This window comes from Rutidosis leptorrhynchoides, chromosome 4 (genome assembly GCF_046630445.1).
Source record: "Rutidosis leptorrhynchoides isolate AG116_Rl617_1_P2 chromosome 4, CSIRO_AGI_Rlap_v1, whole genome shotgun sequence".
In the NCBI taxonomy this organism is placed as follows: Eukaryota; Viridiplantae; Streptophyta; class Magnoliopsida; order Asterales; family Asteraceae; genus Rutidosis; species Rutidosis leptorrhynchoides.
Window position 1 is genome coordinate 58653519 of NC_092336.1, and position 131449 is coordinate 58784967.

Here is a 131449-nt window from a genome sequence, read left to right on the forward strand (position 1 = left end):
GGGCATATTCGATTACCAGACATGATAGGTCGAAACATTGTATACGTGTCTATGGTATCTCAAGATTACATAATATACAATACAAGTTGATTAAGTTATGGTTGGAATAGATTTGTTACCTTTTTATTAAGTCTGGTAATCTAAGAATTAGGGAACAGACACCCTAATTGACGCGAATCCTAAAGATAGATCTATTGGGCCTAACAAACCCCATCCAAAGTACCGGATGCTTTAGTACTTCGAAATTTATATCATATCTGAAGGGTGTCCCGGAATGATGGGGATATTCTTAAATATGCATCTTGTTAATGTCGGTTACCAGGTGTTCACCATATGAATGATTTTTATCTCTATGTATGGGATGTGTATTGAAATATGAAATCTTGTGGTCTATTGTTACGATTTGATATATATAGGTTAAACCTATAACTCACCAACATTTTTGTTGACGTTTAAAGCATGTTTATTCTCAGGTGAATACTAAGAGCTTCCGCTGTTGCATACTAAAATAAGGACAAGATTTGGAGTCCATGTTTGTATGATATTGTGTAAAAACTGCATTCAAGAAACTGATTTCGATGTAACATATTTGTATTGTAAATCATTATGTAATGGTCGTGTGTAAACAGGATATTTTAGATTATCATTATTTGATAATCTACGTAAAGCTTTTTAAACCTTTATTTATGAAATAAAGATTATGGTTTGTTTTAAAAATGAATGCAGTCTTTGAAAAAAAAAACGTCTCATATAGAGGTCAAAACCTCGCAACGAAATCAAATAATATGGAACGTTTTTAATCAATAAGAACGGGACATTACAGTTGGTATCCGAGCGTTGGTCTTAGAGAACCAGAATTTTGCATTAGTGTGTCTTATCGAGTTTGTTAGGATGCATTAGTGAGTCTGGACTTCAACCGTGTTAACTTGAAAAAAAAAAAGATTGCTTAACAAATATTGTTGGAAACTATATATTTTTAACATGTGAATATTATGTGATATATTAATCTCTTAATGTGTTTGATATTATGTGATAGATGTCTACCTCAAGAACAAGTCCCATTGACTCACCTAATAATAATGAAGAGTCGAATGTAAATTGGAATAATTCGTGGACTGATTCACAAGTTCCCGAAGAGGAACCGGAAGAAGAGTCGAAACCGGAAGAAGAATCGGAACCGAAAGAAGAATCGGAACCGGAAGAAGAACCAGTGGGGGAAATAATAAAATGGTTAAGTAGAAGAAAATCCTCAACCATCAGACCAAAGTTAATTATGGTCAACGGTGTTTCCGCCAAGGAAGCAAAATATTGGGAGGATTACCAATTCTCCGATGAATCGGATCCCGACGAGGATTCCGATGATGTTATAGAAATTACCCCAACTGAATTTAAAAAGGCAAAAGAGAACAATAAGGGAAAGGGCATAAAAATAGAGAAATCTGATTCCAACCCCGATGAACTTTATATGTATCGTCAACACCCGTATTTCTTAAGTTGTAACAATAACCCGGGAACCTCTAAACCACCAGGTTTTTCTAAACCAATGTGGAAAATGACGGCTCGTATTAGGGGAACATCATATATCCCTAGAAACTTGTCAAAACGAACCAAAACCGAAGAAGAAGAAACGAGCGAGTCGGAATAAGATAGTTGTATTCGTATGGTGTAATATATGTAATATAGTGTGCTTATGCTTTATGATATATGTAAAAATTGCTTGTATTAATAAGTATTTTTTTTTATGAATCTAACTCTTGTCTATTTTACAGTATAAAAACAAAATGGATAGACAACTCAATATTTTAAGAGACCTACCCGGAGATATGATTGATGAAATCTTGTCTAGAGTCGGTCAGAATTCCTCGGCACAACTATTTAAGGCGAGATCAGTTTGTAAGACATTCGAAGAACGTTCCAAGAATTCCTTGGTTTATAAAAGGCTTTCGTTCGAAAGATGGGGGATATCACATTGGGAAATCCATAAGTTACGATGTGTTTACTTTGACGCATATATTGCGGGGAACCCAAATGCTATTTTACGCAACGGGTTAAGAAATTATTTTGACTCAATATATCCGAATATAGGACTTCGTGATTTAGAAAAAGCGGCTAACATGCAACATAAAGAAGCATGTTATGCTTACGGCTTAGTAATGTTCGCTTCTCTCCAAAGTGAGAACAAGAACATCGGGCTACAGCTATTAAACAAAATGTTCCCACAAGTGACGGAGTCGGTAATTGGGGTAAGAAATGAGGTTTTTAGGTTATTACGAGACTGTTGGTCATTACGTAACCCTCGTCCCTTTGACGACGTTACAACACGCTGTCTTATCAACGGCCATAACGGTTATGTTCCACAAGACCAAGGATGGGAAGTAGTCCTAGTAAAACCAGAATGCATGACTTGTTTCTGGACGTATGAATTACGTGTCTTTATTGCCTTTGCTGAACGACTTGTGTACTAGCTAGAATTATCTTCACAACTATCTTGTATCAAAGTTATTGTGTGTGATAATGCTAAAAACGAACATATATTTCATAGCATTATTCCTCAAGAAAGACAAGCTTTTAGTTGAAATTGTTCTATTTACAAGTGATATTCGTTTAAATAATAAAAGGTGAAGACAAAAGACAGATTCGACGAATTGAAGACGCAAACGACCAAAAAGCTCAAAAGTACAAAAGACAATCAAAGAGGTTCCAATTATTGACAAGAAACGTCTCGAAATTACAAGAGTACAAGATTCAAAACGCAAAGTACAAGATATAAAATTGTACGCAAGGACGTTCAAAAATCCGGAACCGGGACCAGAGTCAACTCTCAACGCTCGACGCAACGGACTAAAAATTACAAGTCAACTATGCACATAAATATAATATAATATTTAAATAATTCTTATAATTATTTAATATATTATATTTATTTAAAACCGTCGGTAAACAAGGAGCCAAACTTCTCTGAGCTGTAATTTCAAACTCCGCGACTCGCGGAGTTTGAAGGCAAAATTGGCCACGAGTCGCGGAGCCCCAAAAGTCGAAAATCCCTATAAAAGCAAACGAATTCTGATCGCAAAAATGACAATATATCCATCCATCTCTCTATCTATATCGTAAAATATATATATATATATATATTTATAATTTATATTTATATTTTAATTATAATTATAATTCTAATAATAAGGGTATGTTAGCGAATGTTGTAAGAGTGTAAGTCGAAATTCTGTCCGTGTAACGCTACGCTATTTTTAATCATTGTAAGTTATGTTCAACCTTTTTACATTAATGTCTCGTAGCTAAGTTATTATTATGCTTATTTAATCCGAAGTAATCATGATGTTGGGCTAATTACTAAAATTGGGTAATTGGGCTTTGTACCATAATTGGGGTTTGGACAAAATAACGACACTTGTGAAAATTAGACTATGGGCTATTAATGGGTTTTATATTAACTAAACAATACCTTGTTAATTTAATATACAAACTTATAATTTGACGTATTTATATATAACCACATACGCTTGACTGGGTACGGTGGGCGGGATATCTATAAATACCAATAATTATTCATTTTACCGGATACGGAACTGGATTAATAGTTAATAAACTTGTTGAAACAGGGGTGAATTACATTCAAGGGTAATTGGTGTAATTGTTAACAAAGTAGTAAAACTTTGGTTTACACGCAGTCGATAACCTGGTGTATTCATTAAACAAAGTATTAAAACCTTGTTACAATTCAAATCCCCAATTAGTTGGAATATTTGACTTCGGGAATAAGAATAATTTGACGAAGGCTTTCGCTCTTTATATTTATGACTGATGGACTATTATGGACAAATCCGTATGGACATATTAAATAATCCAGGACAAAGGACAATTAACCCATGGGCATAAAACTAAAATCAACACGTCAAACATCATGATTACGGAAGTTTAAATAAGCATAATTCTTTTATTTCATATTTAATTTCTTTTATTTTATATTTAATTGCACTTCTAATTATCGCATTTTTATTGTTATTGTATTTAATTGCACTTTTAATTTAAAAGTCTTGTATTTATTTGGTTTTAACTGCGACTAAAGTTTTAAAATCGACAAACCGGTCATTAAACGGTAAAAACCCCCCTTTATAATAATAATATTACTTATATATATATATTTGTATTTTTATAAAAGTAAACTAATATAGCGTTAAGCTTTGTTTAAAAAGATTCCCTGTGGAACGAACCGGACTTACTAAAAACTACACTACTGTACGATTAGGTACACTGCCTATAAGTGTTGTAGCAAGGTTTAAGTATATCCATTCTCTAAATAAATAAATATCTTGTGTAAAATTGTATCGTATTTAATAGTATTTCCTGCTAAAATTTAATAGTATTTTATACCCCTTAGCTTTGACATCAAGTATTTTTGGAGCCGCTGCCGGGGAAATCTTAAACGCCGGAAGCGCAACGCTAATAATAAAAAAAAAATATATTTTTAGTTAACTTTTATTAAAATTCGTTTTTGTAAAAATACATTTTAATTATTAAAAAAAAAAATATAAAAAGAAAAATTTATATATTTTTAAAATTTTGTTAAATATTTAAGTTTTAGAAAGTTTCTTTATTTTTATTTTATAAAAATATAAGTTTTATTTAAGTATTTTGTTTTTATTTAAAAAAAAAATCAAAAACTGAAAAAAAAATATATATATAATCCTAGTTTTAAGATTTTTATTTATAAAATTATAAAATATTTCTATTTAGATATAAGTTTTTATTATATAAATACTTTTATTAAAACAGAAAATTTTAAAAAAAAAAAAACGCGTCGAGTTTTAAACTGTTCCAGGGTTGAATTTTGAAACCCCGCGACTCGCGGGGTTTATTGTTTGAAATACCGCGACTCGCGGAGTAATTCTAACACCGACAGAAACCCTACTGCAATTAATCACGGAGTAATTATTAATTAATTATTATTATAAACCCTAATTATTATTATTATTATAATTAGTTTTATTTTAATTTAAGTTTTATTTAATTTATATTTTAGTTTATTAAGTTTAATTAAATTGTAAAATTAATAGTTTAATAAAATAAATAATATAAAAATAATATTTTTATAAAAATTGTACTTTTTACAACTTTTTGTATATTTTTATATTTTGTCCCTTTTTAATTGTTTTAGCATAATATTTGTATTTTTCGCTCATATTTAGTTTTAAACTTAGTTTTTGCCATAGTTATTTTTACTCCTAGATTTTTAGTCTTTGCCGTAGAATTCCTTAAGTGCTTTTTCTTTAGACTAAGATTTAGGTACTTTAGAATTTTGCGACGCCTTTTTAAGTTTTAGTTTCTTTTTAAGTTATTTCCATTTGGGATATAGTTTTTCCTGTAAGCTTTAATATTTTTAGACACCTTTTACTATGTATCAATTATCATTCCAATTAGTAATCTCAATTTGCGATTATAATTTTAAGTTAGTTGTAGTAATAAGGTTAGGTTAGTCAAGTATTTTTAAGTTTTATAAGTTTCTTTTATTTTTCCGTCACCTTTTATTTTTCAACCATTTTTCTTTTTCAATCTTTTTCCGACGAACTCTTTTTCTTTCTTATTTCTCGCTATTCTAGTTTTAGGACATAGATTTTTATTCTACTTCTTATCTAAATTTCTTAAAATTACGAAAATTTATTTTAAGTGGTTAAATTGATAGACATCAAAATTTTCTGGTTCGTAGTAATAGTTGGATTTGTACGTGGACCGGGTTATTGGAGCCAAACAGTCCTCAATTATATTGAGACCAAACGAATCCTGCCCCTCTGCTGCATCTTTTGGCTATTCGAAACGTGGGCAAAATCAGAAAAGTCTATTAATTGGAAAACTTATTATAATTTTTCTTTCCTTTTAAAAAACTAATAGGATATTCAGGGAATGCATCGAGCAAGACGATCACCACCTTTTGTACGTTCACCACCTGTAACTAGATCAAGACATTTAGCAAATATTACTGCCGTTGATTTTTCTTTAGAATCGTCATCCAGTCAACCCAGTACTTCAGTTCAAATTTCCGATAATCCATTTTTTGAACCCGACCTCACAATTGAGAATCCGGAGAATATTCAGGAACGGTTCGTAGATCCTGAACCATTAAACTTTCCTCCGGAACCACCAATCATTCAAACAGAGATTGTTGAGGAACGAACCATTAAATCAGAATCCTCTAGTGATTCTGATTCAACAAATTCAATTATGGAGAATCTGGAACCTTTAAGTATGGAAGACCGAATGAGAGCTAAACGCACTGGCCAAGGACACGCAATTACTCATCCAGACATTAATGCGCCAGATTATGAAATCAAAGGACAAATTCTACACATGGTGACTAATCAATGCCAATTTAGTGGTGCGCCGAAGGAAGATCCAAATGAACATCTACGTACCTTTAATAGGATCTGCACACTATTTAAAATCCGAGAAGTGGAGGATGAATAGATATATCTCATGTTATTTCCCTGGACTTTAAAGGGAGAAGCCAAAGATTGGTTGGAATCGTTACCTGAAGGGGCGATCGATACATGGGATGTTTTAGTTGACAAATTTCTTAAACAATTCTTTCCTGCATCTAAAGCCGTAAGACTTCAAGCAGAAATTGTTACGTTTACACAGAAACTAAATGAAACTCTATATGAGGCGTGGACTAGATATGGAAAGTTGTTAAGAGGATGTCCGCAACATGGTTTAGACACCTGTCAAATAGTACAAATATTCTACCAAGGATGCGACATCACTACAAGGAAAGACATAGATATAGCAGCTGGTGGTTCTATTATGAAGAAAACCGAAACTGATGCTTACAAAATTATTGATAACACTGCTTCCCACTCACATGAGTGGCACCAAGAAAAAGATATCATTAGATCATCTAAAGCAGCTAGAGCCGATTCTAGCCATGACTTAGATTCCATTTCCGCAAAGATAGATGCTGTGGAGAGACGAATGGAAAAGATGACTAAAGATATTCACTCAATACGAATTAGTTGTGAGCAGTGTGGAGGACCACATTTGACAAAAGATTGTCTCAGTATTGAATTAACAATGGAACAAAGAGAGAATATTTCATACATAAACCAAAGGCCTGGAAATAATTATCAGAATAATTATCAACCGCCAAGACCGATTTACAATCAAAACCAGAATTATAACAGAAATATTCCATACAACAACCAACAAGGTCCTAGAAATCAACAAGTATCCAATAATAATTACAATCAGCAAAGACCGAATTTTCAAAACAAACCACCACAACAAACCGATGATAAAAAGCCGAATTTAGAAGATATGATGACAAAGCTAGTTGAAACTCAAATGCAGTTTTTCACATCTCAGAAACAAACTAATGAACAAAATGCTCAAGCATTTAGAAATCAACAAGCTTCTATTCAAAATCTGGAACAAGAAGTGAGTAACCTAGCAAGGTTAATAGGTGAAAGAAAACCAGGAAGTCTACCTAGTGATACAAATGCTAACCCCCGGAATGAAACAGCTAAAGCTATTACCACAAGAAGTGGTACAACACTTAAACCACCTGAAATACCTGTAACTTCTGATGAAGCTATTCCTACTCCACAAGAACCACAACCTGATCAAGATAAGGAAAAAGAACCGGTAGTTGAAAAGGTTAATGAAGATAACACAGTTAAGGCTAAACCTTATGTTAAACCATACCAACCACCACTTCCTTACCCGAGTAAAATGAAGAAAGAAAAACTTGAAGCCGAGCAATCTAAATTCTTGGATATGTTTAAACAGATAAATGTAAATCTTCCTTTCATTGATGTGATTTCAGGAATGCCTAGATATGCTAAATTCTTGAAAGATCTAATCTCAAATAGAAAGAAAATGGAAGAACTCTCGGCTGTTACTATGAATGCTAATTGTTCAGCAGTGCTGTTGAATAAGATACCAGAAAAACTATCTGATCCAGGAAGTTTCACAATTCCATGTTTTCTGGGTAGTCTTAGTTTAATAGAAGCATTGGCAGACTTAGGTGCTGGTATAAATCTAATGCCGTATTCACTATACACTAAACTAGACCTTGGAGAATTGAAACCACCCAGAATAAGCATACAACTAGCCGATAGATCAATAAAATATCCTAGAGGGATAATGGAGAACATGCTAGTTAAAGTTGGTACTTTAGTATTTCCAGTAGATTTTGTTGTTCTGGACATGGAAGAAGATTCTCAATTTCCTCTCATATTAGGAAGACCGTTCTTAAACACGGCTAAAGCAATGATAGACGTGTTCGGTAAGAAACTGACCCTAAGTATAGAGGATGAGAGTGTTACCTTTTCAGTTGATAGAGCAATGCAACAACCACAATCTGCAGATGATACATGTTATTATATTCAAACTATAGATGCACATGCAGAATTATTAGAAGAATTTCCAGAATTACAAGGAACAGGAGAATGTTCTTTAGGAGAAGGTAATGAACCAATTGATGAAGCTGAAATGTTAGCTACACTTATAGCTAATGGATATGAACCAACAACAGAAGAAATTCAAATGCTAAAAGAAGAAGACAAATATCGATATAAATCATCGATAGAAGAACCTCCGAAATTAGAGTTAAAGCCACTTCCAAACCATTTGGAATACGCTTATTTACATGGTGAATCTGAATTACCTGTAATAATATCGTCTTCTCTTACTGAAAATGAGAAATCATAACTCATTTCTGTGTTGAAAGCTCATAAACCAGCCATTGCATGGAAGATTCATGATATTAAAGGAATAAGTCCTTCGTATTGCACACATAAAATCCTTATGGAAGAAGGTCATAAAACGTATGTGCAACGCCAACGAAGACTAAATCCTAATATGCAAGATGTAGTTAAGAAAGAGATTATTAAACTGCTAGATGCAGGTTTGATATATCCAATTTCTGATAGTCCATGGGTAAGCCCAGTTCAATGCGTGCCTAAGAAGGGTGGCATGACTGTCATTACAAATGAGAAAAATGAGCTTATTCCTACTAGGACTGTAACAGGATGGCGTGTGTGTATTGATTATAGAAAATCAAATGACGCCACCAGAAAAGATCACTTTCCCTTACCTTTCATAGATCAAATGTTGGAAAGATTAGCCGGAAATAGTTACTATTGTTTTCTAGATGGATTTTCCGGATATTTTCAAATTCCAATAGCACCCGAGGACCAAGAGAAAACCACATTCACGTGCCCTTATGGTACTTTTGCTTACAAACGTATGCCATTTAGACTTTGTAACGCCCCTGCAACCTTTCAAAGGTGTATGATGGCGATTTTTCATGACATGATAGAAGAATGCATGGAAGTTTTCATGGATGACTTTTCAGTCTTCGGTGATACATTTGAATCATGTCTAGTTAATCTTGAACGAATGCTCATTAGATGCGAACAATCAAATCTAGTTCTTAATTGGGAGAAATGCCATTTCATGGTTAAAGAAGGCATCGTTCTTGGACATAAAATTTCAAAAGAAGGAATTGAAGTGGATAGAGCTAAAGTAGATGTAATTTCTAAAATTCCACATCCCACCAATGTTAGAGGAGTTAGGAGTTTTCTAGGGCATGCCGGTTTTTACCGACGTTTCATAAAAGATTTTTCTAAAATTGCCACTCCTATGAATAAACTCCTAGAAAAGGATGCTCCATTCATCTTTTCAGATGAGTGTATCAAATCTTTTATTATTCTTAAAGAGAAACTCACTAATGCGCCGATCATGATAACACCAAATTGGAATCTACCATTTGAACTAATGTGCGATGCAAGTGATTTTGCAATGGGAGCCGTTTTAGGACAAAGGATTGAAAAACGATTTCAACCTATATATTATGCTAGTAAGACGTTACAAGGAGCACAAACGAACTATACAACTACTGAAAAAGAACTCCTTGCTATTGTCTTTGCTTTTGACAAATTTCGATCATATCTCGTTCTAGCAAAAACGGTGGTCTATACCGACCATTCTGCTCTTAGATACCTATTTTCAAAACAAGATGCTAAACCAAGATTAATCTGTTGGATCTTACTCTTACAAGAGTTTGATATTGAAATCCGAGATAAAAGAGGAGCAGAAAATCTCGTCGCTGATCATCTTTCTCGTCTTGAAAATCCCGAGTTAGAAGTTCTAAATGAATCGGCCATACAAGACAACTTTCCTGATGAATATCTATTGAAGATAGATTATAAAGAAATTCCATGGTTTGCAGACTATGCAAACTACTTAGTTTGTGGATTCCTTGAAAAAGGATTATCGTACCAAAGACGAAAGAAATTCTTCAGTGATATAAAACACTATTTCTGGGAAGATCCACATCTGTTTAAAAGTTGTCCCGATGGATAATACGCCGATGTGTATTTGGAGATGAAGCTAGTAAAATTTTAAACCATTGTCACACAGGACCAACAGGAGGGCATTATGGGCCTCAACTAACAGCAAGAAAAGTTTATGAAGCTGGATTCTATTGGCCTACAATTTACAAAGACGCACACCTTCTTTGAAAATCCTGTGATGCTTGTCAAAGGGCCGGAAAAATAAGTCAACGTGATGAAATGCCACAAAATGTCATCCAAGTATGTGAAGTATTTGACATTTGGGGTATTGACTTTATGGGTCCATTTCCAAAATCTCATAATAATCTATATATACTCGTAGCCATTGATTATGTATCTAAATGGGCGGAAGCACAAGCTCTCCCAACTAACGATGCACGAGTTGTAGTCAACTTTTTAAAACGTCTTTTTGCAAGGTTTGGAACACCGAAAGCTTTAATAAGTGATCGGGATACTCATTTCTGTAATAATCAACTTGAGAAAGTTCTTAAAAGATATGGAGTAACTCATAAAATCTCCACCGCATATCATCCACAAACAAGTGGACAAGTTGAAAATACCAACCGAGCTTTAAAACGTATTCTAGAGAAAACCGTAGGATCAAATCCGAAGGAATGGTCCATTAAATTGGAGGATGCACTCTGGGCTTTTAGAACAGCCTACAAAACTCCAATTGGAACCACACCTTTTAGACTTGTTTATGGAAAAGCATGTCATCTTCCAGTAGAAATTGAACACAAAGCATTTTGGGCTTTGAAGACATGTAATCTTGATTTACATGAAGCCGGACGTCTACGATTAAGTCAACTAAACGAATTAGAAGAATTAAGACATGAAGCATACGAAAATTCGTTAATCTATAAAGAAAGAACGAAGAAATGGCATGATAAAAGAATCAGAAGTTCAAAAGAATTTAAGGAAGGAGACAGAGTTCTTCTTTTCAATTCACGATTCAAGCTATTTCCTGGAAAATTGAAATCAAGATGGTCTGGACCATTTATAGTCAAAAGAGTTTTCCCATACGGAACGATAGAATTAATAAATTCAAATGGGATTGAATTTAAAGTTAATGGTCACAGAGTTAAACATTACATACATGGTCCGATGGAAGTTGACAATGAAGTTAATCATAATTTCACCACCCAAGAAAACCTTCAAAATATAAATATGTTATCAACAACATATGAAAAATCAAAACTGAAATATAGGGAGGATTCAAATTTGAGTGATGAAGAAGAATTCCTATACAAACCTCCCATTCTAAGAAACGAAGAAAAATGTGAACAAGAAATTCAAATAGAAATGAAAGAACCAAGGAAAGAACACCCAAAAAAGGTTTACAAACCAACTCGACTTACTAAAGCAGGAGACCTGGGTGAATTTATCATTTCTTGCTTACTTAATGATGGTGCTGTATATAATGGACTCGCAGATTTAGGAGCAAGTGCAAATATTATGCCTCTTTCCTTATACAAAAGATTAGGCATGGGTAAATTAAAACCAACCAAAATAGGTGTTCAATCATTTGACCAAACCATTAAACACCCGGTTGGAATAGCAAATAATTTACTTGTTAACGTGGGAAGTTTGACCTTTGTTGCAAACTTCATAGTGATTAATATGGAGGAAAACCTTGATATTCCTCTAATTCTAGGTCGCCCATTTTTAGCAACCACCGAGGCATTCATTGATGTAAGAGAAGGAAGAATAACACTTAGGGATGGTGATACATCGATCACCTTTGTGAACCGAAATTTTAGATCTCCACAAACCAAAACAGTTAGACCAATAAAAACGCATAAGTGTGGGGAAGATGAAGAAACACTTAACGATGATCCAATCACAAAGAATGCCGTTGATGATACGAAATTAGATTAACCCATTTTTAACAGTTCAACGAAGAAACTTTATAAACGGATTCACGATGCTAAGATTAAAGGAAACTTTAAGTTATATAACCGATTAATATCCAATTTATCGTCAAAAGAAAAGGCAATGTTAGTTGAATTTGTGAAAGTTACGGAGGGAATCAACAAATGGATTGAATTAAAAGTCAAAGATATACAAGTCATTGATGATTCAATTGACAACGAAGTTAATCACAATTTCGACACCACAGCTACCTAAGTGTGGGGAGAATCAAGTCTTTAAAGGATAATATGTATTTCTGTTAGAGTTAGATTGTCTATTTTCGTGTAGTTCTCGAAAATGGAACCCAAATGGTCTTTCCCTAGCAGACCCTAAAGAACTAGTCTTCTCCCCCCATTCTGAATTTTTATTTTTTTTAGGTTTTTACGAAATGAAGACCGCCTGTGAACTAAACCATGGTCTAATGCTACACGCTTTGATTACTAAACGTAATAATGACATATTACCGAGTGAATTAGTATCAGTAATCAGAGAAAGAATGGACGGAGTTAGAAAAGAATCTAGATGCGAAGATAATAAGTTACAATTTGGTAAAGGAAAATCAAAATCCGCAGCGAAAAGAAGAGCACGACACCTAGAAAGATGTCACAAATGCGGAAAATGGTCACATGGAGGTAAATGTTCAAATAATCAAACCTATTCAAATACCGAATTTGTTACTTTATGCAGAGACGGACCGTTCATATGTTTAGAAAAAAAGACACTGAATGCTCGAGGTTACGCCTATGTAGCCATGGAAAACCAATTAAACCGACTATCTTATGAATGGGATAGATCATATAACTAAGAAATCTATTTCACAGGTAAGTCTGTACAGTTTTTATTTTTTATTTTTATTTTTAACCTTTTGATAATAAACGCTAATTTGTTCGCTAAAAAGTATTAAATTGGTATTGAATAAAATTAGGTTTGACGACCGAAATTATTGATATCATACAAAAATTTATTACATCACTGCGAAATTTAACGTTTATTCTTAAGGTATAAATATCTTTAATCAATCAACACAAAATATTTCAAAAATTCGTCATGAGTTAAATTAGGTCTTGGAACCGAAATTACTTTACCGAAAAGAGGGGCGCATATTTTTGATAATATTTGATTGATTAAAGTGGGATAAAAAGCCAAAAAGATTTTTAATTTTATTTTTACCATATTTTTAAAAATTAATATTTAAATCTTAAATTAATATTGTAAACTTTGTAAAAACAATATATTTAAAAATATTTGAAAAATTAATATAAGTTTGATGTGAATTTATAATATGAATTTTTAAATTAAGTTTGGTGTGAATTTTTAATTTTTAAAATATGAATTTTTAATTTTATGCATTTCAAATTTTAAGTTTGGTGTGAATTTTTAATATTAATTTTGAATTTTATATTTAAGTTGTGTGAATTTAAAAACAAAAATTTACTTTATCTCATTAAGTTAAAAATATGATTTTTAAAATTCGTCGTAAGTTGAAGACTAGGTCTTTGAACCGAAATTGCTTTACCCGAGGGAGGGACGAGAACTTTTATTATCATTATTTTTAATCTTATTGAATTAAAGTATGCCAAAAACATTAAAAAATCCAAAAATCTTAGCTTTTAAAACAATCGCTACAAAAAGACAAATTTTAAAATTTTATCGAAGGACGGACTAGGACATCGATCCGAAACGACCTCGTCCTAAATAACAAAGGAAATAAAAATTTTAAAATTAATTAATTAATTATTTTAATAAGTTAAAGATTATATAAAAAAAAAAAAAAAGCAAACTCCGCGACTCGCGGAGTTTGGAGCTTTAATCTCCGCGACTCACGGAGGGGTCGGATTACAGAAAAAATAATAAGAGCTGAAACAGCTCAGTCCACAAAACCCACAGGAAAAAAAAACTGCGAACATACTCCACAAAAACCCGAAAAATACACCCCAAATTCACAATTTTTAACCGTTAATCACCAAATTTTTTACTAAAATCATGTTGAGAAGGATGCTATCTAGGAATTACTCAAGAAAAACGGTAAATTTCTACACCTAAACACCATTTAATCCGAAATTAGTGTTCTTGAGCAATTTTTTTCCCCAATTTGATTTTGATGCTTTTTAGTGTAATTAGGCTTAAATTGTTTATGTATTATGCTTGTATAACCTAGATTGATGCTGTTTAACATGATTAGAAGCCTTAAACTTCAAATTTTGAGTAATCTAGGGTTTGTGTTCTTGAGCAAATTTGGGGCTTTTTGATATAAACAGGTTATGGCCAATTTTTGTCATGAATTGTTGCTAAATTAAGTAGTGTAACATGTCTAGGTAGTTAAATGATCCAAACTTTGAGCCTAAACATGATTTTGAGAATTAAAGTGGACTTTTTCAAGTCTAAAATTCATGAACTTGATTTTTGAAAGACAATGCCATTTGAGACTTGTTTAATTGCTAGTAATGATTATTTTGACATGTTATTTGAGTTGAATGCTTATGAACTTGGCGAACATTTTCGTATATGCTTATTTGAAAAAGTGCAGATTTGATAAAAATGTGAAAATGAGCTTGAGTTTGATATAAATTGATCATGTCATTGTAATTATTTTGATTGATGATTTTGCTGACACTAATGCATATTTGGATGCACAAAAATTGTGTTTGATGTGTTTTGCAGACTGAAAGGGGTGAATCTTCATCCCAAGCCCGCAATGCTCCTGCTGAGAATGCGGAACAACAGGAGGTGGATAACTACTACAAGCAGGATATACCTCATCCAGTCATGACCTTTTCTGATATGCACTTGGAAGAGTTGCACCCGAACCTGAGATTTGACAGACTTTGGATAGATTATCCAAAATACCAAAGGGGTTTGCATACTCTTCATTCTAAGGTTGTTGAGGTACCGAGGGTCATAGAATGGGGACCCTTAGAAGCTGTAGAATTGGCCGGGCCAATTAGGGAATTACTTGTACAGAGGTATGGTAATTCTACTTTTAATGACTGGGTACGTTTATTCACCATGCGTAGACCTGTATATAAAGTATGGTGTGAAGAATTGTTGTGTAGTATAGAGTTGAATGATCGGGTAGATAGTTTAACCGATCGTTCTTTTATTAGATTTTTGTTAGGAGGTTCGATGCGCCACATGTCTTTACTGGACATGGCTCAGGCTTTACGTATATATACGCCTGAGGAGTTAGCATCTGCCGATTGTAGAGGGTTGATACTAAACGGTAGAAAGATAGATGAAAATTTTGATACACACGGTGTGTGGAGTCAAATGACAAGCCACCACCGTTTCAAAGGGGGAAATTACTCTTATTTGGATATAGATAGAGCCGAATTAAGAGTGATTCATAGGTTTTTACCTAATTCGATTACACAAAGGGGTAAAAACAAGGAAAAGGTAAATGAACAGGATTTGTTTTACCATATGTGTATTCGAGACCCACAAAGCGCTGTAAGTATACCGTATTGTGTGGGTTATTATTTATCAGCTATGGTTTGAGGGATGCGACCGCATAGCATAATAGGAGGTGGTATTTTTATTACTTTGATTGGTGAATATCTCGGTGTGGATATAAGTCGGGGGGGATTATTAGTAGAAGAACCAGAACCCCGCGATACTATAGGTTTAAATGTATACCATGGTGCGAAAGTTTTGAAAAGGCGAAATAACGCCGCAGTACCATACCATGGTAGACATCCACAGGTTGAGATAAACCAACAGCAAGGTAATGTAGGAGGGGGGAATGAGATGCAAGAAATGCAAAGGTTTATAGCTTCTCAGGAGTACGAAAATGCTAGACAGAGAGCATTTGAAGATTGGCAAGTTCATCAGAACTAAATCATAGCTCATTGCCAACATATAGGTAGAAACTATATTCCTACACCGAAACCCATCTTCCCTCCCTGGTCTATAGAGATGCAGCCACCGTATCTTACGTATAACCCTGCCGAAGCATTCTATAGCACCTATGGTTATGCCTGGAACCCCTATTGGTACCAGTATCATCCCTAGTATACTTAGTTTTATTTATTTTGTAATTTGTAATGATTGATACGTTTAATACTTTTGTTAATATTGTAATAGTTTTTATAATTTTCTAACTTTTATTCTTAGATTTTAATAATTTTTGAATGTGGGGTAATATACCAAACTTCAAAAATATGTATATATGTTTGCAGTTTATCTTATGTACACAACAGGGTAAAACAACGCATTTTCAAAGACTGGCATTAAGTTCAGCAAAAGCAACTAATTTTGACGACAAGATGCAAAATATATGTGAAATAACAACAAGACGGAATGAACAAATGATGTGCACCATTTATCGTTCAGTAAACAAACGCCAATATATTTGGAAACTTTGGTAAAAATTTAATCATTTTCACATAAATCACCCTCTATAATTTAAATTATTACTGATTTCTTGCAAATGAGGGCATTGCAAGATCTTAAGTGTGGGAAGGGGTTAAATTCTTTCGGATTTTAAAATTTTTTACTTTATACACTTGGTTACCATTAAAAATACTAGTAAAGCAGTAGTTGTATTAGAATCTAGCGCTCTCTGATAATAAAGAACAGCCCTAGTCTTACATACTGACTACCCAATTCTAGTAAAATTTTTCAAAATTTTCAATTAAATGAACTCAAAATCATGTTTATACATATTTATGAACGATAGAACTAGGTTTTAACACCGAAATTATTATTACCTCGGAAAGGACATAAATTGAGAAACAAACCAAAATGTTAAAATTCATTTAAAATGGAATAGAGGACGATAAAAAGGAAAATAAAAGCCAAGTGTGGGAAAATCTACCAAGTTATCTTAAACAAATGTCACATATATCTGTAACAAATAACTGAAAATACTTTTGCTTTGGACTAAACTAAACTGTTTTACCCGATGAAAGAAAAGAAAAGATGGATCTACACGATGAATCAATTCCATCATTAAAAGGAAGTAAAGTCTTCCGAAAAAGACACGCGCTTCTTGATTTAGGTCATGAAGTTGTCGTCCAGACCAGCTGTAGGTTGACGAAAAATCCAGAAAAGTCATCACTAAAATCAGCAAGAAATCCACGGACCTCAGCATCAAACAGGGTCGCCAAGTGGTCAGACTTATCCTAACCATGAGAGGATCTGTCTCGTAAAATGGGGAGGGCGCCGTGCAAATTAGCTTGATAAGACTAATGAATCAGACCCCCAGAAAGGATAATCTCCTTTTAAAGATTAAAAATCAGCTTTTAAAGACTGATATTACTCAATCCTAGAGATTGACCTTAAAGATTGAGAATTACAAACTCATAGAATTCAATGATATCTAAACTCGAGCTTGAACGAGAAAATATTTTGATCAAAATTACAAACCGATTTGTTTTCTGAAAACCCTATTTTCAATGCGTTCATTACCATTGAACGTAAAATCCTAGGAATTCACCTGGAATTCATTAGGTCACCTGAACCAAGTCGGGTGTCAACCGTAAGAACGGTGACTGCATAGTGGTCAAAGACAAGACCTTGTGCCAGACCGAAAAATTATAAGGGTGAGCTTTACTATTGCTCCTACCAAGGATAGTAATTGCGTCCGACACGTTATAGACCATAATCAAATACATATCATTAGACATTGCCTTAACAGTTGCTTGTTCAACGCTTTCCTTTACAACCGGACGGTAGTTTACCGAAAGGTAATATACGGGACAAGTAAACTGGACGTGTTGCTTTCCAAATACAAGGTTAGCAAGTGGGTGACACAAAACCATAAGTTTTGAGCTAAAATTTTCAAATCTGAAACCCACTTTTCAAATCTGACACCGGTAAAGGGTTATTCCGGAAAACTTATCTAGGGTAAAAACTAGATTTAATTTTCAAAAGATCAAATGTTTTCATAAAGATCTAATTTCCTTAATGGATCTAAATTTTTATAGTCATGTGGGACTGTAAACCATATCGTTACTACCATTGTTTATACCGCCGTAAAGAAATCACTGATGTACAAAGTGTGAAGAATAAAGAAGTGATTCTGACAAGTAACACTCAAGTGTGGGAATATTTGATAATGCTAAAAACGAACATATATTTCATAGCATTATTCCTCAAGAAAGACAAGCTTTTAGTTGAAATTGTTCTATTTACAAGTGATATTCGTTTAAATAATAAAAGGTGAAGACAAAAGACAGATTCGACGAATTGAAGACGCAAACGACCAAAAAGCTCAAAAGTACAAAAGACAATCAAAGAGGTTCCAATTATTGACAAGAAACGTCTCGAAATTACAAGAGTACAAGATTCAAAACGCAAAGTACAAGATATAAAATTGTACGCAAGGACGTTCGAAAATCCGGAACCGGGACCAGAGTCAACTCTCAACGCTCGACGCAATGGACTAAAAATTACAAGTCAACTATGCACATAAATATAATATAATATCTAAATAATTCTTATAATTATTTAATATATTATATTTATTTAAAACCGTCGGTAAACAAGGAGCCAAACTTCTCTGAGCTGTAATTTCAAACTCCGCGACTCGCGGAGTTTGAAGGCAAAATTGGCCGCGAGTCGCGGAGCCCCAAAAGTCGAAAATCTCTATAAAAGCAAACGAATTCTGATCGCAAAAATGACAATATATCCATCCATCTCTCTATCTATATCGTAAAATATATATATATATTTATAATTTATATTTTAATTTTAATTATAATTCTAATAATAAGGGTATGTTAGCGAATGTTGTAAGAGTGTAAGTCGAAATTCTGTCCGTGTAACGCTACGCTATTTTTAATCATTGTAAGTTATGTTCAACCTTTTTACATTAATGTCTCGTAGCTCAGTTATTATTATGCTTATTTAATCCGAAGTAATCATGATGTTGGGCTAATTACTAAAATTGGGTAATTGGGCTTTGTACCATAATTGGGGTTTGGACAAAATAACGACACTTGTGGAAATTAGACTATGGGCTATTAATGGGTTTTATATTAACTAAACAATACCTTGTTAATTTAATATACAAACTTATAATTTGACGTATTTATATATAACCATATACGCTTGACTGGGTACGGTGGGCGGGAAATCTATAAATACCAATAATTATTCATTTTACCGGATACGGAACTGGATTAATAGTTAATAAACTTGTTGAAACAGGGGTGAATTACATTCAAGGGTAATTGGTGTAATTGTTAACAAAGTAGTAAAACCTTGGTTTACACGCAGTCGATAACCTGGTGTATTCATTAAAGAAAGTATTAAAACCTTGTTACAATTCGAATCCCCAATTAGTTGGAATATTTGACTTCGGGAATAAGAATAATTTGACGAAGGCTTTCGCTCTTTATATTTATGACTGATGGACTATTATGGACAAATCCGTATGGACATATTAAATAATCCAGGACAAAGGACAATTAACCCATGGGCATAAAACTAAAATCAACACGTCAAACATCATGATTACGGAAGTTTAAATAAGCATAATTCTTTTATTTCATATTTAATTTCCTTTATTTTATATTTAATTGCACTTCTAATTATCGCATTTTTATTGTTATTGTATTTAATTGCACTTTTAATTTAAAAGTCTTGTATTTATTTGGTTTTAACTGCGACTAAAGTTTTAAAATCGACAAACCGGTCATTAAACGGTAAAAACCCCCCTTTATAATAATAATATTACTTATATATATATATTTGTATTTTTATAAAAGTAAACTAATATAGCGTTAAGCTTTGTTTAAAAAGATTCCCTGTGGAACGAACCGGACTTACTAAAAACTACACTACTGTACGATTAGGTACACTGCCTATAAGTGTTGTAGCAAGGTTTAAGTATATCCATTCTCTAAATAAATAAATATCTTGTGTAAAATTGTATCGTATTTAATAGTATTTCCTGCTAAAATTTAATAGTATTTTATACCCCTTAGCTTTGACATCAGTGTGCTATATTTCATGCTTTATGTAAAATAAGCGGTATTGTAAGTTTGTAAAATATTGTATAAAAGTTTGAACGCGAAATATTATTATAATCAGTTTTTCATATAGAATTGTAGTAGTTGAATTGTATATTAGCTACTAAGTATGAACTTAACGGGTAGGTACTACCCGAATTTAAACTTATAAAACGCTAATATGAAGAAAAAGCTTTTATAAATGAGTTCATATTATGCTACGAAATACTATTAACTACTCTTAATATTCTGTATGAATAACTTGTTCCATTTGACTATTTTGAAGGAAATGGCACCGACTACTCGACACACCGTGAATATGAATGAAGAGGAATTCCGTACTTTTCTAGCTTCAAACATAGTCGCAGTACAGGCTGCGCTACATACCAACAATAACCTTGGATCTAGCAGTACAGGAAATCGTGTAGGATGCACCTACAAAGAATTCACTGCCTGGAAACCTTTAGAATTTGATGGAACCGAAGGACCGATCGGATTGAAACGGTGGACCGAGAAGGTCGAATCGGTGTTTGCCATAAGTAAGTGTACTGTAACAACCCGTCCTTATCCATCTGAACGAAATCATCAACATCTGGTTCCATTACGTTGATCGACTCCAAGTAAGGTCCTTAACATGAGCTTATGCACAGCGGAAGACTTAATTCGTACCTGAGAATAACATGCTTTAAAATGTCAACATAAAGTTGGTGAGATATATAGGTTTGATACTAGCAGCGTTATAACTATGGACCACAAGATCTCATATGTAAACATTTAATTAAAAATATTCTAAGTGGTTGAGCACTTGGTAACCATACTTAACATTTAATCACGTCGCATATTCCCTTTATTATGAAATCTTACTACACCGTACCAAGTGTAGTCACGAAACGAAGTACTGTGCAACCGATGAATACTGGTCGTCCAGTCCGGTTGGGGTTGTCAGGCCCGATAGATCTATCAACAGGATTCGCATTTACAATACCCATGTAAATTGTAGTTACCAAGCTACAGGGAAATATGCCAGTGGTACAACTCAACGTAGAATATATATTTTCGTCACTTGTGTCCATAACGTAAGTCATTTATAAAAACAGCGCATGTATTCTCAGCCCAAAAATATTTAGAGTTTAAAAGGGACTATATACTCACCTAATGTATTTTGTAGTAAAAATACATATAACACCATTGAACACTTATAAGGTTGGCCTTCGATTCACGAACCTATTATCATTCGTATATAGATTAAAACATATACTCGTAATCGAACACATTTATGTATATATTTATTAGTTAAATTATTTTTATATTAATATTAATAACATATACTATGTTCACATACTCATTTTGTATATCCACATCATTTGTTTGTTAAGATAGTATTTATAATAATATTTAATAATAATGATAATAATATTAATGATTTAATTAATGACAATAATACTATTAGTTTTAACAATTAGGGAAATCTTATTAAAATGTAAATTTTAATAAAATAATACTTTTAATAAAAATAATAGTTTTTAATAAAATGATAAATTTAGTAATAATGATAATAATAATAATTAATTTTGATAATAATACTTAATAATAATAATACTAATAATAACAATAATAATAATAACTAATAATAACTAATAATAATAATAAATATAATAATAATAGGATTAAAAATAAGAATGTATACCCTTTTGATCACTTTTTCTAAAAAGGTATGTCCTGAACGGGACTCGAACACCCAACCTCACGATACTCTCTAACACCCTTAACCAGTATGCCATTCTTACATTTCTGTTTTACTTCCCTTGCGAATTTATTTAACCCGTAATATTCTGTTTCTATATATGCTTAACCATATTATCCTGTCTGTTTTACTTCATATTCTTTTAAAAAAAATACCACAACTGAGGATCGATCTTGAGACCCACTGGTTAACACAGACGCCCTTAACCACTCTTCTAACATTACTTTTCTGATTTAAACAGATGTTATTTAAATATATTCCGTAAATTCATTTCTTTTTCAGCCTTCCCATATCTGCTTTTCCTTTTTCTTCAACACGTATCACCAAATAAAGGTATGATCGATGCCCTTGGTCGGCCATTAGGGTTTCACTTTGTCCCACATAATTACTTAAATAATTCCCATGTTAAAATTCTAATATTCATAAAATTTCTTCATTTTAAATATATTCAAATCCTTTCTTGTTACATCCTCGTTCCAATCTCACTTCAATAATATTTTTGCTTAACCGAAGTAGTCACAGCAGCAATACAGCTGCACACTAGACAAATCGCAGCAGTAAAAGGGACGATGGTGATATTGGTTCGCGACGAGAAAAAAAATAATAATAATCAAGTAATATCACACGAAGTGGGTTGGTGTTTTGAGTAACACAGGAAACGGAAAAAGAAAAAGAGAGAGATGGAGGGAGCTGGGTATAGAGAGCGAGGAGATTGAGAGATGGGTCGTGTGATTTAGTGTGGCGTTTTGGGGTGAGAAAACAGAAAATCGAATTGATGATGGGTTTATGAAGATGAAGTATCCTTTCAATGCACAAACACAAATGGGTCCCGACTTTTGAGTAGAGCTTTTAAGTCTCACATACATAGGATCTCGATTAGCAGTTCTTATTCTCTCATGATATAAACAACCCACTAATAAAGAGTAATAACAACAAGGGTATTTGAGTGGTTTTGTTCTTCATCACTTAAAAGAAACAGAAGTGTACATTGGTGGGTTTCAAAATGATGGTTTTAAATGGTGAGAGTGGTGGTGGTTCGGCTGTAGGAAGTGGTGACAGGTGAGGTGTATAAACGGATGATCATTTAAGTGGGTTTGTTGAAGATATGATCTAAGATGATGGTTTGTGTTTTATTCCTTTCGAACGGCTTCAACAGTAGCTTATTATAGTGGTTTAAGGTGGTTCATACAAAGACAGAAAAAGAAGAGAATAGCAGGATGTTGGGGTGCGTCCGAATCAGAAACAGAAGAAACATAAACAATTAGAAATAGATAATAGGTGGTGGTGAGTCGTGGTATACCATAGTGGTATTGATTGAGTGGCGACTGCAACAGTAATTTTCTAAAGGGTTTCGATGGTTCTTGAGTGAGTTTAATCGAATGTTATCATAGCTATAGTAGTGGTGACCCGTTTGGTGGTGGTGTGTTAGAAGGTGGTGAAAGGTGGTGGTTTGATTGGGTTCTTCAAACGAATATAGGAGAAGAAGGGTGACAGTGATTAAGGTTGAGGGTGATAGTTTTGTTTGGTTAAAAAAAATTTTGATATGTCCTCTGATATATGATATATGCGTGTATATATAGGTGAGAAAAGATGGCAATGATACAAAACATTAATCACCCGTGAATATCGATCTATAATAGTAATCCAATCAAGAATAGTTATAGATATCATAAATCGGTGGGTTGCCGAAAGTTAATGATGAATTTATGTTTCTCCATTGTGCATAATATAATATGTAAGTAGTGGCTTTATGTCACGGGTATGAGTTGTCAACCATATCTCCGTATAAGTTTAACTTCATGAAAGATAAAGCACAAAACAAACACGATATAATGTACTTCTAACAAATTTTTACTTCTTGTATTTGTCTATTGAATTCATTAATTAAATAGTATTAATTAAAATAAACGTGATGATATAATGGTACTCGATAGTGTTGATTTTTAATGATAGGTTGTGGTGTAGTAATATCTATGCAGATATCATATAAATATATAAATATATACATCTAGTCTAACAGTTAAATATAATAATATAGTATTAGCTATATATATATATATATATATATATATATATATATATATATATATATATATATATATATATATATATATAGTCTCACATGATGGAATCAAAAGGAACATCAAACAAGCATACAATCATTTAATATTTATTTTTAATACACCTTATAATGTTTTAAATATTAATTATTATAATATAATATTTTTATTTTATTTTACATAATGAATTTCATATCAACACATATAATACTTCAAATTATATCTCCATTTATTATATATACACACACAATTGTTCGTGAATCGTCAGGCATGGTCAAAGGTAACTAATCATCCAGATATAGATTTCAGACTTTCTAGACTCAACATTAGGGTTTTTTTTTTTTTTTGTGTCGGAAACATATAGAGATTAGGGTTTAAATTTGATCGGAAATTTCCGGGTCGTTACAGTACCCACCCGTTAAAGAAATTTCGTCCCCGAAATTTGGTAGAGGTTGTCATAGATAACAATGGAAATGTTTTCATGACGATTATGAGGTGATAATGAAGTTTTATCATTATCGAGAGATATTAGATAAAGCGATTCAGTCATGTGAAGCGGACAAGTGAAGCTATCACAAAAGAGTGAAATGAGTAGATATGGAATTGTTTTAACCGATGACGTGATTAGAATTGATTTTCCTTAGAATTATAATTTTTCTAATTCTCCCGTGCCTTTACGTTGCAATACGTATTGTTATACACGGTTTGTAGTTTCTGGGTTATTGTTGGGTTTTATACCTTCCCTTATATTTCGATGTCCCTACTTCTGTCTTCCATAATCATTGTCATCCACAGTTAATGATTTCTCCTATGTGCTGCGATTTATACTCCAATTTTTATTTTAGGGCTTTGTCCCTTCGTTTCTTCCTTCCGTCCTCGAGTCAAGTGAGCAAGAGTCCGAGATTCGTAGGTATAAAATTCAGAATGAACATAGCTAATTCTTTTAGAAGGAAATGGCAATGACACAATTTTGATTTGTCAAATTACCAAAATATCCTGGAAAAGACCGAATCATCAAGAGAATATTTTCTTAATATGTTTAGAGATTGGATAGAATGTATGAGCCGTGTAACATGGCACATGATGACGGTTCTGCGAATCATCACATTCCATTAGAAACTCAACATGACTTATTGTAATATAATGAAGTTGATCAAGTTTCATTATATTATACTAATTCATGTATCAGTTCCCAACATTACTTCAAAACATTCATATTTCAATTTCGAAGGTTTCAGAATTTAGAAACTAACATAGTTTCTTTTATTTTATAACGCAGATATTACGGAAAGATACATGATCGCAGATAGGAGTAGTTGTGAAAATATCTCCTGAAATATGGAGAATATGTATAACAGAAAATATGAAGATATCTTATAATTTCTAGGATAAGGTAATGATGAAGAACATCATCCGGAAAGGTTTAGAATATCGATTAGGGTTTTTACTAACTGTTTCAGCAGGTTCTGAACCGTTTGGATTCTGTGAAAGCAGATTCAGTTCTTGTGATTTATCCACACCTTCCTTCATACTTTGCTCAATCCGTTTTCCAGTTCCAAATCTTTTTCTGAGCTTTACCAACACATGATACTTTATCGTAATCTTTTGACTGCTAAATTCATTCACAGTTTTTGCTGCTTCATCAGCATTTTAAGAAATACTTCATGGTTCAGGGTGTTTTCAGAAACTTCACATTCGGAGTATGAATTTCTTAGAAATAAATATTATAGGTATAACTGGAGAAATGCTACGAGATTTTCAAAATACTAATTGCGGATTCCGCCGAAGAGATAACGAGCTGCTGGTATATCTGCTGATGATGTCGGGGATATAAAAGGTTCTCCAGTAACGATGGCAAAAGGACAACGTATTTATATCGAGATGATAGTAAGACTAGTTTTACTGAGAAGTCGAAGTGGAGCTGTGACAAAATTGGCTACTTGAAGAGGAATCGTAGGGTTGCTTTTACTAATGGATGATAAGGAATTTTGACGCGGATACGTTTTAACTATAACTTCGGTTTTTGAAAGTTTTTCAGGTGCATAACTGTATGCATGAATCTCTCTTCCATAAACGAGGTGTGGCTGGTTCAATTTCTCAATCGAGGTGTTCCCAAGAATCATGAAAGATTTGAACGCGAATTGTAATTTTCAAGATACGAATGAGGTTTAAGATAGAATCAAGTGGCAAACTTGAAGATTAGTTTAGTTTCATATGTTATAATTAATATTTTAATTCATTTTACTTGTCCATAGTTAGCAGTCTATTGTCCGATTGTCCAATGGTCCAATAACAGTTCAATATATTCATATATAATTTAATATACATAATTAATACGTATCGTGACCTGTGTACCGGTCTCAGTGTCGATCACAACTCAAAGTATATATATATTTTGGAATCAACTCCGACCCTGTATAGCCAACTCCCACCTTCACATATAGAGTGTCTACGGTTGTTCCGAAATATATATATAGATGGGTCTATATGATAAGTCGAAACCTTGCATACGTGTCCCGTTATTTAAAGTGTGCAAAATAAATATATGTATATCATGACCCATTATACAACGTGTTGTCTCAGAATTAATCCGACGTATTGTTGTACATGTGTCCCGACGATATGTAAAGTACAGAAATTAAATGACAATAAATAAAATTTGCGAGAATGTAAATTGCGATAATTAAATTGCGATAAATTAAATGTTAATCAGTTAGCTGGAAACAATTAGCTAGGAACAGTTAGCGTGGAATCTTAACAGAATTTCAATTAATTAGTTTGTTTGTTTCTAACAAATTTTATTTGTCCAATGTTTTCTTCGTTATGCCACTTGTTGGATTCTGATAGGTAAAAATCCAAATATGAAATTTGAATGGAAATGGTTATTCTGTGATGAACGGATACGTATATCGGTGATTGTAAGTAGGATAGTAAATGACCGTTGAATCAGATTCGAAGAATGTACAGTGTAACTTGTTAATGTGAATTTTAAATATTCCTTGGGTACTACCCACCCGTTAAAATATTTTCATCATTAACAGTTTGTACGAAAGAATTTTTAATTACGATCTTTATGAAAATATACTTGCATATATATTTTCTTCAGATGTAATTATGGATTTAATGAGTCAATAAGATTTTATACTCATTTGATTTATTGTTAGCACTTGATTACATGATCTCTAAAACTTTAGAGATTACATAATTGCCATGTCGGACGAAGGTAAAATGAGGTAGAACAATACGTAGGACGAAATTAATCGATGTAGAATGATACGTAAAGCGAAGATAATCGATGTAGATCGATGTGTAGAACGAAGTTCATACTCGAAGTACAGTTGGTGATATTGAGGCGTGTAATGTTGATATCCGGGGTACAGGTTACGATGTTGAGGTTTACAACGCGGTTGTGGTATAGGGGTGATAAGGGTACTATCGGCGTTGATGATGGTAGTATGGATTATGCTGCTGCTGGGGTTTGTAATCTCCGCACCAGATTCTCCAAAGCCATTACTCGAGCATGTAGTTCGTTAACTTCTTATATTATATCGGGATAATTGACGATTGAAACGAGCGGGTGAGTAAGATTTGAAATATAGGATATTATATAATCGTGACGGGATATTCTAGAAATGAGAGGGTAAATGGTTTCTCGAACAGGTTCGCCGGTAAGTGCTTTCAAGTTCATCGTCAAGAGGGCAATTTGGTGAATGAGAAGGATCTTCGATGTGAAATGATTTTTCGGATGTCGGATGATATTCTAGCTATATAGAATATCTATGTATAATACCAAAGATTTCGTAAACTACAGAGAAATTTACGGCATATGTCAGGCAAGTCTACAGATGCGCTAGGATATGAATTTTGTCTATACACTATCGATGCACTAAATGCAGTAAGACGTGTCTAGACTAAAGAATGATAAGCAGGCATTTCCCTAAGGATGATAAGCAGATGGTTTCCGACTAGATATGATAAGCAAAACTTTTCACATGTAAACACGGTCGAAGTCCAGACTCACTAATGTATCCTAACAACTACCAGTTAGACACACTAATGGGAGACCTGGTTCGCTAAGACCAACGCTCTGATACCACATGTAACAACCCGTCCTTATCCATCTGAACGAAATCATCAACATCTGGTTCCATTACGTTGATCGACTCCAAGTAAGGTCCTTAACATGAGCTTATGCACAGCGGAAGACTTAATTCGTACCTGAGAATAACATGCTTTAAAATGTCAACATAAAGTTGGTGAGATATATAGGTTTGATACTAGCAGCGTTATAACTATGGACCACAAGATCTCATATGTAAACATTTAATTAAAAATATTCTAAGTGGTTGAGCACTTGGTAACCATACTTAACATTTAATCACGTCGCATATTCCCTTTATTATGAAATCTTACTACACCGTACCAAGTGTAGTCACGAAACGAAGTACTGTGCAACCGTTGAATACTGGTCGTCCAGTCCGGTTGGGGTTGTCAGGCCCGATAGATCTATCAACAGGATTCGCGTTTACAATACCCATGTAAATTGTAGTTACCAAGCTACAGGGAAATATGCCAGTGGTACAACTCAACGTAGAATATATATTTTCGTCACTTGTGTCCATAACGTAAATCATTTATAAAAACAGCGCATGTATTCTCAGCCCAAAAATATTTAGAGTTTAAAAGGGACTATATACTCACCTAATGTATTTTGTAGTAAAAATACATATAACACCATTGAACACTTATAAGGTTTCGATTCACGAACCTATTATCATTCGTATATAGATTAAAACATATACTCGTAATCGAACACATTTATGTATATATTTATTAGTTAAATTATTTTTATATTAATATTAATAACATATACTATGTTCACATACTCATTTTGTATATCCACATCATTTGTTTGTTAAGATAGTATTTATAATAATATTTAATAATAATGATAATAATATTAATGATTTAATTAATGACAATAATACTATTAGTTTTAACAATTAGGGAAATCTTATTAAAATGTAAATTTTAATAAAATAATACTTTTAATAAAAATAATAGTTTTTAATAAAATGATAAATTTAGTAATAATGATAATAAAAATAATTAATTTTGATAATAATACTTAATAATAATAATACTAATAATAACAATAATAATAATAAACTTAATAATAACTAATAATAATAATAAATATAATAATAATAGGATTAAAAATAAGAATGTATACCCTTTTGATCACTTTTTCTAAAAAGGTATGTCCTGAACGGGACTCGAACACCCAACCTCACGATACTCTCTAACACCCTTAACCAGTATGCCATTCTTACATTTCTGTTTTACTTCCCTTGCGAATTTATTTAACCCGTAATATTCTGTTTCTATATATGCTTAACCATATTATCCTGTCTGTTTTACTTCATATTCTTTTAAAAAAAATACCACAACTGAGGATCGATCTTGAGACCCACTGGTTAACACAGACGCCCTTAACCACTCTTCTAACATTACTTTTCTGATTTAAACAGATGTTATTTAAATATATTCCGTAAATTCATTTCTTTTTCAGCCTTCCCATATCTGCTTTTCCTTTTTCTTCAACACGTATCACCAAATAAAGGTATGATCGATGCCCTTGGTCGGCCATTAGGGTTTCACTTTGTCCCACATAATTACTTAAATAATTCCCATGTTAAAATTCTAATATTCATAAAATTTCTTCATTTTAAATATATTCAAATCCTTTCTTGTTACATCCTCGTTCCAATCTCACTTCAATAATATTTTTGCTTAACCGAAGTAGTCACAGCAGCAATACAGCTGCACACTAGACAAATCGCAGCAGTAAAAGGGACGATGGTGATATTGGTTCGCGACGAGAAAAAAAATAATAATAATCAAGTAATATCACACGAAGTGGGTTGGTGTTTTGAGTAACACAGGAAACGGAAAAAGAAAAAGAGAGAGATGGAGGGAGCTGGGTATAGAGAGCGAGGAGATTGAGAGATGGGTCATGTGATTTAGTGTGGCGTTTTGGGGTGAGAAAACAGAAAATCGAATTGATGATGGGTTTATGAAGATGAAGTATCCTTTCAATGCACAAACACAAATGGGTCCCGACTTTTGAGTAGAGCTTTTAAGTCTCACATACATAGGATCTCGATTAGCAGTTCTTATTCTCTCATGATATAAACAACCCACTAATAAAGAGTAATAACAACAAGGGTATTTGAGTGGTTTTGTTCTTCATCACTTAAAAGAAACAGAAGTGTACATTGGTGGGTTTCAAAATGATGGTTTTAAATGGTGAGAGTGGTGGTGGTTCGGCTGTAGGAAGTGGTGACAGGTGAGGTGTATAAACGGATGATCATTTAAGTGGGTTTGTTGAAGATATGATCTAAGATGATGGTTTGTGTTTTATTCCTTTCGAACGGCTTCAACAGTAGCTTATTATAGTGGTTTAAGGTGGTTCATACAAAGACAGAAAAAGAAGAGAATAGCAGGATGTTGGGGTGCGTCCGAATCAGAAACAGAAGAAACATAAACAATTAGAAATAGATAATAGGTGGTGGTGAGTCGTGGTATACCGTAGTGGTGTTGATTGAGTGGCGACTGCAACAGTAATTTTCTAAAGGGTTTCGATGGTTCTTGAGTGAGTTTAATCGAATGTTATCATAGCTATAGTAGTGGTGACCCGTTTGGTGGTGGTGTGTTAGAAGGTGGTGAAAGGTGGTGGTTTGATTGGGTTCTTCAAACGAATATAGGAGAAGAAGGGTGACAGTGATTAAGGTTGAGGGTGATAGTTTTGTTTGGTTAAAAAAAATTTTGATATGTCCTCTGATATATGATATATGCGTGTATATATAGGTGAGAAAAGATGGCAATGATACAAAACATTAATCACCCGTGAATATCGATCTATAATAGTAATCCAATCAAGAATAGTTATAGATATCATAAATCGGTGGGTTGCCGAAAGTTAATGATGAATTTAAGTTTCTCCATTGTGCATAATATAATATGTAAGTAGTGGCTTTATGTCACGGGTATGAGTTGTCAACCATATCTCCGTATAAGTTTAACTTCATGAAAGATAAAGCACAAAACAAACACGATATAATGTACTTCTAACAAATTTTTACTTCTTGTATTTGTCTATTGAATTCATTAATTAAATAGTATTAATTAAAATAAACGTGATGATATAATGGTACTCGATAGTGTTGATTTTTAATGATAGGTTGTGGTGTAGTAATATCTATGCAGATATCATATAAATATATAAATATATACATCTAGTCTAACAGTTAAATATAATAATATAGTATTAGCTATATATATATATATATATATATATATATATATATATATATATATATATATAGTCTCACATGATGGAATCAAAAGGAACATCAAACAAGCATACAATCATTTAATATTTATTTTTAATACACCTTATAATGTTTTAAATATTAATTATTATAATATAATATTTTTATTTTATTTTACATAATGAATTTCATATCAACACATATAATACTTCAAATTATATCTCCATTTATTATATATACACACACAATTGTTCATGAATCGTCAGGCATGGTCAAAGGTAACTAATCATCCAGATATAGATTTCAGACTTTCTAGACTCAACATTAGGGTTTTTTTTTTTTTTTGTGTCGGAAACATATAGAGATTAGGGTTTAAATTTGATCGGAAATTTCCGGGTCGTTACATGTACTGAAGAGGACAAAGTGAAGTACGCTACGCATACCTTCACAGGTTCTGCGTTAACATGGTGGAATACCTATCTAGAGCAAGTGGGACAAGATGATGCTTACGCACTACCGTGGTCAGCATTCAAGCACTTGATGAACGAGAAGTACCGTCCCAGAACTGAGGTCAATAAGCTCAAGACAGAACTTAGAGGGTTACGAACCCAAGGATTTGATATTACCACGTACGAAAGACGATTCACAGAATTGTGCTTATTGTGTCCATGAGCGTTCGAAGATGAGGAAGAGAAGATCGACGCGTTTGTGAAAGGATTACCGAAAAGAATCCAAGAAGATATAAGTTCACACGAGCCCGCCTCCATACAACAGGCATGTAGAATGACTCACAAACTAGTGAACCAGATTGAGGAAAGAATTAAAGGACAGACGGCTGAAGAGGCCAATGTGAAGCAAGTCAAAAGAAAGTGGGAGGAAAACGGTGATAAGAATCACCAATACAACAACAACAGCAATTACAATAATAATCGCAACAATTATCCCAACAATCGCAACATCAATCGCAACTACAACAAACGGCCCAACAACAACAACAACAACAACAACAACAACAGCAACTACAACAATTGTCCCAACAACAATAACAATTGCAACAACAACAACAATCAGAAGCAGCTATGCCAAAGGTGTGAAAAGTATCACTCGGGGTTCTGCACCAAATTTTGCAACAAGTGCAAAAGAAATGGTCATAGCGCGGCGAAGTGTGAGGTTTACGGACCAGGGGTTAACAGAACAAAAGGAACAAATGGTGTCAGAACGAGTAATGGCGGAGCAAGTAGTGTCGGAGCAAGTTATGCCAATGTAGTTTGTTATGAATGTGGAAAACCGGGCCACATTATTAGAAATTTCCCGAACCAGGAGAACACGAATGGACAAGGCCGCGGAAGAGTTTTCAATATTAATGCGGCAGAGGCACAGGAAGACCCGGAGCTTGTTACGGGTACGTTTCTTATTGACAATAAATCTGCTTACGTTTTATTTGATTCGGGTGCGGATAGAAGCTATATGAGTAGAGATTTTTGTGCTAAATTAAGTTGCCCATTGACGCCTTTGGATAGTAAATTTTAACTCGAATTAGCAAATGGTAAATTAATTTCAGCAGATAATATATGTCGGAATCGAGAAATTAAACTGGTTAGCGAAACATTTAAGATTGACTTGATACCAGTAGAGTTAAGGAGTTTTGATGTGATAATCGGTATGGACTGGTTGAAAGAAGTGAAAGCAGAGATCGTTTGTTACAAAAATGCAATTCGCATTATACGCGAAAAAGGAAAACCCTTAATGGTGTACGGAGAAAAGGGCAACGCAAAGTTAAATCTTATTAGTAACCTGAAGGCACAAAAACTAATAAGAAAAGGTTGCTATGCTGTTCTAGCACACGTCGAGAAAGTACAAACTGAAGAAAAGAGCATCAATGATGTTCCCGTCGCAAAAGAATTTCCCGATGTATTTCTGAAAGAATTACCAGGATTACCCCCACATCGATCCGTTGAATTTCAAATAGATCTTGTACCAGGAGCTGCACCAATAGCTCGTGCTCCTTACAGACTCGCACCCAGCGAGATGAAAGAACTGCAAAGCCAATTACAAGAACTTTTAGAGCGTGGTTTCATTCGACCAAGCACATCACCGTGGGGAGCTCCTGTTTTGTTTGTCAAGAAGAAAGATGGTACATTCAGGTTGTGTATCGACTACCGAGAGTTGAACAAACTTACCATCAAGAACCGCTACCCACTACCTAGAATCGACGACTTATTTGATCAACTACAAGGCTCGTCTGTTTATTCAAAGATAGACTTACGTTCCGGGTATCATCAAATGCGGGTGAAAGAAGATGATATTCCAAAGACTGCTTTCAGACCACGTTACGGTCATTACGAGTTTATGGTCATGCCGTTTGGTTTAACTAATGCACCAGCTGTGTTCATGGACCTTATTAACCGAGTGTGTGGACCATACCTTGACAAGTTTGTCATTGTTTTCATTGATGACATACTTATTTACTCAAAGAATGACCAAGAACACGGTGAACATTTGAGAAAGGTGTTAGAAGTATTGAGGAAGGAAGAATTGTACGCTAAATTTTCAAAGTGTGCATTTTGGTTGGAAGAAGTTCAATTCCTCGGTCACATAGTGAACAAAAAAGGTATTAAGGTGGATCCAGCAAAGATAGAAACTGTTGAAAAGTGGGAAACCCCGAAAACTCCGAAACACATACGCCAGTTTTTAGGACTAGCTGGTTACTACAGAAGGTTCATCCAAGACTTTTCCAGAATAGCAAAACCCTTGACTGCATTAACGCATAAAGGGAAGAAATTTGAATGGAAGGATGAACAAGAGAAAGCGTTTCAGTTATTGAAGAAAAAGCTAACTACGGCACCTATATTGTCATTGCCTGAAGGGAATGATGATTTTGTGATTTATTGTGACACATCAAAGCAAGGTCTCGGTTATGTATTAATGCAACGAACGAAGGTGATTGCTTATGCGTCTAGACAATTGAAGATTCACGAGCAAAATTATACGACGCATGATTTGGAATTAGGCGCGGTGGTTTTTGCATTAAAGACTTGGAGGCACTACTTATATGGGGTCAAAAGTATTATATATACCGACCACAAAAGTCTTCAACACATATTTAATCAGAAACAACTGAATATGAGGCAGCGTAGGTGGATTGAATTGTTGAATAATTACGACTTTGAGATTCGTTACCACTCGGGGAAGGCAAATGTGGTAGCCGACGCCTTGAGCAGGAAGGACAGAGAACCCATTCGAGTAAAATCTATGAATATAATGATTCACAATAACCTTACTACTCAAATAAAGGAGGCGCAACAAGGAGTTTTAAAAGAGGGAAATTTAAAGGATGAAATACCCAAAGGATCGGAGAAGCATCTTAATATTCGGGAAGACGGAACACGGTATAGGGCTGAAAGGATTTGGGTATCAAAATTTGGAGATATGAGAGAAATGGTACTTAGAGAAGCTCATAAAACCAGATACTCAATACATCCTGGAACGGGGAAGATGTATAAGGATCTCAAGAAACATTTTTGGTGGCTGGGTATGAAAGCCGATGTTGCTAAATACGTAGGAGAATGTTTGACGTGTTCTAAGGTCAAAACTGAGCATCAGAAACCATCAGGTCTACTTTAACAACCCGAAATCCCGGAATGGAAATGGGAAAACATTACCATGGATTTCATCACTAAATTGCCAAGGACTGCAAGTGGTTTTGATACTATTTGGGTAATAGTTGATCGTCTCACCAAATCAGCAAACTTCCTGCCAATAAGCGAAGATGACAAGATGGAGAAGTTAGCACGACTGTATTTGAAGGAAGTCGTCTCCAGACATGGAATAACAATCTCTATTATCTCTGATAGGGATGGCAGATTTATTTCAAGATTCTGGCAGACATTACAGCAAGCATTAGGAACTCGTCTAGACATGAGTACTGCCTATCATCCACAAACTGATGGGCAGAGAGAAAGGACGATACAAATGCTTGAAGACAAGCTACGAGCATGTGTTATTGATTTCAGAAACAGTTGGGATCGACATCTACCGTTAGCAGAATTTTCCTACAACAACAGCTATCATTCAAGTATTGAGATGGTGCCATTTGAAACACTTTATGGTAGAAAGTGCAGGTCTCCAATTTGTTAGAGTGAAGTGGGGGATAGACAGATTACGGGTCCAACGGTTGAAAACCGCCCAAAGTCGACAAAAGAGCTACGCCGACATTAAAAGAAAAGATATAGAATTTGAAATTGGAGAGATGGTCATGCTTAAGGTTGCACCTTGGAAAGGCGTTGTTCGATTTTGCAAACGAGGTAAATTAAATCCAAGGTATATTGGACCATTCAAGATTATTGATCGTGTCGGACCAGTAGCTTACCGACTTGAGTTACCTCAACAACTCACGGCTGTACATAACACTTTCCAGGTCTCGAATTTGAAGAAATGTTTTGCTAAAGAAGATCTCACTATTCCGTTAGACGAAATTCAAATCAACGAAAAACTTCAATTCATTGAAGAACCCGTTGCAATAATGGATCGTGAGGTTAAAAGACTTAAACAAAACAAGATACCAATTGTTAAGGTTCGATGGAATGCTCATAGAGGACCTGAGTTCACCGGAGAACGAGAAGATCAGATGAAGAAGAAATACCCGCACTTATTTCTAGAAGATATGTCAACACCTCCAACTGCTTAAAATTTCTGGACGAAATTTATTTAACGGGTAGGTACTGTAGTGACCTGAACTTTTCCATGTTTATATATATTAAATGAAATTGATATTTATATGATTAAGTGTTTCCAACATGTTAAGCAATCAAACTTATTAAGACTTGATTAATTGGAATAGGTTTCATATAGACAAATGACCACCCAAGTTAACCGGTGATTCACGAACGTTAAAACTTGTAAAAACTATACGATGACATATATATGGTTATATATATAGTTAACATGATTTTATTATAAGTATGTATCTCATTAGGTATTTTAACAATGAGTTATATACATAAAAATGAGACTATTAAATTAAGAAACTCGAAAATGATATATATAACGATTATCGTTATAACGTCTTACTAGGTACATATGAATCATATTAAGATATTGATACACTTGGTTAATTATGTTAAATGATAAGTAAATATATCATTAAGTGTATTAACAATGAACTACATATGTAAAAATAAGACTACTAATTTAATGATTTTGAAACGAGACATATATGTAACGATTATCGTTGTAACGACATTTAATGTATATAGATCATATTAAGAGATATTCGTACATCATAATATCATGATAATATAATAATTTAAAATCTCATTTGATATTATAAACATTGGGTTAACAACATTTAACAAGATCGTTAACCTAAAGGTTTCAAAACAACATTTACATGTAACGACTAACGATGACTTAACGACTCAGTTAAAATGTATATACATGTAGTGTTTTAATATGTATTCATACACTTTTGAAAGACTTCAAGATACTTATCAAAATACTTCTACTTAACAAAAATTCTTACAATTACATCCTCGTTCAGTTTCATCAACAAATCTACTCGTATGCACCCGTATTCGTACTCGTACAATACACAGCTTTTAGATGTATGTACTATTGGTATATACACTCCAATGATCAGCTCTTAGCAGCCCATGTGAGTCACATAACACATGTGAGAACCATCATTTGGCAACTAGCATGAAATATCTCATAAAATTACAAAAATATGAGTAATCATTCATGACTTATTTACATGAAAACAAAATTACATATCCTTTATATCTAATCCATACACCAACGACCAAAAACACCTACAAACACTTTCATTCTTCAATTTTATTCATCTAATTTATCTCTCTCAAGTTCTATCTTCAAGTTCTAAGTGTTCTTCATAAATTCCAAAAGTTCTAGTTTCATAAAATCAAGAATACTTCCAAGATTGCAAGTTTACTCCAAGTTTTCTAAATCCATTCCAAGTAATCATCCAAGATCAAGAAACCTTTGTTACTTACAGTAGGTTATCTTTCTAATACAAGGTAATAATCATATTCAAACTTTAATTCAATTTCTATAACTATAACAATCTTATTTCGAGTGGAAATCTTACTTGAAATTGTTTTCGTGTCATGATTCTGCTTCAAGAACTTTCAAGCCATCCAATGATCCTTTGAAGCTAGATCCATTTTTCTCATTTCCAGTAGGTTTATCCAAGGAACTTGAGGTAGTAATGATGTTCATAACATCATTCGATTCATACATATAAAGCTATCTTATTCGATGGTTTAAACTTGTAATCACTAGAACATAGTTTAGTTAATTCTAAACTTGTTGGCAAATAAAAGTTAATCCTTCTAACTTGACTTTTAAAATCAACTAAATGCATGTTCTATATCTATATGATATGCTAACTTAATGATTTAAAACCTGGAAACACGAAAAACACCGTAAAACCGGATTTACGCCGTCGTAGTAACACCGCGGGCTGTTTTGGGTTAGTTAATTAAAAACTATGATAAACTTTGATTTAAAAGTTGTTATTCTGAGAAAATGATTTTTATTATGAACATGAAACTATATCCAAAAATTATGGTTAAACTCAAAGTGAAAGTATGTTTTCTAAAATGGTCATCTAGACGTCGTTCTTTCGACTGAAATGACTACCTTTACAAAAACGACTTGTAACTTATTTTTCTGACTATAAACCTATACTTTTTATGTTTAGATTCATAAAATAGAGTTCAATATGAAACCATAGCAATTTAATTCACTCAAAACGGATTTAAAATGAAGAAGTTATGGGTAAAACAAGATTGGATAATTTTTCTCATTTTAGCTACGTGAAAATTGGTAACAAATCTATTCCAACCATAACTTAATCAACTTGTATTGTATATTATGTAATCTTGAGATACCATAGACATGTATACAATGTTTCGACCTATCATGTCGACACATCTATATATATTTCGGAACAACCATAGACACTCTATATGTGAATGTTGGAGTTAGCTATACAAGGTTGAGGTTGATTCCAAAATATATATAGTTTGAGTTGTGATCAATACTGAGATACATATACACTGGGTCATGGATTGATTCAAGATAATATTTATCGATTTATTTCTGTACATGTAACTGTGGACAACTAGTTGTATAACGAGGACAGCTGACTTAATAAACTTAAAACATCAAAATATATTAAAAGTGTTGTAAATATATTTTGAACATACTTTGATATATATGTATATATTGTTATAGATTCGTGAATCAACCAGTGGCCAAGTCTTACTTTCCGACGAAGTAAAAATCTGTGAAAGTGAGTTATAGTCCCACTTTTAAAATCTAATATTTTTGGGATGAGAATACATGCAGGTTTTATAAATGATTTACAAAATAGACACAAGTACGTGAAACTACATTCTATGGTTGAATTATCGAAATCAAATATGCCCCTTTTTATTAAAGTCTGGTAATCTAAGAATTAGGGAACAGACACCCTAATTGACGCGAATCCTAAAGATAGATCTATTGGGCCTAACAAACCCCATCCAAAGTACCGGATGCTTTAGTACTTCTAAATTTATATCATATCCGAAGGGTGTCCCGGAATGATGGGGATATTCTTAAATATGCATCTTGTTAATGTCGGTTACCAGGTGTTCACCATATGAATGATTTTTATCTCTATGTATGGGATGTGTATTGAAATATGAAATCTTGTGGTCTATTGTTACGATTTGATATATATAGGTTAAACCTATAACTCACCAACATTTTTGTTGACGTTTAAAGCATGTTTATTCTCAGGTGAATACTAAGAGCTTCCGCTGTTGCATACTAAAATAAGGACAAGATTTTGAGTCCATGTTTGTATGATATTGTGTAAAAACTGCATTCAAGAAACTGATTTCGATGTAACATATTTGTATTGTAAACCATTATGTAATGGTCGTGTGTAAACAGGATATTTTAGATTATCATTATTTGATAATCTACGTAAAACTTTTTAAACCTTTATTTATGAAATAAAGATTATGGTTTGTTTTAAAAATGAATGCAGTCTTTGAAAAAAAAACCGTCTCATATAGAGGTCAAAACCTCGCAACGAAATCAAATAATATGGAACGTTTTTAATCAATAAGAACGGGACATTACAGAAATGACGTGGCACGAATAACAATTAACGGTTGTTAAATAATTAACGGTAAAAGATAACGGAAAAAGTAGGGTCGTTACAGATATAGTGTCTAGTGCTCAAGTCCTTGTAAGTATGCATGATATTATTCATTAATTTGATCGTTTGATGACTTTTTGATGAATCACGAATTTGTTTTGTGTGAGGTCAGAAACTTGAACTTTTTGAATGTATAATATTATGAGATAATCAGAATCCTCTTGAAAAACTAATAAGTTTGGGCTTTAGAATTTTGAATTTTCGTTACCTTATGCTCATGTTATGTTTAATTGAAGTTTTAACTCATTTTTATGAATGATCACGAATTTGAATGGTATGCTACTGATATGAACATGATATTTTCAGTTTATGATATGTGTATAAATGTATTGCTCTTGAAAAATTAATAACTTTTCATTAAGATATCATGTGATTTCGATTTCTAGATCAAAAGTTATGATTAATTGATTTCGGATTGAAAATTCGTATTTAAAATTGGGACTTTGGAAAAATTGAGTTTACAATCTATTCTTGGCATGATGATATTTGAAAAGAGCTTGAAAAATTAATAACTTTTGGTTTAAGAATCCTTTGATTTCGATTAACGGATCAAAAATTACGCGTAAATAGATTTTGATATAAAAATTCGTAACTGCTTATCTGATTCTGAGCAGGTAAATCTTAGTAACTGATTATGATAAGTTATTAGATGAATTACTCTCGAAAAATAGTCAAATTTTCATATAGATATTGCGTAAATTGGGCGAACGGGTTAAAAGTTAGGATTAAAATAAGGTACATTTCGGGATAGGCTGAAAAAGTACGTTTTTGACACGGTTAACGAGGTGTAATTAAAAACCTGGGTTGATAGAATTGTATATGTCGAAAACCTATTGAATTTAGACTCAAGAATTGGGTCATTTAAATTTTTCTTGAACCCTATACACTCGTTCAAAGTTTTGTACATTTTATTAAAAGTGCTGTTAAAAACTGATTCGACCAGCGGATACGTTTGCTATTTCTGGGGCTGTTCTGGGTCGAATGATACTATACGAAAAATTGTGTAGATTCTCCACTTAAAAACACTGCATCTCCAATTGGCGGTGACTGATTTGGAGTTGCGATGATTTTTCTAAAAATCACAAAAGTTGCTGCTGTAAATACGATTTTAAACGTGTGTTTTTACAAATGTTTCGGGTTATAAAAATAATGACCAATGCTAGAGACTTGAGACTTTTTGTACGAACATAATATACTTATATTAACTATTTCATATAGTGTGGGGTGTTCTAAAGTGATAATTTTGTATAAGTATAAATCATGTAATTTAAACCGTTCGTTTGGACACTTGACCTATTTAAGCCTAAATGTGTCAAAATGGGTAACGGGCACCATGGACACGTCCGATATATCAATTTAAGTAAGTTTGAAGATTGTAATGTTTTAAAAATGAGTTTTCCCATGTTTTGGTCAAAATGGGTATTTATGACCCATTTGGGTCATACGCGTCTACTTTGACCCATATGCGAAAGTTTGAGAAATAAAGGTATGTAACACGTCTAAAATATCATTTTGGACTTGTGACATGATTTTTACATGCTCAAGTATTATGGTTTAGAATTAAAGTTGTCAATGGAAAAGTTTTACTATTTTAGTTAAAGTGTCAAAAATGACTCTTGGGTCTACTTTGTGGACTCGTAAGTTGAAAAAAGTTAAGTATGGATAAAAACTATTAATTGGTATTGAAAGTATTTACGACAAGCTTTAAAACGATATGTTATATGTATGATTTTGTTGAGTCTAAACAGGTTTAAAATAAGCGAGAAAATGGACAATCGTTGCTGATTTTGAACACTTGACAGCATTTTATCAGCATTTTATGTTTCGGGAGACTGTTTTCGCGAGGTCATAACTTTAAAATCGTAACTCCGTTTTTGTCAAATAAACTGTCTATAGAAAGGTGGGATGACATACTTTCCAATGGTCATGACCTAAGGTATTATATCGAATTTGGTGACACCCGTAATCAGCTGCAAAATACCAAAAAATACATAAATGTAAATAATATAAATTTTTTGAAGTAAAACTGAATAACTTAAGTTTGACATATGTTTGACTATTTGACCAACTTGTGTAATATTATGCGGTTGTTGACTTGTGTTAACCATGTTGACTGCGTTTGACTTGCGTTTGACTTACATTTGACTTACTTTGACTTGTGTTGACTTTTGCTAAATTTTGCTAAATTTATGAGTCGGACTTGAGCAATAGGACTATACTTACCCTATGGACTGACCTAGCTTATTAGACACTTATTTACCAACATATGTTCTCTAGGTTGACGTCTAAGGTTACTTGCATTCCAATTTTCGGTCACATCTCTGTGATTTATTTTTGAAGTTGTCAGGTGAGTTTCATATGCTCCCTTTTTAATTGCTTTTGCAATCTATATTTTTGGACTGAGAATACATGCACTTTATTTTAAACGCAATGGATACAAGTATATACTAAATTCTACACCGAGTTGAACCAAAAATCCCTTAGCTTTGGTAACTAGTAGCTGCCGGTTATAAGAACTGGTGGGCGCGAATAGTTGTATATGAATCCATAGGGCTTGACATCCCCGTCTGTTTTAGGTATAGAAACCCTAGCCTGAACTATAAATCAGACGTATGCTATTTGAGTTTAGTACATGTTGGATTGTGTGTATTGTACATGTTGGTTGCATGTATGTTAAAACAGGGGTACTTATTATATATACGTTAAGTTTAGTTACCAGGGTGCTCAATTTCGTAGAATATTTTGATAAACGTTTTGGATGAAATAACTGAAATCTTGTGATCCAACTTTATATACAGATTATGCGCAATATTAAAACTATGAACTCACCAACCTTTGTGTTGACACTTTTAGCATGTTTATTCTCAGGTCCCTAGAAGCCTTCCGCTGTTTGCTTATACGTTATACGAGCTATGTGCATGGAGTCATACATGCTTTATTAGAGAAAACTTTGCATTCACAAAATCATCACCATATATCTTATTTTGTCTGCATTGTCAACGGATGTATGATTGTAAACTATTATTTACGGTGATTGTCTATATGTAGAAATCATCAGATGTCAAAAACCTTGGATTTATATATTTATTTATGGTGTGCCTTTTCAAAAGAATGCAATATTTACAAAACGTATCATATAGAGGTCAAAACCTCGCAATGAAACCGGTGAATAACGTATTGCGTCAATAGCGATTTTGGCGGGTCGTTACACTGACAGAATGTGTAGACCCTTGTGCGCGCCGCACAGGGTAAATGGTGCGCGCCGCGCACTCTATCTGGCGACAGATTCCTGTCTTTTTCTATTTTGAGTTAAATGAAGGGCATTTTGGTCTTTTCACTTGAGGACGGATCTGTGGACATATTGGCAGATTTGGATCTAACTTTGGATCATTTTCACATCCACAAACACTCTCATCTATCTTAGAGTGAGAGATAGAGATTTCTAGAGAGAGAATTGGGGTTTTGGAGAAGAAGAAGCTCGAATTGATCAAAAGCTCGAGTGTTAAAGTTGTTCACCTCGTTTCTAGCTACGTTTTGGTTGTTGTGGTAACTTCTAACTCCGAATTTCAATGTTTGATTTGATATTCAAAGTTAGGGTTTGAACTTGAATTGTAGAGAAACCCATTTAAACTCTTGAAGTGAGTTCTTGGATGCTAGTAATCGGGTTTATTGTTATTTTTGGTGGGTTTTGGGTTGGAAACCGACTTGACCATGATTAGGACTTGTAATTGGGTTTAATCACTAGGTTTAGTGATTATGGAAGTGTTGGAACCCATTTTAGTGTATTTGAAATACTAATTTTGAAATAAGTCAAAATTAGGGTTTATGGGGGATTTTGAGAATGATAAGTGTTTAACACTTATGATTGGGTTAAATTGGCATATTAGGACCATTGTCACTAGTGTTAGTGATTATTGGTTAGTTTGGACGTGGTTTGTGCTTGGAATTGCAATGGGTCGAAATTACACTAAGTGTCGATTTGAGTTGGTTTGTAAATCCACTCTAAGTGTGTTGTTTGTATTGTGATAATGGAATAGGTACTTTCCATTGGAGAGTTGCGGATTATTCGGTAGCACTCTTCAAGACGACAAGGTGAGATTTAATATCCTATGTGCATATGTATGTGTAGGATGGGTGCGGGTCGGGTGAAGTGGTTCTCGGTTATAGAGCTCACTTCACATATGGGTGGATTTGATGGACTTGTGTATAGGTCCAATTGGCACGGTTGTGCGTTTTGGTTGACCACCTTTGGCGAGGTGCACACCTTGTGTGTACGTTATCACATGGGCTTGTGATGTGAATTTATATAATCCTGATGGCGTGGGATTGGTATTGAGTTGCGGTTGAGTAACCTCGATGATGTGGGTTTTGATTTGGGAAGTGAATCACGTGTGGATGCGGATTCACGATGACGCGTGTAGTTTAGGTCATCTTAGTGAGGTAGTGGTCTCGTGTGGTGTGGATTCACTAAGGCTCGTGTAGTTCGGCCAACCTATACGTGTTGTGGTGGTAATGAAGATAGTAGTCTCGTGTGGATGCGGATTTACTAAGGCTCGTTTAGTTCGGTCAATCTTCATTTGGTATTGGGTTAAGGGGTTAACCTTGGGCGTTTTACGCTTTATTGTTATATATTTTGTCGTATTGTTGTGATGTAGCTAACCCTCCGGGTGTAGCTTGATGGCGTTGTACATATTGTTGTTGGTGTACTTTTTTTGTTGATTTATTAGCTCGATGTTTAGCGATCGTACGGTATGCTTAGACTAGCTTGCCTTTATGCATGGACTCCAGTATGTGATATTTGATTATTATTGTGTGGCGTGTCCATTTTATGCATATATATGTATGTAGTATATTCTCACTCACTAAGCGTTAGCTTACCCTCTCGTTGTTTACATTTTTATAGATTTGCGTGGAGGCGGTGGCTCGGGTAAGCATGAGGACTAGTGGGCTCGCGTAGTTTGCTTTAGGAGACGTGCTTTTGGATTGATTAGGATTGAGTAGCGTATCCCCAATCGCCATGCTCGGTTTTTATTTTGTGTTAAAATCATGTGGTCGAAACTTGTATTTTGTACGAAAGTCGTAAAACGGCCGATGTGGGCCCGGTGTCGTAAAACTCGTTTTATTATTGGAACGTGTTAGTTTTATCTATTATTATATGTTGTGAATAGCATTTCGTCTAAAAGTATCGGGAAGTGGGAGATCTTTAAATGAAAATTGGAAAATTTGGACAGCAAGCTGTCAGGCCTTGTGCGCGCCGCGCACATCCGCGCACCCCTTCTGAATAAAAAAATAAAAAATTTCTTGCGTATACGGTTAGATAACGGGTTGGGTCGCTACATTTAAAGGGAAAATTATTGAATATTTTATATAATCAACATGTAGAATGACTTTACGAATCTTATATAACATGTGCAATCAAAATTGGCACACTACATTTTTTAAAAGAGAATAAGATAAAAGAGGTGTTTTCTATGTCATGTATCTCTAGTATTGCCATACACATCGACATTAGTGCAATTGACCCAATAGTAGGCAAATGGGTCAAAATTGACACCTTCAGTTAACAATGCAATTAAGCTAAAATAAATACTTAGATATTTATAGTAAACTCATAAGTCAATAAACTTTAAGATATGGTTACGGTTGATTAATCGTATTAATGTATCACTAATTAATGTATCATCCAACCTTACTATAAATGCTAATAAAAAAAATTAGAACAAAGCAATAACGTTCCTCACCTTAGCCACGCCATCATTGTTTTTCAATGATAATTAGCAGATAACATCTTTCAATGTAAAGAAAATGCATACATTACCTTTGAATAAATATGATCCGATAAAAACACATATTGCTTGCAAAACCCTCAAAGTAAAAAAGACCTGAAAAAGTGACAATCATCTATATGAAGATACTATATATAAGTCATACCGTATGAATTGGTTCAATTGCGCTATCTCTCTTATACCAACTCACTCATCAGATTCAAGAACTCATAACTTGACCCGTGAGTACTTTGTCAACCATGAATCCCTGATGCACAACCAACTGGGACTCTGGTTCAGGTTCATGATCAATTCCCAATGGATGCATCATGTGCTTCAAGCTACAACACTAATGAAACCCCATCTTGATTTGGGTCAACTTCCAATATCTAGCTACTCTGGTAGTCTGGTGAACTTAGGCTTGGTTAACATGGAGGCAAACTATATGACCCATCTGTTGACCATATTGCCTGGTCATCTTATTAGGCATTACTTATGATTAAAAATATGTATGTCAATTAATATTAATATTAATATTAATATAAAAATAAAACCACCATGATATATAGTGATTCAATATTCATTCTCTGAATCATCATATAATTCATAGACTAATTTCAACATATAGGACACACTAAATTCAGTTTTGACTAAGTGAATTGACTCCAAAAAGTCAAAGAGGTTATTCAATAACTAAATTTTAAATTCACACACTTCCATTTTATTATAAATTTATCACAATCACCACAAACACTAAATAAAGCAAACTCTGACTTCCTAAATAATAACACAACCATATTTGTTACGATGTTACAGATCAACAATATACTCACCTAACATCAACTATATCTTTACTACCTTTGAGTATAGTATGATACACATGCATGAAAGAACAAATAAACAAACTATTAGTATGGAAATATGAGAAAGGATAAGCAGAATTTTGGTTTACAGACTATATAGACGATAAGAACATATTATAAGCAGAACATATTTACTTGGCCAAGGGATGCTACAGCCACATGTTTAGGTATTATCTCAGAGTAAGTTGATCTACCGGTGTTCCAAATTCTATTTCAATCCAAATTTGTGAATTACTGTATTGCAATAATAAATTTTTTTATTAACGTAGGTTAGTTGAATCAAACCCTACAATAAAACATACTCAAAGTTGTGAATTTCAGTTTTGCAATAATGAATGCCGATAATCATAATTCACTTGAAGAAAAAAGTCACTAACATGCAGAAACCATCTGATATCAATATTAATATCATAGAAGATTATTCACCGACAAACATAATAAACCAATCAATAAATAAATAGTTGTTGACAGATAATAATGCAGAGTGTAATTACATGACCTCCTCCAAAATTAGTATCTAACCTCAATCTCAATCGACTCCTCCTGAATATTCTTTTTCCAAACAAATTGTGAAAACATGGGCTGAGAAATAGATCCCTGAAACATGAGTTGAGAAATAGATCCCTGAAACATGAGTAATAGATCCATGAAACAAACAAAGAGTTCAGCTTGACACATATAATCTATTACACATGAGAAACATTTGATGGGACATCTTTTCCAGTGGCAATTAATCAACATATTAATATTAATGCTATGAACTCATAAAAGTAAAAAAAAAAAAAAAAAAAACAAATAAGGTGCAAGAACATTAGAATTAGAGAGATATGTGAAAGGTACCTTAAACTTCTCTCAACTTGGTTCCGATCGTAATCGTTATCATATTTTTCTTGATCTCGGACACATCACAAACACAATGAATCTTCATAAATAGTTGCAGATATTCATCACATACTCGAATCAACATGTTTTTAGTATAGTTGTTGCAAATTTCAAAAAAGCTCAAAATTAAAGAACAAACTGACCGGAATGGTCCAGAGTTCACATTTTTAATTGGGTCCATATTGCCACATCTAACTGAATACATACTAAACATAATACAATATTAACATAAACCATACCATTCTAAATGTATCAATATTAAACACAAATACAAAATTGATGCAACAAAATAGCCATAATACATTCATAGCATTTGTTCATCTATCTATCAGTAGTTTCAAACATTTGATGACAACATATGACAACTATTTCAAAACAAAGAACGTGAGTAAAACCCACTAATTGCAAAACAAAGAGCTTCATATCTTAAGTACATACATGTTCATCACATTTAATATGTTTCAACAACACAAATTTGATTTGAACACATTTTAACAATTAAAAAAAAAAGATTAAACCAATATCAACACATTTACACATAACAATACTGAAATACATGTTCCACACATCTTGTTGTATTCTTTTGCTTGATTATCAAAAACCTCCTATTTCATATGAACGGCTTACACCTTATAATATTCATTCTTGCGATTGTCATTTCGTCAAACACCTGGTGGGCATCCAAAAGTATGCTATTTTCCCCCTTTTCTGCGAAACCTTTAACCAAGCCTTGTTGAATCTAAAAGGAACACATTTGAATAACAAATCAACAAACGATATAACTGGAACATAACTATTTAAATGAAACCATATAGAAAGAAATAACCAAAAGCACAAGCTACCAAAAAATATTAACTAAAAAATCTGTAACATACCTTAAAGAAACTCGATGCAAATTAGAGTGGTAGAAATCAGATTGATGGATTGCTGTGAGTATTTAGTGGACACTGTGAAATTTTTTTGAAACTGAATCAGTTTAGGGTCGATTGGATGGCAATGGCATCAAGCATACCCGTGATAGTTTGGTCAGTCTCAGAAAAAAGATTGTGAGAATGTATGTTTTGAAGCATACCCTTGATAAATATTTTTTATTCTGTACATGATGGCAGAGAAAATGGATGTTTTGAAAAAAGAAATAGATGAAGATGAAGTAGAGCAGATGAAAAGAAGAGGAAGAAAATGCCGTTCAAAAAATTTACTGGGTATGTGAACTCAAAAAAGTTAACACCTTAATAACATAAAAAAATTATTGTGCAGGTCGAGAAATAAAGGGTATGCGCGTGCAATATTTTTTAATAAATTTTCTTAGATTTTTTTTTTACTGAAAAAGTATTTGTTATTGGTTAATGTATTATTTTTTAAATTTAAAAATAAAATGATATATGACATCATGTAGATGTCCTATAAATTTTTTTGTTTTTTAATTTTTTTTAAAGAATGAAAATTCTTATATAATGACATCAGCAAAATGATAATTTATAATCATGTAATCTATATAGTTAATATTAAAATGCGATAATGATGATGTCATTATTAAGTTAATTCCTTTATTAAGAAAAAATCAAAAAGAAAAAAAAATTTAAGCATGATGAGTGATGTCATTAATCTAAATAATTTTAAATTAAAATTAAATCTTATTAATTAATTATTATTATTAAATATAATAATTATTATTAAATCTTATTAATAATTGTTTTATTTATTAAAATTAAATAATTTTGAATTATTTTAATTAATTATTTTGAATTGAGTACGAGAAGGTATAAAAGCCCGGCAGAAGGAAACCAATTCTAAAATTATATTTTAATTTACATTTTTAAAATAAAATGACACATGATAGGATATGAATTGTTTAATATGCATTTTAGGTGTTTGATGAAATGTTCAGCTGACGAGTTTTTTAGTCGGACTCTGTGGTTCCACGGGTCATTAAACTAAATAACTTTAGCATTTACGTTCACTTAATACCTAAAACATATCATTAAACTGCTTCGTTTAAACAAACTCGTGATTCTACGGGTCATTTCACTAGTGGATGCTTATATATTAAAAAGAAAATTGAATCTATAAAAGTTACGAGCTTCGAACGATCGATCAGCTTGTTCCCATTCTTTTCACCGTAATCAAACCACTCCTTAAAAATTTGACATGTAACAATTTTATGACTCATTACCTAACACATAGTCGCAGGGTAACACAGGTAGACTCGCGACACAGACGATTACAAACTCCCCCAAAAACCCTATTTTCGCTCCCAAAAACCCTAAAAAACATAACCCACCTCCTGTCTTAACTCATACACAAATTCTCCCTAAAAATATCAACGAAAATCTAGGGTTTATCATATATCAAAACTAGGTTTCAAAAATGGTGGCTGATAAAGGCAAGAAACCCAAGATCGCTGAAAAAGTTGTTGAAGAGCCAATCGACACTGAACTTGTTTTATCCATTGAGAAGTTGCAAGAAGTTCAAGATGAACTTGAAAAGGTACTCCACTTTTTTATGTTCTCTTCAACTTTTTCTATTAGTTGATCTGATTATAATTATTATGTTTGTGAATTTGTGTTTGCAGCTAACATGCTTATTTTTTAGGTTTTAGAATAATTAAATAAAAAAATATTATAATATTTGATTTGGGTTTTTTAAAAATTGAATTTATTTATATTGAAATATATATATGCTGTTTGGATTTATGTGAGTATCAACTTGAAGATTGTTTGATGATACTTTTGAATTTATTTATTTTTTATATTAATCGAACTTTAGTTTGGGATAATCATGTCATGTGGATGTAGCTGAGCAAGTGACATGTTTAATATTCAAGCTCTGGTAAAATATGCTTGATTTATGGTTTTTTAATTTTATTTTTTTTTTATATGTGCATCCTTGGTTTTAAGAAATACAATTTTTTGATTTTGAAATAGTACAATTTATGCTGAACTAACAGCGCTGTCATTATATAATAACTGCCAATCTTGCATTGTAATGTTGAATGAATTATAGGCTTTCAATGAAGTCAAATATGGTGAATTAAGAACTTATATCGTTTTTTATTGTATTAGTTATTGGCTTCATTTCAATATACTTTGCGTGTTTCTGTTAAATTAATTTTAGATCAATGAGGAGGCTAGTGACAAAGTCTTGGAAGTCGAACAGAAATACAACGTCGTGCGAAAGCCAGTTTATGATAAACGCAGTGAAGTTATCAAATCAATTCCTGATTTTTGGTTGACTGCTGTGAGTAATTCATCATAATTTGAGAGTTTCTAGTTGTCGAATTTTCTAGCTGAAATTTAATCTTTTTTTGTTCTTGCAGTTTTTGAGTCACCCTGTTCTTTCTGATCTTTTGACTGAAGAAGACCAAAAGGTTGAATTTTTTTAACTCATTTACAGAAATATACGGCTTAATATTTTTTTTCCGAAATTTCTTGAATGTGAATATGTTAAGTAATCATAATGTTTCCTATGTTATTTTAGATATTCAAGCATTTGACCACTTTGGAAGTGGAAGATAACAAAGATGTGAAAATGGGTTACTCGATTACATTTGTGAGTAAAATTTAAATTCTTTTTTATATTATCTTTATCATCTTGAGTATTTGAGAAAAAATTGCTATTTTTACTTGTGTTTTGAATTATTTTTTGTATAAATGATTATTATATAATCTTGTATTTATGCAGAACTTCAGTCCCAACCCGTATTTTGAAGATTCGAAACTGACCAAGACTTTTACGTTCATTGACGAGGGCACTGCAAAAGTTACAGCTACACCCATCAAGTGGAAAGAGGGCAAGGTAAGACCTTTTTTTACTCTTATTTTATAATTGTTTAGTAGAGGTGACAACTTTGACCCATATGTTTTGCATATATATGGGACTATCAGTCAATCTGAGCTATGTTCTCTAACGGGTCAAACATGTAAATGAAAATAGCTAAAATTTGAATTGGTCGAAGGTACTCTAAAGTATAGTTCTAATGCATACAACGTCCTAAATCATCCTTTTGAGAAGGCCATGTTACGATGAAATAATCCAAGCTTTGATATTATATTTGATAAGTTAGTTTCTAAATATTAGGGGTCAACTCGATCAGGCCAGGGCTACAAAAAATGTCTGATAAGGATAATAACTAGCAGGGTTGGTGACTATCATGATTCATGGCCCGATTCGAAGAAAATGAATAAAAAGTCGGTCAAAGGTCAAAAGACGGGTCTGAGTTCAATTGTGGTCAAAACTAGGTCAAAATTTCAATATATTTTAACATAACGGCTTGGTTGGGCTGCTCTTTTTTGTTAGATATTTCAAGCACATGTCAAAATTGTATATGTTTGTGTAATTGTGTGTCTGATGTATGTTTAAAAGTCGATGTGTTAGTGCTCGAATTGTCGCCGACTAGTCCCTTCTTGACCGATTAGTCCAGATCCCGACCAGCTAGACCCCGTCTCTCGACTTTAGATCCTTGAACCTGTTGTACAATAATGATATCTCTTGACTTCCGCTTCTACTGCTTATTGTCAAGTATTGATTTTGGTCATTGCTTATTCTTCTTTTTTTTTTTTTTGGTTTTGTTTTTTGAAGGGTATTCCTAATGGGGTTTGCGACCATGACCATGAGAAGAAAGGAAACAAGCGGTGTCACGAGGATGAGAGGTTATTATTATTATTCAATCTTGATTTGTTTGTTCTATATTATATATTATATTGACGCCTTGTTTCTTGGCTCATTTGCATTTTCATGTGAATGTATTGATACAGCTTCTTTAGCTGGTTCATTGGAAGTCAACAGAAAGATGAAATAGAAGAAATTAATGATGACGTATGGCTATTCGTAAATAAATTGATTTCAATTATACTGTTAGCTACCCTACCTTTAAAGCAGTTAATTATCCATTTTCTTATATTCGCAGGTTGCTGAAATAATTAGGGAGGATTTGTGGATCAACCCTCTTACTTACTTTAACAATGTACACTCTTGTCACTTAACTTTTCATTTCCTGCTTTTGGATTTCTCGATAATGAGTCGACAAATTAATATATTATAAAAAATATAAATGTGATCTTCTTGTTTACTGATTGCTTGTCGAACAATGTATTTTATTAAAGGATGCTGATGAAGAAGATGATGAGGAAGGAGATGAAGAGGTAAAACCTGGATCACTAGCACTGAAAGCAACAATCTTTTTCTTGTTACCTTTCCGAATAATCGATTGCTCATGCACTTGTATATTGACATTTATGTGTACTTGGTGTATAACAGGAAAATGGAACAGATGAGTCTGAAGACAATGAGGATGAAGAAGATGATGGTGAGGGGGAAGGCAAGTGAATGAGTAGTATGTGTAAAGTGGTTTATCTGTGACAGTCAAAAAGTTTTCAGCTTTAAGGGCTTAGATGTTTCTCTCTAACTGTGGACTCATCGGTGGATGTTTATTAGTTTATAAATCTATATTTTATAGTGCGGCTTTAATGGTATTTTATGAACCACAATTTGCTTAATATGTGAACAAGGCAAAACGGAGAAAAGAACGTTACTTAATCTAATATATGTTGGTTTGCTTTAAGCTAGTACTAACATTTAGACTGATTAAGATTTGGTGCACTGGTAATTTTGGCCAAGAGTATATTTGGCATCATATCATAAACCATTACAAGGCTATTGAGCACTGAGCAGTATGCGGTACTTCTTTAATTTCTTTAAGGCAAATGCTTGCAAGCCCTTCTGTTATTTATTGAACTAAAATGGCTATGCTAATTGCATAAATTTCAATTTCTTCACGTAGCAACATATATATATATATATATATATATATATATATATATATATATATATATATATAGGGGCAGGATCAATGGGGAAGTAACCAAGCGGGGGGAAGCAAAATTTTTTTTTTTTTCGTTTTTTTTGGAATTTTTTTTCCGGCATCAAGATCAGACGAAAATAAGAACATTTAGAAGAGACACTTCGTGATGAATGTTATTATTTAGGAGGGAAAACGATCGACAAAAATAACATTCAAGATAATATTGTTCGTGAAGAATATGAACGTTTTTTTTTTTTCCATGTTTTGTGAAGTAAAATTTAGCCCGATTTAGAGTTTAGGGTTTAGGGTTTGGTGTTTTGGGTTTATTCCATAAACCCAAAACACCAAACCCTAAACCCTAAACCGTTCGTGTTAAAAACTCAATCTAAATCCTAAATCTAAACCCTAAATCTAAACCCTAAACCCTAAATTTCTAAACCCTAATATCTAAACCCTATAAACCCTAATATCTAAACTCTAATATCTAAACCCCAATAGCTAAAACCTCAACATACGCTCGAAAAACACGATAATTGTTATATATTACTTCTTCGAGCGTTTTCCCGCAAAAATAAAAACATTTATCACAAAGTGTCTCTACTAAATGTTCTTATTTTCATCCCATCTATAATGTTCGTGAACAAAGTTTTTTCAAAAAATGAAAAAAAAAAAAGTTTTTGCTCCCCCCGCTTCCCCCCGATTGGTTACTTCCCTCTTGATCCTACCACTAACGGTTTGGAAATTGGGGTTTAAAATTGGGGTTTAGAAATTGGGGTTTTGAAATTATGGTTTAGATTGAGTTTTTAACACGAACGGTTTGGAGTTTAGGGTTTACGGGTTTTCCTAAACCCTAAACTATAAACTCTAAATTGGGCTAAATTTAAAAAAAAAAAAATTCAAAAAAAAAAAAAATTGAAAATTTTTTCCCAGAAATTTTTGTTTAAAAAGTTTTCCACGTCAGCAGTCTGACTGCCACGTCAGCAGTCTGACAGTCAGTCTGCTGACGTGGCAGTCAGTCTGCTGACGTGGCAGTCAGACCACTGACGTCAGCATGCTGACGTGGAAAACTTTTTTTTTTAAAATTTCAATAAAAAACTTTTTTCCCGAATTTTTTTTTTCCTGAATTTTTTTGTTCAAAGAATAGGTGCATATAGTAGGTGCATGTACATTAATATGTAAGTTCTCTAGGTTTTCATCTCCCTACCTAAGTTCTCCATGGATCCTCACCCTATATATATATATATATATATATATATATATATATATATATATATATATATATAGTGATTTTCTGTTGGATTCTGTTTCTGCGTACTAATTGTAGTACAAGAAATAGGTAGACGAGATGGATCACTTGGTTGGATCATCTCAGTGCATAGTAATAGGTTAGTTATATTTGTGTACCTCGCAAATACAAAATCGTGCAATAGTATTGGCTATTTTGAGGTTGCTTGAATTATAAACATAATTGTAACATTAATAATTTTACAATAATAGATGTTAACAAAAAGTTGGTACACCAACCCTAGCTTCCTTCAAAATGAACAAAAGTTAAGCAAGTGCACCTTCATGCCATAAGTTTAGAATTTACAACTTTATTCGGAATACACCAGCCCAAATGAATAACTATGATGATTTTTTTACGGCTGTTAGGAGTCACTGACGGGGTTTCGAACGTGATGTCAGAACCCACCCACCCGATCATTTCTTGAGACGAACCAATACAGTCCTACCGCTCCTCGGAAGGAAATCCCACAACGAATCTATACGGGTATTGCGTGTGGTAAGGTCCCATCGGGTGAGGCTCGAACGCAAGACGTCGAGACCTCTCAGGCCCATGAAATTGGCGGGTAACCTCAAAGAAAAATATTTTGCAGCGCATGAGAGTCGAACCCATGACATCCCTTATGGGAAGTAAAGGAGGTCACCACCAATACACCAATACCTACACCTTGACGTGGTAACTATGATGACTATATCCCAACAATCAAAGAAGTGACCGGTCATCCAACTCAACATCAAACATGACCACTTAAAAGCTACAAAAAATAACCACTTGCTTTAGCAGAGTAGTGGTACCTTAGGGTATCCGAGTTAATGGATGAGAACGTCGTGTGTTCGATTCCGTAGGAGTTGTCTTCAAATTGTGTCTTATGGACAATTAATTGTGTCTTTTGTTTTCTTGCTGTTAACTTAAATATGGAACTTGTAATGTTTATTGTTAGAACCCTTTACCTTTTAAGCCTTTATTTTGCAGTAGCTCCCTAGTAATTTTTGAATTTACTGCGGTCATCGTGACAAACAATTTTGGTTCAATAATAATAGGATTATAGGAACGAATAAAATTAGATATAAGCAACTTTGGTAGAATAAAATACATAAAATTAGGGGAAAATAATCCTACACAAAATTATGGGAAAAATAACCCGCCGATTCTTTTTCACTTTATACTAGAGAACCAGAACGGCACCGGAGCTCCATTGCCGACGGCCAACAATCGAATACAATAACAAGACTTTGTCAAAAGTAATTTTTTTTTTATTGTGCATGCTTTTTATTGTAATTTCATTTGCTGATTGTTACAGTTTCATTTTCAGCTAGACGTTAACCCTAACCGTCTTATAATTAAGCATGTAATGTAATCGTAATTATTGAGCCCTAAATTTCAGTATGCTGTTAAAATAAGCTTACTGTAACTATTCTAGAAGTATCTTTAGATGTTAAATTGATACTCACTTCCACAAAATAAAATCTAAATTATTTTAAGAGAATTTGAAGTTATTTTTTTTTCTGTAATAAGTTTGGGGTTTACCTAATTGATATCTCAGCTTTATTTATGTGTAGGTAGGTTAGCAGTTAGCACCAAAATTGTAATATAAAATACGTTTGTAGACAAACTTGGATCGTATATTGAAGAAAAAACAATGAATCAGGAGGCGAGTTGTCGAAATCGAAAGCGCAAGAGAAACAAACGCCAGAAGAACGAAACCCTTGAAACACAGCAGAATGCCACCAATGCCAAATCTAATGTCAAAGAATCGCATTGTACTTCTAGTGTTTCTAAAAGTTCCCAAAAACCGTTATCGTATCTTGATAAGGTTGATATCTTTTTCGCTACTCATGATGAACATCATGCATCGTTTTTATATGAATTGTAATAGGTGAGGTTTGATTATATGTTTGTGTTTATCAGATGAAAGCGAAGTTAGCTGGAGGTCATTTTCGTATGATTAACGAGAAACTTTATACGTGCTCGTAAGTCCTAAAATTTTCTCCTTTTTTAATTGTGGAATTATTTGCACTTCAAACATACAAATTTCGACTGAGTTTGTCATATGTATTCCATAAAATGTATGTATCAATGGAAGAACCATATATATGCTTACTAAATGTTTGTGAAGTGGTTGGTATTAGATTATTGGTTCATATGATTGTCACTTTGACCACTGAAGTTAAAGGGTGACCTTTGATTTCTTTTGTAATTCATGTGTTTGTAGTGGGGATGAAGCCTTGAATTACTTTAAAGAAGATCCTTCATTGTTTAACATGGTAAGATATGTAGCCCCGTGTATTCTTTTGGTCAGATGTAAAGCGGATGTTTGTGACAGCCTTACCAGATAGATTTAATTTTAATAAATAGAAATTTGAGTATTGATTTAAGATTGTATAAGATGACTATTTATATCAACTATATATTATTCTATGTAACTTGTTGATGAATATATATAATATAGTATATAAAATTTTTAACAATATTAACAAGAAGGCATTTCAAAAGTATTTGAAAAGGTAAAAAGGATGGGCAATTGAGTACTTTTAGACCACTGTAATCAGACTTGTTTAATCAAGGACTCACTAGTGAAAGTTTTGTTGTAAATGTCTATTTACGAAACTTAAAACTAATTCATCTGGCCAGTATCACACAGGATATCAAGAGCAAATGTCACGATGGCCCGAACAACCAGTTAATATTATCATGAAATGGCTAAAGGATCACAGTGCCTCTCTAGTTGTGGCTGATTTTGGGTGTGGTAAGAACACGAATAAATTCTTACATATTTGAGATTTATATTTATTGTGAATGTATGATCTCCTGAATGTCTCTGTTAGTTAATAATCTCAAGACCGTAATATTTTGGGTGTATAACAGGAGATGCACGTCTTTCAAAAGGTGTAAAGAATAAGGTCTATTCTATAGACCTTGTCTCAAACGATCCTTCAGTGATTGCTTGTGATATGTCGAATGTAAGTCTCTCATCATATGTGTCAAACCTCTGATACTTTAATAATGTTACCTACAAGTGTGAAAACATGGGCAGGTCAGACAGTCTGGGTAACCAGTTGAAACGGCTAGCATGGTCAACCTGAAACACTTTTTGTTTAAATATTTTATACATTTGTTGTGAACAAATAGCGGGTCCAGTATAAGTAGTAATCACGTCACTAATAATATAGTATATTTTTTCAATAAAATGGATTTTGGAGGATTTATGCATTAGATACATACTTGTGGCAACTTTAGACTCGTATCCTTTTTAGAAACTTTTTGGTTTGGCCTGTTTACCCCAACAAAAACATAGCCTGAATCAACCGTTTATTCGTAAGTGGGTTGAAGTCATCATCACTCCCTGATGATCTGTAAACTTGCAGACGCCCCTTGAATCATCATCAGTAGATGTTGCTGTTTTCTGCCTTTCACTAATGGGCACCAACTTCCCTAATTTTATTCAGGAAGCACACAGAGTGCTTAAAACAAGGTATTTTCATAATATACTTAACTCAATTATGTACTCGTTAATTACCTTATTAGCATAGTTTCTCTTTTAAGTTATTATTCTGTTACAGTGGTTGGCTTTTGATAGCTGAGGTGAAGAGTAGATTTGATCCGACTAACGGAGGAGCAGATCCCGAAAAGTTTTCTAAAGCTGTCTGTGAGCTAGGGTTTACTACTGTATCAAAGGTTTGCTTGTCTTATTCGAAGGAGTCAATTTCTACCTACTGATTTATCAATGGGTTGATAACTTCAAAACGGAAAAATAGAAGATAAAAATTTGTTAAAAGTGAGCGAAGCATATAATTAGTTATCTTGGAGTACTACCTCTTCAGACATTCTATTAAAATAGTTATTGTAGTAATATTGTTTTTATAATCATAATTAACACATGAATTATTTATGTAAAAACTGTCAAAGAGCTGTTTGTCGGTCACACCAACCTGACCCGCTCCAGCGTTTAAACTCGTGATATGAATGCCTGTTCCAGTCTGAACCCATTTTGACTGGTTACCCATACTGCTCATCTTGCACTTCTTTATTTAAGAACACTGTTAGTATTTATGATCATCTTTCTTTGCTAATAATATGCCTCATATTGCAGGACTTCTCAAATAAGATGTTCATACTCCTATATTTTAAGAAAAAGGTCAGACAACTTTCTTCATTTCCTTCATTGATATGCATTTATGCCATTTCCGAATCAAACTTCATCAAGATCATGATTTGGTTTATCAAGAAACAGCAGTAACTGATTTTGTAACTCTTTGCAGCCAAAGAAAAGTTCTAGCCAAGAGATTAAATGGCCTGAACTAAAGCCATGCTTGTACAAGCGTCGCTGAACGTATAGCTTTCTTTTGAACCTATCAAATGACCAGGCATGGTTACAAACTTTATTAGTTTAATGGTGGAAAGTGCCTATCACAGTGTTCCTGTTTTACTGAAAGCAATTGTTGACAAACGCCTTCAATCTTTATTTTTTTTTACTACTTATAGTTTTATAATTATACAGAACTTTCTGTTTGCTATTCATTATACAAAGAGGATTTGGTCAACTTCGTTAAAGCTGCTAAGACTCTTAAAACTGTTGTATGTTATAACCAAACACATCTTATCTTCCTGATTGTATTAAAACACCCTACATAAACATATACTCCTATCACACACTTAAAGGCATTTAATCACTCTTATTTTGTTATCATGAGTTACAATTCACCCCTGCAGTCCCTTCATCCGATGGCTATCACTCTCTGTCATCTTGCATGTATGATGCCTGTATTCTTATAGGGTGATTTAAATCCCCAAAGATTTTGAAAGGATCCATTGCAAATGTGCATTATTAGTTTGCACCTTACAAGTTTTAAATTTGGTTTAAGGATTTTTTTTATTTGATTTGGATTTGGTTAGTTTTAATTTGCATGTATTTGGTTTGATTAAAAGGTTTTGGTTGACTATGAAGAATAAGATGAAAAGTGGATTAAATCACAAAGGACGAGCCAACATATGTAAAATGCCTTCAGATGCATAGCATTTGAAAGAATTTAACATTTTTCTTAACAAACGTTAGTCGTAGGGACTGTTAACGCAACAAAAAAAAAATACAGCAACTTAGCTAGTAATTTGATCTGGGGAGCGTTTGATAAAATAGAATATTTAATTGTTAAATTCTTCATTATTTAAATAATTCAAATGTTTTGATTAAACCTCGTTTTTGATTCACACATAATCATACACTTGAAATATGTTTGCGCATGCTAATTGCTAATTCCCAAATATTTGCCGTCGTTAGTAATTACTACACTGTTTTGTTGGTGCAGATTTTTCAAACCCTTAAAAACCCTTGCGTTGATAAGATGGATTCTGAATTTTGAACAATATGATGATAAGAGAATGTTTAAGCATTTAGAAAAAAATGTTACATTAGAGGGTTAGATGAAGGTGCTCAAAAAGGTTAGGATTTTTTAGTTGGATTTGAATTTTGATAGGATTTAGATTTGGATTATGTTAGGGGTTTTTTATTTGAATTTGGTTAAGTTTTTGATTTGAAGGTATTAGATTTGATGAACTTGTGGGCATAGTTCAACGGTCCTCCCATGTTCTTTGAGTCATGTGATACGTAGAGGTTATGAGTTCGATCTTTAGGCGATCGGTTCGGGTTTCCGTCCGAACGTGTGTGTTACGTACAAATGATGAGGGTCTTTGAAATAAATGATCAACTGATGCCAAAAAAAGTTACCGTTAAATAAATAAAAGATATTAGATTTGATTTGAAGTTTTGTTAAAGATAGAGAGAGGCCAAAAGTGAATTAAATCTCAAAGGACGAGGCAAAGTATCCAAAATGTCCCAACATGCATAGCATATGAGTGATTTACTGGGTTTTCTTTAAATAATAGTTAATCGTAAGGACTGATCATGCAAAATTTACAAACGACAAGTACTACCACGCAAAAAATATATATACAGCATTAACCGAACTACAGTAATGTTATTCTAAACCTATTATTTGCCTAATTTTGTCTATGAATATGCGATAAGTTTGTTAACCACCAAACCTTCGTTTCCACTGCACACCTCGCTAAACCCTTGCTCCGCCATTCATAAAACCTAAATCGACCTCTATAAACCTAGCTCCGTTTAAGGTTTGTATCTCTCTATTTCAGTTTCAATTTCAATTTCAATTTCAATTTCAATTTCAATTTCAATTTCAATTTCAATTTCAATTTCAATTTCAACTTCATTTCCATTTCATAATGTCTATGCTCGAATTAATCACCAAAGCTTCAGCTACATCCAACCAGCTAACTTCAGATTCACAATATCCCATAGTTCTTAATACAGATCCTATTCTGCTCAATTTAAAACCTAAAACTAACTATTCATTCGTTAATCGTGTCGATGGCTGGAAAATTTCCGATAATGATGCACAAGTTATAGAGCTAGGGCAAAAGTTTTATAAGAACTTGAAAATTAAGCTTAAGAACCCTAAGTCATTTACTAAGGTTGAATTTATTAGCATGTTGAATCTGTACCTGGAGAAGATTAGGGAGAGTGCCGAAATTTCGATTGGTGTTGAACCCAAAGATGAGGTTTATAGTAAGGTGTTTATACAGAAATTTGGATTTCTGATAGGCGAAGCGGTTTTAGGTTTGGTAATTGAGGCTTGTTTTGTGTTTGAAATTTGGGAGATTTTAAAAACTTTGATTGTTGGTGGATTGGTTAATAGTTCATGTTTTAAGGATTTTGTAGGTAATTTGATCGAGAAACGTAGGGCGGATTTGGTTTGTTTAAGTGTTAAGTATGTTTCGGATCTTCAAGTTTCTGACATAATTTCGGTTATGAGATTCTTTCTTTGTCCACCGAAAGATGGATATAGTAGCATGGTTGATGTGAGGAAAGAGTGGGAGAGGAAAGCGGTTTCAGCTATTGAAACGGCCGGTGATAAAAGTGCTGGCGAGAAGAAATTGACTTTGGCGAAAGATGCAGCGGTTTTGCTCATGATGGCTCATGATGAGTTTACGACTAGTGAATTGTGTTTGCATCATTTGATCGCGTCATCAAATGTTGATGATGTGATATTATCTGCTTGTATTGGGAAGTTGAATGGATCGGAGATTATGAGTTTTGTGCGTTATTTGAAGAAGTGGTTGGTTAAGTATCTGAAATTTCCGCATGCGTATTTGAGTAGTAAAAGTTTGCCAAAAGCAGTCGAGTTGGTTCCTTCACTTGAAAATGTCACCAAGTGTTTTGGGTTTGTAATTGACGAACATTTTTCGTCACTGGTGTTGCATCCAGAGTTTTGTGAAGAGGTAAAATCTGTTGAATTTGTTGTGAGTTCTTTGGCATCAGAAGCTAGGATTTGTTGTAGTTTGGCCAACTTTTGCGCAAGTTTGAAGATTTAATGTTAAAGGTACTGTTATATGAAGAGTTTTTGCTTAAAGCAAACAAGTAATGTTTAGGCAATTTAAGTTTTTTATATTTGTTTTGGGAACCTGGGATTAGGAATTATAAGCATTGTCAACACAACAACTGTAATGGCTTGCTAATCAAAGTGACATTCGTTCAGGTATGAACCATTAGGAGTCTGTAATGTGTGTCACATGATACGCGGTATATGTGAAATGCATAAGTTGAAGCTATACTGCAGATGACAACCAATGCTGTTTAGGTCTTATAACTTCTTGATTGTATTTTTCAAATTTTAGAGTCGGAGGGTTATTACGTTTATCGAATTATTACGTTGTCAAGTTGTTATATGATTGCACTGTTGCCTGTTGGAGTCAATATGGGTAATATTTGGGATGGAGTGAAACTTTTCGGGTAAAGTTGAGCCTGAACTACTTTGTCTCATATATAACGATTAACCTCTATTTATCATTAATGTGCTAATATTAATCAACTCATCAGTAATTAAATAAAATTGCTGCTTTTATGAAATTCCAACATTTCACTTTTTGGAAGAAAAAAAACTCGTAAGTGAACAAGTTGTTTTAACATATTCTTGGTATCGGATAGATCAAGTTTTTTCCTTGTTATTTGAATCTGAAACAACGTGTTGGACTAGACATTGTAGTTTAAGCGTTATAGTCAGTATTGTTTATTTTGTAGCAGCAGTGGGCTAACCAATAGTTCTGGTTGTTACAGAAATATATCTCTTTGCCAGAAAAAGAGTCCCGAAAGCCACCAGCAATTCTGTTGAACCGAAAACTCAAAATGAATTCCAAGAACGGATACGTGCAGAAAGGGGACTGATTGTTGGGTTAAATGTGGTTGAAGAATAGATAGGTGTCAAGTCTTCAAGCTCCTGTATCAATTTTATAAGCGCACTGAACACGATATCAGATTTGACATGGATTTCATTTTGTGTAACTTACCAGTTTTGTGAATGAAATGATGTTTTTCTGGTCTGATTCGTATATAAAAACAAGACATCATTAAAATGGTTAAATACCTTTTAGCAAGTGGCTGCTTGCGGATCACAATTTTGACAAGTCTATATGTATGTACTCTTCTTGTTTCAGTTATATTATCTACTGTACTATTTGCATAAAAAAAAAAGACTGCTAAAACTTATTCAACTCTTTCATTTTACTTTTATTTAGTTATGCTTCTTATTTCTTAAATTTTTTTAGGCAACTTCACATCTAATCTATTACGGGCTATATTAATAGAAATATTCATATTGGTGGAAGATAATTTAACATATCAGCTGCACCAGATGGTCAGTTTTACACACATAATTTAACATAAAACCGATATCTTTATTTTGACGTGTCGCTATATACTACAGTAATGAATTAGTGTCCTAAAAGTCAATATGAAGTTTAAGTTCAAAGTTAAAAAGAGTCCGGATGTATAGTACTTCATGTTATAAAAACCATATCTTCTGAATTATTTCCAATTGGCCTATTAAAATTACTTGTATCATCAATTCACTATCATCTATATAAGAGAAGAAACAAACCAAATTCTAACGCATAACCTCTATTTTTTTTTCTTCCTTTTTTATTCTCTCAAAAAGGCTAGATGGCAGCCACACCTATAGGCCATTGTATATCTCATTTCATTGAAGCAGATTCAACAAAATACAACATTTTGGGTGCAACAAGACACACTCTCTACACAAACAACCAAGTAAGGTTCTATTTTTCTAATTTGGAATCAAATTATAGACTGATATATTATATGCTAAATTTGTGTATACTTATGTAGCAGAGATATAATAACTTTTGTTCACTATCCATGAATGGTTGCCAATCTCGAGAGCCTAGAACTCCTGTCGGGTTGACCGAAACTCGTACTTTTCCAGCTGTCTCGACGCCTGCAATGGCGATGGAGTGTTTGAGTTCTGCAGTTAATGAGTTGGGGCTTGACCCCCCTGAATTCGGGTCAGGGATTATACGGCTCGAGGTTAGTTAACTAACTGGCTAGCTATATTTTAGATGTGTCTTTTCTTTTGTGATATGCGTATGGGGCTTATCTGTTAGAAATGGCGCCAATGGGAGTTTGCCATGTGGTTGGCTGTGATTTGAGATGCTGTCACTTGCAATTCTGGTTATGTGATGAGAAAATGATTGGTGGATATGGGTTAAACTTATATTATCACTTTTGGTGTCAGAATCTTAATTTATGAAGGACAAAAGTGTAAGATCGCGTAGCCCAACAGTCCATACTTTTCTAAAACCAATTGGTATTAGACATATTTTTCTTTCACTACCAGGACACGCCTCTTATACCGCCGATCTCTTTCTTTCACTTTTCTTTCACCATCGGGCACCGTGCGTTCAGGGGTGCGCCACCATCGTCCTATAGCCTAGCTCTGATGCCATTTGTAAGATCGCATAGCCCAAATACAATGTCCTGTAATATAAGCCCAAGAGTCCATCATTTTCTAAAACCAATCGGTATTAGAGGGACTTCCTCTTAGACTTATATACATACATTTATTTTTGTCTCCATCCTATGTGGGATAGGTTTGCACCCTAACAAAAAGTGGAGTATTACTTAGGTTTGATAAATTTCTTTAATTATTTCTGAGGGACGGCGGTAAAAACATCTTGTATTTATGGACGAGATGATTTGAATTAGATGTCTTAAAGGGTTTGGTAATTCAAGATACAAGGCTTAAAGAGCTAAAATTAGAAAATGAAATTACATTATTACCCCTTATATCTTTATTTATTCAGTATCATTTATCTTTTGTCCTTTTGTTATTTTACAAATTTTTTTAAGGTCATTTATTAAGCACTTCACAAACTTTAAGATTCAACTATAACCTACAGTTAGTTTTACCAACCACAACATGAAATTGTGAGAACTCGTTCCACGTCAGTGGGGAGGAGAATGAAACACCCTTTATTTTTATAAGGGTGTGGATACATCCTCTCGTGGATGCGTTTTGAGGATGAGTCCCAAGAAGCAAAACCCTGAACCACGAATCTAGGTTCAAAATTCAAAGGGGTCCTAATTTTTTATTTTATTTTTTTTCTTCAAAACTACAAATCGTGAATTTATATGAGCTCATATAGTTAATTAAGTTTTAACCTATACAATTTAAAGATTACATTGTAAAAGAAATTACCAAACTAGTGGGGTTGCCGAACTCCACGGACTCTCAAGTAGGATCGCCCCTGTTTGTACAACTATTAATGGATGTCTAACAGTTACTGACAGATGAGGGCTCTCGTTATCATTTTCGTTGTTTTTAAGATCAAACATGTTACCCTTTCCAACTCAAACTCGTTAATCTAAGGCGTGCATACCTCGATCAAATGATTTGTGCATTATCTCTTATACTTTTTAAAATGAAGTATAACAGATACAATAAGAAAACTTTATTAAGATGATGCATGATGGTTGAAAACTTTTTGAAGTAAAGGTTCCAATCGAAGAGCAAATAGAAGCAATAGACTGGTTACGTGGTCAACAACATTCTCAGCATCTTCCTCGTTGTTTTTTCTCCGGGAGAAGAAGAAGAAAATCACAAAAAAGAATTAATGGAAACTGCTTCAGCTATCCGCCATCTCCATCAAGTTCGCTCACTGAAAATGATTTATTATTTGGTTATGACACAATTAACCACGATTCATCTCTTGTTAGCGTTGCTGGGTTGGGTTCTGCTGTTTTCTTTCGCCACTTAACTCCCTTTTCGCTCCATGATTGGCGTTCTATCAAAAGGTATCAATTATTCATATTGTTTAGTTTATTTTAGTCAATTCTGTGCTGTTATCTAATGTACTTAAATTAAATTGGTGGTCTGTTTTGGTAGTTATTTTAAAGTTTTTTTTTTAAATTGAAGGTTTCTGTCTAAGAAGTGTCCACTGATTCGCGCTTATGGGGCTATTCGTTTTGATGCATTGGCTAATGTATCATCCGAATGGGAAGATTTTGGGTCATTTTACTTCATGATTCCACAGGTAAAGGGCACAATTATTTGTTTAATTATTATAGTCTAGTATGTATAGGTGACTCAATTTGGGCAGATATGAAATTAATTACAGGTTGAGTTTAACGAGTTTGAAGAAAGTTCGATGCTGGTAACTACTATTGCCTGGGATGAATCACTTTCATGTACATTTACAAAGGCGGTTCAAGCCCTTCAGTCGACACTACGACAGGTTTTCAGTTACTGTAAATTTTTATCTTTTGAGGTTTATGAATTTGTCAGAGTAGGGTTGGAAACAGCCAGAGAGTAATCTGCTGGTGGCCAGGGAAGGGTTCGAATAGCCATGAGTAATCCTTTCACTCTAAGCCGACCATCCAAAAAGGATGTGCACAATTGATAATGGGCTGCGTACATTAGAGTAAGAAGTCAGATTACTCGCCCTCTTGGGTAGCCCGAACAGAGAAAACCTTCTACCCTTTACCTTTTTAGGTTTATGAATTGTCAGCAGGCTCAAGAGTTTGAGTGTATTATATTTATTTGTTTAATTAAAACATGCCGTGTTTTTAAAACATGCTGTGTTTTGATGCAGGTTTCCTCTAATATTGTAAAGTTACGAAAAGAGGTTCCTAATACATCTATTCTCAGTAGTAATAATGTTCCAAATAAGAAAATGTGGGATTTTGGTGTTAATAGAGCATTGAAAATGATAAACAAAAACAACTCACCCCTTACTAAGGTATGATAACAGGTACTAAACGTTTAGCTGTTATTTTTTATCCCCTTCAGTCGATGCGTTGCTTATATAAAAATTTCATCCTAAAGGAAATGGGTCAAATGGATCGCAAGTCATCCAAATTTAATTATTAATGCATGGTTTTTAAAATAGTGTTAACACTCAAGTTATTTTTAAATTATTATAGTTTGTGCACAAAAATATTTCGGGTACGTGAATCTGACCCATTTGAACCCCTACAAAATTTCCTATTCTGAACTATTACCCACTCTGCCCATTTTGCCACCTTTAGTTCCACTGTACCCCTTGAAAAACACTACAACAACACTTTCACTTGCATGATTTACACACACAAATATAGAAATTTCCCCTCCTCTTGAACTTAGTGAATCCTCTTCAGCTCGACTGCTACATTGCAAACATATTAAAAAGTTAGTTATATAATCCAAGGGTGAAAACTTATAATTTGTTGTAGCATTTTGTACTGCTCTGCTGACTCACTTTTGTTTCGTCAGGTTGTGCTTGCACGTAGCAGTATTATTAGAACCTCACCCGATGTTGATCCTTTAGCATGGCTGGCTACTTTACAGGTGCTCTATTTTTCGTTTCGTTTTCTTTATTTTGAGATCATATCTCTACAGATATTATTTATTGCCGTTGTTAATTATAGTTGTTTTCTTAATTGTAGGTTGAGGGTGAAAATGCTTACCAATTCTGTCTTCAACCTCCTGATGCACCATCTTTTATCGGAAACACTGTAAGTGTAGCTATATACTGTAAAAGTTTTTATAACTATGATCACATTAAAGAAACTCGATAAGCTTTTATCAAAATAATGTTTATGTGTTCCGTTAATCACTTACTTGAACCTTGATGAATAGCCAGAGCAATTATTTCATCGGAAAAATTTCGACATTTATAGTGAGGCGATGGCTGGAACCAGAGCTAGAGGTGACTCAAAAGCCCTGGATCTGCAGATAGCTCTAGATTTACTTTCCAGGTTATTATTTAATCTAATTCAACTTTGTTTTATTACAACTAAAGCTAGTTAATAATTTTTTTTTTTTTTTTGCTTTTTGATCCTTATGTTTACATTCCTCAACTTTTTATAGCTCTAAAGATGACAAGGAGTTCTCTATAGTCAGGGAGTGCATAAGAAGGAAACTAGAGGTAAATGTGGAACACTACTTGGTGTGCAGTCTCAATATGCACCAAAAATAAAATAAAAAAACTGTCACTAATATTTTCGAAATAAATGACTTTTACGTGTAGGGTGTATGTTCAACAATATTAGTAGAACCAGAGAAAACAATTCGAAAACTTACAAGAGTACAACATCTGTATGCTCGATTAAGAGGCAGATTAAGAAGTGAAGATGATGAGGTATGTTTTTTCTTTGAGAAAATTGCGCGGTTGGTCCCTGTGGTTTACATGAAATGGGGCATTTGGTCCCTGAACTTCATTTTCGGGGTTGTTGGTCCCTGTGGTTTTCAAAACACGCGTGGTTGGTCCCTGACAGGGACCAACAACCCCGAAAATGAAAGTTCAAAACAGGTGTGGTTGGTCCCTGTCAGGGACCAACCACACGTGTTTTGAAAACCACAGGGACCAACAACCCCGAAAATGAAGTTCAGGGACCAAACACCCCATTTCATGTAAACCACAGGGACCAACCGCGCAATTCTCTCTCTCTTTTTTTTTAATAGTAAATCATACTCCAAAAACATACAATACATAGTAAACAAGTAGTCATGATGCAAACATATAGAAATATGAAGATAAATTTATTTATTGGAAAAATAAATGACATGAGTTTAACTTTTATGCAGTTTGATATTCTTTCTTCACTTCATCCAACTCCAGCTGTCTGCGGGTTCCCTACCGAAGAGGCACGAGTTCTGATAGCAGAAACTGGTACATGTATATTCCTTGATCTTCTCTTCTATCAAGACGCTTCATGCTTGTCACGTTTTAATAAAAATGAAAAAGAAAACTTTAGATTGAGGAGATATATATGGCCCATATAATACTCCGTAATACTTCATATAACTCAAATAAATGCTAAGATTTCCATTTTAAATGCAGTATTTCATCTATTAGAAAACTTCCCTTGCAAAATTACTTTATTTTTCAGTAGTAATCACCATTTCTGTTGTGCTGTTGTTATCGTACGATGAAATTTTTTATTAATGGTGCACGTACAGAAATGTTTGATAGAGGAATGTATGCGGGTCCAGTTGGTTGGTTTGGAGGAGGAGAGAGTGAGTTTGCTGTTGGAATCAGGTCAGCCTTGCTTCAAAAGGTAACATTTCTTCTTCATTACCTCTCCTTTTTTTATATAACCTTTTTTTGTTTTGTTTTTGTTTTTCATATATTGTTGTTTCATGGTAAAATTTACATATATGAATAGGGTGTTGGAGCATTAATATATGCTGGAACTGGGATAGTCGAAGGAAGTAGTTCTTCACAAGAGTGGGATGAACTGGAGCTTAAGACTTCTCAGGTTCGAGTGTTCGTTTCTATATATGCACGTTTATTTAAATTTTTTGCTTCCCAAATAATTCGTATAACACTAATTTGATTCAAATTAGTATATCTTTTAGTTCACCAAGCTGATGAAACTGGAGATGATCTCTTCCAACACAAAGAAGGCGATGTTATCTGAGAAGTAAAAATAGTAAAGGTTTGTGATTCATGCTATAACCTTCTGGTATTTTTCTTATAAATATCTCAAAATTATTGTTTTATATATATGGTTTAAGGTCTTGGCAAAGATACACACAGATAAATTTAACAAAGTAAACAACCACCGAATTTCATTTCTCAAATTATTAGGTTTTAAAGAGGTAAATCCGTAGCTGCAACATGGATGGTTTGGGTAATGGGTCAAAATGGGCTCGGGTTAATACCGCGACTAAACAATCGTTTATATCATATATCAGTTTCCATTTTCCAAAACGTATATTGTATATTATATAGTAATAAGTATGTCAAATATGATATAGGAGTTTTTATGCACTAAAGATACACTTTTGAAGGATTTCAATTTTGACTTTAGTTACCTGGTTGACCCGTTAGAGATAAATATAACCAGGATCAACCCATTCTTAATTTAACAAGGTTTTTTCTTTTATAGATCAACAAACATAATATCTTATATACATCCACACTTGTATAGTCCAATTGCCTCTCATAAGGCTTAAACTCACAGCCTCTAGGTTGATGGTTCCAAATACGGTTAGGCCCATGAGCGCTTTTGTTACCTCTAGGTATATTTAATTGGACAACTAATGAAGAAACAATCGTGGCCAAACAGAAAATAACGAATGGATAATAAGAACAAGAAATCAACTTCGACTTCTTTATTCACGAAACAAAAGCTCACGGCTCTTTGTTAACTTTATTAATTCAAATAAATCAAAACTTACAAAATACCATCTCTCGTCCTCTATATATATGAGGAGATATAATAATGCAAAATAAATAAGGGAGCAATATAATACGGGATAAACACAAATAATAGCTAAAAATAAACTACAAATCTTATCTATAAATAATTCCAAGAACTTTGACTCCTTATTCACGGTTGTTTCCAACCGACTTCCACCTATCTTTTTTATTTTATTAACTTCAACCCGTATTATTAACTTCAGCCCATTTGCTAACCTTGCCCACTTCTTTCAAATAAACAATTGTGATTCAAATATTTGTCCAAACAATCTTGGAGCCCAATTTTAGAAAACCCATTAATATTTCTATGGAATTCTGCATCACCAACAAAGTGATCCTGCATATTGTATATGTCAGTTTGCATATCTTAACAGATATATTAATCAAAGTTGGTGTTTGGTATAACTTGCAGGACCAGATAAGTTAACTGGACCAATTAGTCATCTCCTAATGCCTGTTTTAATTCTTTGGTTGAAGATGCAGATGCAGAGGCAAAAAAAAAAAAAAAAAAAAGGAAAAAAAAAAGTTTGTCAAAATTCGAATTACATCCCTACTACAAACATTATATTGATATCGATATTGATGAAGCATACTGGATGAATATATACACCAAGTTTGAATGCTCATCGAATTATTTATAGGTAAATAGATTAGTTTATTCAATTTTTATTAGTAAATGGTTTAAGCTCTATTCACTATTATTCAGGTTTGAAAACCTGCTTCAAATTTTACAATGACACTTGTAAATTTATCAATATTTTGGAGGTTAAAGAATGTGTGTACTCTAACCCTTTCATCTATAGTCTACTCTTATCATTGTCTTACTTTTGCAACTAAATCTGAACTCTTAGGCATGTAATCAGGGTAACATCAAGCCTACTACAGGTGGCATAAAGACAGATCAGGTGGCATATCTAAATGGGTTTGGGTCAACATGGGTAATGTTTTGGTATGGTCGAAATGGGGTGGGGTGAGGTGGGTTGGGTTGACCCAAAGTTTTTATGAATCGCTTTAGGAACATAAGTTCTTATAACTAAAAAATCCTTAACTTGTTATAATTCAGTAGGCTTATAACTACTTTAGTGGTTCGCGTCTTGATTAAGAATACTAATAATGAAGTGTAAGAACAAAGATGATAATGGAGAGAAAGAAAGAAACACTTTGTATGTGAGAAATGGTGCAAGTTTAATGCTTGCATTCATGAGTATTTATAGCCTAAAATCTCAATATAAAAATACATACTTTATGTACCAAAATTGACTATATGTATACACCAAAATTGACTATCCATATCTATATTATTATTATTATTACACTCCCCCTTGGATAGCAATTTTGTTTTGTTGAAGATCAACTATAAATTACTGCCTCGTTAAAAACCTTGCTAAAGAAAATCCAGTGGGAAAAAACTTTAGCTAAGGGAAAAAGAGTGTAGCATGGAGTTGACTCCCCATCAAGTAGACATCGCTTCAGCTGTTACATCTTTTGAACATGTCTCATGCCAATGTTATGAACGCGTTTCTGAAAATAGCAGTTGGAAGTGCTTTGGTGAAAAGATCAGCAGAGTCTTTGCTGGATTGAACAGATCTCATTTCAATCTGGTTGTCCTTAATGAGATCTTGAGTGTATGAGAAGAATCTAGGAGGTATGTTTTGTTCGGTCACTTTTGATATACCCTTTTTTCATCTGTGCTATGCAAGCTGCATTATCTTCATAGATAGTTGTTGGATTTTTATCGCGTTCTAGTCCACAAGAATCAGTAATGAGTTGTGTCATTGATCTCAACCAAAAACATTTCCGAGTAGCTTCATGTAATGCAATCACTTCGGCATGATTTGATAATGTAGCAACAAGTGTTTGTTTTTGAGAACGCCATGATATTGCAGTACCTCCATTTAGAAATACATATCCGGTTTGAGATTTAGCTTTATGTGGATCAGATAAATAACCTGCATCTGCATAACCAACCAAATCTTGTTTTGATTCGTTAGAATAAAATAATCCTAAATCAGTAGTTCCTCGAAGGTATCGAAATATGTGTTTGATCCCATTCCAGTGTCTTTTGGTAGGAGCAGAGCTGAACCTTGCCAACAAATTAACTGCAAAAGAAATGTCAGGTCTTGTACAATTTGTAAGATACATAAGAGCTCCAATTGCATTAAGATATGGTACTTCTGGTCCAAAAATATCTTCATGATCTTCACATAGACGAAATGGATTAGCTTCAACATTGAGTGATCTAACAACCATAGGAGTACTTAATGGTTTTGCCTTGTCCATATTGAAACGTTTCAAAATCTTTTTAGTATATGTTGTTTGATGTACAAGTAAACCATTAGGCATATGCTCAATCTGCAAACCAAGACAATACTTGGTTTTTCCGAGATCTTTCATTTCAAATTCTTTCTTTAGAAGTTGAATGGCTTCATGGATCTCTTTATTTGTACCTATGATGTTAAGATCATCAACATAAACGGCTATGATCCATATCCGGATGTTATTTTCTTAATGAATACACATGGGCAAATAAGATTATTTGTATACCCTTTGCTTATCAAGTAATCACTTAATCGTTTATACCACATGCGACCCGATTGTTTTAACCCATATAAAATTCTTTGTGATTTAATGGAAAATATTTCCTTGTGTTTTGCATTAGATGCTTCTGATACCTTAAACCCTTCAAGTATCTTCATATATATCGCTATCAAGTGATCCATATAGATAAGCAGTCACAGCATCCATGAGATGCATTTCTAAATTTTTAGAAACTGCCAGGCTGATTAAGTATATAAAAGTAATTGCATCCATAACAGGAGAATAAGTTTCCTCATAATCAATTTCTGATCTTTGAGAAAAACCTTGAGCTACAAGTCTAGCTTTATGCCTTGTAACTTCATTTTTCTCATTTCTTTTTCGCACAAAAACCCATCTATATCCCACATGTTTCACATCTTTAGGTGTGAGAATGATAGATCCGAAAACTTTTCTGTTATTGAGCGATTCAAATTCAGCTCGTATTGCTCCTTTTCAATGATCTCAATCATGTCTATTTTGACATTCCATGACAGATTTTGGTTCTGGATCTTCATCATCATTTATGATGTCATATGCAACATTATATGAAAATATCTCATCAAGAATTTTCATTTCATTTCGGTTCCATAATATTTTTAAATGTGCATAATTGATTGAAAATTCCGTATTGACATCATCAATCTCCTCTGCAGAAGGAGTATTGATTTGTGGTTCTTCTTGAACACTTTCTTTTACCTCATTATCAGCTGATTTTATTTTATTTTTCGAGGATTTTTATCATTGGAACCAATTGGTCTCCCACGTTTCTGGCGTGGCAAAGACTCATGAGTGGCATTATTGCTGAACCAATTGGTCTCCTACTTTTATGTAATTTCAATTCTAGCTGAAGCATTTACTGCTGGTATATATGATTTAGTCATTTCTTTTTGTATCTGTAAATGCATCAGGTAATTTATTTGCAAGTTCTTGCATATGCATTATTTTGAACTTTCTTTTCGCATTCTTTTGTGCGATGATCAAGATACATTAATTTATGTCACACCATGAAACATCTTTTTCTTTATTTTTCATTTCTCCCCCTAATCTAGGGAACAATATTTCATTAAAGTGACAATCAGCAAAACGTGCTGTAAAAACATCACCCGCCATGGGTTCAATATATCTTATAATTGAAGATGTTTCATATTCAATATATATATATATATCCCCATCCTCCTTTGAGGACCCATTTTAGTGCATTGTGGCTGTGCAACTAGAACATACACTGCACGATCAAATATTCTAATGGTGGAAAATATTTGGCTCTCGGCCAAAATCAAGTTGTAGGGGAGAATATTTATGACTTGCACTTGGTTTAATGCGAATTAATGTCGCATCATGTAAATTTACATGTCCCCATATAAATATTGAGAGTTTTGTACTCATTACTAATTGTCTAGTTATTAGCTGCAAGCGTTTATCTATTGATTCAACTAAACCAATTTTTGAATGCACATAAGCAACTGGATGTTCAACAACAATCCTTATAGACATATAATAATCATTTAATGCTTGAGATGTTAACTCACCAGCATTATCAGGTCTCATCCTTTTAATGGTGTAATCAGAATAATGTGTTCTCAATTTAATAATTTGTGCAAGAAACTTTGCAAATGCCATATTATGGCTTGATAACACACAAACATGAGACCATCCGCTAGATGCGTCTATTAGAACCATGAAATATCAAAATGGTCCACATGATGGATGAATTGGTCCATATATATAACCTTGAATACTTTCAAGAAACATTGGTGATTCTTTCTCAATGTGCTTTTCATTAATCACCATATGTGCTTTTCATTAATCACTATATGTGTTTTTCATTAATCACCATACATGCTTTTCATTAATCACCATATGTGCTTTTCATTAATCACCATATGCGCTTTTCATCATATATCATTTTCACCATATGCGCTTTTAATCATATGTGCTGCGGTTTTCATCATAGGAACTTTTCATCATATGCGCTTTTAATCATATGCGCTGCGCTTTTCATCATATGCACTTTTCATCATATGCGCTTTTAATCATATGCGCTGCGCTTTTCATCATATGAGCTTTTCATCATATGCACTTTTTATCATATGCACTTTTAATCATATGCGCTGCGCTTTTCATCATATGCACTTTTCATTATATGCGCTTTTAATCATATGCGCTGCGCTTTTCATCATATGCGCTTTTCATTATATGCGCTTTTAATCATATGCGCTGCGATTTTCATCATATGCGCTTTTTATCATATGCGCTTTTAATCATATGCGCCGCGCTTTTCATCATATGCGCTTTTCGGTGCTACATAGATATTTCTCATTATCTGTTATCATTTACTGATAATCATATCCATTATGATATATATATCAGAGAAACTCAATCAATTTCTCTTTGATTTTGATAAAACAAGGCAGTTTATCAGAAAATTTGTACCATTTGGTAATATGAATTTTTGCCTTTTTCGTTCCTTATATCAAGTTTGCAAGACCTGATATAGTATTTATAATTCATTCATTTGATTTAAATCAATGGAATATTTCTTATATTTGATCATAATGTGTATGTTACCACTATCTACAATACATAGGTCTTTACCATTTAATTGATGATGTATTTCAGCAAGATTCATACTAAAACTTCAAATAAGATAAACAAATAATGAGTAATATTTCAGCCAGATAATCAAATTATATTACTTGCAAACAAGTTACAATCCGAAGTACATAAAAGATAACACCTAATAAACATATATATATTATGGTCTAAAATCATTTACTTAGGAGTGATATATAACAAGCTAGGCATCTTAGAAAATTCAGGTCATTTAAGTCTGAAGGTAGCTCAGGGTTTACTTAATTAAGATTTTTCAACAAATTCACTCTCGTTTTTTTTTTTTTTTTTTTTTGGGACTTATTTGTAGAGCTAAACAAGATGTTCATGTATTCAAGAAATACTAGACTGATGATCCATGTTACCAGATCATTAATAAGAATCTCTGGGATTCTTATATGAGCGTCTACTAACATCTTCAATTTTATTTGTTCATAGATCACGATTGTTTCTGAATAATTAATATCATATCTATCTTTGAGTGCTTTCCATAATACACTTGGATCTTTAATAATACAATATACAGATTCTAAGGACTCGTCAACATGTTTGCGAAGAAAAATAGTTGCTATTGCTTTCTCTTGTTCAGAACAATTGTTATTTTCATTTAGGGTTTCTAAAATACCGATTGATTCAACATTCATAACTCATGGTAAGTAGTTGTTCCCACTTGATTCTAAAGAGAGCAAATTTAAACTTTTGTAAATTTGACATTTTCTATTATTAGAAAAATTAAAACAATCAACATGATAAATTTAAAAAAAAAAGCATTTACTTAGACTAGTGTTTTTGGACAACGACGACACCCATGTGGTAAGTGGTAACCTATAAAATATTACTCCGTAATTAATTAGCCATAAACACGTTGCAGAATCAAAAATTTCATACTTGTAACAAAGTTCAACTAAGGTATTAAAGTTTAGTCATTTTAATAATCAGAGTATTATAAATAAGTCACTTTCAAAAGAAAATATAAATAATAGAACAATGTGATAATAAGTAACATAGTTTTGAATTATCATTCAAAGAGGGCAGACTCTTGCTGTTTTCAAAGTTTTATTTGACAACTACGTGTAATAAATCAAGATGTGAAAACAAACATTTCCTGATTTTTGCATGTAAATAAATAATAAAGTAGTGTAATAAAGTACGACCTTTAAAATATGTATAAGAAATGAGAGTATTTTTGCATCGTGAGTACATAATATATAAAAGCATACGTACAGTTAATCCAGTTTTTCTTAGATTGAAAATGGTACTCATATATTTATGTTAGATAACATAAATGTAAATGTTAGTATACATAAATAAATGTTAGATAACATAAATGTAAATGTTAGTAAACATAAATAAATGTTAGGTAACATAAATGTAAATATTGTTAGATAACATAAATGTAAATATTAGTAAACAAAAATGATAATTAGGCGACAATGTCGACCATATATTATCCGGGCGGTATAACCGACCATATATTATTTAGGTGGCAGAGCCAACCATATATCATTCAGGCGGCAGAGCCAACCATATATCATTCAGGTGGTAGAGCCAACCATATAATAAGAAAAATACAAGTGCAATAATAACTTAATAAAAGTTAGTAGTTCAAAATTTGATATGTTCGAGTATGAAATTATTAATAATTTCATATCTTGATTAGTGACTCGTGATCGTTTGAGATATCATTTGATTACACTAAGCTCTTCGTGCTGATAACGTGTTATAATTCAGTAGGCTTATAACTACCTTTAGTGGTTTGATTCTTGATTAAGAATACTAATAATGAAGTGTAAGAACAAAGATGATAATAGAGAGCAAGAAAGAAACACTTTGTATGTGAGAAATGGTGCAAGTTTAATGCTTGCATTCATGAGTATTTATAGCCTAAAATCTCAATATAAAAATACATACTTTATGTACCAAAATTGACTATATGTATACACCAAAATTGACTATCCATATCTATATTATTATTATTATTATTATTATTATTATTATTATTATTATTATTATTATTATATTATTATTATTATTATTATTATTATTATTATTATTATTATTATTATTATTATTATAACATAACCTACCATATTTAATCAATAACAACGGTATAATTATATGAACATAAATCATCAGTAAGTCGATACGTCAAAAACATAGGCTTGAATTTGGGACCTCGTGTTACTGTGTTTATAACACGCATGACAAAAACATTGTCCAGAAAACCAACATTATTTTTTTTAAACAACAATTTTGACTTCGAATCCTTTCATTTGCCACCCCCACACCCGTTAGGAAGAAACTCCTCGCATCCATCGTGCAAAGCTTATTCGAAATGCTTTAGATTAAATGCTCGGTCCGTACAGAGTTAAGGATACCAGAGGCACAATCTTGGAGAAAATTCCCCCCGGGATTTGGACCTGCACCTATTTTTTCAAGGAAGTGGACCCAAAAACTAACTGAGGCTTTTTATCACTCAACCAATAGTTCGGTGGTCTAACACTATTTGTTTTAGCAAATCCAAATTGTTAGTATCACAAAGCATGCTAATTGTAATGGAGACGTAATTTGTTTTATTCTCACACTTAAAGTTAGAAGTAAGTAGGCCCTATTATTGGTCTACTTGATACAAACAGAATAAATTTCCCATTAGACCACTTGCAGTCGTTCAATTCTTTAACATATATTTTTCCTACCATATCAGTGCCACATTAACACAAACACTTTAACATTTCTTTCGCATTCCTTTCACTAAACACTCACTATCATACACTCCATTTCAAACTTTAACCAGATTTAAATTATTATTTAAATACAATAAATAAATACCAATAACATTTTTATTAAATAAAATAAAATCATTACATTATTAAAATCTAAAAACATTACATAATTAAAAATAAAAGACAATACATAAAAAATGTTACATAATAAAAAAAATTACGAACTTATTATTAAAAACACGAAGCTACTCGAGCGGAAAAGGGTCGTCGTCTTCGTCTTCGTTTTGTTGTTCTTTGGTGTCTTCGTTCTCTTCGTTGGTTAACAAGATTGTCTTCATTTTTTGTCGATACTTTTGAAGAATTTGTTGGTCTTTCTTTGGCAAGTTCAGGTTGACAGTTGTGTTGAAAATTCGAAAGGCGCGATTCATTACTTTCATTAAAGCCGATTGCCATTTTTGTTTTTGAGTTAAAGCAATTTCTTGTTGGGCGACCAACATTTGAGAACGAACTTCTTCGGATGAACAAGACGAGGCGGCGTCGGACGAAGCCGAACTCTTTCGGCCCTTTCTTCCGGCTAGTCGACCCGGTGGACGCCGGATTGCGTCTTCCCCTAATAAATTAGTGTGATCGGGGTTTGGATCAACCCTTAAAGGTTGATCGTCACCCAAAGTGATCGATGACTATGGTATTGGATGCCTACGGGATGTCATTACGCCATCCGGGACACAAAGCTTCGGACATCTTTTAAGTACTTGCCATGCTTTGTAATGCGTAAACGCAACACTTTGACGCTTCCGATATTCTTCACGCACCGCTTCAATGACATCCGAGTCATTAGTTCCACTCTGCCAATTTTTTTAATTGGTTGTAAATACCGATAAAAACTTTGATATCTCTAGCCATTTCCCCCCATTTTCCGGTTATTTGATCGTTGTTTCTTTTTCGATCGGCGACTTGATTATAGTTGGATACAACCGTATTCCAAAACGAATCGGCTGATTGTGAAGTTCCAATTTTCGAATTTTCCGTGGCATCAAGCCAACGTTCGGCCAAAATTTCTCTTCTTCCGGAGTCCAATGCATAAGTTGACGTTTCAGATTTTTGCTTCCTTATACTAATTTACTTTTTCCCTTTCTTTTAGCTTTTTGTTTTTCGATCTCGGGTGTGTTTCAGGTACGCTTTCAAGCTTCAGTTGTGTTAAATGTTGTTGTATGTACGAAAGTTGTTGTTGTTGTTGTTGTTGTTGTTGTGATTGTGAAAAGAATTGTTGTTGGTTAATAGGGAATTGTCGAGGTGATTAATATGTATTCATGTTTTGATATTGTAATTGTTGTTGAAATGGTAGTGGTGGTGGTTGAACAAATTGTAATTGTTGTTGAAATAGTGGTAGTTGTTGTGATGGAACAAAATTTTGTTGTTGAGAAAAACTAGTTTGGCATGAAGACGAATTGCTAGCTTGGTTCGAAGATGATTGATTCGGTGACGGGATTGGATTGTTTAACATATGGTTGAAGAAATCGTTATTTGGTTGAGACATTTTTGTTTGAATTGAAAGATAGAGAGTGTTTGATATTGAATAAAAATTGAAAGTGTAGTATGAATGTGTGATTGTAAGACCCGATTATTTATTGTACAGGAGTATATTAGAGTGTACATAAAGTGTGTGAAGCGTGCTGTAAAAGTAAAGCTCGGAATCTGTTCAGATAAGCGTGAGCGCCGCGCACAGTTATGGGAGCGCGCCGCGCACGGGGCCTGGTGACAGATTTCTGCTTTTTCAAATTTGAGTTAAATGAGGGGCATTTTGATCTTTTCACTTGGGGACGGATTTGTAGCCTTATTATCAGACTTAGAGTCAATTTTGGATCATATTCACATCCACACAAACACTCTCATTCATTCTTAGAGAGAGAGAGATTTCTAGAGAGAGATTTGGAGATTTGGGGAAGAAGGAGCTCGAATCGATCAAAATCTCGAGTGTTAAAGTTGTTCATCTAATCACTAGCTACGTTGTGATTGTGGTGGTATGCTCTAATCTTGATTTCCTTATTTTAATTTGTTTAAGGATTAGGGTTTGGGTTAGTGATGAACATAAAACCCATATTTGGTGATTTTGAGTGTTCTTGGGTAAGAATTGGGTCATGAGGACTCAAGGATGACTAACCTAGGGTTTTGAAATGATAAATGGGCTTATGAGTCATAATTGGTTAGTTAATTACTAGCACACCTAGTTGTTATGTAAATGGGTGTTATGTGGGTTAGGGATGAGCCGAAATGGGTGTGTTGACTTTAAAATGGTCAAATGGGTAAATTGACCTAGTTGGGAAAGATGGGTATGAAATACCCTAATTGTGTATTCGTTAGTGTTGTTGGACCTTAATCACTAGCTTTTAGTGGTTTATGATGGTCTTGACCTTAAATGGACGGTTTTGGTGTAAGTGGGGCATTTAATGCATTTAAGTCATTAAATGCACATGAGTGAAATGTTGGTGTTTAGTCCAACTAGTTTGTGTGTTGATTGAGTACTTATTGTATTAGGTACTTTGCTTTGAAGCTTTGATAATGCTAAAAACGAACATATATTTCATAGCATTATTCATCAAGAAAGACAAGCTTTTAGTTGCAATTGTTCTATTTACAAGTGATATTCGTTTAAATAATAAAAGGTGAAGACAAAAGACAGATTCGACGAATTGAAGACGCAAACGACCAAAAAGCTCAAAAGAACAAAAGACAATCAAAGAGGTTCCAATTATTGATAAGAAACGTCTCGAAATCACAAGAGTACAAGATTCAAAACGCAAAGTACAAAATATAAAATTGTACGCAAGGACGTTCGAAAATCCGGAACCGGGACCAGAGTCAACTCTTAACGCTCGATGCAACGGACTAAAAATTATAAGTTAATTATGCATATAAATATAATATAATATATAATTAATTATATTAATTATATATATATTATATATATATTATAAACCGTCGGTAAACAAAGAGCCAAACTCCTCTGAGCTGTAAAAGTAACCTCCGCGACTCGCGGAGTTTGAAGAGGTTTTCACCGCGAGTCGCGGAGCCCCAAAATTCGACTTTTCCTATAAAAGCAACCGAATTCTGATCGCAATTCATAATCTTTTTTTCTTCTTATCATACGTAAACGATATATATATATATATATATAATTTATATTTTAATTTTAATTTTAATTCTAATAATAAGGGTATGTTAGCGAATGTTGTAAGGGTGTAAGTCGAAATTCTGTCCGTGTAACGCTACGCTATTTTTAATCATTGTAAGTTATGTTCAACCTTTTTATATTAATGTCTCGTAGCTAAGTTATTATTATGCTTATTTAAAACGAAGTAATCATGATGTTGGGCTAATTACTAAAATTGGGTAATTGGGCTTTGTACCATAATTGGGGTTTGGACAAAAGAACGACACTTGTGGAAATTAGACTATGGGATATTAATGGGCTTTATATTTGTTTAACTAAATGATAGTTTGTTAATGTTAATATAAAGATTTACAATTGGGCGTCCCTATAAATTACCATATACACTCGATCGGACACGATGGGCGGGGTATTTATATGTACGAATAATCATTCATTTAACCGGACACGGAAATGGATTAATAGCCACTAGAATAATTAAAACAGGGGTGAAATTACATTCAAGGGTAATTGGTGTAATTGTTAACAAAGTAGTAAAACCTTGGTTTACACGCAGTCGATAACCTGGTGTATTCATTAAACAAAGTATTAAAACCTTGTTACAATTCGAATCCCCAATTAGTTGGAATATTTAACTTCGGGTATAATAATAATTTGACGAGGACACTCGCACTTTATATTTATGACTGATGGACTGTTATGGACAAAAACCAGACGGACAGATTAAATAATCCAGGACAAAGGACAATTAACCCATGGGCATAAAACTAAAATCAACACGTCGAACATCATGATTACAGAAGTTTAAATAAGCATAATTCTTTTATTTCATATTTAATTTCCTTTATTTTATATTTAATTGCACTTCTAATTATCGCACTTTTATTTATTGTTATTTAATCGCACTTTTATTATTCGCAATTTCATTATCGTTATTTACTTTAAGTTTTAATTTAAGTCTTTTATTTATTTAATATTTTACATTAGGTTTTAACTGCGACTAAATTTTTAAAATCGACAAACCGGTCATTAAACGGTAAAAACCCCCCTTTATAATAATAATATTACTTATATATATGTTTGTATTTTTATAAAAGTAAACTAATATAGCGTTGAGCTTTGTTTAAAAAAGATTCCCTGTGGAACGAACCGGACTTACTAAAAACTACACTACTGTACGATTAGGTACACTGCCTATAAGTGTTGTAGCAAGGTTTAAGTATATCCATTCTCTAAATAAATAAATATCTTGTGTAAAATTGTATCGTATTTAATAGTTTTTCCTAGTAAAATATAAACTATTTCTTATACACTTAGCTTCGACATCAAGTATTTTTGGCGCCGCTGCCGGGGAACACTCTTAAACGCCGGAAGCGCAACGCTAATATAAAAAAAAAAGATTTTTTGTTTACTTTTATTAAAATTCGCTTTTGTAAAAATACGTTTTAAATATTCGAAAATATAAAAAGAAAAACAAAAATATAAGTATTTTTAAGATTTTGTTAAATATTTAAGTTTTATAAGTTTCTTTATTTTTATTTTAGTTTATAAAAATATAAGTTTTATTTTAATATCTTTTATTTATTTAAAAATAGAAAACAGAAAATAAAAAAATAAAAAAAAATAAATAAAAAACGCGTCGAATATTTAAACCTGTCAGCTGAATTCTGGAACCCCGCGACTCGCGGGGTTTGATGCAATAAATACCGCGACTCGCGGAGGGTACCTGACACACGAACAGAAACCCTAATCCTGCATTTATTACGGTAATTATTAATTAATTATTATTAAACCCTAATTATTATTATTATTATAATTAATTTTATTTTAACTTTTACTTTTTATTTAATTTATGTATTTAGTATTAATTAGTTTTATTAAATTGTAAAATTAGTAGTTTTATTAAATAAAAAAATATAAAAATAATATTTTTATAAAAATTGTACTTTTTACAACTTTTTATATATTTTTATATTTTGTCCCTTTTTAATCGTTGTAGCATAACTTTTGTATTTTTAGCTCATATTTAATTTTAAACTTAGTTTTTGCTATAGTTATTTTTACTCCTAGATTTTTAGGCTTTGCCGTAGAATTCCTTAAGTGCTTTTCTTTAGACTAAGATTTAGGTGCTTTAGAATTTTGCGACGCCTTTTTAAGTTTTAGTTTCTTTTTAAGTTATTTCCATTTGGGATTTAGTTTTTTCTTGTAAGCTTTAATATTTTTAGACACCTTTTACTATGTATCAATTATCATTCCAATTAGTAATTTCAATTTGCGATTATAATTTTAAGTTAGTTGTAGTAATAAGGTTAGGTTAGTTAAGTATTTTTAAGTTTTGATAAGTTTCTTTTATTTTTTTTTTTTCGTCACTTTTTTTCAACCATTTTTTCTTTTTCTACCTTTTGCGACGAACTCTTGTTCTCTCTTATTTCTCGCCATTCTAGTTTTTAGGACTTAGAATTTTTTTCTACTTCTTATCTAAATTTCTTAAAATTACGAAAATTTATTTTAAGTGGTTAAATTAATAGACATCAAAATTTTCTGGTTCGTAGTAATAGTTGGATTTGTACGTGGACCGGGTTATTGGAGCCAAACAGTCCTCAATTATATTGAGACCAAACGAATCCTGCCCCTCTGCTGCATCTTTTGGCTATTCGAAACGTGGGCAAAATCAGAAAAGTCTATTGATTGGATAACTTATTATAATTTTTCTTTCCTTTTTAAAACTAATAGGATATTCAGTGAATGCACCGAGCAAGACGTTCATCACCTTTTGTACGTTCACCACCTGTAACTAGATCAAGACATTTAGCAAATATAACCGCCGTTGATTTTTCTTTAGAATCGTCATCCAGTCGACCAAGTACTTCAGTTCAAATTTCCGATAATCCATTTTTTGAACCCGACATCACAATTGAGAATCCGGAAAATATTCAGGAACGGTTCGTAGATCCTGAACCACTAAACCTTCCTCCGGAACCACTAATCATTCAAACAGAGATTGTTGAGGAACGAACCATTAAATCAGAATCATCTAGTGATACCGATTCAACAAATTCAATTATGGAGAATCTGGAACCTTTAAGTATGGAAGACCGAATGAGAGCTAAACGCACTGGCCAAGGTCACGCAATTACTCATCCAGACATTAATGCGCCAGATTATGAAATCAAAGGACAAATTCTACACATGGTGACTAATCAATGCCAATTTAGTGGTGCGCCGAAGGAAGATCCAAATGAACATCTACGTACCTTTAATAGGATCTGCACACTATTTAAAATCCAAGAAGTGGAGGATGAACAGATATATCTCATGTTATTTCCCTGGACTTTAAAGGGAGAAGCCAAAGATTGGTTGGAATCGTTACCTGAAGGGGCGATCGATACATGGGACGTTTTAGTTGACAAATTTCTTAAACAATTCTTTCCTGCATATAAAGCCGTAAGACTTCAAGCAGAAATTGTTACGTTTAAACAGAAACCAAATGAAACTCTATATGAGGCATGGACAAGATATGGAAAGTTGTTAAGAGGATGTCCGCAACATGGTTTAGACACCTGTCAAATAGTACAAATATTCTACCAAGGATGCGACATCACTACAAGAAAAGACATAGATATAGCAGCTGGTGGTTCTATTATGAAGAAAACCGAAACTGATGCTTACAAAATTATTGATAACACTGCTTCCCACTCACATGAGTGGCACCAAGAAAAAGATATCGTTAGATCATCTAAAGCAGCTAGAGCCGATTCTAGCCATGACTTAGATTCCATTTCCGCAAAGATAGATGCTGTGGAGAGACGAATGGAAAAGATGACTAAGGATATTCACTCAATACGAATTAGTTGTGAGCAGTGTGGAGGACCACATTTGACAAAAGATTGTCTCAGTATTGAATTAACAATGGAACAAAGAGAGAATATTTCATACATAAACCAAAGGCCTGGAAATAATTATCAGAATAATTATCAACCGCCAAGACCGATTTACAATCAAAACCAGAATTATAACCGAAATATTCCATACAACAACCAACAAGGTCCTAGCAATCAACAAGTATCCAATAATACTTACAATCAGCAAAGACCTAATTTTCAAAACAAACCACCACAACAAACCGATGATAAAAAGCCGAATTTAGAAGATATGATGACGAAGCTAGTTGAAACTCAAACGCAGTTTTTCACATCTCAAAAACAAACTAATGAACAAAATGCTCAAGCATTTAGAAATCAACAAGCTTCTATTCAAAATCTGGAACAAGAAGTAAGTAACCTAGCAAGATTAATAGGTGAAAGAAAACCGGGAAGTTTACCAAGCGATACAAATGCTAACCCCCGGAATGAAACAGCTAAAGCTATTACCACAAGAAGTGGTACAACACTTAAACCACCTGAAATACCTGTAACTTCTGATGAAACTATTCCTACTCCACAAGAACCACAACCTGATCAAGATAAGGAAAAAGAACCGGTAGTTGAAAAAGTTAATGAAGATAACACAGTTAAGGATAAACCTTATGTTAAACCATACCAACCACCACTTCCTTACCCGAGTAAAATGAAGAAAGAAAAACTTGAAGCCGAGCAATCCAAATTCTTGGATATGTTTAAACAGATAAATATAAATCTTCCTTTCATTGATGTGATTTCAGGAATGCCAAGATATGCTAAATTCTTGAAAGATCTAATCTCAAATAGAAAGAAAATGGAAGAACTCTCGGCTGTTACTATGAATGCTAATTGTTCAGCAGTGCTGTTGAATAAGATACCAGAAAAACTATCTGATCCAGGAAGTTTCACAATTCCATGTTTTCTGGGTAGTCTTAGTTCAATAGAAGCATTGGCAGACTTAGGTGGTAGTATAAATCTAATTCCGTATTCACTATACGCTAAACTAGACCTTGGAGAATTGAAACCAACAAGAATAAGCATACAACTAGCCGATAGATCAATAAAATATCCTAGAGGGATAATGGAGAACATGCTAGTTAAAGTTGGTACTTTAGTATTTCCAGTAGATTTTGTTGTTTTGGACATGGAAGAAGATTCTCAAGTTCCTCTCATATTAGGAAGACCATTCTTAAACACGGCTAAAGCAATGATAGACGTGTTCGGTAAGAAACTGACCCTAAGTATAGAGGATGAGAGTGTTACCTTTTCAGTTGATAGAGCAATGCAACAACCACAATCTGCAGATGATACATGTTATTATATTCAAACTATAGATGCACATGCAGAATTATTAGAAGAATTTCCAGAATTACAAGGAACAGGAGAATGTTCTTTAGGAGAAGGTAATGAACCAATTGATGAAGCTGAAATGTTAGCTACACTTATAGCTAATGGATATGAACCAACAACAGAAGAAATTCAAATGCTAAAAGAAGAAGACAGATATCGATATAAATCATCGATAGAAGAACCTCCGAAATTAGAGTTAAAGCCACTTCCAAACCATTTGGAATACGCTTATTTACATGGTGAATCTGAATTACCTGTAATAATATCGTCTTCTCTTACTGAAAATGAGAAATCACAACTCATTTCTGTGTTAAAAGCTCATAAACCAGCCATTGCATGGAAGATTCATGATATTAAAGGAATAAGTCCTTCGTATTGCACACATAAAATCCTTATGGAAGAAGGTCATAAAACGTATGTGCAACGCCAACGAAGACTAAATCCTAATATGCAAGATGTAGTTAAGAAAGAGATTATTAAACTGCTAGATGCAGGTTTGATATATCCAATTTCTGATAGTCCATGGGTAAGCCCAGTTCAATGCGTGCCTAAGAAGGGTGGCATGACTGTCATTACAAATGAGAAAAATGAGCTTATTCCTACTAGGACTGTAACAGGATGGCGTGTATGTATTGATTATAGAAAATTAAATGACGCCACCAGAAAAGATCACTTTCCCTTACCTTTCATAGATCAAATGTTGAAAAGATTAGCCGAAAATAGTTACTATTGTTTTCTAGATGGATTTTCCGGATATTTTCAAATTCCAATAGCACCCGAGGACCAAGAGAAAACCACATTCACGTGCCCTTATGGTACTTTTGCTTACAAACGCATGCCATTTGGACTTTGCAACACCCCTGCAACCTTTCAAAGGTGTATGATGGCGATTTTTCACGACATGATAGAAGAATGCATGGAAGTATTCATGGATGACTTTTCAGTCTTCGGTGATACATTTAAATCATGTATAGTTAATCTGGAACGAATGCTAATTAGATGCGAAAAATCAAATCTAGTACTTAATTGGGAGAAATGCCATTTCATGGTTAAAGAAGGCATCGTTCTTGGACATAAAATTTCAAAAGAAGGAATTGAAGTGGATAGAGCTAAAGTAGATGTAATTGCTAAACTTCCACATCCCACCAATGTTAGAGGAGTTAGGAGTTTTCTAGGGCATGCCGGTTTTTACCGACGTTTCATAAAAGATTTTTCTAAAATTGCCACTCCTATGAATAAACTCCTAGAAAAGGATGCGCCATTCATCTTTTCAGATGAGTGTATCAAATCTTTTAATATTCTTAAAGAGAAACTCACTAATGCGCCGATCATGATAACACCAAATTGGAATCTACCATTTGAACTAATGTGCGATGCAAGTGATTTTGCAATGGGAGCCGTTTTAGGACAAAGGATTGAAAAACGATTTCAACCTATATATTATGCTAGTAAGACGTTACAAGGAGCACAAACAAACTATACAACTACTGAAAAAGAACTCCTTGCTATTGTCTTTGCTTTTGACAAATTTCGATCATATCTCGTTCTAGCAAAAACGGTGGTCTATACCGACCATTCTGCTCTTAGATACCTATTTTCAAAACAAGATGCTAAACCAAGATTAATCCGTTGGATCTTACTCTTACAAGAGTTTGATATTGAAATTCGAGATAAAAGAGGAGCAGAAAATCTCGCCGCTGATCATCTTTCTCGTCTTGAAAATCCCGAATTAGAAGTTCTAAATGAATCAGCCATACGAGACAACTTTCCTGATGAATATCTATTGAAGATAGATTATAAAGAAATCCCATGGTTTGCAGACTATGCAAACTACTTAGTTTGTGGATTCCTTGAAAAAGGATTATCGTACCAAAGACGAAAGAAATTCTTCAGTGATATAAAACACTATTTTTGGGAAGATCCACATCTGTTTAAAAGTTGTCCCGATGGAATAATACGCCGATGTGCATTTGGAGATGAAGCTAGTAAAATTTTAAACCATTGTCACACAGGACCAACAGGAGGGCATTATGGGCCTCAACTAACAGCAAGAAAAGTTTATGAAGCTGGATTCTATTGGCCTACAATTTACAAAGACGCACACCTTCTTTGCAAATCCTGTGATGCATGTCAAAGGGCCGGAAAAATAAGTCAACGTGATGAAATGCCACAAAATGTCATCCAAGTATGTGAAGTATTTGACATTTGGGGTATTGACTTTATGGGTCCATTTCCAAAATCTAATAATAATCTATATATACTCGTAGCCATTGATTATGTATCTAAATGGGCGGAAGCACAAGCTCTCCCAACTAACGATGCACGAGTTGTAGTCAACTTTTTAAAACGTCTTTTTGCAAGGTTTGGAACACCGAAAGCTTTAATAAGTGAACGGGGTACTCATTTCTGTAATAATCAACTTGAGAAAGTTCTTAAAAGATATGGAGTAACTCATAAAATCTCCACCGCATATCATCCACAAACAAGTGGACAAGTTGAAAATACCAACCGAGCTTTAAAACGTATTCTAGAGAAAACCGTAGGATCAAATCCTAAGGAATGGTCCATTAAATTGGAGGATGCACTCTGGGCTTTTAGAACAGCCTACAAAACTCCAATTGGAACCACACCTTTTAGACTTGTTTATGGAAAAGCATGACATCTTCCAGTAGAAATTGAACACAAAGCATTTTGGGCTTTGAAGACATGTAATCTTGATTTACATGAAGCCGGACGTCTACGATTAAGTCAACTAAATGAATTAGAAGAATTAAGACATGAAGCATACGAAAATTCGTTAATCTATAAAGAAAGAACGAAGAAATGGCATGATAAAAGAATCAGAAGTTCAAAAGAATTTAAAGAAGGAGACAGAGTTCTTCTTTTCAATTCACGATTCAAGCTATTTCCTGGAAAATTGAAATCAAGATGGTCTGGACCATTCATAGTCAAAAGAGTTTTCCCATACGAAACGATAGAATTAATAAATTCAAATGGGATTGAATTTAAAGTTAATGGTCACAGAGTTAAACATTACATACATGGTCCGATGGAAGTCGACAACGAAGTTAATCACAATTTCGACACCACAGCTAACTAAGTGTGGGGAGAATCAAGTCTTTAAAGGATAATATGAATTTCTGTTAGAGTTAGATTGTCTGTTTTCGTGTAGTTCTCGAAAATGGAACCCGAATGGTCTTTCCCTAGCAGACCCTAAAGAACTAGTCTTCTCCCCCCATTCTGAATTTTTATTTTTTTTTAGGTTTTTACAAAATGAAGACTGCCTGTGAACTAAACCATGGTCTAATGCTACACGCTTTGATCACTAAAAGAAATAATGACATACTACCGAGTGAAATAGTATCAGTAATCAGAGAAAGAATGGACGGAGTTAGAAAAGAATCCAGATGCGAAGATAATAAGTTACAATTTGGTACAGGAAAATCAAAATCCGCAGCGAAAAGAAGAGCACGACACCTAGAACGATGTCACAAATGCGGAAAATGGTCACATGGAGGTAAATGTTCCAATAATCAAACCTATTCAAATACCGAATTTGTTACTTTATGCAGAGACGGACCGTTCATATGTTTAGAAGAAAAGATACTGAATGCTCAAGGTTACGCCTATGTAGCCATGGAAAACCAATTAAACCGACTATCTTATGAATGGGATAGATCATATAACTAAGAAATCTATTTCACAGATATGTCTGTACAGTTTTTATTTTTATTTTTATTTTTAACCTTTTGATAATAAACGCTAATTTGTTCGCTAAAAAGTATTAAATTGGTATTGAATAAAATTAGGTTTGGCGACCGAAATTATTGATATCATTCAAAAATTTATTACATCACTGCGAAATTTAACGTTTATTCTTAAGGTATAAATATCTTTAATCAATCAAACCAAAATATTTCAAAAATTCGTCATGAGTTAAATTAGGTCTTGGAACCGAAATAACTTTACCGAAAAGAGGGGCGCATATTTTTGATAATATTTGGTTGATTAAAGTGGGATAAAAAGACAAAAAGATTTTTAAATTTATTTTTACCATATTTTAAAATTAATATTTAAATCTTAAATTAATATTGTCAATTTTGTAAAAACAATATATTTAAAATTGTAAATATTTGAAAAATTAATATAAGTTTGATATGAATTTATGAATTTTTAAATTAAGTTTGGTGTGAATTTTTAAAATATAAATTTTTAATTTTATGCATTTCAAATTTTAAGTTTGGTGTGAATTTTTAATAATAATTTTGAATTTTATATTTAAGTTGTGTGAATTTAAAAACAAAAATTTACTTTATCTCATTAAGTTAAGAATATGATTTTTAAAATTCGTCGTAAGTTGAAGACTAGGTCTTTGAACCGAAATTGCTTTACCCGAGGGAGGGACGAGAACTTTTATTATCATTATTTTTAATCTTATTGAATTAGAGTATGCCAAAAACATTGAAAAAACCCAAAAATCTTAGCTTTTAAAACAATCGCTACAAAAAGACAAATTTTAAAATTTTGTCGAAGGACGGACTAGGACATCGATCCGAAACGACCTCGTCCTAAATAACAAGGGAAACAAAATTTTAAAATTAATTACTTAATTGTTTTAATAAGTTAATGATTATAAAAAAAAAAAAAAAATACCAAACTCCGCGACTCGCGGAGTTTGGAGCTTAAATCTCCGCGACTCGCGGAGGGACCGAAAATCAGAAAAAAAAATAAAAAGAGCTGAACGATCAGTGCACCACACAACTCAAACACTGCGAAAAATAACAGCGAAAAAACTCCGAAAAACCACCCAAAAACACCCCAAAAATCACAATTTTTAACCGTTAATCACCAAATCTTTTGCTAAAATCATGTTGAGAAGGATGCTATCTAAGAATTACTCAAGAAAAACGGTAAATTTCTACACCTAAACACCATTTAATTCGAAATTTGATGTTCTTGAGCAATTTTTTTTCCCAATTTGATTTTGATGCTTTTTAGTGTAATTAGGCTTAAATTGTTTATGTATTATGCTTGTATAACCTAGATTGATGCTGTTTAACATGATTAGAAGCCTTAAACTTCAAATTTTGAGTAATCTAGGGATTGTGTTCTTGAGCAAATTTGGGGCTTTTTGATATAAACAGGTTATGGCCGATTTTTGTCATGAATTGTTGCTAAATTGAGTAGTGTAACATGTCTAGGTAGTTAAATGATCCAAACTTTGAGCCTAAACATGATTTTGAGAATTAAAGTGGACTTTTTCAAGTCTAAAATTCATGAACTTGATTTTTGAAAGATAATGCCATTTGAGACTTGTTTAATTGCTAGTAATGATTATTTTGACATGTTATTTGAGTTGAATGCTTATGAACTTGGCGAACATTTTCGTATATGCTTATTTGAAAAAGTGTAGATTTGATAAAAATGTGAAAATGAGCTTAAGTTTGATATAAATTGATAATGTCATTGTAATTATTTTGATTGATGATTTTGCTGACACTAATGCATATTTGGATGCACAAAAATTGTGTTTGATGTGTTTTGCAGAATGAAAGGGGTGAATCTTCATCCCAAGCCCGCAATGCTCCTGCTGAGAATTTGGAACAACAGGAGGTGGATAACTACTACAAGCAGGATATACCTCATCCAGTCATGACCTTTTCTGATATGCACTTGGAAGAGTTGCACCCGAACCTGAGATTTGACAGACTTTGGATAGATTATCCAAAATATCAAAGGGGTTTGCATACTCTTCATTCTAAGGTTGTTGAGGTACCAAGGGTCATAGAATGGGGACCCTTAGAAGCTGTAGAATTGGCCGGGCCAATTAGGGAATTACTTGTACAGAGGTATGGTAATTCTTCTTTTAATGATTGGGTACATTTATTCACCATACGTAGACCTGTATATAAAGTATGGTGTGAAGAATTATTATGTAGTATAGAGTTGAATGATCGGGTAGCTAGTTTAACCGATCGTTCTTTTATTAGATTTTTGTTAGGCGGTTCGATGCGCCACATGTCTTTACTGGACATAGCTCAGGCTTTACGTATATATACGCCTGAGGAGTTAGCGTCTGCCGATTGTAGAGGATTGATACTAAACGGTAGAAAGATAGATGAAAATTTTGATACACACGGTGTGTGGAGTCAAATGACAAGCCATCACCGTTTCAAAGGGGGAAATTACTCTTATTTGGATATAGATAGAGCCGAATTAAGAGTGATACATAGGTTTTTAGCTAATTCGATTACACAAAGGGGTAAAAACAAGGAAAAAGTAAATGAACATGATTTGTTTTACCATATGTGTATTCGAGACCCACAAAGCGCTGTAAGTATACCGTATTGTGTGGGTTATTATTTATCAGCTATGGTTCGGGGGATGCGACCACATAGCATAATAGGAGGTGGTATTTTTATTACTTTGATTGGTGAATATCTCGGTGTGGATATAAGTCGGGGGGGATTATTAGTAGAAGAACCGGAACCCCGCGATACTATAGGTTTAAATGTATACCATGGTGCGAAAGTTTTGAAGAGGCGAAATAACGCCGCAGTACGATACCATGGTAGACATCCACAGGTGGAGAGAAACCAGCAGCAAGGTAATGTAGGAGGGGGGAATGAGATGCAAGAAATGCATAGGTTTATAGCTTCTCAGGAATACGAAAATGCTAGACAGAGAGCATTTGAAGATTGGCAAGTTCATCAGAACCAAATCATAGCTCATTGCCAACATATAGGTAGAAACTATATTCCTACACCGAAACCCATCTTCCCTCCCTGGTCTATAGAGATGCAGCCACCGTATCCTACGTATGACCCTGCCGAAGCATTCTATAGCACCTATGGTTATGCCTGGAACCCCTATTGGTACCAATATCATCCTTAGTTTACTTATTATTTTTTTTTTTTGTAATTTGTAATTATTGATACGTTTAATACTTTTGTTAATATTGTAATCATTTTTATAATTGTCTAACTTTTATTCTTAGATTTTAATAATTTTTGAATGTGGGGTAATATACCAAACTTCAAAAATATGTATATATGTTTGCAGTTTATCTTATGTACACAACAGGGTAAAACAACGCATTTTCAAAGACTGGCATTAAGTTCAGCAAAAGCAACTAATTTTGACGACAAGATGCAAAATATATGTGAAATAACAACAAGACGGAATGAACAAATGATGTGCACCATTTATCATTCAGCAAACAAACGCCAATATATTTGGAAACTTTGGTAAAATTTAATCATTTTCACACAAATCACCCTCAATAATTTAAATTGTTACTGATTTCTTGCAAATGAGGGCATTGCAAGATCTTAAGTGTGGGAAGGGGTTAAATTCTTTCGGATTTTAAAATTTTTTACTTTATACACTTGGTTACCATTAAAAATACTAGTAAAGCAGTAGTTGTATTAGAATCTAGTGCTCTCTGATAAAAAAGAACAGCCCTAGTCTTATATACTGACTACCCAATTCTAGTAAAAATTTTTAAAATTTTCAATTAAATGAATTCAAAATCATGTTTATACATATTTATGAACGATAAAACTAGGTTTTAACACTGAAATTATTGTTACCTCGGAAAGGACATAAATTAAGAAACAAACTAAAATGTTAAAATTCATTTAAAATGGAATAGAGGACGATAAAAAGGAAAATAAAAGCCAAGTGTGGGAAAATTTACCAAGTTATCTTAAACATATGTCACATATATCTGTAACAAATAACTGAAAATACTTTTGCTTTGGACTAAACTAAACTGTTTTTACCCGATGAAAGAAAAGAAGAGATGGATCTACATGATGAATCAATTCCATCATTAAAAGGAAGTAAAGTCTTCCGAAAAAGACACGCGCTTCTTGATTTAGGTCATGAAGTTGTCGTCCAGACCAGCTGTAGGTTGACGAAAAATCTAGAAAAGTCATCACTAAAATCAGCAGGAAATCCACGGACCTCAGCATTAAACAGGGTCGCCAAGTGGTCAGATTTATCCTAACCATGAGAAGGATTTATCTCGTACAATGGGGGGCACCATGCAAATTAGCTGGATAAGACTAATGAATCAGATCCCCAGAAAGGATAATCTCCTTAAAGATTAAAAATCAGCTTTTAAGACTGATATTACTCAATCCTAGAGATTGACCTTAAAGATTGAGAATTACAAACTCATGGAATTCAATGATATCTAAACTCGAGCTTGAACGAGAAAATATTTTGATCAAAATTACAAACCGATTTGTTTTCTGAAAACCCTATTTTTAATGCGTTCATTACCATTGAACGTAAAATCCTAGGAATTCACCTGGAATTCATTAGGTCACCTGAACTAAATCGGGTGTCAACCGTAAGAACGGTGGTTGCATAGCATGGTCAAAGACAGGACCTTGTGCCAGACTGAAAAATTATAAGGGTGAGCTTTACTATTGCTCCTACCAAGGATAGTAATTGCGTCCGACACGTTATAGACCATAATTAAAAGCATGCCAGGGGACATTGCCTTAACAGTTGCTTGTTCAACGCTTTCCTTTACAACCGGACGGTAGTTTACCGAAAGGTAATATACGGGACAAGTAAACTGGACGTGTTGCTTTCCAAATACAAGGTTAGCAAGTGGGTGACACAAAACCGCAAGTTTTGAGCTAAAATTTTCAAATCTGAAACCCACCAAACCCACAAAAATATTTTGCAAACACCGGTAAAGGGTTATTCCGGAAAACTTATCTAGGGTAAAAACTAGATTTCAAAAGATCAAATGTTTTCATAAAGATCCAATTTCCTTAATGGACCTAAATTTTTATAGTCATGTGGGACTGTAAACCATATCGTTACTACCATTGTTTATATCACCGTATAGAAATCACTGATGTACAAAGTGTGAAGAATAAAGAAGTGATTCTTGTATTTCAAGACGATATTGCTTGAGGACAAGCAACGCTCAAGTGTGGGAATATTTGATAATGCTAAAAACGAACATATATTTCATAGCATTATTCCTCAAGAAAGACAAGCTTTTAGTTGCAATTGTTCTATTTACAAGTGATATTCGTTTAAATAATAAAAGGTGAAGACAAAAGACAGATTCGACGAATTGAAGACGCAAACGACCAAAAAGCTCAAAAGAACAAAAGACAATCAAAGAGGTTCCAATTATTGATAAGAAACGTCTCGAAATCACAAGAGTACAAGATTCAAAACGCAAAGTACAAAATATAAAATTGTACGCAAGGACGTTCGAAAATCCGGAACCGGGACCAGAGTCAACTCTTAACGCTCGACGCAACGGACTAAAAATTACAAGTTAACTATGCATATAAATATAATATAATATATAATTAATTATATTAATTATATATATATTATATATATATTATAAACCGTCGGTAAACAAAGAGCCAAACTCCTCTGAGCTGTAAAAGTAACCTCCGCGACTCGCGGAGTTTGAAGAGGTTTTCACCGCGAGTCGCGGAGCCCCAAAATTCAACTTTTCCTATAAAAGCAACCGAATTCTGATCGCAATTCATAATCTTTTTTTCTTCTTATCATACGTAAACGATATATATATATATATATATATATATATATATATATATATATATATATATATATATAATTTATATTTTAATTTTAATTTTAATTCTAATAATAAGGGTATGTTAGCGAATGTTGTAAGGGTGTAAGTCGAAATTCTGTCCGTGTAACGCTACGCTATTTTTAATCATTGTAAGTTATGTTCAACCTTTTTATATTAATGTCTCGTAGCTAAGTTATTATTATGCTTATTTAAAACGAAGTAATCATGATGTTGGGCTAATTACTAAAATTGGGTAATTGGGCTTTGTACCATAATTGGGGTTTGGACAAAAGAACGACACTTGTGGAAATTAGACTATGGGCTATTAATGGGCTTTATATTTGTTTAACTAAATGATAGTTTGTTAATGTTAATATAAAGATTTACAATTGGGCGTCCCTATAAATTACCATATACACTCGATCGGACACGATGGGCGGGGTATTTATATGTACGAATAATCATTCATTTAACCGGACACGGGAATGGATTAATAGCCACTAGAATAATTAAAACAGGGGTGAAATTACATTCAAGGGTAATTGGTGTAATTGTTAACAAAGTAGTAAAACCTTGGTTTACACGCAGTCGATAACCTGGTGTATTCATTAAACAAAGTATTAAAACCTTGTTACAATTCGAATCCCCAATTAGTTGGAATATTTAACTTCGGGTATAATAATAATTTGACGAGGACAATCGCACTTTATATTTATGACTGATGGACTGTTATGGACAAAAACCAGACGGACAGATTAAATAATCTAGGACAAAGGACAATTAACCCATGGGCATAAAACTAAAATCAACACGTCGAACATCATGATTACGGAAGTTTAAATAAGCATAATTCTTTTATTTCATATTTAATTTCCTTTATTTTATATTTAATTGCACTTCTAATTATCGCACTTTTATTTATTGTTATTTAATCGCACTTTTATTATTCGCAATTTCATTATCGTTATTTACTTTAAGTTTTAATTTAAGTCTTTTATTTATTTAATATTTTACATTAGGTTTTAACTGCGACTAAAGTTTTAAAATCGACAAACCGGTCATTAAACGGTAAAAACCCCCCTTTATAATAATAATATTACTTATATATATGTTTGTATTTTTATAAAAGTAAACTAATATAGCGTTGAGCTTTGTTTAAAAAAGATTCCCTGTGGAACGAACCGGACTTACTAAAAACTACACTACTGTATGATTAGGTACACTGCCTATAAGTGTTGTAGCAAGGTTTAAGTATATCCATTCTCTAAATAAATAAATATCTTGTGTAAAATTGTATCGTATTTAATAGTTTTTCCTAGTAAAATATAAACTATTTCTTATACACTTAGCTTCGACATCAAGCTTGCGGAAGTATAAAACCGTCATCGAATCATTAAGGTGAGTGGAATAATTATACGATATGTATATGGCGTATTTATTTGTGAATGTTATGGTATGAACCAACGAGCCGGTAGTGCCATAACATGTATGTGACGAGTGTCGCGATGTGAACCACGAGCCGGTAGCATCAAAGTATGAACCACGAGCCGGTAGCACTATAAAATGAAGTGTGAACCACGAGCCGGTAGCACTATAAAATGAAGTGTGAACCACGAGCCGGTAGCACTATAAAATGAAGTGTGAACCACGAGACGGTAGCACTATAAAATGAAGTGTGAACCACGAGCCGGTAGCACTATAAAATGAAGTGTGTACCACGAGCCGGTAGCACTATAAAATAAGGTGTGAACCACGAGCCGGTAGCGCCAAAGTGAGAACCACGAGCCGGTAGCACTATAAAGGAGTATGACTCAAATGCGTATGGTGTGAACCAGGAGCCGGTAGCACCATAGCGTTATGGTTAACTATATTGGGTTTATTGATTGTTTAGCATATTATATATATATTGTGTTGAGTATATGCTTGAAAGGACCCGTCCTAATCCATCTGGACGAATACATTACATTTGGTTACATCGCGAGGTACTTGACCTCTATATGATACATTTTACAAACATTGCATTCGTTTTTAAAAGACAAACTTTCATTACATCGAAAGTTGACGGCATGCATACCATTTCATAATATATCCAACTATAATTGACTTAATAATAATCTTGATGAACTCAACGACTCGAATGCAACATCTTTTGAAATATGCCATGAATGACTCCAAGTAATATCTCCAAAATAAGCAAATACACAGCAGAAGATTTCTTTCATACCTGAGAATAAACATGCTTTCAAGTGTCAACCAAAAGGTTGATGAGTTCATAAGTTTATCATAAAACAATAAAATTCATCATTTTGATAGACCACAAGATTTAAATGCTGCATGGTACAAATGGGCCTGAATCCTATACCCACCTGTAATGTACATGCGATATCTTTTAAATACAGTACACCTTTCTCGTGTACGAAATCCATTTTTCATAAATCTTAGTAACCGTACACATATCTCGTGTACAAAAATATCATACACATAACCTGTGTATAAAATCATTCTCTCGATACATAACATTCACTTTACTTTCATTGATTGGCTTGGTAACCGACCTTAACATATAATGCGCATCAATAATATCCCCAAAACAGAACATCTCGTCTGTATAATATATAAACTTCGAAGTACTAAACACCACGCCCACTAGCTCTTCTGTCTAGTGAACATTCTGGGTGGGGGTGTTAAACCCGGTAGCTACCTTAGGATTTGCGTGAATTAGGGCCATACCTGATTCTAACTCTTAGGTTACCAAGCAATAATAATCAGGGGAAATATTCATAACAATTAGTGGGTATTATCACGTCCAACTAATTCAATCATAATCCACAGAACTTCTGTCTGCATAATAATTCATTCGAGGAATGTTTTGCTTGGGTCTATCTCGTCAAACATTTATAAAAGCATCCAGTCCAAAAATATAGATTTCAAAGGCATTTAATAAAGCAGTTGTAAAACAGTTATAAAACAGCGCATGTATTCTCAGTCCCAAAAATGTAAAGAGTAAAAGGGAATCAAATGAACTCACTTAATGTATTTTGTAGTAAAAATACATATGACTATATTGAACAATGCAGGGTTTGCCTCGGATTCACGAACCTATATCAGTTATATATATTAAAACATGTAATAATATTCAAACAAGTTCATGTATTAATATTATTAATATATATATTTTTTTATTAGTAATTTATATGTTATTTATTATAATTATTATATGTAAATATTTAGAAATATTATATAATATATTAAGATTAATATTTATATATATAATCATATTACTATCTATAATGTATAATATATTTATATATTATGTTTCACTAAATTTTATTATATAAAGATAATATTTTGTTTACAAATATAAAAGTAATGTTAGTATAGATATGTAATAAATATATAATATTTGTTGTAATAATAATAATAATAATAATAATAATAATAATAATAATAATAATATTAATAATAATAATAATAATAATAATAATAATAATAATAGTAATAGTAATAGTAATAATAATAGAGTTATACCAATTATTATCATCATTATCATCCATCAATCATCATCATCTGAACACCATCATCATCATACACAACATCATCATCATCTCGGATCATAATCATCAACATCATCTCATCATCCCGTCTTCATCATCAAAACAACATCATCACATCGATCTCATATCATTATCATCATCCATCACACACTATGTAATCACAAGTGGCCGCCTGTTTTGATAATCTTCGGCCCACAACAGAAATTGTAAGTCACGGCCCAACAACAAGCTAAAAACTCTTGGTCTAATAAGATGAGATGGAGTAACAGCCCACAACAAGCGTACGGCCCAAATGCAACCAAATACTCGATGGCCAAAATAAAATAAAATAAAAATAGATGCTCCTTAATGTTACCAATTTCTGAGTGGGGTCATCATTACCCACTTGCCCACTATGTTCTTTAAGGTTGGCCACCACAATATTACTTTATGTTTATTTGTCCTTCTTTGCTCGAAGAAAAAAAAAATGAAAACTATATATATGTGCAGCGGTCTTTGTTGGTTTCCCATCAGAAAATATTGGCAGTGGTGATGACGGGTTGATGGTAGTGATGGGTTGTTGGGTGTCGGCATAACAGTAGAGAAAAAAATAAAAAAATAATAAGAATAAAAGTGACCATGATGGTTATGGTGGTTGTACATGGGTTTTGTTTGAATAGAAGAAGGAAAGAATCATTGTTCGATAGTAGTGGGAATAATATAGTGGTAGTTTTTGTATACAGAAACAGAATGCAACGTGCATCAGCACATGAGCGGTTCTAGGTTCATTAATAGAAATATCAATATAAAGTAGCTTCAAACACTTGAAGGTGGCGGTGATGGTTTTCGAACAAAATGAGAGAGAGTGATGGAGATGGGTATTTTGTGTTGGTCTTAGTCCCATACAGAAAATGGATCAAGAAAAATCATTGAAGGTTTGTGATACTCGAAACCAAAAGTAGAATCATTGGTGGGTTCATGGGGTGGTTTTCGGATAGAAACATAAGACAGTCTCAAATCACGATGGGGTGATTGATGGTTGAGATAATGTTTTGGTTCGGAGGTGATGGTGGTGAAAGATGGGCGACTTGGAGATGGTGTTTGCCGGAAGTCTATAAACATGAATCTGATGGTGGCGGATCATGGGTGCTATTGGGGTGGTCTTGGGTGTTTAGTGATGGCGGATAGAAGTGGACGGAGTGCTTATGAGTGGCTCGTGATTGTAGGTGGTTATGGAGAGGTGAGTTAAATGGCGGTTTAATTTGAACATAAGGTAGCACTAGTCGAAGAATTTGTTTTATGATTGTTGGGTTCCTTCTCGACAGGAAATAGTTGCAATAATACGTAAGCAGTGGTGATGGTTTCATGGTTGATTATCGATGGTAGTGGTGATTAGTAGTGATTAATAGTGGTGGTGAGTTCTCGTGTTATCGATGGTAGTAGAATATAGAAGATAAAGGAATAGTATTAGCAGGAGTTAGTAAATAAATTAGGTGATCAAATGATGTTTGCGGATGGTGGTGTACGAGTTTAAAGTGGGTTCACGGAGGTTGAAGGTTGTTCTCGGGCTTCATGAATGAAGAAGAAAACATAAGAGTAATATATATAGATAAGAGAGTGAATGATGATGGTGAGTTAAGAAACAAATACAGTAGTATACATTAAACAAACGTGCATACTCTAAATAAATATCCTGCCGACAGTTTAAAGCGGATATTATTTCGGGTCCATTGCTAAACAGTTAAAATATAAATTTGTTCCTAAAAATCCCAAATTTTTAAATTAAGATCATTTATTTATTCTGGTTATTAACTGTTTGAAACCTGATCAAAAGATTCGATAATTATTTATTTTCTGTTCCAATTTATATGTACGGGGTACAAAAACTTAGATTGAAATGGTAACAAAAATATTTATCAAAACTATTATCTTTTTAATCAAATTTTGGAACAACTTTTATTTTAAAACTTCTTATATATATATATATATATATATATATATATATATATATATATATATATATATATATATATATATATATATATATATATATATATATATATATATATATATATATTAGACCTATTTTAAAAATAATTAAACGTCAATCGAAAGTTACAGACATTTTCCATTTAAGCTCAAAATTAATTATATTTAATATACACTATGTATATATATAAACAGTTTTAAATAACAAAATTTACTACGCAAATAAATATACATTAAATAATTAAATTAAATATAACAATATATATACAAGAAATATACATATAAAATAATAGTTTTTATTACAATGTATTTTATTTTACATATTTATTTATAACAATAAATGTATATAATAGTTTATTAATGTTCATGTTATTATATATATTATACATATATTTATATATACACACATATTTATATATATCCACATATTTACAAGCAATGGTTCGTGAATTATCGGGGACAATTGAAGGTCACATGAATATATGAAAATAGTTCAAACTTTTTGAGACTCAACTTTTCAGACTTTGCTTATCGTGTTGAAATTATATAAAGATTAAGTTTAAATTTGATCGAAAATTTCCGGGTCGTCACAGTACCTACCCGTTAAAGAAATTTCGTCCCGAAATTTGATTGGGATGGTCATGGCTGACAATAAGTAAGTTTTCATGACGCATACGAGCTAGAAATTTGAGTTTTTATCATTAGTGAGTAATATGGATAAAACGATTCGATTATGTGAAGCGTACGAGTGAAGTTGTCACAAAAGATTAAGATAGAGCTTTAACTTTTGACGTAGTCACGGTGGATTTCCGGAATTTAAAGGATTTAGAGAAAATCTTCGTATAAGATTTGATTCTTCGAAAATTAAGGAAATTAGGATCCGTTTTGATTAAATACGATATCCTGTTACGATTGCTCTGTCGGACATTTCACTATAAATCCACTCTCTTCGTTTTCTTATTTTCACAACTTCTCATCTTTTATACTTCAATTCATATTTCCTTTCTATTTTAGAGTTCCATACTTTTGTGTTCTCTTCCCGACTTTAAGTCAAACGAATAATGGTCCAGAATTCGTATGTATAAAGTTTCGAATGAATCTGACTAATATTCTAAGAGATAGATTGTAATAGTACGATCTTGATTGGTTAAATTACCAGAATTTAGAGAAAAGATTGGACTATCAGGAAAATATGTTCTTGATATATTTAGAAATTAGATAGAATGTAAGAGTCGTGTAAATGACACATGATGACGTTATGATATGTGAATCATCACATTCCATTAGAAACTCAGCATGACTTACTGTAATATAATCACGTTGATCAAGTGTCATTATATAATACTAACTCACGTTTCAGTTCCCAACACTACTTCAAAATCATTCATAATTCAAACTCGAATTTTAAAGAAATTTAGAAACTAAAGTAGTTTCCTTTATGATGTAATATAGATAGCACGAAGAAAAAAAATAATTTTGGACGAGAATATTTATGAAAATATCTTCAGAAATATCGAAGATATTTATGATGATATTTCTAAGTTCGATGGTTGATGAAGAAAGATTTTCCGCAATATGTTAACATGACTTCGGAGCAGGATATTCTCTAAAGATTTCATCGGATCCAGAATTACTTGGATTCTTTGAATATAGGGTTTGGTCCTTGTATTTGTCCTTGGTCTCCTTCATGGTTAACTCAATCTGTTTTTCAGTATCAAATTTTCTGAGCTTTGCCAACATACTATTCGTTATCATTAAACTTTTGGTTGTTAAGGTCGTTTACAGCTTTTGCTGCTTTATGAGCATTTTCAAAATTTAGAGTATTGATTCACAGACTGGGTGCTTTTCAGAATTTCAGAATGGAAGATCATAATTCTAAGAGATAGATGTTATATGTATGCATATAACTATTGATGTAGTAACGTTGCGAGATTCAAAATACTGTTTGCTAATTCTCAGTAATTGGTATGGTAATTCTCGTTACAAGATGTAGATGAGTATACGATAGGGTTTTAATGAACAAATATAGTGGTTTTTAGGAGACACTTAAGCCAATGAGTGATGAAGTTGCTGGTAAGTTTACCGCTAATGTGGTGGAATATAAACGGTTCCCCGATAACGACGACGAAGGGCAAACTTATATATCAACGTTATAATAGAGTTTATTTGAATGAAAAATCGAAGTTGATTTGTTGGAGCTGTGACAAAATTGGCTACTTTGAAAAGGAATTGCAAAGTTATTTTTGGTAATAACAACGCCAAAGGAGTTAGCACAGATACGTTTTAAACGTTTACTCAGGTTTTGTGTTTTCAGGTGCATAACTATATGCATCAATCTTTTCTCCCGTAGATGAAGTGCGGTTGGTTCATTCTTTCGATTGAGGTGTTTTCAAGAATAATGAAAAGGTCTATACGCAGATTGTAATCGTTAAGATACAAATGAGGTTTAAGATGAAATCAAGTGGCAAACTTGAAGAAATGTTTAGTTTCATATGTTATAATCAATATTTTAATTCATTTTAATTATCCAATGTTATTAGTCCACAGTAAATAGTCCACAGTTAACAGTCCAATAATTCATATATAGTTTAATATATAATATTCGAATTAATTAATACGTATCGTGACCCGTGTACATGTCTCAGACTCGATCACAACTCAAAGTATATATATTATCGTAGAATCAACCTCAACCCTGTATAGCGAACTCGATCATTACAGCATATAGAGTGTCTATGGTTATTCCAAATAATATATATAGATGCGTCGATATGATATGTCAAAACCTTGTATACGTGTCCCGATATTTAAAGTGCATAAAATAAATAACAGAAATTAAATGATGATAAATAAAGTGCGTAAAGTGTAGTGACCCGAACTTTTCCATGTTTATATATATTAATTGAGATTGATGTTTACATGATTAAATGTTTCCAACATGTTAAGCAATCAAACTTGTTAAGACTTGATTAATTGAAATAGGTTTCATATAGACAATTGACCACCCAAGTTGATCGGTGATTCACGAACGTTAAAACTTGTAAAAAAAACTATATGATGACATATATATGGTTATATATATAGTTAACATGATATTATGATAAGTAAACATATCATTAATTATATTAACAATGAACTACATATGTAAAAACAAGACTACTAACTTAATGATTTTGAAACGAGACATATATGTAACGTTTATCGTTGTAACGACATTTAATGTATATATATCATATTAAGAGATATTCGTACATCATAATATCATGATAATATAATAATTTAAAATCTCTTTTGATATTATAAACATTGGGTTAACAACATTTAACAAGATCGTTAACCTAAAGGTTTCAAAACAACACTTACATGTAACGACTAACGATGACTTAACGACTCAGTTAAAATGTATATACATGTAGTGTTTTAATATGTATTTATACACTTTTGAAAGACTTCAATAAACTTATCAAAATACTTCTACTTAACAAAAATGCTTACAATTACATTCTCGTTCAGTTTCATCAACAATTCTACTCGTATGCACCCGTATTCATACTCGTACAATACACAGCTTTTAGATGTATGTACTATTGGTATATACACTCCAATGATCAGCTCTTAGCAGCCCATGTGAGTCACCTAACACATGTGGGAACCATCATTTGGCAACTAGCATGAAATATCTCATAAGATTACAAAAATATGAGTAATCATTCATGACTTATTTACATGAAAACAAAATTACATATCCTTTATATCTAATCCATACACCAACGACCAAAAACACCTACAAACACTTTCATTCTTCAATTTTCTTCATCTAATTGAACTCTCTCAAGTTCTATCTTCAAGTTCTAAGTGTTCTTCATAAATTCCAAAAGTTCTAGTTTCATAAAATCAAGAATACTTTCAAGTTTGCTAGCTCACTTCCAATCTTGTAAGGTGATCATCCAACCTCAAGAAATCTTTGTTTCTTACAGTAGGTTATCATTCTAATACAAGGTAATAATCATATTCAAACTTTGGTTCAATTTCTATAACTATAACAATCTTATTTCAAGTGATGATCTTACTTGAACTTGTTTTCGTGTCATGATTTTGCTTCAAGAACTTTGAGCCATCCAAGGATCCATTGAAGCTAGATCCATTTTTCTCTTTTCCAGTAGGTTCATCCAAGGAACTTAAGGTAGTAATGATGTTCATAACATCATTCGATTCATACATATAAAGCTATCTTATTCGAAGGTTTAAACTTGTAATCACTAGAACATAGTTTAGTTAATTCTAAACTTGTTCGCAAACAAAAGTTAATCCTTCTAACTTGACTTTTAAAATCAACTAAACACATGTTCTGTATCTATATGATATGCTAACTTAATGATTTAAAACCTGGAAACACGAAAAACACCGTAAAACCGGATTTACGCCGTCGTAGTAACACCGCGGGCTGTTTTGGGTTAGTTAACTAAAAACTATGATAAACTTTGATTTAAAAGTTGTTATTCTGAGAAAATGATTTTTATTATGAACATGAAACTATATCCAAAAATTATGGTTAAACTCAAAGTGGAAGTATGTTTTCTAAAATGGTCATCTAGACGTCGTTCTTTCGACTGAAATGACTACCTTTACAAAAACGACTTGTAACTTATTTTTCCGACTAGAAACCTATAATTTTTTTGTTTAGATTCATAAAATAGAGTTCAATATGAAACCATAGCAATTTGATTCACTCAAAACGGATTTAAAATGAAGAAGTTATGGGTAAAACAAGATTGGATAATTTTTCTCATTTTAGCTACGTGAAAATTGGTAACAAATCTATTCCAACCATAACTTAATCAACTTGTATTATATATTATGTAATCTTGAGATACCATAGACACGTATACAATGTTTCGACCTATCATGTCGACACATCTATATATATTTCGGAACAACCATAGACACTCTATATGTGAATGTTGGAGTTAGCTATACAGGGTTGAGGTTGATTCCAAAATATATATAGTTTGAGTTGTGATCAATACTGAGATACGTATACACTGGGTCGTGGATTGATTCAAGATAATATTTATCGATTTATTTCTGTACATCTAACTGTGGACAACTAGTTGTAGGTTACTAACGAGGACAGCTGACTTAATAAACTTAAAACATCAAAATATATTAAAAGTGTTGTAAATATATTTTGAACATACTTTGATATATATGTATATATTGTTATAGGTTCGTGAATCAACCAGTGGCCAAGTCTTACTTCCCGACGAAGTAAAAATCTGTGAAAGTGAGTTATAGTCCCACTTTTAAAATCTAATATTTTTGGGATGAGAATACATGCAGGTTTTATAAATGATTTACAAAATAGACACAAGTACGTGAAACTACATTCTATGGTTGAATTATCGAAATCGAATATGCCCCTTTTTATTAAGTCTGGTAATCTAAGAATTAGGGAACAGACACCCTAATTGACGCGAATCCTAAAGATAGATCTATTGGGCCTAACAAACCCCATCCAAAGTACCGGATGCTTTAGTACTTCGAAATTTATATCATATCCGAAGGGTGTCCCGGAATGATGGGGATATTCTTATATATGCATCTTGTTATTGTCGGTTACCAGGTGTTCACCATATGAATGATTTTTATCTCTATGTATGGGATGTGTATTGAAATATGAAATCTTGTGGTCTATTGTTACGATTTGATATATATAGGTTAAACCTATAACTCACCAACATTTTTGTTGACGTTTTAAGCATGTTTATTCTCAGGTGATTATTAAGAGCTTCCGCTGTCGCATACTTAAATAAGGACAAGATTTGGAGTCCATGCTTGTATGATATTGTGTAAAAACTGCATTCAAGAAACTTATTTTGTTGTAACATATTTGTATTGTAAACCATTATGTAATGGTCGTGTGTAAACAGGATATTTTAGATTATCATTATTTGATAATCTACGTAAAGCTTTTTAAACCTTTATTGATGAAATAAAGGTTATGGTTTGTTTAAAAATGAATGCAGTCTTTGAAAAACGTCTCATATAGAGGTCAAAACCTCGCAACGAAATCAATTAATATGGAACGTTTTTAATCAATAAGAACGGGACATTTCATAAAGTAAATAACAGAAATTAAATGATGATAAATAAAATTGCGATAATTAAAATGTAATAAGGAATTAACAGTTAGCTAGGAACAGTTAGCTAGGATTTTGTTAGCGTGGATTCTTAACAAAATTTCTCATAGTTAATTTATTTGTTTCTAACAAATTTTATTTTGTCCAATGTTTTCTTCATTATGCCACTTGTTGGATCCTGATAAGTCAAAATCCAAATATGAAATTGAATGATAATGGTTATTCTGTGGTGAACAGATTCGTGTATCTATGGATGTAAGTAGGATAGTAAATGACTGTTGAATCAGATTCGAAGAATGTACAGTGTAACTTATTAATGTGAAATCTAAATATTCCTCGGGTATTACCTACCCGTTAAAATATTTTCACCATTAACAGTTTACAAAAGAATTTTTAATTACAATCTTTATGAAAACATATATACATATATATTTCCTTCAGATGTAATCATGAATTTAATGAGTTAATATGATATTAAACTCGTTGATTTACCGTCAGAACAAGAATATATAATTTCTAAAACACTAGAGATTACATAATCATCATGTCGAATGAAGATCAAGGATGTAGAACGATACGTAGAACGAAGATTATACTCGGGGTACAGAATGAGATGTTGAGGCATGTGGTGTTGAAACTTGAGTTGTTGGTGGTACTGTTGGTGCCAGTGATGTTGCTGAAGCTGGTAAGTTTTACACCATGTTTTCTAAATTGATTACTCGAGAGCGAAGCTCGTTGACTTCTTCCATTATTCCGGGATGATTGTCGGTCGGAACGAGCAGATGAATAAGGTTTTGAATTTATGATAGTATATAATCATGGCGAGATATTCGAGTAATGAGGGTGAAAATAGTGTTTCGGATTTGTTCTCCGGTGAGTGCTTCAGGTTCTTCGCCAAGAGTGCAGGTTGGTGGGTGGAAAGGATCACCTTCTTCTCGTCTCTATCGGTTAAGTCGACTACGAACTCATCCCCAATTCATCCAAAATTGAAGATGACTAGTTGGTTGATCCATTTCATTTACACTGCTTTCTGAGCTTAGGTGAATATCCATATCAGAATAGCTGTCGGAATAACTATCGGAATAGCTATTGGAATCTGAGGGACACGAACTGGTTGAGGGATTCATCTCGTATGATCAGATGAAGGATTTTCGATAAGAAATAGATTATAGGATGTAGATTAGTACCCTGCAATACATAATTTACATATGCATATATAATACTAAAATCCCATAAGTTACGGAGGAATCTACGAAAGCTGTCAGGCAAAGTTTACAGTAACAGATACGCTAAGATCTGAATTTTGTTTCTACACTATTCATGCAATCAATGTAATAAGAAGTGTCTAGACTAAGAATGATAAGCAGGTAATTTCCTAAGGATGATAAGTAGATGATTTTCGACACGAAATGATAAGCTAAACTTTTGACATGCAGACACGGTCGAAGTCCAGACCCACTAATGCATCTAAACAACTTATCAGTTAGACACATTAATGCAGACCTGGTTCGCTAAGACCACCGCTCTGATACCAACTGAAAGGACCCATCCTAATCCATCTGGACGAATACATTACATTTGGTTACATCTCGAGGTACTTGACCTCTATATGATACATTTTACAAACATTGCATTCGTTTTTAAAAGACAAACTTTCATTACATCGAAAGTTGACGGCATGTATACCATTTCATAATATATCCAACTATAATTGACTTAATAATAATCTTGATGAACTCAACGACTCGAATGCAACGTCTTTTGAAATATGCCATGAATGACTCCAAGTAATATCTCTAAAATGAGCAAATGCACAGCGGAAGATTTCTTTCATACCTGAGAATAAACATGCTTTCAAGTGTCAACTAAAAGGTTGGTGAGTTCATAAGTTTATCATACAACAATAAAATTCATCATTTTGATAGACCACAAGATTTAAATGTTGCATGGTACAAATGAGCCTGAATCCTATACCCACCTGTAATGTACATATGATATCTTTTAAATACAGTACACCTTTCTCGTGTACGAAATTCATTTTTCATAAATCTTAGTAACCGTACACATATCTCGTGTACAAAAATATCATACACATAACCTGTGTATAAAATCATTCTCTCGATATAAAACATTCACTTTACTTTCATTGCTTGGCTTGGTAACCGACCTTAACATATAATGCGTATCAATAATATCCCCAAAACAGAACATCTTGTCTGTATAATATATAAACTTCGAAGTACTAAACACCACGCCCACTAGCTCTTCCGTCTAGTGAACATTATGGGTGGGGGTGTTAAACCCGGTAGCTACCTTTAGGATTCGCGTGAATTAGGGCCATACCCGATTCTAATTCTTAGGTTACCAAGCAATAATAATCAGGGGAAATATTCATAACTATTAGTGGCAATTATCATGTCCAACTAATTCAATCATAATCCACAGAACTTCTGTATGCATAATAATTCATTCGAGGAATGTTTTGCTTGTGTCTATCTCGTCAAACATTTATAAAAAGCATCTCAGTCCAAAAATATAGATTTCAAAGGCATTTAATAAAGCAGTTGTAAAACAGTTATAAAACAGCGCATGTATTCTCAGTCCCAAAAATGTAAAGAGTAAAAGGGAATCAAATGAACTCACTTAATGTATTTTGTAGTAAAAATACATATGACTATATTGAACAATGCAGGGTTGGCCTCGGATTCACGAACCTATATATCAGTTATATATATTAAAACATGTAATAATATTAAAACAAGTTCATGTATTAATATTATTAATATATTTTTTTATTAGTAATTTATATGTTATTTATTATAATTATTATATGTAAATATTTAGAAATATTATATAATATATTAAGATTAATATTTATATATATAATCATATTACTATCTATAATGTATAATATATTTATATATTATGTATCACTAAATTTTATTATATAAAGATAATATTTTGTTTACAAATATAAAAGTATGTAATGTTAGTATAGATATGTAATAAATATATAATATTTTTTGTAATAATAATAATAATAATAATAATAATAATAATAATAATAATAATAATAATAATAATAATAATAATAATAATAATAATAATAATAATAATAATAATAGAGTTATAGCATTTATTATCATCATTATCATTCATCAATCATCATCATCTGAACACCATCATTATCATACACAACATCATCATCATCTCGGATCATAATCATCAACATCATCTCATCATCCCGTCTTCATCATCAAAACAACATCATCACATCGATCTCATATCATTATCATCATCCATCACACACTATGTAATCACAAGTGGCCGCCTGTTTTGATAATCTTCGGCCCACAACAGAAATTGTAAGTCACGGCCCAACAACAAGCTAAAAACTCTTGGTCTAATAAGATGAGATGGAGTAACAGCCCACAACAAGCGTACGGCCCAAATGCAACCAAATACTCGATTGCCAAAAAAAATAAAAATAAATAGATGCTCCGTAATGTTACCAATTTCTGAGTGGGGTCTTCATTACCCACTTGCCCACTATGTTCTTTAAGGTTGTCCACCACAATATTACTTTATGTTTATTTGTCCTTCTTTGCTCGAAGAAAAAAAAATGAAAACTATATATATGTGTAGCGGTCTTTGTTGGTTTCCCATCAGAAAATATTGGCAGTGGTGATGACGGGTTGATGGTAGTGATGGGTTGTCGGGTGTCGGCATAACAGTAGAGAAAAAAATAAAAAAAATAATAAGAATAAAAGTGATCATGATGGTTATGGTGGTTGTACATGGGTTTTGTTTGAATAGAATAAGAAAAGAATCATTGTTCGATAGCAGTGGGAATAATATAGTGGTGGTTTTTGTATACAGAAACGGAATGCAACGTGCAGCAGCACAGGAGCGGTTCTAGGTTCATTAATAGAAATATCAATATAAAGTAGCTTCAAACACTTGAAGGTGGCGGTGATGGTTTTTGAACAAAATGAGAGAGAGTGATGGAGATGGGTATTTTGTGTTGGTCTTAGTCCCAAACAGAAACCGGATCAAGAAAAATCATTGAAGGTTTGTGATACTCGAAACCAAAAGTAGAATCATTGGTGGGTTCATGGGGTGGTTTTCGGATAGAAACATAAGACAGTCTCAAATCACGATGGGGTGATTGATGGTTGAGATAATGTTGTGGTTCGGAGGTGATGGTGGTGAAAGATGGGCGACTTGGAGATGGTGTTTGCCGGAAGTCTATAAACATGAATCTGATGGTGGCGGATCATGGGTGCTATTGGGGTGGTCTTGGGTGTTTAGTGATGGTGGATAGAAGTGGACGGAGTGGTTATGAGTGGCTCGTGATTGTAGGTGGTTATGGAGAGGTGAGTTAAATGGCGGTTTAATTTGAACATAAGGTAGCACTAGTCGAAGAATTTGGTTTATGATTGTTGGGTTCCTTCTCGATAGGAAATAGTTGCAATAATACGTAAGTAGTGGTGATGGTTTCATGGTTGATTATCGATGGTAGTGGTGATTAGTAGTGATTAATAGTGGTGGTGAGTTCTCGTGTTATCGATGGTAGTAGAATATAGAAGATAAAGGAATAGTATTAGCAGGAGTTAGTAAATAAAGGAGGTGATCAAATGATGTTTGCGGATGGTGGTGTACGAGTGAAGTGGGTTCACGGAGGTTGAAGGTTGTTCTCGGGCTTCATGAATGAAGAAGAAAACATAAGAGTAATATATATAGATAAGAGAGTGAATGATGATGGTGAGTTAAGAAACAAATACAGTAGTATACATTAAACAAATGTGCATACTCTAAATAAATATCCTGCCGACAGTTTAAAGCGGATATTATTTCGGGTCCATTGCTAAACAGTTAAAATATAAATTTGTTCCTAAAAATCCCAAATTTTTAAATTAAGATCATTTATTTATTCTGGTTATTAACTGTTTGAAACCTGATCAAAAAGATTCGATAATTATTTATTTTCTGTTCCAATTTATATGTATGGAGTACAAAAACTTAGATTGAAATGGTAAAAAAAATATTTATCAAAACTATTATCTTTTTAATCAAATTTTGGAACAACTTTTATTTTAAAACTTCTTATATATATATATATTAGACCTATTTTAAAAATAATTAAACGTCAACCGAAAGTTACAGACATTTACCATTTAAGCTCAAAATTAATTATATTTAATATACACTATGTATATATATAAGCAGTTTTAAATAACAAAATTTACTACGCAAATAAATATACATTAAATAATTAAATTAAATATAACAATATATATACAAGAAATATACATATAAAATAATAGTTTTTATTACAATGTATTTTATTTTACATATTTATTTATAACAATAAATGTATATAATAGTTTATTAATGTTCATGTTATTATATATATTATACATATATTTATATATATACACATATTTATATATATCCACATATTTACAAGTAATGGTTCGTGAATTATCAGGGACAATCGAAGGTCACATGAATATATGAAAATAGTTCAAACTTTTTGAGACTCAACTTTTCAGACTTTGCTTATCGTGTCGAAATTATATAAAGATTAAGTTTAAATTTGATCGGAAATTTCCGGTTCGTCACAATGCTAATGCGGTTTTGTGTTAATGTACGATTTGTTAGTTTTACGGGTATGATGACATGCTATTTGTGTTACAAGTTCGTATAAGGTAATTGGTGGGTGCGATTGCAAATAGATGGGTTATATATGTGTATGTATAATTGTTGCACTCACTAAGCTTTGCTTACCCTCTCGTTTTTACCTTTTTATAGGCTCCGGCGTGGACAAAGGAAAGGGTATTCGTTTGGACTAGTGATCCCGCTTCGTTATGTTAGGAGAAGCTTTTGGGGACATTTGGCTTTTGAAGTTGATCAAGATTTGGGTAGTTTAACCCCCAAACATCATTCACTAGTGTCGTTTGGAATTTAAACTTAAATTGGTCGAAACTTATATTTTGTATGAAACTCGTAATTTCGGTCGATGTGGGCCCGGTATCGTAAAACGTGTTTTATCATTGAATCGTGTGAGTATTCCATATATTAATATGTTGTGAAAAGCGTTTCATCTAAAAGTGACGGGAAGTGGGAGATCTTTAAACGAAAAATGGAAGTTTTGGACAGCGGGCTGCCAGGCCTTGTGCGCGCCGCGCACTGTGCTGTGTATAAATTTTTTTTTCTTTTCGTGTTCAGTTGGATAACGGGTTGGGTTGTTACAAGTGGTATTAGAGCATGGTCTAAGGGATTTAGACGACTTGAGATAGGTGTCTAGACTTAGACTTTATTGTGTATGCGCTTTATGCGAGACTTGTAGGAGACGGGTCAGACCGGGATTGGTTAGTGTCTAGGTTTATGTGAACTAACCTTGCGCTAATTGTTTTATGTTGTGTTTGCAATCATCAAGCGAGATAGACGTTGTACTAGCAAGTTAATGCGACATGCACGCGTAATAATGATTAGCTACCATTGTTACGGGTTCAAATCGTGTCAAACAAGCGATGTACGACGAATGTCAAGAAAGATGGGGCGGTGTGGTATATGTATGTCGTTTCCTTTACATTTCGTTGTTTAATCAGTGTACATTCTTAAGAATGAAGACGGAAGATGGAATCGGAACTGACGCTCCTGCTCATGAAAGGAAGGATGAGTTAACAGTGAGGGTTGAGGCTGTGCTCGGACAATATTTCTCGGGTTTGTCCAATGAAGTTAGACAAGTTGTCAAGGAGTCAATCGAAGGACGAGTAACAGAATTGGTCCGAGACCAGGTGACTAAGATCGTAAGGGAAGAGTTTGAGAAGAGGTTTTTTTAACCTCGAGGTAGTTGTGGTAAAGAAGTACTTGCAAGGATAGAGTCAAGTGCTCCTGGTAAGAGGACGAGAAATGCGTCTGAAGGCGTCGGAAACGTGAAAAAGAGGAGTAAGAGAGGTTACATACCTTCGTGCTATAATTGTGCACAACGGGGTCATTTGTCGCGTGATTGCACAAATGCGTCTTCAAGCAACGACACATGTTTTAAGTGTCGGAAAGAGGGACACCGCAAGCCAGAGTGTCCCGAGTCATTTAATGATCAAGGTAAAGGTGTAATGGAGAGTGCGGGTAGCAAGAGGAAGGGAGTGTCGGGCTCTAGTAGGTCTAAATGTTACAATTGTGGGCAAGAGGGACATAAGTCTCGTGAATGTTCGTCGGACAAGACTGCATGCTTTTATTGTCGAAATGAAGGGCATCGAAAGTCAGAGTGTCCCGCTTGGGTTTCTAAACAGACTAAAAAGTTGGAAGGTTTCGTGCCTACGTGTCATAATTGTCTACAACGAGGTCATTTGGCACGGGATTGTACGGGTGTACCTTTAAGCACGTTCATGTGCTTTATTTGCCAGAAGGAGGGACACCGAAGGTCGGAGTGTTCCGAATCATTTGCCGATCGGGTTAAGAGGTTAGAGCACAACTACTTGATGGGTAGTGAAGCACAGAAGTCCAATGATACTGCTTCAGGTACTTTCGTTTCGATACAAATATGCCTTAGGATTATTTGTTGTGTGCCGATGGATTCGGGTATGTGTTAGAGACCTAAATCTCGTCTCGAGATCTAGTTAGTCTCGAGTAAACTCTGTAGAGACCCGTCCTAATCCATCTGGATGAAGTCATCAACATTTGGTCCCATTGGGAGGTACAGTCCTAAGTATGCCATGAGCGACTCCATGTAATATCTTTAAAATGAGCAAATGCACAGCGGAAGATTTCTTTCATACCTGAGAATAAACATGCTTTAAAGTGTCAACCAGAAGGTTGGTGAGTTCATAGGTTTATCGAAATTAATCATTTCTATAATTTTAATAGACCACAAGATTTCATTTTCAAAGTTAACTGCAGGAACACTCATCTGCAAAAATAATAATACAGGAACACTCATCTGTACAAAAATCAATTCATATGGTGAACACCTGGTAATCGACATTAACAAATGCATATAGAATATCCCCAAATATACAGGTACACTCATCTGTATATAAAATCGAAGTACTAAAGCATCCATAACCTGGATGGGGTTTGTTAGGCCCATAGATCTATCTTCAGGATTCGCGTCAATTAGTGGCGTTCACTAATTCTTAGGCTACCAAGCTAAAAGGGTGATAATCAATTTCGATAATCCAACCATAGAATGTAGTTTCGATTACTTGTGTTTATTTCGTAAAACATTTATAAAAGCAGCGCATGTATTCTCAGTCCCAAAAATATATATTGCAAAAGCATTTAAAAAGGGAGTAAATGAAACTCACGATACGATATTTTGTAATAAAAATATGCATACGACTGAACTGAACAATGCAAGGTTGGCCTCGGATTCACGAACCTATATCAAGTATATATATTAACACATATAATTAACATGTAATATCAATCAAACTAGTTTATATATATTACCTATTTAATTTAGTAATATATTTGTTATTTCAAAGGTTATATATATATATATATATATATATATATATATATATATATATATATATATATATATATATATATATATATATATATATCTATACAATTAGTATTTTTCCTAACAATGATACATAATAATAATAATAATAATAATAATAATAATAATAATAATAATAATAATAATAATAAATAACTACCTCAAGGAAGTAGCCCTTAAAAAAATGCCCAAGTCCGGGTTTAAACCCGCGATCTACCGCTAACCCGATAACTTCCTTAACCATATTTATTATTATTGTTATTTCACATATCATTAACGAATCAATCATCATCAAATTGTAACTTCATCATCATCAATAACACCATCAATCATCATCGTTAGTATCACGATCATTATTTACTCGTCATAATCATTATCAACGGAATCGGGTAGTAACAGAAACGAACTACACAAGCATCATCATCTATATCATTCACATTGTATCATCATCTCCTAATTATTACGATCACATCATCATCTTCATACATACATCGTCATCATCAGGTTCATCATCATAAACTTATTACTTCACGAAAATATCATGTATCATCATACTCTATTATCATCTTTTCAACAGCTACATTAGCCGGTTCTTGGCCCAACGAAATTAGGAACACAGCCCAAATGAAAGTATGGCAGCCCAAGCAGTCTGCCTACAGCCCAATTCAACTCACTCAGACCATATCAAATTCATTATCCAGCTTATGCGAGTTTAAATGAGTCGACATGGAAATGGGTGGGGTGTATGGTGATATAAATAAAGCATATCTTTACTAAATCATCATTATCTTTATCGATTAAAAACAGAAAAAAAATAAAATAAAGCAGCCGTGATGTTGTTTACTTGGGGTATGATTGAACCGAAAAAAAATAAGCAGCAACAGTAGCGGTTTGCAGTAACAGCTACCAGTCATCGAACAACGTAGTAGCAGTAGCAGACAGAGTTGTAACATTCACGAACATTCACGAACATTTATTAGACCTACTATATGTAATATACTCCAGTCACACTTTATGTACACTTTATTCACGAACATATATGTAATATAGGTCTAACAACTGGTTCTACTATATGTAAAAATATTAATATAGGAGTATATTAGAGTGTACATAAAGTGTGTGAAGCATAAAGTGTTAATTGTATAGGAGTATATTAGAGTGTACATAAAGTGTGTGAAGCGTGCTGTAAAAGTAAAGCTCGGAATCTGTTCAGACAAGCGTGCGCGCCGCGCACAGTTATGGGAGCGCGCCGCGCACGGGGCCTGGTAACAGATTTTTGCTTTTTCTAATTTGAGTTAAATGAGGGGCATTTTGGTCTTTTCACTTGGGGACGGATTTGTAGCCTTGTTATCAGACTTGGAGTCAATTTTAATCATATTCACATCCACACAAACACTCTCATTCATTCTTAGAGAGAGAGAGATTTCTAGAGAGAGATTTAGAGATTTGGGAAAGAAGGAGCTCGAATCGATCAAAAGCTCAAGTGTTAAAGTTGTTCATCTAATAACTAGCTACGTTGTAATTGTGGTGGTATGCTCTAATCTTGATTTCCTTATTTTAATTTGTTTAAGGGTTAGGGTTTGGGTTAGTGATGAACATAAAACCCATATTTGGTGATTTTGGGTGTTCTTGGGTAAGAATTGGGTCATGAGGACTCAAGGGTGACTAACCTAGGGTTTTGAAATGATAAATGGGCTTATGAGTCATAATTGGTTAGTTAATTACTAGCACACCTAGTTGTTATGTAAATAGGTGTTATGTGGGTTAGTGGATGACCCGAAATGGGTGTGTTGACTTTAAAATGGTCAAATTGACCTAGTTGGAAAAGATGGGTATGAAATACCCTAATTGTGTATTCGTTAGTGTTGTTAGACCTTAATCACTAGCTTTTAGTGGTTTATGATGGTCTTGACCTTAAATGGACGGTTTTGGTGTAAGTGGGGCATTTAATGCATTTAAGTCATTAAATGCACATGAGTGAAGTGTTGGTGTTTAGTCTAACTAGTTTGTGTGTTGATTGAGTACTTATTGTATTAGGTACTTTGCTTTGAAGCTTGTGAAAGTATAAAACCGTCATCAAATCGTTAAAGTGAGTGGAATAATTATACGTATGTGTATATGGCGTATTTATTTGTGAATGTTATGATATGAACCAACGAGCTGGTAGTGCCATAACATGTATGTGATGAGTGTCGCGATGTGAACCACGAGCCGGTAGCATCAAAGTGTGAACCACGAGCCGGTAGCACTATAAAATGAAGTGTGGACCACGATCCGGTAGCACTATAAAATGAAGTGTGTACCACGAGCCGGTAGCACTATAAAACAAGGTGTGAACCACTAGCCGGTAGCGCCAAAGTGTGAACCACGAGCCGGTAGTACTATAAAGGAGTACGACTCAAATGCGTATGGTGTGAACCACGAGCCGGTAGCACCATAGCGTTATGGTTAACCATATTGGGTTTATTGATTGTTTAGCATATTATATATATATATATATATATATATATATATATATATATATATATATATATATATATATATATATATATATATATATATATATATATATATTGTGTTAAGTATATGCTAATGCGGTTTTGTGTTAATGTACGACTTGTTAGTATTACGGGTATGATGACATGTTATTTGTGTTACAAGTTCGTATAAGGTAATTGGTGGGTGCGATTGCAAATAGATGGGTTATATATGTGTATGTATAATTGTTGCACTCACTAAGCTTTGCTTACCCTATCATTTTTTACCTTTTTATAGGCTCCGACGTGGACAAAGGAAAGGGTATTCGTTTGGACTAATGATCCTGCTTCGTTATGTTAGGAGAAGCTTTTGGGGACGTTTGGCTTTTGAAGTTGACCGAGATTTGGGTAGTTTAACCACCAAACATCATGCTCTAGTGTCGTTTGGAATTTAAACTTAAATTGGTTGAAACTTATATTTTGTATGAAACTCGTAATTTGGGTCGATGTGGCCCAGTATCGTAAAACGTGTTTTATCATTGAATCGTGTGAGTTTTCCATATATTAATATGTTGTGAAAAGCGTTTCATCTAAAAGTGACGGCAAATGGGAGATCTTTAAATGAAAAATGGAAGTTTTGGACAGCGGGCTGCCAGACCTTGTGCGCGCCGCGCACTGTGCTGTGTATAAAAAAAATATTTTGCGTATTCAGTTGGATAACGGGTTGGGTTGTTACAGTGATTATGTTTGTGTAGTATGTATATGTATATATAGAGTAATAAAGTATATGTATATATAGAGTAATAAAGTATATGTAAAAGAAAAAAAAAAGAAAAAAATCTAGCCGTTGAAAAAAGAAAAAGAAAAAAAGAAAATAAAATTCATGGCCCCCACATTTCTATCCGTTATTCACGTTACAGGACCCACTGGCGGATCCGTTAACGGCTTGCTGGTTTCGGACGTCAGCCGGTGGCGATGGGTGGCGATGGCTGGTCACTAACGACTGCAGGTGGCCTTATCTTTACCCAAAAGAAGCCTAAAAATAGTCAATTGAGGGAGGGTATCTACTTCCAAAGAGATTTCATCAAACACCTTGAATACATAAAAATAAATCATAATAATGAATTTTGAATGAGAAGTGATATATCCAACACACATTTTGATAGATCCACCTAAATTTACTATACTGCCCCTTAAATGATGTATTATGCAACTTTCTTGTTAAAAATTTTTTAGGGATATTTTTGGAAAATATGATTAAATATGGGTGAACAACCTAAAACCAAATTAATTGCATAACACATACAAATCAAATGTAGAGTTAGATTTACTTAATTACAAGTTTATATAATCAAACCACGCAGGCTTACCTGAGTGGCCACCGAGTTGCCCAATGAAGCACATTACCCGGGTTCAATTCTTGGCTATGCCAAATTGTTCAAAAAATGAGTGTGACTAAAGGGTGCTCATAATGTGCAATTCACTCGGTATCAGGTCTTTCACTTGGGGGGCTTGATTACCCGAGGTTTTACCTTCTATGGGGGAGATTGAATTCGAAGAACCGAGGAATCAAGTCGAAATAATAAAGTAGTTTGTTTATATTTAAATTTTATATTTATCTACTCTAACCATTTCAAATCTATTGTCCGCTTATTTATTTTGAGATGTAACAAATTAACTATCCACTTTAATAAATACATTTGAATAATTAGATAAAGTTGAATTAACTATCCACTTTAATAAATACATATGTCTAAATTGAATTCCATGCAGGATTTAAAAACTCATGGAAATATATTCTACCATTTTTATGGCGTCTCAATTTTATTTTTAATTTTATGTTTAATTCTTATTTTACTAATAAAAAAAATTCCTATTTTTTGGCCGGAGATCCACTCGGAAACAATCTCCTTATCCGTCGAATAGAGAGAGGGATGAATTTCTCTACTTTTGAGAGTGTTTCACTTTGAGTGGAGAAATGACTTGTTTTTATTCTCGGATAGGGAAAGGATTGTTTACATCTCATCTCCCCCCATACACCACTCATGTGTTATTGGATTTTGTTGTTGTTGTTGTTATTGTTGTTGTTGTTGTTGTTGTTGTTGTTGTTGTTGTTGTTGTTGAATAATTTGATAAAGTTATTTTGTGTCCCTACTTTATACATATAAGATAAAAGAAAATGTAAAAAGTAAGATTGGAAAGTTAACAAAAAGTACATGTGCTAGACATTTTTTTCTTTGTCTGAGAACAGTAGCTTTAGGACCGAGGGAGTATTTACTTAATGTAATAGTATATCTGTGGCAATTGAGGATGCAAACTAGACCACCTTTAGATGGGGGTTCAAAAAAGGTCACCTTCAAAGAGAAACTTCATAATCTCAATAAAATAATGGAAAAATTGGCGGCCGAAGAATTGCCTTGCAAAAAATCGAAAGCATGAGATTTTGGTTGCAACTGTGCTGAGGCGTTCACATGATCTGGCAACACCAGTTCTCTTTTCTCACAAATGCTAGGTCTTTTTTATAACCACCATATTCTTCAAGTTTCATATTTCAATGAGTATCTAAATGTATTGCAACAATTTTGAGTTTGCATCGCTTTGGGCATATCTTACGTTGATCTATCATAATGGAAGAACTTTTGTCTTGGAATGCAAGCAGCCGTTCGGTTTGAGCCCTTAGTTGTTAAGTCTTTTGATCATGCATATTTTACCACAGAGTTTAATATGCCTGCTCAACACGTTAGAAAGGTGGGGTTTAAGGATCTTAGAACAAGGCTCTCCGGTCCGGTTACCGTGAATAACCCTGGCCGACATGATAATGTCGGCGGGGTGGCCAAGTGATTAAGTCCACCTTTAATGACGATCGTCGATTAGAAGGCCCCAAATAAGGTCGTAGGTACTAGTTAATCAAGAAACTAACCTGTTAACCTTTAGAAGATGCTAGGCGATGCTGGTTACGTAAGATGTGTATTAGATGATGGTTACGTAATGTGATTGTGTTTAGAATGATAGTTACGGTTTGTATATATAGGCAAACCCTAAGTCTAGAACCATCCAGGATAATGGCAATCCTTTCCATAACAAACTCCCCCCGAATCACGGATATAATTATGGAAAAGATATTTACTTGATAGCCAAGTAATCGATGTACCGGGAACAAAGGCATTAGATACGAATCTGCATACCGCATAACGCGCATAAGCACACGCATACGCACACTAGTGAGTGCCCGCATACATATGGGATGCGCATGCGGGTTGCGGTATCATTATGTACCCCCATTTTGATGTTATATGGCGTAAGACATATGATATCAAACTATTAAGCGAAAAAAAACAAGAAAACGACTAGCATTTAATTTTCCGCGTGCGTTTCGAGGTCATTTAATGCCTGTCACTGTCGCAGAAGCCCATTCGGCAGACAAGACGTAAAGTAGCAGTTGGCAGGCGCGTGTCAGCCACGCGCTCATAGGTAACCATACCCAACTGACATTCACGCGCGCACTTAAAATACCACCCGCTGATCGCGTAACACGTGTACAACCACGATCACACCATTCCACCCCATGACTCCAAATCTTCACTATAAATAGCCCCAATTTACACACATTTCCATTTTTCTGCTTCAAGTTTCCCCAATACGCTACTATATTCAATTCCGATCAAATCCTAAATACTCCTACCACCGTCTAAAGGTTAGTAATTCTCCAATCACTCTATAGAAAATGACTAAGGCTAACGAGACCTATGTAGATAGTGTTAGATCGATTATAGAGCAGAAACACATTGATCACTTAGTTAAACAATACCCACCGTTAGCAAAGTACAATCCGGTGCCACCCCTGCCCAATCAACATGCTCACGAGCCACCGGAGAAGAAGGTGGCCATCTACGAACATGCGTTCAAGCATGGAAACTTTAGGGTTCCCCCCTCAGACTTCTTCCTAGGCGTACTAGATCACTTCAGAGTGGGATTAGGGCAACTATACCCTTATGCCATAGGTAAAATAGTACTATTTGAGATGTGATGCGTCGCACTTAACAAGGTACCGTTGGTTAAAGTTTTCTGTCATCTATACCGCTTAGCCAATCACCACAAATCCTGGTTCACCTTCTTCGCCAGACAAAATTTCACCAAGACCCCAAAGTCGAATGCGGGTAACTGGAAAGAAACTTTCTTTTACATTGACCAAACTGTAGTTGGTACCAATTTTCCGCAAACGCTTATATGGTGCGAGAAGGTGGAGAAGGATGTGAACAAAACCCCGGTCCTTGATGACGAGAAAACAAAATTATTGGCAGAGTGCGCTAACGCACAGCTGGTGCACCGGTCATACGGGAACGTGATGCTGCGGTTAGGGAAGATATCCGCACACAGGCCATGGAAATATGTGCGTCCAGCCATAGTCGGACCGGATGGAAAGGGTAGGAATAGTATGATCACGTACTAACATAACAGTTTGCTATTTATATATGCTAACGCATGCGTGCATGTTTGCAGAGATGAAGATGAAGAAAGTACTGACTGCGGAGGAGATCGAGGGCATCTCCTTCCACAAGCAGAATGTGAAACAGCAGTTGGAGCAGGAGAAAACTGGCGAGAATGCACCTGCCACCTCCGGTAATAAGCGCAAGGCCGCCGAAGCCTCCCAAACCCAACAGAAGAAGAAGAAACTCACTCCCAAACAGAGGGAGGACAAGCGGAACGACAACTTCGTTCCCATCGAACCCCGTTCTGTGGATCTACCTCCCCCATCTTCTGGTAAGTGTTCCCCCTTCGCGCATACCGCATACTTAAGTTTGCATTTATGTAACCATTTACTAATACGCAGAGCATGTTGAGGAGACGCATCACACCCCATCGCGGATCAATCCGGACCTTGAAGCTACCGCCGAGTCAAAGGACAAGACGATACACCTGGACTCCGAGTCTACACTAACCCCGCCACACGGTAGCTTCCGATTGGCGAACCTGGCGCAGCTCACCCAGTCATCGGCGGAAAACGCCGCAGAGCAATCCGCCTTCCTCCAACAAATCTTCCCGTCTGAGTTTCGCAACCAACTAGCCGCACTGCCCTTTAATCAGGCGCTCAACGCCTTCATCTAAAATGGCCTTGTCTTTTTTGGCATGGTTGCGGATCAAGCCTGCCGTTCCACTAACTTATATCAGGTGGTCGTGCGGAAAGAAACAGAACTAGGGCTGCTGCAAGCGGGAGTTGATCAGGTTAAGAAAGAAAGGGACGCCGCGGAAGAAGCACGCAAGGCGGTAGAGTTAACTGCAGCGGAAACCAAAACCGGATTGAATGAAGAGAGAAATAAAAACCGCGAGCTGGTTGGGGCGGTTGACCAGTCCAAGGTGGGGATTGAGCATCTGCGGGTGGAGCTGGGGAAGGTTACTAGGGAGAAGAATGACGTGGTGACTGGCCGCGAGCTAGCAGAGGCGGATTTGATAAAGCTTCGCACCGCCCTTCCTACCATTGCGCAGAAGGTGATGGATTCCGAGCCCGTGTCCGACAAGTTCAACGCCTATGTTGACGCGGTTAAAGACCACGAAATCAACAAGGCAGTGCTAGAGGTGATCCAAGCCTGCGGGCTCACACCGGCGTACCCCGACGTCGTGCAGAAAAAATTGAAGGAGGGTATGGCTGCGGTGCTCCTGGAAGCGGAAAAAGCGATCACTGCCATCCCGATCCCCCTAATTAATGCATTTGCGGCGGACCCTAACATGTCGATTGATGGGTTCCTCAAGGAGGATTATTAGGTTGTTGTAATAGTTTGCACCGTAAGTCCAATGCTTAGGCAGGCAATTGTAAATACAATTTTTGGGCCTTAAGTCCCGTGATGGGCAGGCGTTTGAAACAATTATCATTTGTAATAACTTTATGTATATATTATCGTGTTATGCATGCGTAGTGTATTAGTTTGTTTATATATCGCGAATTAAAACAAGGAATTAACCGCATGCCCATGCGCATAGTTAACCAAAACTCATGCGTATGCTCAGGTACTGCGTAAAATAAACCAATACTTTAGCGATTTTACCTTTAACAACTTAGACTCAAAAGCTACTGCGTTATTGCTTTGTCATGTACTAGGGGTGCACTTTAGCTGTATGGTAAGCAACGCAACTAAAAACAAACCAATGCTTTTATGCTTAAGAGTTCCTCACGCAAACCAATGCGAGAGTAATTACGCACAAGCAAACCAATGCTTGTATTTTTAAGTCGACTTGGCAGCCATCTAGTCTGCGTGGCGCTTGGCTAGGGGAAAACCAATTCCCTTCGCCTGCCGTTAATGTCTAGCCTTGTAACCAAACAGGCTTCTGCCGCACGGGGGCTAGAGGACACCCCTTAAGTAGGCAGGAACCGCATACAAAAAGAAATAAACAATAAAAGTATGCGCGAGTAAATATTCAATTGGCATTAATCATGATTACAACCGCGACACATCCAAACGGACGGAAAATACATAGAAAATGTGCTAAAATAAATAGGAGTGATCAGGTCCATCCAGCTACATATAACATTTTTTCAACAATGTCACGTGCCAAGTGCGTTTCACAGGTTTGCCATCCAACGTCTAGAGATGGTATGCCCCGGTGTTGCTTGCTTTTGCTACCCTGTATGGACCTTCCCAACGGGGGCCCAATTTCCCAGTATCCTCCGCATGACTTGCGTCATTCTGACGCCAAACTAAGTCCCCACACTTATAAGAGCGCGAAAGCACACGCTGATTGTAGTACTTTGCAATTTTTTGCTTGTTATTGGCTTCGTTTATCGCCGCAGAGAGTCTGCGTTCTTCAAGCAGATTAAGATTTTCCCGCAAAGCTTCTAAGTTATTTTGTTCGTCAAAATTCTGTATGCGGAACGTTGGTACCCCAATTTCTGCGGGCACAACAGCCTCTGACCCGTAGACCAAACTGAACGAAGTTTCACCAGTGCTTGCTTTTGGTGTTGTTCTATGCGCCCATAAAACCTTTGGCAGTTCATCCACCCAACCAACTCTACCATGGCCCAACCTAGCTTTGATTCTAGCCACTATGTCCCGGTTGGTGACTTCGTACTGGCCGTTCGCCTGCAGATGCGCGACGGATGTAAAAGTTTGCTTAATATTAAGCTCCGCGCACCAGCTGCGGAAAGGATCTCCCGCAAACTGCGTACCGTTATCACTAACAATTTCGTTTGGTATACCGAATCGACAAACTATGTCTTCCCATACAAAATTACGCACCCTTTTTCCTGATATTGTCGCCAGCGGTCGTGCTTCAACCCATTTCGTGAAATAGTCGATTGCAACAATCAAGAATTTGATGTTTTCTGCGTGTGCAGAGTATGCGTAAGATACTGATGTTAGCAGCATATGTTAGAAAATAAATGATAATATTACCTCGGCCCTTAGGAAATGGTCCGACTATGTCAATCGCCCATTTGCAGAATGGCCATGGTGAGGAGACTGGTATCATTGGATGCGCAGGTGCTCTGCTGATAGGTGCATGTATTTGGCAAGATTCGCATTGTTTAACTATGCGCGCTGTATCTGCGTACATAGTGGGCCAATAATAACCTAGCCGCATAATCTTTGGCACAATAGACCTGTGCCCCGAATGAAGAGCGCATGCACCCTCATGCACCTCGCGTATAACTTCCTCTGCTTCCTTCGGACCAATACACCTTAAATGCGGCCCTAAATAATTCTTTCGATATAGGACGTCACCCTCAAGGGCATAAAGTGGTGCCTTAATGCGGACTTTCTTTGCATCCGCGGAGTCCGCAGGCGAGGTGCCGTCCCGCAGAAAAGCAATAATGGGCGTCATCCACGTTGAGCTGGACTCCTCAACCGATGCCACTAAAGGCATCATAATAATGGATTTCGCATGCAATTCTTCTATAAGAACTTTCTTCCCCAGATGATCAAAAGCCAAAGCAGCCAATTTTCTAAGCGCGTATGCCTTCTTATTTTGCCTCCGCATGACGTGGGAGATTTGAAAAGCCACAAACTGGTCAGCAAGGTTATGAACAAGCGATAAATACTGCTGCATGGCCATGTCATGTGCTTCGAAGTCCCCGCAGACTTGACTGCATACCAGCTTTGAATCCACGTAAGCGTGCATGATTTTAACATTTAACTTATGCGCAATACGCATACCCGCTAACAAAGCCTCGTATTCTGCTTCGTTAATCGTAACAGCAAAATTAAACCGCAGCGCATATGTGTGCTCTTCACCATCTGGGCCAGTTAAAATAACACCTACACCTGCACCTGCACCGGCAGCACTGCAGGCACCATCGGTGTATAACACTCATGATGTCAAAGGTGCAGCCGGAGTGTCCTGACGTTCTGCAGATGCTTCAACATTCGCAGGTAACTCTGCAAGGTAATCCGCAAGTATTTGACCTTTAACCGCGCTTCGCGAGGAAAATTTATCTCGTGTTCTCCTAACTCAACTGCCCATTTAGCCATTCGGCCAGAAATCTCAGGCTTGTATAACACCTTTCCGCGATCTGCGATGAGGACTGAACTGATAGCCTCTTTCGATGCCGCAAGATATAGCGTAAGCGTTTCTCCTGTTACTGGCGCGGTGAATGTTGGTAATTCAGCGAGCACCTTCTTCATCTCCTGAAAGGCCGATTCTGCTTCCTGAGTCCACACGAAGTCTTTCTTCTTTAAACAATTCTTCAAAGTATTGAAGAATGACAATTGTCTCTCTGCGGCTTTCGAAAAGAACTGCGTGATCGCCGCAAGCTTCCCGGTTAGACTCTGCACGTCTTTCTTTGTCTTCGGAGATGGCAAACTATCAATGGCTTCAATCTTTTTGGGATTTGGCTTGATTCCCCACGCTGTCACCACATGACCCAGAAACTTGCCTTCCTCTTCCCCAAAACTACATTTGAGCGGGTTCAGCTTCATGTTTATCCTGCGTAGAGATGCAAATGTTTCTAGGATGTCCGCGAGCATTTCTTCTTCAGTGTTGCTCTTAATTACCAAATCGTCAACGTACGCTTCAAGATTCCTACCAATTTGGTGTTTGAACGCCGCATCAATTACGCGCTGATATGTTGCGCCTGCGTTTTTTAATCCGAAAGGCATCTTCGTATAGAAATAAATTCCTTGCGGCGTATGGAAAGCAGTCTTGTCCTCATCTTCCGCAACCATTAAGATTTGGTAATAACCCTTGTACGCATCTAGAAAACACTTGTACCGGAACCCTGACAGTGATTCCACCTTCCAGTCTATTTCCGGGAGAGGGTAGTTGTCCTTAGGACACGCTTTATTAATGTCTTTAAAATCAACGCACATCCGCCAATTACCATCAGCCTTTTTGACTAACACAGGATTAGCAACCCATGTCTGATACCGCACCTCCCGCAGAATGTTTGCTTTGACAAGATTATCTACTTCTGCGCATAACCAATCACTGCGCTCAAGAGCTATATGCCGCTTCTTTTGTCTAACTGGCGTGAGTGATGGGTTAACATTCAATTTATGTTCCACAATGTCTCGCGGTACCCCAGTCATGTCTGATTCACGCCACGCGAAAACATCTGCGTTAGCGGTCAATATTCCGTGCAATTTGGCCTTTGTTTCGGCTGACAAACCTGCGCCGATTTTAATCCGCTTATCCGGATGTAAATGGTTTGCTATGACCGTACTGCTTGCGAGTTGTTCTTCCATGCTGGGAATGTTTACAGGCACAACAGAACCACACAACTCGGTTATTTGATGTGACGCAATTGTGGCAACCCCTCCCTTCGTAGGAAACTTAATCAAACCATGCACCACCGACGGTATAATGTTAAAACGCCGTATGAAATTTCTCCCAAGCAGCGCGTTGTACCGCGAAGTTGAACGAACCACATAAAAGTCAACTAACTCATGTCTGACCAACTGCGGATTATTATCATCTGCGAGTTCTATCATTAGCTCTATCCGGCCTAGCGGCCATGAGCTTTCTCCAGAGAACCCAGATAACGTAATATCAGACTGGCGTAGCTGTGTTTTGACTTCTGCAGGGAGAAAACGATAGCAATGCTCGTACATAATGTCGACACCACTCCCGGTGTCAACATGCATGCGTTTAATTTGTACACCGCAAGTAGGGATGCGACACTTGATGATAATGGGCTCGTTAACTGCGTCAATGAACATTACAGGAGGAAATGCGATCGGGAGAAGTTCCCAGTCATGATGATCATTGTACTTTCTCCGCTGGTTAACTTTCTCTGCGTCGACCATATTAATGGTTAAGTCGGCGTTTTTTGTTTTATCGACCTTTTGCCATGCGAAAGTTTTAACCTTCGACCCTTCCTCTGCGGATTTTCCCTTGTCCTTCTTAGGTGGCTTCAAATGATCCAATTTACCTGCGCGCAGCACTTCAAGTACTCTTTCCATCAAGTTTTTACATCGATTAGTGTCATGCCGTAATCGTCATGGAATTCGCAATACTTTGTTTTATCCCGCTTACCAAATTCTGTAAGCGGAGTTGGAACCGCAAAGGTCGCGCACACTGGTTCGGTTGCCAAAATTTCTTTTGGCGTTTTAGACAAACTTTTAAGCAGCGCATAGTTCTGATTATTGATGCCGCGCTGATTATTGTTTCGATAATTGCCACTTGATTTCCCTTTATCATTCCTGATAGGACCACCGCTAGGATACCTTCCGCGAGAGTTGTTGCCACGATTTTGATCACGCGAACGATCATCATCGTCTTTCCTCTCGTTGCGTGAACTAGTTGTTGGAATATCATTATCTTTGCCACTCCGCATATAGTCATGGCATTCATTAAGCGCTTCAGCATAAGTTGTTGGGACCGTATGGCGCAGACGCCTTACCAGTGTTTGATGACGTTCTCAGTTTATACCATGTATGAGTCCGGAAATCTGTTGCTCTGGCTTGAGATCTGGTATGCGCAGATACTCATTAGTATATCTTGTGAGAAATTCACCCAAAGATTCCTTGGATTTCTGCACAATATCATGACATTCGATATGAGTGCGCTTGCGTGGCCTCTGATTCTGATATTGCAGCAAGAATTTCGTCCGCAGATCCATAAACCCGGCTATACTACCCGCCGGCAGTTTATTAAACCATTCACGAGCAATACCCTGCAGTGTCATTGGAAATATCTGACACGCAACCGGATCCACCCAACCTTGAGTGCGCATTGCGCCCTCAAAACGCTGTAAGAAGTCATCTGGATCAGTTAAGCCATTGTAAGTACCCAACGTATGAGGTATCTTTGGCGCAGATGAAAACGGATATGCAGTTATATGCGGAGGAAACTTATCAAAAGTAGTTGGTAGCTCAAAAGGTGGTTTAATATGGTCACCTTTGAGCCCTGCGAAGAAACGCCTCATCATATCCTGAACAAAATCAGGTTGTGAAAATAGGTGGACCATGTCAGGAGGTGCCGTCTGCATAAATTGGCTTGCGAGATTCGCCTGCCCCTGAATATTTTGCCAGGGCTGCCCTGGCGTCTGCGGATACAACCAAGGCTGATACGTTGAAAAAGAAGGCAGGCTTGCCGGCGCAGAGTATACGGGTAGCTGAAAAGGTGCCGAAACCTGTGGCGCAGATGCCTGCGAGACCTGAGGATATGCCGCTATAAGCCCAACAGTATGCGCAGTGCTTTGCTGTTCTGCGGTTATCGGCGTCCAATGAGAATTGGCATCCGGAATGACATTGAACCCCCAACTATTAAGTAATGCCTGCGCATCCGCAGGAGTCAAAAACTGCGAAATTGGACGCGGTGGTTGCCAAGGTTGCAACGTTGTAAACGATGAATTCTGCTAAATACTCTGCGTCTGCAGAGGGATTGAAACCGTGGTACAATAAATAGGTACCTGGCCGCAGCATACCACATGCGGGCCTACTGTTTCACCGCTAGTGCCTACCAAGATGACCCTTGGATCCACCGCGGAAAAATCCAACCGCGTGGTGGTAACTGGCGAGTTTGCCCTTGGCGGTGTAATCCCATCTGGATATATCGGCTTATACCTCTGAAAAGGCTCGCCGGATACAGGTGGAAGATATGGCGGGTATCCCCCCCCCATAGTCATAGCTTGCGTCTGCTGATTACCAGACGACGTGTTTTGATTATCTGTTTGAGTACGTTCCGATGATTCACCGGATGTCATGATACTGTTAAAGAAAAAATTCAAATTTTTTTTTTGTGAACAATAAGCCTTATAATTCAAAACTTTAAAAGAAAAAACAAATAAACATGTCTTGATTGAGTTCGACTCTCAATGAAAGCACCACTTGATCATGCATATTTTACCACAGGGTTTAATATGCCTGCTCAACACGTTAGAAAGGTGGGGTTTAAGGATTTTAGAACAAGGCTCTCCGGTCCGGTTACCGTGAATAACCCTGGCCGACATGATGATGTCGGCGGGGTGGCCAAGTGATTAAGTCCACCTTTAATGACGATCGTCGATTAGAAGGCCCCAAATAAGGTCGTAGGTACTAGTTAATCAAGAAACTAACCTGTTAACCTTTAGAAGATGCTAGGCGATGCTGGTTACATAAGACGTGTATTAGATGATGGTTACGTAATGTGATTGTGTTTAGAATGATAGTTAGGGTTTGTATATATAGGCAAACCCTAAGTCTAGAACCATCCAGGATAATGGCAATCCTTTCCATAACAAACTCCCCCGAATCACGGATGTAATTATGGAAAAGATATTTACTTGATAGCCAAGTAATCGCTGTACCGGAAACAAAGGCATTAGATACGAATCCGCATACCACATAACGCGCATAAGCACACGCATACGCACACTAGTGAGTGCCCGCATACATATGGGATGCGCATGCGGATTGCGGTATCATTATCTTTAGACTTCTTTTTACTTTGTATTCTTTTTGTAAGCTCCTTGAGTCTTGATAGGTTCTATGTTTTTGTTTGTTGTATGGGTTTGAACACCCTGTGTCTTTATAATGGTTTTGGTATCCTTCATTGATTCAATGAAGGTACCTATCTTATATGTTAATAATTTTTTTTTTTTTCGTCGAAAAAAATTGAGACTCATACTCTCAAATTTGAGTTAATTGGGTCAAGCTTTCGTGTCAGTTGACATGTGACCCGTTATTCAAACCGACTCAACCGACCCATTTAGACCTGTTTGAAAATTT

General features: G+C 34.2%; 4 protein-coding genes across 14 annotated transcripts; all 4 read left to right on the forward strand.

Moving 5' to 3' along the window:
* The first annotated feature begins 49344 nt into the window (after positions 1-49344).
* LOC139839624 (NAP1-related protein 2-like) lies at positions 49345-52660 on the forward strand. Its single transcript, XM_071829747.1, has 10 exons — positions 49345-49598; positions 50226-50348; positions 50428-50478; positions 50589-50660; positions 50793-50906; positions 51690-51760; positions 51866-51926; positions 52018-52074; positions 52214-52252; positions 52368-52660. Exons 1-10 carry the CDS (start codon positions 49479-49481, stop codon positions 52434-52436), a joined length of 777 nt encoding a protein of 258 aa, XP_071685848.1. The 5' UTR covers positions 49345-49478; the 3' UTR covers positions 52437-52660.
* A 2640-nt stretch (positions 52661-55300) lies between these two features.
* Positions 55301-58789, forward strand: LOC139840100 (ribosomal RNA-processing protein 8-like). Of its 4 annotated transcripts, none has more exons than XM_071830324.1 (10): positions 55301-55437; positions 55756-56009; positions 56105-56166; positions 56409-56460; positions 56828-56942; positions 57062-57156; positions 57562-57668; positions 57757-57871; positions 58287-58331; positions 58456-58789. In XM_071830324.1, the coding sequence occupies exons 2-10, from the start codon at positions 55836-55838 to the stop codon at positions 58522-58524; spliced, it is 834 nt and encodes a 277-aa protein (XP_071686425.1). In that variant the 5' UTR covers positions 55301-55437; positions 55756-55835; the 3' UTR covers positions 58525-58789. The 4 variants fall into 4 exon arrangements, with proteins under 4 accessions (XP_071686425.1, XP_071686427.1, XP_071686428.1 ...); XM_071830326.1 differs by having other exon boundaries at positions 55760-56009; XM_071830327.1 differs by having other exon boundaries at positions 55304-55437; positions 55804-56009.
* Positions 58790-60393: 1604 nt separating this feature from the next.
* On the forward strand, positions 60394-118662 carry LOC139843651 (isochorismate synthase, chloroplastic-like). Of its 8 annotated transcripts, none has more exons than XR_011757666.1 (18): positions 60394-61590; positions 62325-62679; positions 63202-63314; positions 63393-63590; positions 65059-65357; positions 65479-65596; positions 65681-65797; positions 66155-66301; positions 66814-66888; positions 66987-67055; positions 67180-67298; positions 67411-67468; positions 67571-67681; positions 68128-68212; positions 68503-68600; positions 68709-68801; positions 68890-68981; positions 70161-70537. XR_011757666.1 is itself a non-coding variant. In XM_071833767.1 (18 exons), the coding sequence occupies exons 3-17, from the start codon at positions 63207-63209 to the stop codon at positions 68968-68970; spliced, it is 1764 nt and encodes a 587-aa protein (XP_071689868.1). In that variant the 5' UTR covers positions 60394-61590; positions 62325-62679; positions 63202-63206; the 3' UTR covers positions 68971-68981; positions 118612-118662. The 8 variants fall into 8 exon arrangements, 6 of the variants coding, with proteins under 6 accessions (XP_071689868.1, XP_071689867.1, XP_071689865.1 ...); XM_071833767.1 differs by lacking the exon at positions 70161-70537 and adding an exon at positions 118612-118662 and having other exon boundaries at positions 68902-68981; XM_071833766.1 differs by lacking the exon at positions 70161-70537 and adding an exon at positions 113139-113319 and having other exon boundaries at positions 68902-68981.
* Positions 60434-61582, forward strand: LOC139840659 (uncharacterized). The gene has a single exon (XM_071830911.1). It carries the CDS (start codon positions 60434-60436, stop codon positions 61580-61582), a length of 1149 nt encoding a protein of 382 aa, XP_071687012.1.
* Positions 118663-131449: the final 12787 nt, after the last annotated feature.

What these genes read in the sequence shown, in the direction of transcription:
- LOC139839624 (XM_071829747.1), top strand. Translation starts at nt 49,479, where the DNA reads ATGGTGGCTGATAAAGGCAAGAAACCCAAGATCGCTGAAAAAGTTGTT. An exon ending in TGGGTTACTCGATTACATTT is followed by an intron (nt 50,661 to 50,792) that starts GTGAGTAAAATT and finishes GTATTTATGCAG; the next exon opens with AACTTCAGTCCCAACCCGTA. An exon ending in CTCTTACTTACTTTAACAAT is followed by an intron (nt 52,075 to 52,213) that starts GTACACTCTTGT and finishes ATTTTATTAAAG; the next exon opens with GATGCTGATGAAGAAGATGA.
- LOC139840659 (XM_071830911.1), top strand. Translation starts at nt 60,434, where the DNA reads ATGTCTATGCTCGAATTAATCACCAAAGCTTCAGCTACATCCAACCAG.
- LOC139840100 (XM_071830324.1), top strand. Translation starts at nt 55,836, where the DNA reads ATGAATCAGGAGGCGAGTTGTCGAAATCGAAAGCGCAAGAGAAACAAA. An exon ending in CGTTATCGTATCTTGATAAG is followed by an intron (nt 56,010 to 56,104) that starts GTTGATATCTTT and finishes TGTGTTTATCAG; the next exon opens with ATGAAAGCGAAGTTAGCTGG. An exon ending in GGTTTACTACTGTATCAAAG is followed by an intron (nt 57,872 to 58,286) that starts GTTTGCTTGTCT and finishes CTCATATTGCAG; the next exon opens with GACTTCTCAAATAAGATGTT.
- LOC139843651 (XM_071833767.1), top strand. Translation starts at nt 63,207, where the DNA reads ATGGCAGCCACACCTATAGGCCATTGTATATCTCATTTCATTGAAGCA. An exon ending in CATCTTTTATCGGAAACACT is followed by an intron (nt 67,056 to 67,179) that starts GTAAGTGTAGCT and finishes CTTGATGAATAG; the next exon opens with CCAGAGCAATTATTTCATCG. An exon ending in GCTCTAGATTTACTTTCCAG is followed by an intron (nt 67,299 to 67,410) that starts GTTATTATTTAA and finishes AACTTTTTATAG; the next exon opens with CTCTAAAGATGACAAGGAGT.